The sequence below is a fragment of the Triturus cristatus genome, chromosome 6, assembly GCF_964204655.1.
Source record: "Triturus cristatus chromosome 6, aTriCri1.1, whole genome shotgun sequence".
NCBI classification, from domain to species: Eukaryota; Metazoa; Chordata; class Amphibia; order Caudata; family Salamandridae; genus Triturus; species Triturus cristatus.
The window spans coordinates 1949067134-1949211312 of NC_140589.1; the positions used below are offsets into that span (position 1 = coordinate 1949067134).

The window sequence follows — 144179 nt, forward strand, 5'->3', positions numbered from 1 at the left end:
GTCTCCGTCCTAAGGTCGAAGACGGCACTGCCCTGAGTTTCCTGGAGATGCACAAAGTAATTTGCCTTCAGGAGACATGGTCTACGACTGAACTCCACCTTCTAGGATACAAAACGTATTTTTCCCCAACCCTAGCACGCATCATGGGCAGGTCCAAAGGGGGATTTACCATTTTTATAGCCAACACAATAAAACGAATGGAAACTTTCGTAGTGCAGTTGGATGTAAATTTTCAGCTTCTCTGTCTTTCCTTTAGCAATAAAGAGACTATCTTATTGCTTAACTTCTATAATAACTTAGCGGAAGGGCAGGTTCTAAAGGTTTTGTAGACCGTTCAAGATAAACTCTCCCAGCAGACAAAGGATTATGGAGAAATGGGCCATGCAAGTATTGTATGGGGGGGGACTTCAACCTGCATCCTTGCCCACAGAATAGTAATAACATCTGTGAGCTGGTGGATGAACATGAGGGTTCTATCGTCCATTTCAATCACTCCAGTCTAGGTTCGTACATGAACGAAGTCCTGTCAGCATTGGATCTTATGATAGTAAATAAACTGGAACCAACCTTAGACCGGTTCCAACCAACATTCCTAGGGAGGGGGTACAAAACAACGGTTGACTATGTTTTAATATCAAACATCCTGGCAAGCAGAGTCAGACATTTTGATGTACTAGTCAATGCACTAAGTGACCACTCGGCTCTCTGCTTAGAACTCCATTTAAACCTTACACACTCTTCTCCACAGACTATAGCTACCGCTCTAAGCCAGAACACCCTACATCTAGACAGAATAAATGGTTACTCTATAAGATGGGAGAAGCTAGACCCCGGACAAATCACCGAAAAGGTAATTGGAGCAGCCTATCCATACATTATTAGTTGCCTAGACCTAGAAGCTACAGAGGAGGAAGTTCTAAGTAACTTTGCGGTAATTCTTGAAAAAATAAGTGAAACACTGACAGCAAAGTCTAAAAGAGATCAACCTAGGAAGGTAGGATGGTTTAATCATAGCTGCACGGCAGCAAATAACAAATTAAGAGGGGGCTACTTTGACTTATGGAATGTCCGTGAAAGAAGTGTTTACATCCATATTTTCATTAGGGCATTAAGGATTAGAGTCAACTGTCTCTAAGAAGTGTTTTGTTTATCTTATGTTTTGAGAAATGAATTCATGTTCATGCATTGGTATTTGTAAAATATAATTTTTTCCTAAACATTGATAAAGGTGATTTATCAAACGACACTGTGTCCAGACAATGGTATGAATATCAGATGATGTTTGCATGTACTAATTAATTTACTGTGAAGGATAATTTGTGGTTTCCTTCATCTTCTGAAAGAGATATACTTGATTGGTTCCTTTGCATCACATTGTTATATGATAATAACAAATTAAGAGCAGCACTTAATAAATCCAACAGAGACCGACAGGAAATTAGCATGCTCAGAAAGGAGTATACCATTGCACGGAAGAAGAGAAAGGGCGAACTAAAACAAGCACTCTGGGACCAACTCTATAAAAGCTCCCTAGAGAAAAACAGCGAGGCCTTCTGGAGAGTGGTAAAATCTCCATTCCTGGTTGATGATACAAACCTCCCAAAAATAGAAGTAGCAATTGAGGAATCAGCTTGGGTGGCCCACTTCTCGAAAATATTTCAGAAAGGCCCAGCACAAATGGCGACTGAGGTATCTCACACTAGCAGCCCCCCTTCGGTCTCATATCCTATCCCGTTAGAATTTGATATTCCGGAAGTGCTTCGTGCATTAAAAGCGAGTAAGAACGGGAAGGCTCCGGGACCCGATGGGGTGCCTACGGACCTATTTAAGTATAATACAGATCTCTGGGCCCCAATATTGACCAGGGTATTCATGGCTGTAACAGAGAAGGGCCTGCTGGAATCCTGGACTAGATCCATCATGGTGCCTATATTTAAAAAAGGAGATCGGCAAGAGGTATCCTGCTATCGCCCAATCTCACTGCTGGATTCGCTGGGCAAGGTTGTGGGTAGAGTGGTGCTCGAGCGTCTCCAGCGGTGGGCGGAGGATGGTGGGGTCCTCTCTGATCGCCAATTCGGATTCCGGGAGGGCTTTGGCACAATAGAACAGGCCCTGAATCTATCAATGATGGTGAGCAAATACGTATACGCAAAACGGGGCAAGCTATACATGGTCTATGTAGACCTGTCCGCTGCCTTTGATTGCGTTTCCCATGTTAAGCTCTGGTCAGTTTTGTCACAATTAGGAGTTGACGCCCCCCTCGTAGATTTTTTGAGGGATCTATATTACAAGGCATCCGCGAGGGTACGATTTGTTGTAAAAGGCGAATTGTCTGCGTCGTTTGGAGTAGAGCGTGGGGTTCGCCAAGGTTGTGTCCTGGCCCCCTTTCTCTTCTCAATGTATACAAATGGTCTGGAGGTGGAGATGTTGAGGGGGGGCCTGGATCTTTCGCAGGTAAAAAAACGTTCAATCCCTGCTCTGCTCTACGCGGAAGATGCCGTGATACTGGCTCGTACACCACGCGAACTACAGAAGGCTTTGGATAGGTATGCAGACTTTATGGGGAGCCTTGATTTACATATAAACATAAAAAAAGACATATGTAATGGCAGCAGGTATAGGGAAAAAACGGGTCAAAGATATGTTTCTCAGTAAACAAAAACTTGAAGTTACGGCCCATTATCCCTATTTAGGCATCATGATAGACGACAAGTTGAATTGGAAAGCCGCAGTTGAGGCACGAAAACATTCTTTCATGAGAGCTATTGCTGCACTTATAAGTTTCTCCCAAAGGCTGGGTAAAAGGTCCCCGGTAGAACTGTTAAAAATCTATAGTGCTAAATGCCAGGCAATAGCCCTGTACGGGGCGGGAGTATGGGGGCACGCTGACATAAGTGCCCTGCAGGTGGCAGAAAATACGTTTTTAAGGTTCCTTTTAGTGGCACCCAAACGCATTTCCACATTAGCATGTCACATGGAACTGGGGATCCCGTATTTAGGGGACTTGGTAAAAATTCAACCACTTCTTCTTTGGCGACGAATATGGATCTCTGAAAAGAACCTATTAACTAAACAAATCTTGACAGACTGTATGTTACTAGATTACTCAGTGAAAATTAGTTGGCTCCTCTATGTGCGAAACTTTCTAACTGACTTAGGGTTAGAGTCTTACTATACATTACCTGAGACAATCTGTGAGATCTCAAGGAAGGATCTGAAAGCTAGGGCATTGAGCCATTTAGAAATTTTAAGGCTCACGAATGAAGCAACGAAAGCTTCTGTCCAACACGTAATCGCGGTCCAGACCACCCTGCTAATTCAGCCTTACCTGACACTTGATCTCAAAGTTTTTGAGAGACTTCTTTTGACGAGATTCAGGTTGAATCTTTTCCATCGATTAGTCGCTTTTCCTGTAAGAAACAGTTGGGACCCAATCCTTTCGCCATGCCCCTGCGATGAAATATCAGAACAGACGACTATACACACTGTCCTGTTCTGTAAGTTCTATCATGGTCATCGCAAAGTCTGGTTATTACCTCTGTTGAAATTCTGGGGCTTTAGGCGTTGTCGCCCGGCTATGTTACGACTCCAGTTTCTAGATTCTGAATGTATCTGCTATCATGTCGTCAATTTCTTAAAATGTATTTTTAAACACAGAACAAATTTGTGAAAAGTCTTTTATTCGTGAACTGGATGACTTTTTTTTTTTTTCTTCTACGTATAGATAGTGACGACAAATGCTAGTATGGAACTGTTTTTTTTTTTTGTGAGAATATGTTTTTAACTGATATGTTGCTTTTATGGTTTTTCTATTTTGTGAAACCGAATAAAGAAAGAAAGAAAGAACTAAATACTTATAAGGTCCCAAAAGCGAGACCTATTGGCTATGCCAATGCTTGTCTTGCTTTGAGGTGTGCGGTTACAGACTCCGGTTTTTCAATCAATCAATCAGTTACATTTATAAAGCGCGCTACTCACCCGTAAGGGTCTCAAGGCGCTGGGGGGGAGGGGGGGTCAGTGCTCGTAGAGCCAGGTCTTGAGCTGCCTTCTGAAGGAGAGGTGGTCCTGTATGGCGCGAAGGTGGCTGGGAAGGGAGTTCCAGGTCTTCGCTGCCAGAAAAGAGAAAGATCTTCCTCCGGTGGTGGCTTTGCGGATGCGGGGTACGGCTGCCAGGGCTTGTCTGGTCGAGCGTAGGGTGCGCGGAGGAGTGTAGAAGGAGACGCGGTGGTTGATGAGTTTTGGTCCGAGGTTGTGCAGGGCTCTGGCGCCCGAACAGGGACACTTTCCCCATCTCACGCGCCGGAGGTGCGTTGCAGGCCCGGTCTCCTGCCACAGCTGGACGGACAACTACGCGTACCCGCAGGATTTCCTGTATCTCCCTCCTGCCAAGCGGGGGTGACTGAGGCTGCGATCAACACCCAGACGAGGCGGTGAGAAGTGCGAAGGATCCCGACCAGAGCCTAGCTGAGAGAGCAAAATCCGAGGTATATAGAGGCCCACCAGGTTCCGAAGTTCCGAGTCGAGTCGAGTTCAGTCCGGTCCAGTCCAGTTCAGTTCCGAGGCCTTCCGTTCCGTGCTTCCCGGTGAGTACCGTTGCCGGGGAGGCATTTAGACGTGCACATTAGTTTGTGCCGGTCAAGACGGGTTTGGGTACACAGATCCGGTCTGCACTGTTTCAGCAGTGTATCTGTACTGTTTAGCAGTACATCCAGTATATCTAGTGTATAATCTAGTATTATCTAGTATCAGTATTATGTCAGTAACTAGTTTTCTTCTAATGATCATTGTTCGTTAAATGTTAAATGTTTTAATATGTTTTAAAAATTGTGGTATGAATGAGTGTTCATTATTGTGTTTATTGTATTAATTGTGCTCAAGTCCAGGTATTAAGAGTTTGAGTAAGAATCAAGTAGCAAGGTTTAAAGATGCCGTTCTTTTCAAAATTAAGACAGATCAAAACTAGAAAAGGGGTACTCGAAGAAGCTGTTCCCATTCCACCTAGGGACACTCCAGGGTACTTTATGTACCATAAACATGGCCTAGATGCCGTATTATATCTTGATTTATGGGTGGACTATACCAAGGATTTAGCAGAAAGTCAGAGATGGCCCGCAGCTGGGACATGGGATGCAGATTGCATCATGAGAGTAGAAGAAGAATTATGGAAAAAGAAAGCCAGACAGTCACAGAAAGATGCCATTGAATTATGGCGTAAAGAATTGCATAGACGCACAGAGAAAGCGCTCAGAAAAGAAGAGAAAAGTAGGGAGAATTCAAATAAAGCCCGAGAAAATATATTAATTGAGGAAGGTTTCCGAGTAAAAACAGAACAAATAGACAGACAACGAAACACTCTTATGAATGGTATGTATCCTCTTCTGGCCGAAGGTCTACCTAAGGCCACCCCGGAAATACCGAAAGATCTGCCACCTCCATTACTCCCGATTAAAGCACATCCCAAGACCGCAAAAGATATTTTTCTTTCTTCCTATTTAGACGATGTAGCTCCCGAGTATGTTAATGTTCCGCCACACACACCACCTGTCGATGGTGCTCAACCCCAAGATCATCCGCCCCCAACTCCGCAACAACAAACTCCCCCTCACATTCCAACCGTTTCATCTGTTTCTACCGCTTTTCCTGCATCTACAGTCTCTACCTTACATTCAACAAATCCTTTCGCGCCTAGCACCTCAGAAGGTGCGACAGGAGGTGCGACAGCAATTTTTTCCACGCCACCGCCAGGAAATAAATTGACCTTTAGAGATTTAGCATACCAACGTACACCTCAAACAGCAAAATTCGACATGTTTAAGGAACATCTTGTGGATTGTAGATATGATCCAGTGCCCGGTAAAAATGACAGAATGCTGCTGTCATCACTACGTATACGACGAGCGTCGACATATTTAACGACACTACCAGGAATGGTTGCTCATCTAGACAATATATATCACTTTGTCCAATCAGGGCGAGGCCCTGAAAGTATTGACGAGGCCATGGAATACCAGAAAGTGGATATACAGAGACTACTGTTACGCTTCTTCATAAACTGCTTGATCAGAAACAGAGATAGGCCTGAGGTAGATCAGGATGAAATGCAAGTACTTACCAGATGGGGTCAGAATATATCAGAAGGAAAACATGATAAACAGAAGTGTATAGTAGCTATGTGCCGAAAGATCCGCAAAGAAGTAGAACGAATACATAAAATCAGATTAGAGGCAGACAAAACTGAATCAGAGGGAGAGGAGGAGGAAGAATCAGAAATGTCCACAGGACAATTAGAAAGGATAGCTTATGTAGGTAGGGGAAGATCTTTTAATAATACCAGATACTTTAATGATCCAATACGTCCGATACGTCCAGAATGTAACAGAAATTTTCAAGCCCCTATGTTAAATACAAGGTCCCCTGAACACTTATTCCAGGCTGCTGATAAATTACTCCGAGACCGAAGGGGGTATCATATGCTCGATTCTATGGATGAGCAAGAATTAGCCAGGTCAGCAGTACAGTGGGCTGACAGTTCTGAAAAATACAGTGATGATGCGCTAGCACACACGTTTTTGAATCTTACCCCAGACGAACAGCGTTTAGCTGGTATATACATGATACAACACCTCCTTATATTGTATAAAAGCCAACACTCCGATCCTGGTCCCCTACCTGATATACTGATAGAATTACTCACGAATAAATGGAGAGGTTCAGGTACTGATTTAATTAAAGAAATTCTAGAATATCGACACCAGTGCATTGTCTTCGTATGCCCAGAACATATTTCAGTTCCCACCGTGGAAAGAAAAACGTATCACATAGACAGACAGAATCCCTTACGCGAAGTGCACCCAGTCAAAGGTGAAGACAATATTTTTAAACGCGTGTTTGTGTACACGCCCATAACTAAAATAGAATTATTGGAAATGAAGAAAGTAGTACCTAGCCATGACAAAGATCCAGCAGGTTTCCACCGTGAGATAAAAGACATGTTACTCATGGGAGATTATACCTACCCTGACATTATGAAAATATTAAAAGTATTATTGCCTGCCGGTATTTACGAGAAACTCAAAGAAAAGGAATGGGAGGTGGGAGACCAAAAGATAGATTGGACAGCATTAGAAAACGAAGAAAAGGCCCGAACTGCAGGTTCAGGGCTTGGGGAAAAAACTACAGCATTACCAGGATTATTAGTGCAAGTACTGCCACGTTTATTAACTACGAAAAAGGAAGACTGGGGTGCAATTTCAGCCTGTAAACAAAAACAAGATGAAGACACTAGTGATTTTTATTCCCGATTTGAAAAATGTTTTGGTATTAATAGTGGCATAAAAGCAAATAGTGAGTCGTATCCACATCTGTTTGTGACAAAACTAGTCGAAAATTCCCTGCCCCAAGTTAAGAATAGAGTATTGAAATTCGAGAGTACTTGGCAAGGTAACACCCCTTCACAGATGTTACAAATGTTACAATATCATCACAATAGAATTAGAGAAGAACAAGAACATGAACAAAGACGTATGAAAGACACGAAAATGAAAATGCTTGTTGCTCAGTCAGTTCCAGCTGACGGTCATAAAAGGGGTACGACACAGTCCAGTGATTCAGCGGTTCCTGTAAAAGGGACATGCAACTATTGTAAACAGCCAGGTCATTATATACACGATTGTGCAGTTCTGAAAATTAACATCTCTACGGGTAAAACAAAGGAGAGACCACGTCCACCTAGACAGGATCAGATCCAACAACAAGTACCTCAGCATGTGCAACCTATGCCAGTTCCACAGCAGACCGTAGCAGTATCACAGCCGCAGCCTATTGCTGCAACACAAACCACGACACAACAGATGTACCAGTATGCACAAGCTGACTATCCCGATTATCAGCGATACACATGAAATAGCCTAGAGAAGGAAGTTGGCTTACCCCTTATTGAGGTTCCTGTAGACCAAGAGGGACCTTATGTACATAGTCAAGTATTAGGGAAAGACAGAAAATTTCTAGTTGATACAGGGGCAAGCAGAACAACTATAAGTCACAACGAAGTCCCAGGGGCACCCCTCTCAGGCTCACAGAATATTTCCCTTGGATTCTCAGGAAAGCCTATTATTAATGAAGTATCGCTACCTCTTCCACTTACGGTTGGTCCATTGACACGAACTACAGATTTATTGCTTACTAAATAATGTTCACGTTCCCTTCACCCCCCTAGTTACACGTCAATCACACGTCATGCGGCTGCGCGCGCATCTCTGCCAAGTATTTCTGCTGACATTGCAGGATTCTCTTATGGATCCACCCACCTGTGACATCATTTTAAATGACGTTTCTAGTATACGCCTATTATAACGCCTTTTTCATTACGTATGTGTATTCTTATCTGTATTTTCAGCTGTTACGCCTCCTGCATCTGTCTTACTATAATGCATTTTATATATATATTGTTACTTGTCAATAATGTATTGCCTATCCCTTCCTGAACCTTCGTGGTGATGGAATTCGATTGCCTGGTTCGAACCATAATTCCTTTGTAAGGAATAAAATCCTTTTAGAACCTCTAATACCACGGATTCTGCCTCTTATTTTTACTGAGTTATTCTTCCTGAATTTTTACTGCATAAAAATAGTACAGGTAATTTAAATATTTACCACATAAATTGGCGCCCGAATAGGGACACTTTCCCCATCTCACGCGCCGGAGGTGCGTTGCAGGCCCGGTCTCCTGCCACAGCTGGACGGACAACTACGCGTACCCGCCGGATTTCCTGTATCTCCCTCCTGCCAAGCGGGGGTGACTGAGGCTGCGATCAACACCCAGACGAGGCGGTGAGAAGTGCGAAGGATCCCGACCAGAGCCTAGCTGAGAGAGCAAGATCCGAGGTATATAGAGGCCCACCAGGTTCCGAAGTTCCGAGTCGAGTCGAGTTCAGTCCGGTCCAGTCCAGTTCAGTTCCGAGGCCTTCCGTTCCGTGCTTCCCGGTGAGTACCGTTGCCGGGGAGGCATTTAGACGTGCACATTAGTTTTGTGCCGGTCAAGACGGGTTTGGGTACACAGATCCGGTCTGCACTGTTTCAGCAGTGTATCTGTACTGTTTAGCAGTACATCCAGTATATCTAGTGTATAATCTAGTATTATCTAGTATCAGTATTATGTCAGTAACTAGTTTTCTTCTAATCATCATTGTTCGTTAAATGTTAAATGTTTTAATATGTTTTAAAAATTGTGGTATGAATGAGTGTTCATTATTGTGTTTATTGTATTAATTGTGCTCAAGTCCAGGTATTAAGAGTTTGAGTAAGAATCAAGTAGCAAGGTTTAAAGATGCCGTTCTTTTCAAAATTAAGACAGATCAAAACTAGAAAAGGGGTACTCGAAGAAGCTGTTCCCATTCCACCTAGGGACACTCCAGGGTACTTTATGTACCATAAACATGGCCTAGATGCCGTATTATATCTTGATTTATGGGTGGACTATACCAAGGATTTAGCAGAAAGTCAGAGATGGCCCGCAGCTGGGACATGGGATGCAGATTGCATCATGAGAGTAGAAGAAGAATTATGGAAAAAGAAAGCCAGACAGTCACAGAAAGATGCCATTGAATTATGGCGTAAAGAATCGCATAGACGCACAGAGAAAGCGCTCAGAAAAGAAGAGAAAAGTAGGGAGAATTCAAATAAAGCCCGAGAAAATATATTAATTGAGGAAGGTATCCGAGTAAAAACAGAACAAATAGACAGACAACGAAACACTCTTATGAATGGTATGTATCCTCTTCTGGCCGAAGGTCTACCTAAGGCCACCCCGGAAATACCAAAAGATCTGCCACCTCCATTACTCCCGATTAAAGCACATCCCAAGACCGCAAAAGATATTTTTCTTTCTTCCTATTTAGACGATGTAGCTCCCGAGTATGTTAATGTTCCGCCACACACACCACCAGTCGATGGTGCTCAACCCCAAGATCATCCGCCCCCAACTCCGCAACAACAAACTCCCCCTCACATTCCAACCGTTTCATCTGTTTCTACCGCTTTTCCTGCATCTACAGTCTCTACCTTACATTCAACAAATCCTTTCGCGCCTAGCACCTCAGAAGGTGCGACAGGAGGTGCGACAGCAATTTTTTCCACGCCACCGCCAGGAAATAAATTGACCTTTAGAGATTTAGCATACCAACGTACACCTCAAACAGCAAAATTCGACATGTTTAAGGAACATCTTGTGGATTGTAGATATGATCCAGTGCCCGGTAAAAATGACAGAATGCTGCTGTCATCACTACGTATACGACGAGCGTCGACATATTTAACGACACTACCAGGAATGGTTGCTCATCTAGACAATATATATCACTTTGTCCAATCAGGGCGAGGCCCTGAAAGTATTGACGAGGCCATGGAATACCAGAAAGTGGATATACAGAGACTACTGTTACGCTTCTTCATAAACTGCTTGATCAGAAACAGAGATAGGCCTGAGGTAGATCAGGATGAAATGCAAGTACTTACCAGATGGGGTCAGAATATATCAGAAGGAAAACATGATAAACAGAAGTGTATAGTAGCTATGTGCCGAAAGATCCGCAAAGAAGTAGAACGAATACATAAAATCAGATTAGAGGCAGACAAAACTGAATCAGAGGGAGAGGAGGAGGAAGAATCAGAAATGTCCACAGGACAATTAGAAACGATAGCTTATGTAGGTAGGGGAAGATCTTTTAATAATACCAGATACTTTAATGATCCAATACGTCCGATACGTCCAGAATGTAACAGAAATTTTCAAGCCCCTATGTTAAATACAAGGTCCCCTGAACACTTATTCCAGGCTGCTGATAAATTACTCCGAGACCAAAGGGGGTATCATATGCTCGATTCTATGGATGAGCAAGAATTAGCCAGGTCAGCAGTACAGTGGGCTGACAGTTCTGAAAAATACAGTGATGATGCGCTAGCACACACGTTTTTGAATCTTACCCCAGACGAACAGCGTTTAGCTGGTATATACATGATACAACACCTCCTTATATTGTATAAAAGCCAACACTCCGATCCTGGTCCCCTACCTGATATACTGATAGAATTACTCACGAATAAATGGAGAGGTTCAGGTACTGATTTAATTAAAGAAATTCTAGAATATCGACACCAGTACATTGTCTTCGTATGCCCAGAACATGTTTCAGTTCCCACCGTGGAAAGAAAAACGTATCACATAGACAGACAGAATCCCTTACGCGAAGTGCACCCAGTCAAAGGTGAAGACAATATTTTTAAACGCGTGTTTGTGTACACGCCCATAACTAAAATAGAATTATTGGAAATGAAGAAAGTAGTACCTAGCCATGACAAAGATCCAGCAGGTTTCCACCGTGAGATAAAAGACATGTTACTCATGGGAGATTATACCTACCCTGACATTATGAAAATATTAAAAGTATTATTGCCTGCCGGTATTTACGAGAAACTCAAAGAAAAGGAATGGGAGGTGGGAGACCAAAAGATAGATTGGACAGCATTAGAAAACGAAGAAAAGGCCTGAACTGCAGGTTCAGGGCTTGGGGAAAAAACTACAGCATTACCAGGATTATTAGTGCAAGTACTGCCAAGTTTATTAACTACGAAAAAGGAAGACTGGGGTGCAATCTCAGCCTGTAAACAAAAACAAGATGAAGACACTAGTGATTTTTATTCCCGATTTGAAAAATGTTTTGGTATTAATAGTGGCATAAAAGCAAATAGTGAGTCGTATCCACATCTGTTTGTGACAAAACTAGTCGAAAATTCCCTGCCCCAAGTTAAGAATAGAGTATTGAAATTCGAGAGTACTTGGCAAGGTAACACCCCTTCACAGATGTTACAAATGTTACAATATCATCACAATAGAATTAGAGAAGAACAAGAACATGAACAAAGACGTATGAAAGACACGAAAATGAAAATGCTTGTTGCTCAGTCAGTTCCAGCTGACGGTCATAAAAGGGGTACGACACAGTCCAGTGATTCAGCGGTTCCTGTAAAAGGGACATGCAACTATTGTAAACAGCCAGGTCATTATATACACGATTGTGCAGTTCTGAAACATAACATCTCTACGGGTAAAACCAAGGAGAGACCACGTCCACCTAGACAGGATCAGATCCAACAACAAGTATCTCAGCATGTGCAACCTATGCCAGTTCCACAGCAGACCGTAGCAGTATCACAGCCGCAGCCTATTGCTGCAACACAAACCACGACACAACAGATGTACCAGTATGCACAAGCTGACTATCCCGATTATCAGCGATACACATGAAATAGCCTAGAGAAGGAAGTTGGCTTACCCCTTATTGAGGTTCCTGTAGACCAAGAGGGACCTTATGTACATAGTCAAGTATTAGGGAAAGACAGAAAATTTCTAGTTGATACAGGGGCAATCAGAACAACTATAAGTCACAACGAAGTCCCAGGGGCACCCCTCTCAGGCTCACAGAATATTTCCCTTGGATTCTCAGGAAAGCCTATTATTAATGAAGTATCGCTACCTCTTCCACTTACGGTTGGTCCATTGACACGAACTACAGATTTATTGCTTACTAAATCATGTCCAGAAAACTTGTTAGGTATAAAGACACTGAAAGCTCTAGGAGCTATAATATGTTGTTCTCCGGAAGGAGTACAATTATTTTTGCGTGACTTTAAAGGTCACTACATGTCCAGAGACATGGATCACCGGTTACAGAATTTACCTGCACATTTATGGGCACAAGGCCCCACTGATGTTGGTTGCATGCACATTACACCATATCGAGTCACACTCAGAACAGGAGTGGTACTACCACGAATGCGACAATACAAGTTACCTCCAGATGCTGTAGTGGCTTTGCTGCAAATCATTGACGAGCTCATTGCACAAGGAGTGGTTGTGGAAACCGACTCCAATGTATGTAATTCTCCGATAATTCCGATTTTTAAACGAACTGATCCAAAAGCACCGCCAGTATATCGATTAGTTATTGATCTGCGCGAATTGAATAAATGCATTGTACCACAATACCCCGTGGTCCCAGATATCTCTTCATTACTAACAGCTATTGATTCAGAAGCAACGTTCTTTACTGTAATCGATCTCAAGAACGCCTTTTTTAGCGTCCCAATCGATCCGGAAAGTCAATATTTGTTCGGATTCTGTTTAAATGGACGAAGTTTTAAATTCGCACGCGCACCTCAAGGATTCACAGAAAGCCCCAGCATCTATAGCCAAGCACTGAAAAGACAACTTGACAGTATCCACATGCCAGTTAACACTGCCGTGCTTCAGTATGTCGATGATCTGCTGATCACCGCCCGAAGCGAACCTGAATGTGAAAAAGCATCACTGACGGTTTTACAATTCCTAGCCGACAAGGGGCACAAGGTGTCCCCTTCAAAGCTGCAATTCTGTGTCCAGCAAGTTGTGTACCTTGGGCACTTGCTGTCCAAGGGGGGAAGACAGCTTACACCTGACCGCATCCAGTTAATTGTTAACATGCCACCACCCAAGACACAAAAGGAGGTACGGGCCTTCATAGGCCTCACTTCGTACTGTAGGCAGTGGATCCCTCAATATGCATTTCTAGCAAAACCACTCATTCAGTTGACAACACAGGAGGCAGCGACATCGACTGTCCTCCCTTGGACTCAGGAACATACACAAGCTTTTGAGAGCTTAAAGAAAGCTTTATGTCAAGCACCTGTTTTAGCAACACCATGTTACAGTAAACCTTTTACACTTTTTGTTACAGAACGCGAAGGTACTGCCTTGTCAGTACTCACTCAGGAACAAGCAGGATCACACAAACCATGTGCTTATTTTTCTAGTACGTTAGATCCCGTAGCTCAGGCTCTTCCTGCGTGCCTGAAATCAGTCGCAGCAACAGCTTTAGCGATCAGACAAAGCGATGCCATAGTATTAGGACATCAATTGACAGTACAAGTACCACACGCAGTAGAGGTTCTCTTGAATCGGACACAAACACAACACTTGACTATAGCAAGACTGACGGGTTACGAACTAACATTGTTCCAGCCACACATAGAAATCAGACGTTGTAGTACATTAAATCCTGCCACACTTTTGCCATTAAGTGGAACAGATCCATTGGCACATGATTGTATTGAAGTCATTACTGTTACGACGAAACCCAGACAAGACTTGACAGATATTCCATTACCAGATCCAGACCTGACATTATATGTAGATGGTTCATGTATGAGAACAAGTACAGGAGAGTTAGTGGCCGCTTATGCAGTCACAACAGACACTGAAGTCATTGAAACAAATTGTATTAACACCTTGTCAGCTCAAGCAGCAGAGCTCATCGCTCTGACACAAGCCTGTATTCAAGCTAAAAATAAGAAAGTCAACATATACACAGATTCACGTTATGCATTCGGAGTCGTCCATGACTTCGGCGTTCTTTGGCGCGAAAGAGGTTATTTAACTTCTCACGGTGCCCACATCCAACACGGACCCCTCATTCAAGCTCTATTAGATGCAATTCATCTATCTACTACAATATCGATTATGAAGTGCAAGGCCCATACGAAAGTGACTGACATTATTTCTCAGGGTAACGACCTAGCTGACCGAACAGCTAAACAGACTGCTCAGAATCAGACTCATACACCTGACATGACAAAGGCAATAGTTCCGACACCAACACACTGCATGACAGTTAAGGATCCCGCCCTTGATGTAATTGACATACAGACACATGCTACACCAGAGGAAATAAAGAAATGGACTGAACTAGGAGGGATCCAAACGGATCAAGGATGGATGACGAAGGGAAAATCTATATGGTTTCTCCCCGACTCCATGGTTCAAGTCATCATTAACACAATACACAGCCCAGCGCACCTAGGAGAAAAAGCTATGCTAGATAGTATCCAACATATTTGGTTCAACAAACACTTGCGAGCAGCAGCCAAACAGAAAGTACGTACCTGCATGATTTGTTGTCAGTTCAATCCCGGTAAAAGCATTCCTGTAGAGCAAGGTGGATTTCAACCTCCCGATCACCCTTTTGAAGTCCTCCAGATGGATTATATCCAGATGGAACGATGTCGAGGATTCAAATATGTCCTCGTAGTTGTATGTGCTCTTTCCCGTTGGACAGAGGCTTATCCCGTCTCAGATTACACTGCCCCGACTACTGCCAAACAGTTAGTTCGAGAATTCTTCCCACGGTATGGTATGCCCCGTGTCGTGTACTCAGATAACGGCCAGCCGTTCTCATCCGAGCTAATGAAACACGTTTCACTTCTGTTAGGCTATCAATGGAAATTCCACTGTGTCCGACATCCCGAGGCAGCAGGTCTCGTGGAGCGTCATAATCAAACTCTGAAAATTAGATTGTCCAAAATCTGTAGAGAAAAAGGTGTCGACTGGATAGTAGCCTTACCAGTTGCGCTCTTTTACATGAGAATGGTAGCACATTCTCGAACAGGGCTATCCCCGTATGAGGTGGTCTTCGGTAGGCCACCAAATATGTGGGGGACGCCTATACCTCGTAAAATCACTGATGTTGATTGTAATATGCTGACAGATTACCTGGCTTCCTTGATGTCTGCACTACAATCTTGTCGTTCACAGGTAGCTGCAGCTTTTCCCGATAACACTGAGGTGAAGCCCCATGAAGTGGTTCCAGGTGATCTAGTGCTTGTAAGAAACTTTGACAGGAGGAGCCCGCTGGAGCCTCGTTGGCAGTCGCCAAAGCTCGTTCTTCTCACCACAAGGACAGCCGTGAAGATTGAGGGTCGCAAGGGTTGGCTACATTCGAGTCATATCAAGAAATTTCATGGACTACCATCGGATTTGAACTTTCAGCCCTGTATTCCCCCACCGACTGACTCAAAACTCCCCCTGGTTGAAAAGTCCGAACAAGAGAATTATAAACTGAAACTAAGGTCTAGCAAGTCAGACAATTTGATTGTTTAAGTCCTCTCCAAGGTGAATCGGTTGAATTAGTCTCTGACATGTATCCTCTAGACCGAAATAGAGAGAGAAATAGACAGAAACAGCTCAAGAAACATGCGTACTGTAAATCACTTCGTAGTCACTGCATAGTGACATTATTAATTATGTTTTTCCTAAGCATTCTGACTATTGCCGCAAGTATACTGTTACATATGTATTATCCTAATTCCAAGCGTGCTTTCAATGCTACTGCCGAACATTCTTTTAGCGAATTACCTCCACATGAGTTGTCCTATAGATTTGCGCTGCGCAACAACACATTCATTAGTATGTTACATCATTCCCATCAGACCAGCAATGCTACAAATTGTTGGATATGTGGCCGACTCCCTCCCTATCAGAAATACAAGGGAGTTCTGCCCCTCTTTCCGTATCCATTCACACACAATGGCTCCTGTGGAGCATGGTTTAGTTTGATTAATTCCCTAGATGCAAATTCAGTTGTTTACCAGGACAACTGGGTATGGGGAAACCTGAACCTAGTTCTGCTTAAAGTCTGCTACCCTAACAAGGAAGGACTTCCCAAAAGAACAGGAACTGATCTAGAAAATGAAGTATATGGATTAGGTAACTTTACACTTACCCTCATGATTCTGAATGTTGAATCTGAAGCTGTACCAGTCTTGCCCGCTATGTCAGTATTTCCAGTTAAAGGTGAATTATGTGTAAGAAAGAATGGTTCAATACACATGGGCCATAGTAAATGTACCACTGTAATCGAATTCAGTGATCAAGGCAAGTCTACATTTAGAGCTTCTCGTCATTCCTACTTCATATGTGGCCAGACCGCATATATACGTTTACCTCTAGATTGGGATGGTACCTGTTACATTGCATTCCTTCTGCCACCTGTTTTCCTAGCCCCGCCTGATTACCATAGGAATACCCATCTAGTACACAATAGACAGCAGAGAGATCTCCCGATTGTCGACTACACTGAAACGGCATGGGAGCAATACACAGATTTCAATAAAGGTTTCTTTCCCTACATAGGTACAGTCACTAATAGTAAGCTGATACATAGATTAACTAGAACCCTTGAAGCAGTAGTGAATGAAACTACTTCCGCCCTAGGCAACTTAACAGAGGAGCAGTCTGCGATGCGGATTGTTGTTCTTCAGAATCGTCTTGTCCTTGACGTCATCCTGGCCGATAGGGGCGGAGCTTGTAGGGTCATCGGATCAAGTTGCTGTGTTTTCATTCCAGAAAACGCGCCATCAGTATATAAAGCCATAACTCGCCTTCATAAGATTGTAAGCCAGATACACCAGAGTCCAGGCACCTGGACTTGGTCCGGTTGGTTCTGGAGCATGTTGTCAGCCTGGGGATGGAGGATTCTATCATTCCTAGGTATTGGCTTTCTCATACTATTCAGTTGCTGCTTGTGTCTACAATGTGGGCCAGCGATTTGTGGTCTGTGTGCCACATCGTGTATTCCACATTCAAGTTTTCATTCAAGACCTCGTAAGAAGAAAGAAGAACAGATGATGTTATATGAACAGATTGATGGATTAATGAAGATCGATATTTCATGAAGGGTCCGTAGGGGACAAGGAGGGAATGAGGAAATATAAATTTTATGATCAATTATGTCCCCTATCTTAGACCCCAATGGCTCCATGTACATGCTACAAGTACATGTATGTTCCCTCCAGTCCCAGCTATGAAGACGCAAATACATGTGCGTCCAACGTTAACATGTCCTCTTTCAGATCCGCCATGAATGGGTCGGATATTCCGTTCCTAAGTATGATTGGCCACCGACTTTATATGGTACACTTCTCACGTTTTACAGTTCAGGCGAGTAGGCCCTGAATCCTGTCATCAAGTCTTTTCCTGCTTTCTGCCTCTGAAAGCTCCAGCCTGAGTTTGCATCTGTATCCATGAACTTTGTCCTACTCCCTGCGCGGCTAACGGTGCCTGACGCGGCCTGTTGCCTGCCAAAAACTGTATTTCGCCTTCAAGTTATCTGCTCCGCTCCTCATCCAATGCATTCCTGTCTAGTAGTTTAGGTAAATATCCTTCCAGCTACCGAGCAAAGGGCCCGGCCTCACTGTCTTCATGCAAGTAATTCATAGCCCCTGTTACCATGGAAGGCCCATGCCCCCTCGCATCTCATGTAGACACTTAGACGCTTGTACACGCACTAACCGTCAGTATAGAATAGATTCTGTCCGAGAGACCTTTCCTTTTGGATAATACAGTTCCTTAAACATAAGATATTAGATATGATTTGGGATTAGGTTGACCTGACCCCCCCAGACTTCTGTCTCCTCACGTAGGGCTAAGTGTCACGTTCCCTTCACCCCCCTAGTTACACGTCAATCACACGTCATGCGGCTGCGCGCGCATCTCTGCCAAGTATTTCTGCTGACATTGCAGGATTCTCTTATGGATCCACCCACCTGTGACATCATTTTAAATGACGTTTCTAGTATACGCCTATTATAACGCCTTTTTCATTACGTATGTGTATTCTTATCTGTATTATCAGCTGTTACGCCTCCTGCATCTGTCTTATTATAATGCATTTCATATATATATTGTTACTTGTCAATAATGGATTGCCTATCCCTTCCTGAACCTTCGTGGTGATGGAATTCGATTGCCTGGTTCGAACCATAATTCCTTTGTAAGGAATAAAATCCTTTTAGAACCTCTAATACCACGGATTCTGCCTCTTATTTTTACTGAGTTATTCTTCCTGAATTTTACTGCATAAAAATAGTACAGGTAATTTAAATATTTACCACAGACTGGGAGCCAGTGAAGTTTCTTCAGGTGTCCGGAGATGTGGTGGTGGCGGGGTATGTTCAGGATGAGTCGTGCGGCAGCGTTCTGGATTCGTTGCAGTTTCCTCTGCAGCTTGATGGTGATGCCGGCGTACAGAGTGTTCCCATAGTCCAAGCGACTGGTGACGAGGGCGTGGGTGACGGTCTTCCTGGTGTCGGTGGGGATCCAGCGGAAGATCTTGCGGAGCATGCGGAGGGTGTTGAAGCATGCCGAGGTCACCGAGTTGACCTGTCTGGTCATGGAGAGGGATGAGTCCAGGATGAAGCCGAGGTTGCGTGCGTGGTCGGTGGGTTGGGGAGTGCTGCCCAGGGCGGGAGGCCACCAGGAGTCGTCCCAGGCGGAGGGTGTAGGGCCGAGTATGAGGACCTCCGTCTTCTCTGTGTTCAGTTTAAGCCGGCTGTCTGTCATCCAGTTCGCTACTTCCTTCATGCCTTCGTGTAGTCTGGTTCTAGCTGAGGTGGGGTTGTTGGTGAGGGATAAGATGAGCTGGGTGTCGTCAGCGTAGGATATGAGGTTGAGTCCGTGTTTTCGTGCGATGTTCGCCAGGGGGGGTCATGTAGATGTTGAAGAGGGTGGGGCTGAGGGAGGATCCTTGGGGGACGCCGCAGATGATCTCTGTGGCTGTGGATCTGAAGGGGGGGAGGCGGACTCTCTGGGTTCTTCCGGAGAGGAAGGAGATGATCCATTCCAGGGCCTTGCCTCTGATGCCGGCGTTGCTGAGGCGACGTATCAGGGTATGGTGGCATACCGTGTCGAAGGCTGCAGAGAGGTCCAGGAGTATGAGGGCCACGGTTTCTCCTTTGTCGGTCAGGGATCTGATGTTGTCCGTGGCTGCGATGAGGGCGGTCTCGGTGCTGTGGTTAGCTCTGTAGCCGAACTGTGAGGGGTCGAGTGAGTCGTTGATTTCCAGGGTGGTGGTGAGTTGAGCGTTGACGATTTTCTCAATCACTTTGGCGGGGAACGGTAGGAGCGAGATGGGCCGGAAGTTTTTGAGTTCGGTGGGGTCTGCTGTTGGTTTCTTTAGGAGGGCGTTGAGTTCGGCGTGTTTCCATTTCTCCGGGAAGGTGGCGGTGGTGAAAGACGCGTTGATGATGTCTCGGAGGTGGGATGCGATGATGTTGTCGGCTTTGTTGAAGATGTGGTGCGGGCAGGGGTCGGATGGTGATCCTGAGTGGATGGAGTTCATGATGCGGGGGGTTTCCTCGGTGGTGGTTGGGTTCCAGGTGAGGATGGTGGTGTTGTCGGTGGCGGGTTTCAGTGGTGGGTTCGTGTTGGTTGTGGTGAAACTGTTGTAGATGTCGGTGATCTTGTGGTGGAAGAAGGCTGCGAGGGAGTCGCAGAGGTCCTGTGAGGGAGGGATGGAGTTGTTTTCTGCGTCGGGGTTGGAGAGTTCTTTGACGATGCCAAATAGTTCCTTGCTGTTGTGGGCGTTGTTGTCTAGTCTGTTCTGGAAGGCTGATTTTCGTGCAGCGCGGAGGCGTTGGTGGTGTTGGCGGGTGGCGTTCTTGAGAGCAGACATGTTCTCCTCGGTCTGGTTGAGGCGCCAAGTCTTTTCGAGGGTGCGCCATTCTTTTTTGGAGTCCTTGAGGTCGGGGGTGAACCAGGAGTTTTTCTTGTGGTTGTTGGTGTTTGCTTGGGTCTTCAGGGGGGCCAGGAGGTTGGCGCAGTCGGAGATCCAGCTCGTGAGGTTGTTGGTGGCTTCGTTGGGGTCTGTGGTGCTGGTGGGTTGCTTCTGAGAGAGGGTCGATGTGAGTTGTTCCGTGGTGATTCGATTCCACTGTCTTCTTGGTGGTTGCTGCGTGTGGTGGTGCACGGTGGTCTTCTTGAAGCTGAAGTGGACACAGCTGTGGTCCGACCAGGCGAGTTCGGTGGTGTGGCTGAAAGAGATGTGTTTGCTGGAGGAGAAGATGGGGTCGAGCGTGTGTCCGGCGTAGTGGGTGGGGGTGTTGACTAGCTGTTTCAGTCCCAGGTTGGCGAGGTTGTCCAGTAAGGCGGTGGTGTTGTTGTCGGTGTGGTTCTCCAGGTGGAAGTTGAGGTCCCCTAGGAGGATGTAGTCGGTGGACGGGAGTGCGTGTGGGCTGACGAAATCTGCGATGTCTTCGCTGAACTTAGTGTGTGGTCCTGGCGGTCTGTACGTGAGGGTGCCTCTGAGGGTGGTCTTGGGGTCGCTGTGGATCGCGAAGTGGAGGTGTTCAGTGTCGGGGAGTGAGTTGTCGACGTGGGTCGAGATGCGGATGGAGCTTTTGTGTACGATGGCGATGCCTCCTCCGGTGCGGTTGGTGCGGTCTTTCCGGATGATTTTGTAGCCGTCGAGGATGGCTATGGCGATGTCGGGTGTCGAGGAGGGGTTCATCCAGGTCTCGGTGAGGAAGGCGATGTCCGGGTTTGTTGAGTCGATGAGGTTCCATAGTTCGATGGCATGCCTGTGGACGGATCGGGTGTTGATCAGGATGCAGTCGAGGTTTTTTCCGGGGGAGTCGTTCTTGTCGGGTGCGATGTGTGTTCGTAGGCAGGTAAAGCGGCAGTTGCGGCAGGTGAAGGATCCGTGGGTCTGCTTTGGGGTAGCGCGGTAGCAGCCGGGAGTGCGGCCGGGGTTGAGGGCGGTGAGGGTGGTGGTGTCGTAGGTCAGGCGGGGGTGGGGGTCGTGGGGGCCAGGGGGACGGGCGCTGGGCGCGGTCCAGGCGCGGACAGGCGCAGACGGGTTTGCCTTAGGCGCGCCTTCGGCGCGCCCGCTGCGCGCGTCCGCTGCGCGGCCTCGCAGCGGCCGCCATATATGGGGTAGCCGGGGAGGGGGGGTCAGCTGGGAGGCGGGAGGGTAGGTGGGCCAATGGGATTACCCTTGAGGAGCGCAAAAATGGCGGGAAAAGCGGGAGGCGGGCGGCGGGAAAAACGAGGAAAAAACGGCTTTGGGAAGGTGGCGAGAAAACAGGGGAAGAAGCGATGCGGACGACGAGAAAGGCGGAAAAAGGACGAGAAAAAAGGCGGAGAAAAACAAGCACAACGAGCAGGGGCACCGGGCGCACAGGGGGGGGCCACGCACTCGGGGATACAGAAAAAAGGTGGAATTACATTCAACCAGCCTCCTGCCTTTCACTTTCATGAGCTGCACCCACCTCAGTCCGCCTCCCTGTCCTGGTCACGTCTCCAGGCCCCTGGCATCGGAGGGGCTGGGGCTGCACCTGGCCCTCGAGTGGTCTCCGACGCTGGTACCCACTGAGGGCACGCCCTCCTCTCCCTGCAGGTCTGTGGTGCACGGAGCCCCCTCTCTGGGGCTCCCTGCCTCCTTCAATCACTGGTCTTTACTCCCTCGTCTTCACTCCTCGTCCACCTCTCTCTGTTTCCGCCTCTCCCTGCTTTAAGTCCTCCAGGGGTTTCAACGGAGGTCTTTTTAGGTCTCGGGACCATCCGGTCTGCCGAAGGCAGAACCGGAAGTCGAGAGATTTAATGTTTTTGGAGAAGAGGGGCTTGAACCCGCCCCTCTTCTACCCTGTTCTCCATTGGCTGGCCTCTTCAATGCTGGCCAGCCATTGGAGAAGAGGTCCCGTCACTCCGATCAGGCCCCGTCCTTTTCGGATCGGGGGGCGTGTTTTTTGCAAGAAGTCTCATTCTCCAAAACACGCCCTCGAATCCGAAAAGGACGCTGCGTTTCTCCGAGGCACTCTGCCTCGGAGAAAGGCGGTGCTATCTTCCGGTGCCCTCGGCTTGTTTTTGGAGGGGGATTAGTATATACAAATGCGCGGAGTCTCTGTAGTCCCAATAGCTCGTTTAAACGTGAGCTTCCTCTTTTCTTTCGTCGGTTCCAATAGATTATATGCGGCCATGCTGGGAAGTACGCATATCGTCCTCTTGCTCTAAGGAAACTTGTTAATTCATGACGTGCGCGGAACAGCGCATGTGCAACGAATGCATTCCAAGAAGGCGACACAGGTCCCGGTTGCGCTCGGCCTGGTGCGGCTATCCCCATCGGCTACCATGATGATGTACACGTCACATTTGCAGCTAGCCATAATATGGACACGGATCTCCAACGCATAGTTAAATGTCCTCCGTGCCGACCGCATCCCTCATCTGATGCGCTCGTTCCTTCCAGCTGCGCCCGCACTCCGTGACCTCTTGAGCCACCCTAAGCACGTTCACATGCTAGCAACCCCGTTCACGTTTGATTTGATTTTGGGGAAAGGTTTCTTTCAGGTGCAGAATAAACCGCATCGTCTACAGGGTCCAAGTCTCACTTCTACCGTAATTATTTGTGTAGAGAGACCCCTTCAGAATGAACTTTCCAAACACTTGCCTCATCCATCGCATTTTGTTGGAGAGTTAAATCTGGACCAGAATACCAGGTAAAAACACCCAGGCTCAACCTGTTCGAGCAGAGCGCCGTGCACATCTGTGCATGTGTGTCACGAGTGTAAGTTGCAGCGAACTCAGCTACACACTGCTGAATGTGTGTCTGAGAGCAGACAATCATGGATGCCAACTGGAAAGATGACAGATGACAGATGGCTGATTGCAGTTATTGCCATACCCTCCTCCAGCCTCAAATGCTAATTGTGAGGCTGAATTTGCGATGAAAAGACGGCCACGCCACAAGATGCCTCTCATTGCATCAAATCATGCGCCAGACCAATCTATTGACCCTGGATGCAGGAGAGCAACATCGTGCCGTAGAACCATTCTTGCTCCTGTCTGTGGAATGTGCAGGACCAGAGCCAGAGTGTTCTGAGCCAACCCATCTGTCAAGAGTACCGGGTCCAGGAACAGCTCAGGCTGCCCAGCTGAGAGACATGCGCACCACTTCCTGAAGGCTTCGGTTTCTGGGGCCCTCCAGTGGAGCATGTGATGCACAAGGCCTGCCCACATTTCTGAACCCAGCGCGCTGTTCTGATGTGACCTGGCAGGCCCGTGCTCCTTAGAAGGTATCAGGCCTACAGGGCTCTCGTGAAGCTTCAGAGGGTGAAAGAAGGACTAGTGAGAATTGAATACTGCGCTCACATCACTTTTGCGTAAGTATCATGGCACCACCTTGGCATACAATGGCATCAATTCGGATATTTAATTTCCTGGCACAAAAGGCTAACTGGATATTAAATGGCACACAATCAGCCGGGGCAGTATGCCCTGGATTTTTTTTTTTTTTACTCTCTCTTGGTATGTGATTTTTATATAAGGGAAAAGCACATAAGAAAGAAGTTGTTTCCAATGTACTGACAATATAGTCGCCTACTGTACGAACAATATTTTGTGGAATGCCCACTTTTCCCACAGCCACCTGCAAGAGTGTCTGTTATAGACAAACAGGTTTCCAGGCTGCTGTGGCAGACGCTGAAGTACTGAACTATTTCATAGTTCGTTCCTTTGAAACACGAAGGTCCCGAATACAAGTGGGTCGGAGTTTCCGACCCGCGTCTTAACCTCAGTTTGCGAAGAGTTCAGAATTAGGAGGTGGCTTATATTTAGTGCATCGGGTAATTTCCGGATGTGTTAAATATCTCCCCCTTTGTTGAATTTAGGCAGGTCAAATGTGCCACAATTTAGCAGGTAACAAATGTATTGTATTACCTGTAACGTGGATTTTGGTCTGTTTAGCACGATAATTTGCATGGTATCCTCCAGAAACTCGTTATAGGCGCTACTTATTGCACCCAATAAATAACAACCCCTGAGTATCGTTATTTAACTAATAAAAAAAATACACCTGGATTCAGGCAAGCTCGGCATCCGGACCTAGCCTTGCATCCAAAATATTTTTTTTAATGGCGTCATAAAATGTAGTGTTAGCCACAATCATCCTCAAAAAACTCCCCGAGAAGGGCTTGCATGCTAGCTCCACTGGGTGCACTTTGGGGTCTAGTATTAGCACATCTGGTTTGCACCTAATCCAGCCTTGGAATCGACTAACTACCTGATGCTGAGAGAGAAGCCCTTAAGGCATCATTTATTAAGAAGCGGTGGGGGATCTGGGAGAAGGACACACGGGGGCAATCCATGTACCGGTCGATTATTCACCGTCAGCTGAGTCTGTGCGAGATCTCTTATTGCTCACATATGCAGGGTCTGGCCACATTGACGTTGATTAGCCAAAATGCCAAGGCTACTGAAAGTTTCATCATGCGCCCTCTGACAGGGTTGTTGAATTGTCGCACCTTGCCGGCTCAGTAGCCTGTTGACTGCTGCTAAGGCGCTACAGGGTGTGTCGACGTGTTGCATTATATTCTTGAGTCACGTCATTGTCCACCAAACTAACTCTGGTCCCATGAACTGCCCATTTATTTACCTCCTAGCAACAGCGTGAAGGGCGCGGTGCTCGCTGGGTAAACAAGCATTTACAATGCAATGGTCTCGGCATTGGTAAAGTTAGAGCTATTGGCATTGCTCATGACATTTTTTTTGTTTTTGTTTTTGTTTTTAAAACATTTAAAGAAACGGCATTGTCATGAGCAATGCCAATAGCTCTAACTTTAACAATGCCGAGACCGTTGCATTGTAAATGCTTGTTCTTCTTGCTGGTTTCGCTCCTTTTCGTTTTTAGGTCTCGGCTAGCGATGGCTGCGCTTGCGCAGTCTCGCTCGCGAGACATAATGACTTGGGTGAAGAGGGGCTTGAACCCGCCCCTCTTCTTCCCTGTTCTCCATTGGCTGGCCTAGTAAATGCTGGCCAGCCATTAGAGAAGAGGTCCCGTCACTCCGATCCTGCCCCGTCCTTTTCGGATCGGGGGGTGTGTTTTTTGCGAGAAGTCTCAGGGAGGAGACAACAGCAAAACACGCCCCCCAATCCGAAAACGAGGCTGCGTTTCTCCGAGGCATATCTTCTCTGCCTCGGAGAAAGGCGGTGGTGTCCCGGCGTTGCTCCCTCACCTGATCGCCTTGTGTAGGACTTGTTACTGGAGCTGTGAACAGAAGATTAATTATGTTGACGGTTTCGCAAAGATGGGCGAATAATTGGGCCTTTTAGGTAAGCCGTAAATGCAAAACTCCCTCCCTCTCAATCTCCCTGTCCCTCCTCGCCCCTTCTCCGGGGCCCTCCGCTCTCCGCTTCGGTGCGCACTCCCTTCCTCTCGTCGCATTTCTTCCCCTTCCTCTCTAATTCACTTCCTCTCCACACGTCTTCTCTCACGCATGCACTTTCACGGGCTCTCCTCTCCGCACATGCCTCCTCTTCGCTCTTCTACTCTCCCAGGTGCGCATCCCTTGTCTCCCATATACTTTCCTGCACGCGCAGTCCTCTCCCCAGCTACATTACCTTCTAAACTCGACGTCTCTCCCACAAGCACAGCTATTCCTCCCCCGCTCCACTTCGATTCCCTTTCTAACCTCTGCTTCTGCCCCACGTGTTCATTTCCTTCTCCCCGCTTCTCTCCACATGGCCATTCACTACTTCAGTCGCTCGGTGTCTTCCATATGCAGTCTTTTCGTCACTGTATTGCTTTTACGAGTGCCGATGTCCTCTGGCTTCCAACGCCTCTCTCACCTACACATGCCCCTCTTCTTGTATCGCAGGGGGGGCAGCTCTCCTCCGTACCTCACTCGCTCCTTTTACATTCCCTCTACTTCTCGTCTACGGACACGTGTCCTTCTTCTACTTCTCCACCACCACAGTATGTGTCTCCACTCGCCCTTGGCACTGGAGAGACTGAAACACATCCTGTGTCATTATGGACACAGTTTCCCGTCCTGTACTTTTGTGTGACCACAATGAAGCGCTATATTTGTTACCAGCAGATAGGTCGCTCTCCCCGAAAAGTTGTCTCAGCCTTTCAGGCTTCTGAAGTCGAAAGTAAGTGCTAAGGATTTGAGCACCATTAGGTATTCAAAGCTCCAAGAAACGATTCCCTATCGAACAAAGATTCAACCCGCAGGTTACACATAACATAGATCTCGGCAGCATCTGCTTATGCCAGAGCACCAGGGCTTCAAAACTGAAGGGGGAGGGGGTTCTCAAAGGGGCGTAACCGATTAATTAAGGGCGTGACACGCAAACTTAAAATCCATGCTTAGCTTAATGTGCTGCTACTGGTATTTTACTTCTGTCATTACATCAAAATATATAATGCAGCCAGTAACATTAGGTGACAATGCAGGACATGATACCACCTAAATGGACCTTGTGTTGCAGCCAGCATTGCGAAAATATGGACGTGTGTTTAGAGATTGTTACTGGTTTGTCTTTACTCCCGAGCCGCGTCATTCGACGTAAACCCCAGCCAAGGCACAGTTGTGCTCAGTGAAAGAATAGCCCCCCCCATCTCCTCCCCGATCCATTAAGCAACCCTGCCCCTCCCTTTGTTGGCCTCGCTGTGCTTTCACTTCCGCTCTTTTGGTGTGCTTGCCTTTTGCTCTGCCTTGTTTCCCTTAGTTTTTGCTGTTCTTTAAAACTGTCCCCTTCTCTTCTCAACTCGCCCCAGTTATCCTCCCGGCGCTGATATACATAGCCTTTCCCTGTTTGCTTTCTGGCATCCCTGCTTCCGCCCGCCACTTTAAAAAAAAATATTTCACCAAGTCAAACGCATTTGTTACATCTTTATTTAATGGACCGAAAAGTTATTGGCCACTCTGTGTAACATGATAGCAGCGCCATTACTGAGGCTGCAGGAGCCAAACTGTGCTGAGTTTTTTTCCTCACACTTTTTTTTTAACTATTGCATGCCTTTCACTTGCGCGTGGAATGCATTTAGTACTAGTGTCTTTAACTTAATGTTTTTTGGGGGAGATTACGATTATTTTATTAACGTGTGGTATGCATTTTTTTTTATTTAACGTTCCGTGCTCTCTGATGCATTTCCTGTTGCTGACCAGACCGAGAGTTGGTTGCGGTGTCAATGATGTGGCTACAAATGTACATGGCGGTGGTAGTGCACAGAAAGGTACCTTTGTGAGGATTGTTTGTGTTTGCTCCCGAGCTGCGTCATTCGACGTAAACTCCAGCCAAGGCACAGTTGTGCTCAGTGAAAGAATAGCCACCCCCCCCCCCCATCTCCTCCCCGATCCATTAAGCAACCCTGCCCCTCCCTTTGTTGGCCTTGCTGTGCTTTCACTTCCGCTCTTTTCGTTTAGAGCTGCTGCCCTGGGGCAGTGACACAGATGTCCCTCGGAGACAGAGGCGTGGTTTCATCTTCAGAGCCTGTCTGTGCTGCTCTGTCCCACTCCGCATCACTTGGGTTCAGGCCTGAGCAGGAATGCACCCTGCAACAGATGGCAAGGGTCCCATGCCAAGTGTGACACAAGAGCCGTGCCTAGATGTCTTTGTGTTGTCTTTACCTCTGTACCCCCCTACCCATCGTGTTTTCCGTGTTGTCTTTACTCCTGTCCCTCCGGTTGTCTGTGTTGTCTTTACTCCCTCCTCCTCCCGTTGTCTTTTTTGTCTTTACTCCCGAGCCGCGTCATTCGACGTAAACCCCAGCCAAGGCACAGTTGTGCTCAGTGAAAGAATAGCCCCCCACATCCTCCCCGATACATTAGGCAACCCTGCCCCTCCCTTTGTTGGCCTCGCTGTGCTTTCTCTTCCGCTCTTTTCTTTTAGAGCTGCTGCCATGGGGCAGTGACACAGATGTCCCTCAGTAGGGTAAGTGTTGGATAGTGTAGGGGTTAAAAATTACTATTCTAACTCCAATGGTATGCATTGTAATGGTATGCGTTGTAATGCCTGCGTTGTAGTGACATGCGATGTAGTGTCATGCGTTGTAATGGTATGCGTTGTAATGGTATGCGTTGTAGTGCCATGCGTTGTAAAGGATGTTCCGTTGTAATGCCTGCTTTGTAAGTGTAGTGCGATGTAATAGTTGCGTTGTAAAGGTTGTGTCCCGTCTGGGAGGAGCGTCACCGCAACCTGTGCTGCTTTTGCCTTTAGTCTTTCACGTCTTTAGTCCATGATTTCCTCAATAGCCACTCTAAGATCTGTGTGTGTGTGTGTGCTAGGCTGTGTGTGTGTGTGTGTGGTAGGCTGTGTGTGTGTGTGTGTGTGTGCGCCTCTGTGTGGTTGGCTTTTTTGGTAGGTGGCTCTATGCGTGGGTGGCTCTGTCTGTGGGTGGGTAACTCTGTGTGTGTGTGTGTGTGTGTAGGTGGCTCTGTGTGGGTGGCTGTGTGTGTGGGTGGCTTTGTGTGTGTGGCTCTGTGTGTGGGTGCAAATGCAATAGGTCTCGCATTTGAGAGCGATTAAGCTATTGACATTGAAAATAACAATGCCGTTTCTTTAAATGTTTTAAAAACAAAAACATAAACAAAAATAATGTCATGAGCAGTGCCAATAGCTCTAACTTTAACAATGCCGAGACCATTGCATTGTAAATGCTTGTTCTCTTCTTCCTCTCTGTTAATTGACCTTTCTCTTCCCTCAGGACGTCGGAGGTCATCTTGCTGAGTCGGTGTCAGAACCCACAGGTAAGGGTCCCTCTTTTGTTTCGTCGCCTCTGTCCATCTTGTGTTTCTTCGTCGCCACTGATGTGTCTGAGCAGCGCTTGTAATCCAGCTCTGCCCGGTGGTTCTGCATTCAGTGCTCTGAGGACGCGGCCTTCTCTTTCATTTAATCTTGGTAGTACATGTCCCACCGATGGGACAGGCTTCCTGTACAGGGCCCAGATGTTTTCTGCAGGGAGGCAGAGGGCTAAGCAGGGCCGGCTTTAGTGGTGATGGCGCCCGGTGTCAGTCTTTTTTGGCGCCAACGCATTACCTCATTCTCAGCGAATCCCCTCACTACCACTGTCCGTCAGTGGCCCCTTATCTCTCCATAGCCCCTCTCATACATTTCATATTTTTAAAGCGCTACTCATAGTCCACTCAGGCTCATAGTTTTTTATTCTACATTCTACATGTCCTTCGTAGCAGGCACAGTATCCCTCTGCGCTACTTTATGAGCAGTCAAAACTGCAACTAGAAACAATGCCGCTCACTTATCAGCAGTAACATCACTCACCTGAGCTAACTTGACATTTTTATTGTTGCCTGAAACTGCTCGACGGAGGAGGAAGTTGTGCTTTTAAATTCATAAGTTATTTTTAAACACTGCGCCCCACAGACAGTACCAGGTGCAGCTGCACCAGTCGCACCTCCCTAAAGCCGGCCCTGGGTTTAAGCACACACTGAGCGCCCAGTGAACCTCCGCAGCCTCAGACACTGAATCCCGCTCCTGTGTACCTACAAGGGGGGTCACTAATATTTGTGTCTAAGAGAGGCGGGCGAGCCTCTGAAAGTCGAGCCTGAAGCCTGGCTCTGCCTCAGCTCGAGGCCTTTTTCGAACCTCGAGCCCATAACGAGCCGAGCTGTCATGTGGCTTCTGCCTCCCGCCTTTCCTCTAAACGGGATGTGGTGTTAGGGCCAGAGCTGCCGTCCTTGGAACTCGGGAACCAGGTTCAACTCTCGGCGTCAGCTCAACATCTTGTGATTCTGGACAAATCCCTTAATCTCACGTGCCTTCAACAATGCTTGTGACCTTGTGCAATGTAACCGGTGCTGATGCCAAGCGCTGCAATACCTCGAGTTCACGCTGTATTCGAAAAACTGCAGAAGGATGTACTAAGAGGTAAAAACAAAGCCTTAAAATAAAAAAAGACGAGCATATGCCCATTTACTGGCTGATTTGTACACAGTGAACCCAGAAAACCTGGATAAATCACAGCTTCACTAATTAAATTGTGTGATCTTAGGCAACTCTTTTATTTCACCAAAACTCACACATGAACGCACTTTCGAGTGTGTAAGCTCAGAATAAACTGTCACTTTTCACAAGTGCGTCTCAGCGCAGTGCTATAATGTGCCTGTTAATGTCAAAGCTTCCACATGTTAAATAAATACATTTTTTTAATGTGTGAAGAGACTGTCATATTTAATGTGGTTTATTGTATGATTTACATAACAATATCGGGGTTCAGGGCTCTAAGATCCGTGTGCCTTTCGGGATATTGTCACCCATATATAAAATGTGACGTTTTACGCTATATGATATGATGTTTATTCCATTCTTCTCGGAAGCAGTGGACACATACTTTATATCAGAGGAATTATTGGCAATAACAAGTCATTAGCTCTGAATGTTAATTTTTTTATTTATTTTTTTTAAAGTTTTGAAAACCTTTATTAAAACATTACGATACACAGCAAAGAGCCAACAACCCATCGGGCCGGCCGCGAAAAACACATTTGGATGAATATCTGATCACACAGCCCTATGCCGTCAACCCGGAAGTACGGCGGCGTTAAGGAGTGCACAGGTATCGTGAGGTAAGGAAGAATGTTATTTGTCTCAGACTTAGCAAACAATCACGGCGTAAGGCAGATTGCCAGGAGGTATACAGTGCCGGAACTTACCAACTCCCCCCCCCCCCCCCTCCCCGAAACGTCGATCAGCACTGCGTTTTCATGTGTGCCCTTGGCTAGCCAGCGCTCTCCATCCCCTCTCCAGCTCCCCAAGTTGCGATGAGACGGGTCTAAACGTCTCCGGGGTCATCCTGCACAATGGAGGGAGGCTCGCAGATTCCTCCCCTAAAATCATTCCACTTGGACCATACCTCGACCCACTTGCGCGGGCACCCCCTAGCCACATATACTGTCTTTTCCTGCAGCATGCACCAGTCCATGTCGCTGGTCCAGTCGGAAAGTTTCGGTGGAACAGCACTACCCCAGAGCCTGGCAATGTTCCGTTTTGCTATCATTTGCCCAAGTGTAACCCAGATCCTCCCTTTTGGCGACAGGTCAGTTGGTTCCCATATGTTGAGGAGGCACCTCTTGGCCTCCGGGCGTATCCCCACCTCCCACACCTCTTCCATCTCCCGCACCACCCTCCTCCAGTACCTCTGAATCTTGGGGCAGTCCCACAGCACGTGGAAAAAGGTTCCAACACCCCCGCACCCCCTCCTACATAGCGTTGTGTCAGCCCTGCCCATCATATGTAATCTCGTGCAAGATATATAAACTCTGTGTAGGATCTTCAATTGGATGAGCCGCAATCTGGCCGATATCGCGACCTCACGTGGAGAGGCCAAAGCGTGCATCCACTCCTCGTCATCTATTTCCAGCCCTTCGGCGATCCACTTGTCTCTGAGGGGGAGGAGCAGGTCTGGGGGGTTGTTAACAAGCTTTTTATAGGTGAGGGATATGGCATGTTCCGCGAGGAGCCCGTCAAGTAATCTATCCTCGAGCGGGGAGGCTGGCGGCAACTTGACCTCCGGTGGGATGTTTGCCTGCAAGGAGTGGCGCACCTGCAAGTATCTATAATGTTCGGCATCTGCCAATTCGTAGGCTTCCTGCATTTGGGCGAATGAGCGGACCCCGGCGGGTCCCCACATATCTTTGATTTGAGAGATGCCGATAAGGTCCCACTCACGGAATCCTTTGGTGCGCCGCAGGTTACCCAACGCTTCCGAGGCCCATAGTGGCGTGGCCATCGTGAGGACTCCGGACCATCCGAGCTTTTTCTGTGCGATGTGCCACAGCTGTACCGAGTGCAGCGTCGGGCCGGTGAGTGTGCGCGCCCCCCGCCTAGAGTAGAGCGCTATTTCGTAATTGCCTCCGGGCAGCAGCCATCTATCCATGCCGTAAGCCGGGTCATTCCCGTCCCCGTAAGTCCCTTGGTTGATTGCGGATAGGTGGGCCGCCCAGTAGTACTTGCGAATATCGGGAAGAGCGATGCCGCCATCGTACCACCCCAGTGTTAGTTTGGCCAGTGAGATTCGGGGCTGCCCGGCCCAGAGGAGTTCGCGGAGCGCAGCTTCGATTGCCAGAAAGTAGCTGTTTGGGACCAGGTGCGGGTAATTTTGAAGTGCATATAGAAACCGCGGGAGCGAGAGCATCTTAAATAGGGCTGCCCTGCCCAGCAATGACAAGGGCAGATGCTGCCAGGATTTCGCCTCCCGTTGAAGCCGAAGGAGCGGCGGCTTGAGGTTGTGTTCGTAGAGCAGAGCTTTATCAAGGGTAATATACACTCCGAGATATTTAAACCCGTCCTCTGCCACCCGAATAGGGCAAGAGGCAGGGAGCCTGGGAGGGTCCCCACGGAGGACGTATAAATGCGATTTGGCCCAGTTGACTCGGAAGCCAGAATTGCGGCCGAAACTGTCCAATATATTCAGCGCCGCGATCAATGACCCACGCGGCTTCGAGAGGTAAAGAAGTATGTCGTCGGCATATAAAGATATCTTATCCTCCCATCCCTCCGTCCATGTTATGCCCTGCACGGTGGCCACCTGTCTTATCCAGGCCGCGAGCGGTTCGAGGGAGAGGGCGAATAGGAGGGGGGACAGGGGACAGCCCTGTCGAGTTCCTCTGGCCAGCTTGAATACTTCAGACACCTTATTATTTACAAGCACCTGCGCCAGGGGTTCCGCGTAGAGTAGACGCACCCAAGCGATAAACTGGGGTCCAAAGCCCAACTTGCGCAGGACTGCGAACATGTAGGGCCACTCTAGGGTGTCGAAGGCCATGGTGGCATCCAACGAGACCACCTGAATGTTAATTTTTGTGATCGGAAAATAGACAGTCTATTTGAGTATGTGGTGTTAACAAAAGTTACATTTGGGTAATTTGCATGACAGGCAATTTACATACACCTTTAAAATGAACAAATATTGGTGTTAAATTTCTGAAACACATACCTGGCAATGTAGATTGTGTATTTCTGTAGGCAAAATGAGTTCAGAGATTTTCTTCATGTGAAACTCTGAGTCTACAAGACTCTGTCACATCTCTGGCACCGTTTGGTGTCTGCTTCTGCAGGTCATTGGGGCTGTTTTTAACATGGGGTGATATGATTTTAAAAGACCTTCGATATATCTGATACCTTCTGCACCAGCTTCTATTAGGACAATGCGGAGACCTGTTTCCACATGTGGAATGATGGGTGTTAAATGGGTGTAACATATCCCTGGTGATGTGTTTGTATGATTCCTGTCGGGGATCAGTAAGAACTATTCTGTGCATCGGAGATTATGGACATGAAGAGGCTGTGAATACATACGCCGCTGTAACTAATGCTTCCTGTGATGAAAATGGAAATAGCTCATTTTTACATGGTGGATTATGGGTGGTGAATGAATATGGCTGTTTACATCGCATGCCATTACAATGCGGTCGTTACAATGACCGCGTTTTTAGAACGCATACCATTACGTCACAAGTTATTACAACGACTTGCTGTAGGGGGCGCGGTGGATTTAGGAATAATATTATTTACTATTCCTACTCCAGTTTTCGCAGCAGCAGGGAAGGTGTTGGATTTAAAATCCAATACCAGTGCGCCCCCTAGAGCAAGTCGTTGAAACGACTTGCGATGTGATTGTATGCGTGGTAACAACACAGTCGTTGTAACGACCTCGTTGTAATGGTACGGCGTTGTGGAGACAGTGTTGTAAACGCTGTTTCCCGTGGTGAATGGCTGTGTGGTATCGTCATTCTATGCCAGGCACTCTCCCCTTAGTGTTTTGTCCGCTGCTGCTCGGTCAGAGTGACTGTGATGTAATTAGAATGCTGATGTCTGCCTGGTGGCATTAATGCCAGCTGGAGCCTGTGGGCATTCCTGCTTCCCTCAAACCAGCCTTTCCTGTATCCTAGGGTTTTTATCCTAAAGAATAAACCTGTCTACTGCCGACCCTGCATCTTCACTTACCACAGGCTGTTTACATTTCCAGGGCATGATGCTTTACTTATTTCTCTAAGGATAATCTTCTACATGGGGATGCTGGGCTTAAAATGGCTGTTATATATACGTGGCACTGTATATGCATGATTCCTAACAGATACGGTAATTAGTTATTTTACGCATATGGGATTATGGGCTTTAAAGGCCCAGAATACATTTGCTGCTGTGTTCTGTTTCCTTGCGGCAAATTGAGAATCGCTCATCTTTGCATGCAGGATTATGGGTGGTAAATGGCTGTTACATATCCCAGACACGGTGTTAGTCCAAGGAAAATCTGCTCTTCCGTCCTTTTGAGCATAAGCTGTTCGACTCTACAATACCGTCTCTGTGTTGATATCCTGTCTGTCATTGTAATTGCTTTACATGACGCTTACTACCCCTCATGAGGCGTCAAAGCACTTTTTCGACGAGTAGTACGCTACTCCAGAACCCATAAAGGATTAGAGGTCAATTAGTATAGTGAAATTGGAAAGTAATTTGAGTGGTGGATATGTTAGTCTGTTATTTGGATTGCGAAGGATAGTGGAGGGATAGAAGAGGGGAAAAGGTTTGCATTTATATAGCGCTTGCTACCCCTGATGAGATGTGATGCGCTTTTCGGTTAGTAGCACACTACTCCAGAACCCAAACAGGATTTGTGGGAATTAGTAAAGGGAATATGCAATTAATTTGAGAGGTGGACATGTAAGTCTGTTATTTGGATTGAAAAAGAATAGTGGAGGGATAGAAGAGGGAAGAAGGGATAGAAGAGGGAAGGGTCTAGATTTTTTTTAAATATTGAAGTTTATAGCAGTCGGAGGGGGTTTTGGATGAGGTGGAAGAGTCAGAGGGAAGGGTTTAGAAAGGCTTGTTTGGGAGATCTGAATAGTAAAAGAGGTTTGAGATGATGCAAGGAGGGGGAGAGGGGGGATGAGTCTAGATAGGGTTATTTTGGGGATCATAGTAGTGGTATGGGGTTTGGGATGAATGAGAGAGTGGAGGTAGAGGATATATTGATTGAGGTATAGGGTGAAAATAATATAGTGCATTGGAAAGGTAGCAGAATGAGGTTTGGGATGAGTCAGAGAATTGAGGTAGAGGATATATTGAGAGCGGTATAGGTTAGAAATAGGGTAGTGAGTTGGATATGCTGAGTTAGAAGAAAAGTAATAAATATATACATCCATACGAACATGGAAGGTATATAGATGCATAAAGGATGGCAGTATATGTAGATTAAAGATGCATTAACTAAACTCCAGCTTTCAAGTGTTGGTGTACTTCAAATTAATGTAATTTATTTATATATATATATATATTCACTGAAAAAACCATAGGTTTCAGGCTTGATATAGTTAGGAATTAGCATTTAAAAAACCTTAGAAATTCACTGAAAAAACAATAGGTTTTAGGGGTGTTATAGTCATCTGGACATTTCACTCAAACAAAACCATTGAAATTCCTCCGATATAGTTAGTTGTACTAACTAAATCTTGCGCGCCCGCAATCCACTGCTGATGATGTCACATATTACATCATTCATGACATGGTCAGTGACATCACTGATGACATCTCAAATGACATCACTGATGACATAATCCAGTGAATGTGGTTTGGTTCGTTATTTAAATATGTATTATATATATAGCAATCTGCATTGAAGAATGAGTGGATATATAAATATAAATATCTGGATGGAAGATTTAGTAGCGGTGAGATTGACTCTTTACCTCACTATTTTATAGTGTCTCACTAAATATATTGGATAGTGACTAAACTGTGTGAATATTTGTATCACTTTGTCAGTTGTTGTGTAAACTGCTGCACCAGTTGGTTACTAGCTACGTGAAGGTCTATATTATTTATTGATTAGTTAACTGAGTATTTGTATGGGAGAGTGAATGTGTGTGTGGTTCGGTGGGGGGGGGGGGTGTGACTGCCCAAAGATGTGTGAATAGTTGATTCAGTAGGTGTAGGAACTGGGGTCACCAGTCCCCCTGGGGGTAGCTTGGCGCGAGCAGGTAGGCACCCAAAGGCTTCCGTGTAAAGTGACCATACAGCACACACATCCACTGAGACAGGAAACGCACGCAATGACTGACACCACACCAGGGAGTTTGAGTAAAAATCAAATAGCTTTATCTAGATCAAAGTCAGGTTCTCATCAAAGCATTTCATTAGACCGTTTCATTAAAACATTTCATTAGAGCACTAAACCAGGCATTTCATTGAAGCATTTCACTGAAGCGCTCAACACAGCATTTCATTAGAGGGCTAAATATGGCAATGGCATTATGGCGCTGAACATAGCGGTTAAACAGAGTGCCGGACCTGGCAGTTGCAATAGCGCGCTAAACATAGCATTGAATCACAGCGCTAACCATAGCATTTGATCAGAGCATTAACCCGAGCATTTCATTAGGGAATTAAACTTGGCATCTCATTAGGGCATGAAACACGGCATCTCATTAGGGCATGAAACATGGCATCTCATTAGGGCATGAAACACGGCATCTCATTAGGGCATGAAACATGGCATCTCATTAGGGCATGAAACATGGCATCTCATTAGGGCATGAAACTTGGCATCTCATTAGGGCATGAAACATGGCATCTCATTAGGGCATGAAACATGGCATCTCATTAGGGCATGAAACATGGCATCTCATTAGGGCATGAAACATGGCATCTCATTAGGGCATTAAACATGGCATCTCATTAGGGCATTAAACATGGCATCTCATTAGGGCATGAAACATGGCATCTCATTAGGGCATGAAACATGGCATCTCATTAGGGCATGAAACATGGCATCTCATTAGGGCATGAAACATGGCATCTCATTAGGGCATGAAACATGGCATCTCATTAGGGCATTAAACATGGCATCTCATTAGGGCATTAAACATGGCATCTCATTAGGGCATGAAACATGGCATCTCATTAGGGCATGAAACATGGCATCTCATTAGGGCATTAAACATGGCATCTCATTAGGGCATGAAACATGGCATCTCATTAGGGCATTAAACATGGCATCTCATTAGGGCATGAAACATGGCATCTCATTAGGGCATGAAACATGGCATCTCATTAGGGCATTAAACATGGCATCTCATTAGGGCATGAAACATGGCATCTCATTAGGGCATTAAACATGGCATCTCATTAGGGCATTAAACATGGCCATTCCTTAAAGCATTCACCTTGGCCGTTGAGACAGTTATTCACAGTTAAGTCGGGATGAGGCCTTCCGTCTGGTGGGGGTAACCAGTCTCTCCTTATGCCCAAAACACTCCTCTTGCTAGGTACTCACTTAGCCCTTCACAGGGCGAGGGGGCCATGGCCGGTTTAATTCCCCCCTTTCGGGCAGTGGGGGCCCACCGGGCTAAACAAGAGACTTCCCCGGGGGAGGGGCGGGTCCCGGGCCTCTCTCCGGCCTTCCGCCCTCCTCCCCAGGGGTTACCTTAATCTTCAGCCTCACACCGGGCCCTTGCGTCGATCCTCGGTCGGGCGGGGGGCTCGCTCTCCTCGGAGCCCCTCCCACCAGCCGCGTGGGTCTCCCGGCGATGTGCATGCCGAGGGGGCTTCGGGGGCTTCGGGGGAGGTATGCGGAGACAAGTAGGCCTCGAGTGGCCGCGCAGGGAGCCAAGCGTTGTGGGGCCTCCGGCGTGATTGGAGACGGCCGGGAAGCCCCACGCTATTGAGGTGCCGGGCCTGGTGATGGTAGGCCTCGAGGGGGCGCGCCCGCAGCCGCCAATGGCAGCGCGGCCTGCGGGGGCGCGATCTCCGAAGCCAATGGGGTAGCGGCGGGGGCGGCGCTCAGGAGACGGCCCCTGTCATGTGATGTGGGTCCCGGCTTCAGGGCCTAGCGCGGCCTACGTGAAATTCCGGCGGCCCTCTCCTCACCGAGGGCCGTCGTAGGGGGGCAGCAAAGCACTGGTTCCACGCCGGGGATCACCCCGGTAGCGACGGCACTGGCAGGGCCCCTCACACCCTTGGGGCCCCGTAAACAGCGGCGGAGCCGGGCTGCAGCAGTGAAACGGCTACAGCGTCTCAGGTGAGCAGGGCAGGCCACACACAACGGAGGCAGCGGCGTGCAGGGGGGGCAAGCTCACTACAGGCAGGACAGTTCACCCCCGCCGGGGCAGGTCAGTACAGTGAAGGGGGGGGGCCCAGGTGGAGTCAGGGAACGCAGGGGTGACACAGCGCTGGTACCTGGTTGATCCCCCAGCAGTTCTGTGTGAAGTTACAAGGTCTTCTGCGGCGCTTGCTGGTTCCTGCGCCCTTAGGAGTTAGTTTCTTGAGGGGGGGGGTAGTTTGAGTTGGTGCCTGAAGATAGGTTAGTCCGTCTCTGCAGGTCGTCCCTGGGTTCCCTTCCCGCCGGGCCAGATCAGTGGGCTAGTTCAGTGTTCCTTACGCAACTTAGAAGGCAGCACCTAAGCCCTGTCACTCCCAGTGGTATAGGTCCCTGACTAGGCCCTACCGCCTAAGTCTCCTGCGTAGGTTCGCCCAGGTCCGCGTCGCCTCATCTGACTAAAAAGTTTCCCTACTTTCCTTAAGTATGCCCAGGTCAGGTGACCACTCTCTAAGGTGGCAAAAGCAGACCCCGCCCTTATTCTGGAAGGTTCCAGGAGCTTCCCTACTCTAGCTATGGGGAAAAAGGCGGGCTGGTGTGGCAACAATGTTGTAGGTTCCCAGCCAGCTCCTGGCAACTAGGGTGCTACTAAAAAGACCACTCCGCAGTAGCAGGGGCCTGTGGCAGCCATGTTGGGAGAAGAGAGCACCTGCACCTTAGCATTGGTTAGCAATGAGAAGGTGCTCGGAGACCTAAGGCCAACGAAAAAAAGAGGGTGGAAAAAATGAGGCAAGGGCAAAAACACAGGGAAAGACCACCCTAGGGCTGACAGGTCTAACAGTAGTTCACTACTTTTGGATGTTGACGCTCATTCAGAAGTCGCACTAAAGTCAGAAGAGCTGACATCCAGTTCATTAAAACTAATGGAGATCCTGATTGAGAACGCGGATAGGAAGGTAGCCAAATTACAAATTGAAATTGCACAACTTGAGGAAGAAATTGCAGCTCTTAACTTGACCGATCCTACAGCCAAGAATTATGAAATACTTAAAGGAATTTTGGGTAACCACCAGAATGACATAAAACAGAGAAAAGCTCGTAAATTAAAGCGAGATGAAATTGACTATAATAATGGGCGAATTTGTACTTTTTCCAAAAAATATGACTACCTAATGCAAATGGATAAAGGTAAACAACTACCAGAGCCATTATCTGCAGGTTCTAGTAGTACCTCCTTGAGCACCATCCCGACTAGTGGAAGTGAAACAGAGGGAGCGTCTGGTCCATCAATAAGACAATTACACCCTTTAGGGAACTCCTCTTTCCTACAAGAGGTAAATCGTATAAAGAGGGGGAACAGAGAGCAGGTCAAACGAATCGGAATTACAAAAAAACAAGAAGGGGAAAGAAGAGAGGTGGTCGGAGGAAACAGGGCGGGAATGAAAACACGGTCCTGGGACAAGAAGGTATAAATACGAGGATAGATAAAGAGGTGGAGGTGGTGAATTTATCTAACATTGAACTTACGGAGGGTATGAAAGATCTACTCAAAAAAGGTTTGGGATTTTGTCCAAATGTCAGAGGTGATATCTGTGATACCAAGATTGATTTATTCAGATATGTTAGACGCTTGAAATTGAAAAAGTTCTTTGCGCAAAACCCCAAGCAAAATAAAGAAACTACTATACAAACATGTAATGTAATGCCTAATTGATTAACTATAGTGATATTCAAGATACAGTCACGCTTCTTTCAATTACAGAATTAGAGGAAGATCTGGTAACTGTGGCAATAGTTTTGGAAGATTTGGATATTAGGCCAGATTTAACAGTATCAAGTGGACTCAAGAGTAAATCTAGATGGTCTCCCAATCTAATGAGTGGGAATAATATAGAAATATTCCACAGACTGGTTACTTTAGACTTGGATAATAGTAATCGAAAGACACTGCCAGGAGGTAATGTAAAAGATAATTTAACATAACAGGAAAGATGTGCCTTAAAAGCACTCATGACAAACACAGAGCAGATCATCCGAAAAGTGGATAAAGGTGGAAATATAGTGTTGATGAACAAAGTGGATTATGAACAGGAAATTTATTCTCAACTGAATGATGCATTATGTTATGAGAGATTAGTTCCTAACCCAATGTTTATGTTGACAAATATTATGAATGGTTATTTAAAATCATGGCATGACGAAAATCTTTTAAATGATGATGAGTATATGTTTTTGAAAGTTAATCGCCCAAGATATCCATGTTTGTATACGTTGCCGAAAATTCATAAGGGCCCACCCTTTCCACCAGGGAGGCCAATCGTGTCGGGCATTGGGGGACCAACGGAGCGTTTGTCACAATTTGTGGATGTATTTTTGCAACCTATAGTGACTAATTTGCCTTCCTATATAAAAGACACTCGTCATACACTGAACATCTTAGCAGATATTGGGTGGGACCCAGGGGTGGTGTCAGTGACTCTGGTGCAGCCTCACTGTACACAAGCATCAAGAATGACCTGGGTTTAAAAGCATTGAATCACTTTTTATCTAAAAAATCAGCAAGTCGCTGGGTACACACGCGTATGCTTTTAACCATGACAGAATTGATATTGACTAATAACTTCTTTTTATTTAAAGAAGAGTGGTTTAAACAGACTCAGGGTGTAGCTCTGGGCTCTAGATTTTCACCAGCCTATGCCAATATATTTATGGGATGGCTAGAGGAAGAGTTAGTCTGGGGCCCAGAGGCAAGCCGTTGGAATAAACATATCCTATATTGGGGAAGGTTCATCGACGACTGCCTCATGATCTGGACAGGGACAGAACTACTATTACAGGAGTTTTATGACTATCTTAACAATAATGATATGAACATTAGATTCACCACCAACCACAGTTCTGTAAAAATAATATTTTTAGATGTGGAACTATATGTGAAGGACGGTTGTATTCATAGTAAAATGTATAGAAAACCTACTTCATGCAATGCAATTTTACATGCAAAAAGTGCTCACAGACATCAGGTGAAATCTATTCCGTTTGGTGAAATGATTAGGGCAAGAAGAAACTGCAGTGAGGACTTATTGTTTGAGGAATGTATCAATGATATGGAGAAAAGATTTCTCCAAAGAGGGTATTGCAAACGAGATATACACATGGCAAAACATAGGGCTTTGAAAACCAAACGCATATCCACTCTGAAACCAGTAAAGAACATTGTACAAACTGAACAACCTATTAGGATCATTACTGACTACACACCAATTGGAAATATCCTACTCACAAGTATGAGAAAGCATTGGCATATCTTAAAAATGGACAAAACTTTAGAGAGCCATATTGGAGAGCAACCTCAAATTACATTTCGTGGAGGTAGAACCTTAGGCACACTGCTAAGCCCAAGTTACCCACAAAAGCATAAACCGGAATTTTGGTTGGATCAATACTCAAAGGGCTTTTTCAAATGTGGGCATTGTGGTGTATGTAGATGTGCCAAGGACAAAACGAAGCAATTTCAGAGTAATAGTGGTCAAGTGTATGACATACTAACGAACATAACCTGCAGTACCAAATATGTTGTCTATGTAATTGAGTGTGAATGTACTAAAATCTATGTTGGCAGCACAATACGAATATTGAAGGAACTCATTAGCGAACATGTAAGAGCAATCAAACAAAATGACATAAGGTATCCTATTGCAGAACATGTACATAATTGCGCAGCTCAGCAATCTAGTAAGAGTTTTAAATTTTTGGGAATTGAACATATCAAGATAAACCAACGAGGAGGAAACAGAGAATTGATGTTGCGAAGACATGAGGCAAAGTGGATTATGCGTTTGAGGGCTGTAGAGGACGGCTTAAATTTTGATCATGAGTTACAGTATTTTTTAGGTGACTGAATTAAATACGGAAACAAGAGAAGGTAGAAATACTTAAGGAGGTCTATTAAGATTTACCCTAGCAAGAATGCATATTATTCTTAAGGATATTGCAAACCACCCTCGAATAAGGCAAAACTTATGGGAGATGCTATAATAAAATAGAAAGAAGCGGACATCACCTCTGGGAAATTCTAAGAGAGGAATATAGTATGATGCTAATAGAGGTTTGAGGCATGATTTATGCATTAATTGCACTTTATTTTGCATGTTAATAGCGGTAAATAAAATGGGATGATATATTGGGTAGCACCATGTTATATGACTACAAATAAATAGGATATTGAGTGATGATGCTCTATTTAAAATCAGCTTTGTCACTGACCAATATAGAGGTTTGAAAATGTCGCTACTACAATTATTATTTTGATTTAAAAACATTTCCTTTTGATTATTTAGCTAATACAGTTAATGGTAGAATGTGATATGTAATTGATACCCCAATCCAAAATGGTGTTGTATTATGAGGACTAGGGGAGTCCCTTTTTGATTCTGGGCACATACGACTAATGCACCATTTCAAGATGGCGCTAAAAAACATACGGGGATCAAGTTTAGTCCGTCTTTAGTTTTTAACAACACACTACATTGCCGCGAACCCGGCAGCAAGCAGTTCTTCGCCTGTACTCGGGTTGAGAAGATTTGAAAGTTCAAGGTAGGGAAGGTTTCTATACTTACAGCCCAAAGTTATGCGTGAGTTTTTAATGAAGAGATATGGTAGGAGATAATCCATGGTTCGTTACTTATTCTTAACATTAGAACTTGGGAGGAAGCATAACTATATGGTGGCAGGTGACGATTCAAGAAAACGCAAGATAACGCTGAAAATGAAAAAAACGGTAGGGATACGTTCTTCGTTAACTTAACGATGGTGAATTTTTATTGGTAAACCTATGACGGCAGTAGAACCAATAGGTTTATGCATGGATTTATTTTGCAGGAGATGAACAAATAGACATTGAAGTTTGGCGGTTAAAATATTCACATAGCAGTTTTAAGCCCAACAATTGAATCGACCTCACTTTTGAAAGGTAAGGGAGAACGGCATGTGACTTAATCTAAAGTATAAAATAGAAAATAGAAAATGGAATATTGAAAACTAAAAGAAGAATAGCAAAAATACAAAGGGAGCCTTTTTGATATGGTTTATCTAACGGAACGTTATATAATTAATTTAGATTTGGGACTTAGAAAAACGGCGGATAATCATTACGAACCTAAAAAGAATAAAAAGAATAAACAGAAAAGAAGTTCTTATGGATAAATACCTGTAATAAGGTAGGCGTCATTGAAAAAAGTAAAATGCTGTGGCTAATGAACAAATATAATGCATAGCAAGACTCTTGCCTCATGAGCCTCCATTTATATTTTCTTTTGCTTGGTTTTAACAGAAATCCTTTTGAACTACTGCAAGGTATTTGCGTCAAGAGACGTGACTTTATGCTATTTTTTTACATGGGTGACGTGGACATAAATATATTCGGGCATCAACCAAGAAACTGAATTCTATAAATTTATAGACACAATTTCATGAACTGGATGTTAGAAAAACATTAATAATATTCAATGTATATGTTTTCTATACAAATTCAAGACAATGCACGAATTAGAAAGAATTTACACTTGTGGTTTACATGTGTTAAAATATGTTGCACATGGTGTAGGCACAAATAGTCCGTATACACAAGGTTGTCAAAAAGATGTGGGCTCTAATGGCACTATTGTGATGTGCTTAAGAATATCATGACAAATGTGCGCTTTATATTATTTCCAGCCCTGATGAAGCCGTAGGTTATCCCTATCACGGCGAAACGCGTTGGCAAAAGGGATTGGATGACCTGACGATATTAAAAGGAAGAGAATAACAAGAGCCCAACCGATTGTTGTTTTTTCTTTGCAATTTATAATTTGTAAAATTAAATGTAGAAGTGTTTGTGTGCTCCAAGAACGTTGTTAAAAAAAAGGTCTAACAGTAGGTATATGAAGTTAAAACTACATGTTATAACAGTTGTTTGGGTGAGTGAATATCTTTATGGGTGTGGCGATGAGCAAATATGTCTCAATGGTACATGTCCAACAAACTATAAAAATAAAAGTCAGTGTATGTGTCAGTTGTTGTATATAAATAAGTATACATAAGACTCAGTGATTGTATGAGTGACTGTATGGATAACTGTATAGTTGTAATAGTGATTTTATAACACACTAAGTATGAGACATTATCTATATGAATAGACGAAGTGGTGTTTTTAGAAGTGTATAACTAAGTAAAAGTAAGTATGATCCATTGTTTGCATAAGTGAGTAGGATGACTTCATAAGTGATTAGGATGTGTGCAATGTCGATATAGGTGTATAAGTATATTTGATAGTGTTCTATTGATCATTGACAGCATGTATGAGTGAATCTATAGGTAAGTGATTAGATGTGTGTATAGATCTAGGAATCACTAAGTGGGTGTTTAGAAACTTGTATTGGTGTGTTGGACTTGGCCCTTTTTCCAGAAATTTTTCGCTTTTCTGGGAAAATAAATGTGTAAATGGAAAGACTGAATGTGTGCAGACTGAGTTTCCCCATTTTAAAAATGTAATTTAAGATGGATGCCAAAGCTGTGTGGTTGCGCCGTTTGACTGAGCTGGGTTGACAGTCTAGGCATTATTTCCCAGCAGCCCCAGCTTTTGGAGGGAAGCCGGGCACCCAGGGTGCTCTACCCCTCCCCGTAGGCCAGTTAGAGCCAGTTTCCCAGACGCTTCTAGAAGCTTCTGGCACTGTCTGGAAGGTGGGGTGAGGGGCGTCTAAAGGGCGGAGCTGGGCTGCCATGCAGTCAGTCAGAGGGTGGACCTGGGAGAGAGGGGACCTGCTGCCAGGGGTTACCGCCACATAGGCCTGTGTGCTGGGCCCTGAGCCTACCTACCCCCCCCTACTGTCCACAGGGCGAGGGAAAGATATAGTTGGGGCAACGCAAACCTGGAGAAGCCCTCGCAGGAGTTTTAGGCGGTAGGATCAGTCAGGGACCTATGCCTCTGAAGGTGACAGGGTTTAGGCACTGCCCTTTAAGTGAGGGAGGGATCCTGAACTACCCACTGATCTGGCCCGGCGAGAGGAGAATCCAGGGACGACAGGCAGAGACTGAGTAGTCCGCCTGCAGCCACCAACGCAACTTCCCCCCCCTCAAGGAACCCTCAATCAAGGGGCAGGGACCAGAGAGCGCTATGTACAAGCTGCCTGCAAAGAGAGAGCGCTATTTACAAGCTGCCTGCAGGGAGAGAGCGCTTTATTCAAGCTGCCCGAGGAAGGAGAGCGCTATATCCGGTGAGCGCTACATCTGAAGTGACTGTGTTCTGCTGGGGGGCGCTGTCTGTCCACTCCCCTGTGATGTCGCCATATTATTGGTAAAGCGACGCCAGTGGGAGCCCACCCCGCGAGATATCGCTGTCGGCGCGAGTGCCCACTGCCTCGGCGCTTATTCCTTACTTCGGGAGCCTACCCCGCGTGTGTGCCACCTTTGAAGGTTTAATCACCACATCGGGAGCCCACCCCGTGTGTGTGCCGCCACGTGGTGTTGGTGTTTGTGCCAGCGGGAGCCTACCCCGCGGCTCTGATGCCCAACGCGGGTGCCTACCCCGCCAGCGTCTTCGGCTGAAGGCGGGAGCCTACCCCGCACTTCAAAACTGACTAAAATCACCGCCGCGACCCGAGGTAGCGTTGGAGGCCGCCGCGCTGCCTGCAGCGACCCGGAAGGTTTGTGGATCGCCGGGCGGGGGCGGAGCCGAAGCCGGAAGTGATCGCCCGGTCGAGCGGGGCTCCCGGGAGGCTGGGAGAGCCCCGCGGTTGTGAGGAGAAGTGTGCGGAGGCCTAGGGTGAAGTCCGGTGAGGATCTGGCATCGGCGGGGGCTCCCGGGAGCGGAGGAGAGCCCCGCGTGAAGCCTGCCCTGCACTGAGCCTCGCAGGCTCCAGAACGAAGTCCCGGGTCCCAGGAGGGGGGGGCCCGGGCGAAGCCTGAAGACGCGCTGCTGTGGTCGGGGCTCCCCGGGACTGAGGAGAGCCCCGCATGCGGCGCCTACAGCAACCGAAGTCCGGAGCCGGCCCCAGGAGCTGGTGAGTGGGGCCTGGGGTTTTGCTCGGTGGGGGGGTGTCGGGGTACATTGCCGGTGCCCGCCCCTAGTGCCAGGAGCCTGCACAGCTGCCCCACCTGACAGCGGGCAGCTGCAACGAGCCGGCTTCAGTGTTTGGGTGCCCTTTCTGGAGCGAAGGCTCCCCCCACAGACAGGGCCTTTCTAGGAGCAGGGGATTGGGATTGAGAGGGCGACGGGGCACATTGTCGGTGCCCGCCCCCCCCCCCTTGCACCAGTGTGACTCTGGCCAACGCGGGACACGGGAAGAAGGGACCCGGGGAAATATTCCCCAAAGAAGGCTCCAAGCCAGAACCAGAGGTAGCGCTTGGTTCCCTGACATTGGGAAGCGCTGTAGGAGCTGGCAAAGTCTACTGCTCCAAGAGCTTGCTATGCGGAATGCCCAGTGAGGGCCATATATTAAGCGCCAGTTTGCCAGGTGTAGCACCATGCTATAGTGTCATGTTCAAAGCGCTATGGTAAATGAGGGTTGTGCAGCGCTAATGATGTGCTATGTTCAGCGCTAGGTCCAATGGCTATGTTTATGTGCCATGTGCTGAGCGCTATTGCCTTGCCATATTTGAAGTGCCGGGGTAGAGCTGTGATTGCTGGCCTAATGTTATGATAGGTGCAGCGCTAGGGTAAATGCCTGATTTAAAGTGCGATTCCATTGCCCCGTGCAGCGCTATGTTTAGTTGCCATGCCCTGCGCGCTAAGGCCTTGTTTTAACGCGCTATCGCCGTGAAAGGTGCAGCGCTATCTTTGAATGTCATGTGCTTAAGTGCTATGTTAATGGTTATGTCTAAATGCCAGGTTAATGTATTGATGCTCTGCCTAACCTAATTTCCTGCCTCAGGGGATGCCCGGGACGGTCATGTTTATTGTGATGCTGTGAGGTTTCCTTTACAGGTGTTCCGGCCGAATGTCTCATGTCATGCCCTGATGTATTTTATTGCAGGATTAATGTGGATGGATGGGAGCTTTATTTCTCACGTACAATTATTTTATCTGTAAATCGCAATGATCCCAGCAGGGGCCCGATTGGCCCTGCCCTGTACATAATTCCCCCCTGTAAATTGGGACCGAGCGCCAGTTGGCGCAGTGTAGAGATTACCTGACACCTAGTGGTTTTGACAATACAAAAGTTATTTCTACCTAAACTGGTGTAGTGTCTCTTTTTGTAGTGTGCCTTGTGTGTCGCATGTGTGTACTGTGTGGATGCTTTGCACATTTCCTCTGGAGTTTGGCCCGCCCGCTCTGCACCACGCTACCCGTTTCCAACATTGGTGTTCAGCGGTGGGATAGGACTTGTGTTTGCGCAGTACCGCAGCGACCACGGGTTGCACTGCAAACTGAGTGTGTAATGTAATCTCAGGTTTTGGGGAATTATTGTTTTTTCCATGATTGTGATTTCCTCCTGGAAGTGTTTTTAAATTGTGTCCCCCTGTTGCCCTGTGGGTGGTGTGTCCCGGGTGTACCTTGCCAGGATGGGGTTGACCTACAACGAAGGTGATCTTGGGGAGTACACGGAGCAGGAAGTGATTTATTTCTGCAGGGAGAGAGGGATACCCCCAGTAGGCAACACACACAGGAAGCTATTTCTCTATGAGGCCCTCAAGAGGGGGGAACCCTTAGAGGTTGGCGGGGACCTGTCAGATTACCCCTCCGCATATTTAAAGGGTGGATTTAGCGGAGACCCGGAGGAGGACCTCCAGTGTAGGGAGGACTCCGAGAGTGAGGGGGCCCAGTCCATAACCCAGGAGGGAGGTGACACTGACGAGGAGGAGGAAGATGACCGGGGGGAGACGCCAGTAGCGAGTAAGGACACCAGAGTTAGGGAGTCCAGCGCTGGGTCCAGTCCCGGGGGCACTGCCCCGTCCCTTTCCCTGTCCCCAGAAGAGTGGGTAGATAGGAGGGAAGAGAGGGAGCATCAGCTGGCGCTGGGAAGGCTCAAGGTGGAGCTAGCGCGGCTGAGTGTGCAGGAGAAGAGGCTAGAGATGGAGAAGGTCCTAGCGCAGGAGAGGATGGCGGAGGCAGAGAGGGCCTTTGCCAGGGAGAGACCAGCTCGGGAGGGTAGGTTGTCCCCTGAGAGTGGTTTTTGTGGTCTGGATTCACCAGTAAGGGTGGGATCCAGTGGTGGCAGCGAGAGTGGATCCAATGTAGGGTGTCCCACTCCCAGAGCCCAGGAGATGGTGCCTGATTCCCAGGAAGAGGGGGACAGGTTAGAGTTCAGGGGCAGGGGAAAACTGTCCCACCAGTCCTGGGGGGAGTTTGCGGAGGTGTGTGGGACTGCATTGGAGGATTGGGTGGTGAGGAGTGCAGTAAATGAGTGGGAAGGGCTGTGCCAGGTAGTCATCCGGGAGCACATGCTGAGGAATTGTTCCCCAAGGTTGCGTCACCACCTAGTACAGTGTGGGTTCTCCGACCCCAGGGAGCTTGCACAGGAGGCAGACCTCTGGGTGAGGGCCAGGGTGTCTGAGGAGGCATTGGGGAGTGACCCTGAAGAGGGTGGTGCAGGGATCTTCCAACCCAGCGAGGTGGGAGAGGTGGCGAATAGCCCAGCTAGGTCCCCGGGAAGAGAGAGGGTTGTAGGGCCTCACGACCTATCCATAGGAAGGAGTGAGACGGGGAGGTGTCCCGAGGTGCCCCAACCGCAGTCTCAGGGCCTGGAGAGTTCCGTAAGGGAGCCCCAGGTTGGGAGCCTAGGCTGTCCTGATGTGCCGCCCGGTGAGGGGGAGCCCCTAGTGTCAGGAGGACCCGGGGCATCTGTAATCAGAGCTCCTGAGGTCCTGGGGTTGGCCCAGTTGCAGGGTTTAGATCCTGGGCTGGGATGCCAGGTTCAGGGGTTGCCTGACCTGGCGGGTGGGACATCTGTTAGCAGTGTCCCCCCAGAATTGACTTCCAGGGGTACTTCTCCAGGTGGGAGGGTGCGGAACTCTGGAAGGGGGTGCAGAGGGAGGAAGGTCTCACCTCGGGCACCGGCTCAGCCACAGGGCTTAGATCCTGGGTTGGGAGGCCAGGGATGGGTACTGCCTGACCTGGCGGGTGGGACATCTGTTAGCAGTGTCCCCCCAGAATTGTCTTCCAGGGGTGCTACTCCCGTTGGGAGGGTGCGGAACTCTGGGAGGGGGTGCAGGGGGAGGGAGGTCTCACCCCTGGCACCGGTGCAGCCTCAGGGTTTAGACCCTAGGCTGGGGAACCAGTTGAAGGGTCAAGGCCCTGGACTGGGGAGAGAGTGGTGGTCTGAGGGTGCCTCGCATGGGAGTAGGGTGAGGAACCCCAGAAGGAGAGGTAGGGGGAGGAGAGCCTCGCCCCTGAGGGATGGTCAGCCTGAGGGTGTGGACCCCAGGTGGGAAGACCAGTGGCAGTTCGAAGCTGCAAGGAGGAGGAGGAGAGTGGTCAACGGGTACTACGGGCCTGGGGTTACTGCCCCCCACTCCGTGAGACCGCAAGGGCCAGAGACATCTGGGTGGCCTAGGGGCCAGTCCTGGCCACAACCAGCTAGGGGACCCCCGGGTGGTGGCTCAGTCGGTCGAGGAAGGTTTGAGAGAGGGAACCTTCGGGTTCCAGAGTGGAGGAGAACCTGCGGGTGCTCCTGCAGTTGCGGGCCTGCGTCCACCTTTTCTCGCCCTAAGCAGGGAAGCCCATCAAGGCATTGATCGGTCTACCCTGGCTTTTGGCTGGAAGGGGGTTGTGTTGGACTTGGCCCTTTTTCCAGAAATTTTTCGCTTTTCTGGGAAAATAAATGTGTAAATGGAAAGACTGAATGTGTGCAGACTGAGTTTCCCCATTTTAAAAATGTAATTTAAGATGGATGCCAAAGCTGTGTGGTTGCGCCGTTTGACTGAGCTGGGTTGACAGTCTAGGCATTATTTCCCAGCAGCCCCAGCTTTTGGAGGGAAGCCGGGCACCCAGGGTGCTCTACCCCTCCCCCTAGGCCAGTTAGAGCCAGTTTCCCAGACGCTTCTAGAAGCTTCTGGCACTGTCTGGAAGGTGGGGTGAGGGGCGTCTAAAGGGCGGAGCTGGGCTGCCATGCAGTCAGTCAGAGGGTGGACCTGGGAGAGAGGGGACCTGCTGCCAGGGGTTACCGCCACATAGGCCTGTGTGCTGGGCCCTGAGCCTACCTACCCCCCCCTACTGTCCACAGGGCGAGGGAAAGATATAGTTGGGGCAACGCAAACCTGGAGAAGCCCTCGCAGGAGTTTTAGGCGGTAGGATCAGTCAGGGACCTATGCCTCTGAAGGTGACAGGGTTTAGGCACTGCCCTTTAAGTGAGTGAGGGATCCTGAACTACCCACTGATCTGGCCCGGCGAGAGGAGAATCCAGGGACGACAGGCAGAGACTGAGTAGTCCGCCTGCAGCCACCAACGCAACTTCCCCCCCCTCAAGGAACCCTCAATCAAGGGGCAGGGACCAGAGAGCGCTATGTACAAGCTGCCTGCAAAGAGAGAGCGCTATTTACAAGCTGCCTGCAGGGAGAGAGCGCTTTATTCAAGCTGCCCGAGGAAGGAGAGCGCTATATCCGGTGAGCGCTACATCTGAAGTGACTGTGTTCTGCTGGGGGGCGCTGTCTGTCCACTCCCCTGTGATGTCGCCATATTATTGGTAAAGCGACGCCAGTGGGAGCCCACCCCGCGAGATATCGCTGTCGGCGCGAGTGCCCACTGCCTCGGCGCTTATTCCTTACTTCGGGAGCCTACCCCGCGTGTGTGCCACCTTTGAAGGTTTAATCACCACATCGGGAGCCCACCCCGTGTGTGTGCCGCCACGTGGTGTTGGTGTTTGTGCCAGCGGGAGCCTACCCCGCGGCTCTGATGCCCAACGCGGGTGCCTACCCCGCCAGCGTCTTCGGCTGAAGGCGGGAGCCTACCCCGCACTTCAAAACTGACTAAAATCACCGCCGCGACCCGAGGTAGCGTTGGAGGCCGCCGCGCTGCCTGCAGCGACCCGGAAGGTTTGTGGATCGCCGGGCGGGGGCGGAGCCGAAGCCGGAAGTGATCGCCCGGTCGAGCGGGGCTCCCGGGAGGCTGGGAGAGCCCCGCGGTTGTGAGGAGAAGTGTGCGGAGGCCTAGGGTGAAGTCCGGTGAGGATCTGGCATCGGCGGGGGCTCCCGGGAGCGGAGGAGAGCCCCGCGTGAAGCCTGCCCTGCACTGAGCCTCGCAGGCTCCAGAACGAAGTCCCGGGTCCCAGGAGGGGGGGCCCGGGCGAAGCCTGAAGACGCGCTGCTGTGGTCGGGGGCTCCCCGGGACTGAGGAGAGCCCCGCATGCGGCGCCTACAGCAACCGAAGTCCGGAGCCGGCCCCAGGAGCTGGTGAGTGGGGCCTGGGGTTTTGCTTGGTGGGGGGGTGTCGGGGTACATTGCCGGTGCCCGCCCCTAGTGCCAGGAGCCTGCACAGCTGCCCCACCTGACAGCGGGCAGCTGCAACGAGCCGGCTTCAGTGTTTGGGAGCCCTTTCTGGAGCGAAGGCTCCCCCCACAGACAGGGCCTTTCTAGGAGCGGGGGATTGGGATTGAGAGGGCGACGGGGCACATTGTCGGTGCCCGCCCCCCCCCCTTGCACCAGTGTGACTCTGGCCAACGCGGGACACGGGAAGAAGGGACCCGGGGAAATATTCCCCAAAGAAGGCTCCAAGCCAGAACCAGAGGTAGCGCTTGGTTCCCTGACATTGGGAAGCGCTGTAGGAGCTGGCAAAGTCTACTGCTCCAAGAGCTTGCTATGCGGAATGCCCAGTGAGGGCCATATATTAAGCGCCAGTTTGCCAGGTGTAGCACCATGCTATAGTGTCATGTTCAAAGCGCTATGGTAAATGAGGGTTGTGCAGCGCTAATGATGTGCTATGTTCAGCGCTAGGTCCAATGGCTATGTTTATGTGCCATGTGCTGAGCGCTATTGCCTTGCCATATTTGAAGTGCCGGGGTAGAGCTGTGATTGCTGGCCTAATGTTATGATAGGTGCAGCGCTAGGGTAAATGCCTGATTTAAAGTGCGATTCCATTGCCCCGTGCAGCGCTATGTTTAGTTGCCATGCCCTGCGCGCTAAGGCCTTGTTTTAACGCGCTATCGCCGTGAAAGGTGCAGCGCTATCTTTGAATGTCATGTGCTTAAGTGCTATGTTAATGGTTATGTCTAAATGCCAGGTTAATGTATTGATGCTCTGCCTAACCTAATTTCCTGCCTCAGGGGATGCCCGGGACGGTCATGTTTATTGTGATGCTGTGAGGTTTCCTTTACAGGTGTTCCGGCCGAATGTCTCATGTCATGCCCTGATGTATTTTATTGCAGGATTAATGTGGATGGATGGGAGCTTTATTTCTCACGTACAATTATTTTATCTGTAAATCGCAATGATCCCAGCAGGGGCCCGATTGGCCCTGCCCTGTACATAATTCCCCCCTGTAAATTGGGACCGAGCGCCAGTTGGCGCAGTGTAGAGATTACCTGACACCTAGTGGTTTTGACAATACAAAAGTTATTTCTACCTAAACTGGTGTAGTGTCTCTTTTTGTAGTGTGCCTTGTGTGTCGCATGTGTGTACTGCGTGGATGCTTTGCACATTTCCTCTGGAGTTTGGCCCGCCCGCTCTGCACCACGCTACCCGTTTCCAACATGGTGTGTCAATGATTTTAAATCTGGCACTCTGTATTTTACAGTGAGTGATGAAAGGTTATACTAGTGTATGATGAGGTGTATCTGATTGTCACATGGATGATGTCATCAGTGATGTCACTGACCATGTCATGAATGATGTAATATGTGACATCATCAGCAATGGATTGCGGGCGCGCGAGATGTAGTTAGTACAACTAACTATATCGGAGGAATTTCAATGGTTTTGTTCGAGTGAAATGTCCAGCTAACTATACCGCCCCTAAAACCTATTGTTTTTTCAGTGAATTTCTAAGGTTTTTTAAATGCTAATTCCTAACTATATCAGGCCTGAAACCTATGGTTTTTTCAGTGAATTTCAAAGGTTTTTTAAATGCTAATTCCTAACTATATCAGGCCTGAAATCTATGTTTTTTTCAGTGAATTTCAAAGGTTTTTAAATGCTAATTCCTAACTATATCAGGCCTGAAACCTATTGTTTTTTTAGTGAATTTCTAAGTTTTTTAAAATGCTAATTCCTAACTATATCAGGCCTGAAACCTATGGTTTTTCAAGTGAATTTCAAAGGTTTTGTAAATGACAATTTTTAATGTATTAATTATTATACAGATTTTTTTTATACTGATTTACTACATTTTTTAAACTGTTTATTTTTTAGATATTTTATTTTTTTAATTACATTATAATTACATTATACATTACAATACAAAATATACTTTCTCAGAATGAAATACTTTAGTTTAAATACTTTGCAAATAGGCAATAGACTTTTAAGTACAGTAGTTACAGTTGTTGCAATGGGCAACACAATTTCAAACACAAAGCAACATTGAGCTCAATGTGAATTTCTTGTCAAATGCAATTAGTCACTTTATGGATTACTTTTCTAACCACAGGACTGGATCCTCGATTCAGTCCTTGGACATCTCCTGTAAACAGTTGAGTAAAAGCGTTTTGGTTACAGTAGTGTCTCCTTTCACAGGAGCTCTGGCGTGTCCCTTTCACAGGAGCTCTGGCGTGTCTCTTTCACAGGAGCTCTGGTGTGTCTGCTGTACCTGAAGATCCAGCATGAAAGGAAAGAGCTTAACCAGCTGCAGTCCTTTCACAGGAGCTCTGGCGTGTCTCCTTTCACAGGAGCTCTGGCGTGTCCCTTTCACAGGAGCTCTGGCGTGTCTCTTTCACAGGAGCTCTGGCGTGTCTCCTTTCACAGGAGCTCTGGCGTGTCCCTTTCACAGGAGCTCTGGCGTGTCCCTTTCACAGGAGCTCTGGCGTGTCTCTTTCACAGGAGCTCTGGCGTGTCTCCTTTCACAGGAGCTCTGGCGTGTCCCTTTCACAGGAGCTCTGGCGTGTCCCTTTCACAGGAGCTCTGGCGTGTCTCCTTTCACAGGAGCTCTGGCATGTCTCCTTTCACAGGAGCTCTGGCGTGTCTGTTTTCACAGGAGCTCTGGCGTGTCTGCTGTACCTGAAGATCCAAAAAGAACTATTGATGGACAGAATGCAGAACAATGTCATACATTCACCCCAGTACAGAGATCTGGGCCTAAATCCATCGTTTTTTTGCTCCCCATGCCATTCCAGTTTGGACCCAGCCATATGCAAATCAGTCTTGAGCCTGTGCACAATAGGAACAGTCCAGCCCGAACTACCAGGCCAGGTCCTTCCTGGACTGGAAACAAGCATCCTAGGACTGGTTTTGGGGTTTCACCCCTCTTCAGCCAGGATAGATTGATTCCAGTGGCATGGAGAGCACGGAACTCACGTCTGAGCATACCCGTCCCACTCGGGGTGACAAATGCAAAAAGAACTATTGATGGACAGAATGCAGAACAATGTCACACATTCACCCCAGTACAGAGATCTGGGCCTAAATACATCGTTTTTTTGCTCACCATGCCATTCCAGTTTGGACCCAGCCATATGCAAATCAGTCTTGACCCTGTGCCCAATGGGAACAGTCCAGCCCGAACTGCCAGGCTAGGACCTTCCTGGACTGGAAACAAGCATCCTAGGACTGGTTTTGGGGTTTCACCCCTCTTCAGCCAGGATAGATTGATTCCAGTGGCATGGAGAGCACAGAACTCACGTCTGAGCATACCCGTCCACTCGGGGTGACAAATGCAAAAAGAACTATTGATGGACAGAATGCAGAACAATGTCACACATTCACCCCAGTACAGAGATCTGGGCCTAAATCCATCGTTTTTTTGCTCACCATGCCATTCCAGTTTGGACCCAGCCATATGCAAATCAGTCTTGACCCTGTGCCCAATGGGAACAGTCCAGCCCGAACTGCCAGGCTAGGACCTTCCTGGACTGGAAACAAGCATCCTAGGACCGGTTTTGGGGTTTCACCCCTCTTCAGCCAGGTTAGCTTGATTCCAGTGGCATGCCCAGACGTGGGCCAGGTATGCCCAGACGTGGGTCCTGGGCTCACTGTGCCACTGGAATCAAGCTATCCTGGCTGAAGAGGGGTGAAACCCCGAAACCGGTCCTAGGGTGCTTGTTTCCGGTCCAGGGAGGACCTGGCTTAGCAGTTCGGGCTGGACTGTTCCCATGAGGCACAGGGTCAAGACTGATTTGCATATGGCCAGGTCTAAACTGGGGTGGCATGGTGAGCAAAAGAATGATGGATTTAACCCAGATCTCTTGACTGGGGGAGAATATTTTGAGTTGTTGTGCATTCCGTCCATCAATTGTGTGTTTTTTGCTTTCTTGCCCTAAGTGCGCCAGGTATGCCCAGACATGGGTCTTGGGCTCACTGTGCCACTGTAATCAAGCTATCCTGGCAGAAGAGGGGTGAAACCCCGAAACCGGTCCTAGGATGCTTGTTTCCGGTCCAGGGAGGACCTGGCTTGGCAGTTCGGGCTGGACTGTTCCCATGAGGCACAGTGTCAAGTCTGATTTGCATATGGCCAGGTCTAAACTGGGGTGGCATGGTGAGCAAAAGAATGATGGATTTAACCCAGATCTCTCTCTTTGGGGAGAATGTTTTGATTTGTTCTGCATTCCGTCCATCAATTGTGTGTCTTGTACCTGAAGATCCAGCATGAAAGGAAAGAGCTTTACCAGCTGCAGTCCTTTAACAGGAGCTCTGGCGTGTCCCTTTCACAGGAGCTCTGGCGTGTCTCCTTTCACAGGATCTCTGGCGTGTCTCCTTTCACAGGAGCTCTGGCGTGTCTGCTGTACCTGACAGAGCTGAAGATCCAGCATGACAGGAACGAGCTTTACCAGCTGCAGATCTTTCACAGGATGTAGGAGACTAGGATCTGTTTCTTATGGGTGCCCCCACTTTTTGCTGATGTTGAACTGTTTTTCGACTTTAGTCTGGCTGAGACCCTGCTATTCAGGGCCCCAGCCTAGCTGCTTCCTCTCTAAATTGATTGCATGTACTTTAGGTACACTCCAGATTGGATTCTGGGGTACCCTTATAAGTCCCTAGTATATGGTGCACTATGTACCCAGGGCATAGGTACCCCAGAGCCCTCCCATGGGCTGCATCATGTATTGTGCCACCCCTGGGAAGCCATTTAAAATGACACCACAGGTCACCCCTTACTGAGATATAGGTTACCTATATCTCTCCATATCACTTCACATGAAAACCTATCAGTCACCCCTATGGCAGGCCTTAACAATCCTGAAGGCAGAGTGCTGGGTTTCAAGTGAGAGGGTGCCCATGCATGAGCAGAGCCTCACTGCAGCTTTTGGAACCTTTATTCCGGGGTTGTCTGTGATGCAGCCAGACCATATACTCTTAAGTGCATTATAACCTTGCGGTAAATGCTAACCTTGGAATGGCTGCACGGAAACATGTCGTGTTTGGTGTCAAACACCTTGGAATCATACCCCCCACACCAGTAACTGGTGTGGGTGGTATGATTCTACCCTAGTAGAGGGAGAAACATGACAGCAACGGTATACCCGGTACCAGCTTAACAGACCCTGGCATCACAAAATGGATGATGCCAGCCACAGACACGAGTCTGCCCTCCTGCTGCTGACCGAAACTCGGGCAGGGGAGGCCTGGACAATAGGTTTCCTGTCACAGGGAGGTTTAACCACCTCCCAGACAGGCTTTGGTGTATTGGGGCTGGGTGGGTGCACTCCAAGAGTGCTTTAATGTCTGCACCGTGGGCACATTTGGTGTCCCTGTGCATAGTCCAGCTCAAACCGGTTGCAGGGGCTACCAGCCCCTGCTCTGGCACGAAACTGGACAAAGGAAATGGGTGTAGCCACCCCTCTTTTCTGACTCTCCCATAGGTGGGTCCCCAGAATTTTTCCCACCCCTTCCTTGGGTATAAAGTAGGAATCCCTGACTACAGGACTTTAGGTTTACCTGGAAAAAACTTTGCTACAGAATCCTGGAACTTCTACTATCGACACGACGTTGGATGACTGTAGAATCTCCCTTGGAGTAACGGAGTTACTCCCCTGCAAGGCAGGCACCAAAGATGCCTCTGTCCGGTTTGCATTGACGCTGCTCCTGAAGGACAGCCACAATTTTGCAACACAGGAGGTTTCCAAGCTTCCCCGAGGCCGATCCGTGCTCTCAGCAACTCTGAGATCCAAAGCCCTCGTGGGGACCGTGCAACCTGAACCCCTGGACACCGTGACTATTTGCAGCAGTATATGCTTCTTGGCAATCCCTGAGGCTGTGCTTTGGTCTACTCGTAGTCCAGACCCCGAGCAGTGATTCCATCAAAGATTGCTGGCCTACACTCCTTGAGTGACCCGTGGGCTGGTATCTAGTGATTCCTCTCGAGGTCCCTTTGCGATCCCTTGTCCGTCAACTTGTGCGTCCCTGAGAAGGGTACTTTTACTTTCAATGGGCTTTCCTAGTTGCTCCAGACGTGCCCTGACTCTGCATTGCTTGGGGAGTCCACAGGACCTTGCTGGTCCACACCGAAGCCATTTTCTTCTCACCACTTGGGTTGCAGTTGCCAAGGCTTGTTGGTCTCCAGTCCGGAAACTGACCCCCCAGCACTCGACATCCTTCGTGGTACAGCTTGCCTGTGGACTGTGGTTGTCGTCGACGCCTCCTGGTTCCCGTGGCAGGGGAGTCAAGCTTCACCTCTTCGCACCTGATACACCCGACATCGGTGGGCATTCATCTATCGTGCCCCTGGTCACTGGCAAATGACCCAGACTCTGTCCCCTCTGCTTTTAGGTTCTTCACATCTGCGATCCAGGCTTGGATCACACCGAACACTTCTCCTTTCCACAGCAGCAGAACTTTTTAGCACATTGCCATTGAAATCAACGGCTATTCTAAACACCATTTGACACCTATGCACCCGGCTTCCCTGGGTGAGGTAACACGAGTACTCCAGTGCTCCTGTGGGTGCTAGCCCTAGAACCCCCTAAGTCTAAAGGGGTTTGCTCAAAGTCCTCTTCTAAGTGTCCTTATTCTTTACAATTCCAACCGCGACTTTCCTATTGAATTGTACGGGGCTCGCGGCTGTGTTCTCACACTGCACACGTCCCCCGTGGGACTCCTATGTCACTGCCTTGGGTGGTTCCTTGGGGTCCCAGCGATTGTACGCGCTATAGGCACTGTGTCTAGTCAAGTTGTGGTTCTTATACCACTTTCTTAATATATGGTTTGGTCTCCCACTGGGGCCCAGTATATATTGTGCTATTTACTGTTGTTTAATAATTGTGTTATTGTCTGCCTTCCTCTCTACCTTCATAAAGAGGTTAGTAGTAAGTGTTTAGAAATAAATACATATATTTTATATATATACCTTGTGTGGTTCTCCTTTCATTTAGTTATTCAAGAGTTTATAATCTGGTAAACCAAGCTGCTATACACTCCTTCAAGACTTAGCCTGAAGGCTGCTCTCCATAGCTACCACTAGGATAGCTTTCAATAAAGGTTGTCTTAAACCTATTCATCAATAAGGGTCGTTTGGACTGGTACAAGGTGCCCACTATAACTAGTGGACAGCATATACCAGGCCAACTTCTCACATTGGTGTGCAGCGGTGGGATTCCAGCTTGCTATTGATTTACCAGACAATCTCTTTGAGTGAATAACTGAAAACCACTATAGGTACATAGGTACATATAAATAAAGTTTAGAATACAGTAAGTTCTATTGAACTTAGAGTTGTGTGTCAAGGGCTTAGCACACCCTTTCTACAACTTAAGGGAGTTTAGTAGTTCCCACTAGTTGCAACACCTCACTACACTAGTATGTCTTCAAGAGCAGAAGCCAGTGGCTCCTTGCTGAACAGGTATGACCACCTCTCATTTCAAGAATTAAGAAATCTGTGTGCATCCAGAAAATTGAAGACAGGGAAGAACCCTAGGACTCAACGCCTCATAGAGGCTTTGGTTTTAGATGACCTCAGAAAGACCCCAGGGTCGGATGAGGCAGGTAAGTTGGGTGGGGCAACAGAGGAGGACAGGCCAGGAAGTGAAAACATCCAGGACCAGGAGGATAAAGATGAATCTAACCTGGACAATCAAATCTTTCCTGAAGGTGAGGATGAGGAAAAGGACACTAATGGGCCTCTCTTCACCCCACCCGAAAGGGTTAACAGTTTACCAAGAAGGTCTAGATCTCCTTCTCGTGAATCTAATCATTCTGGTACATCTGTAGGGACCTCTGTTTCAAATAGGACCACCGCCTCTCATAGGAGGGAGACCTCTTATGATAGGAAGTGCAGACTGCTTGACTTTGAGAGAGCAAAGCTCAGAATCAAGAAAGAGCAGCTGGCTCTAGACAGGGAATCCCTGAAGCTCCAGAGAGCTTTAAAAATGTTGGGGCTAGAGCCCCATGGTGGCATCAACAGTGTCCCTAGAGGTAGAGATCATACTCATGACCATAGGAACCTGAACATAGATTGTCCCTCCCTACCAGAGTGGGGATGACATCCACAAATGGATAACTGCCTTTGAGAGGGCCTGTAAAGTATAGAAGGTCCCTCAAGGTCAGTGGGCAGCAACCTTATGGCTTTCCTTTGCAGACAAAGGTAGAGATAAGCTCCTCACTGATAGGGAAGAGGATGCCGATGATTACAAAGTCTTGAAGAGTGCACTGATTAATGGGTTTGGCCTAACCACTGAACAATACAGGTTAAAGTTCAGAGACACCCAAAAGGCACAGACTCAGGACTGGGTTGACTTTGTTGACTGTGCTGCTAAGGCTCTGGAAGGTTGGTTATTGGGCAGTAAAATGTGTGACTTCAAAGTATTGTACAATCTGATAATGAGGGAGCAGATTCTTAATAACTGTCAAAACCAGCTGTTGCACCAGTACCTGGTAGACTCGGATCTGACCTTGCCTCAAGAATTGGGCCAGAAGGGAGACAAATGGGTCAGAACCAGGGTGAGGCAGAAGGTTCAGAACCAAGGTGGTGACCCCAAGAAGCAGGATTCTAAGAACTCTGATAAGGGTGGGAAAAAGGGTAAAGACCAGAAGTCTTCTCAAGGGCCCCAAAAATCTGCATCTGGTGGGGAGTCCCAATCTAACAAGGGAAAAGGCCAAAATAAACCATGGTGTAAAATCTGTAAACAGAAAACTCACTGGACCAGTGACTGCACCAAGTCCAAAGACTCAACTCCAGCCAACATTGCCCCTAAGGCAACTGTTCCCCCTAGTTCAGCTCCAAGTGGTGGTACTCAGCATAAGGGTGTAGTAGGGTTAACCCTGGGATCTGAGATGGACTCTGGCCTGGTCAGAGTTCCTACTCAGGCTGTACTGATCTGTGATGGAGGCATGGACATGGCCTCCTTATTTGTCAGTCCCAGTAACCTGTGCAAATACAGATAGCAGCCTTTAATAAATGGAAAAGAGGCTTTGGTATTCATGGACACAGGAGCAAGTGTCACAATGGTGACAAAAGATCCTGTGGCTCCCGAGCAAATCATACTTGGGGAAATGTACCAAGTGACCAGTGATAGCAATGTCAGGCCAGACCATTCCTTGGCAGTTGTTCATTTCTCCTGGGGAGGGGTAACTGGCCTTAAGAAGGTTGTGGTAAGTACAGACCTCCCTGTTGAATGCTTGCTTGGCAATGATTTAGAAACTTCAGCTTGGGCTGAAGTGGACCTTAGGACCGAAGCAGAAATGTTGGGAAACCCTGCACATGTGTTTGCTATGACCAGGTCACAGGCAAAAATGTCAAAAGCTGAACAGGCCCTGGATTCTGGAAGAATGGACCAGGTGCCTCCCAAGAAAAGGAGCAGTAGGGGTAAGGCAGTGTCATTCCCCCCTGACTCAGAAAGCAGATCAGTCTCTTGAGGGAGATGATCTCAGTCCTGAAGAAGGAACTGTGCCAGGGGAGCTTGAACCTGCCCAGGTTGAGTTCTTGGGAACAGGGGGCCCTTCCAGGACAGATCTGAGACAGGAGCAGCTGAGCTGCCCTTCTCTTGAACCCCTCAGAAAGCAGGCTGCTGGGAATGCTAGTGGAACCCATAAGATATATTGGGATGATGGACTCCTGTACTCAGAGAGTAGAGGCCCCAAGCCTGGTGCCACCTGGAGGTTGGTTATACCTCTGAAGTTCAGGGGCTTCCTATTAACACTAGCCCATGATATTCCCTTAGCAGGACACCTGGGCCAAAACAAGACCTGGGACAGAATTGTCCCTCACTTTCATTGGTCCCACATGTCTGAAGACACCAAGGAGTTTTGTCGCTCCTGTGTCACCTGTCAAGCCAGTGGTAAGGCAGTTGGTACAACAAAGGCCCCCCTGATACCACTACCTGTGGTGGGGGTTCTCTTTGAGAGGGTTGGGGTTTACATAGTTGGTCCCATGGATCCTCAAATAGCATCTGGGCACAGGTTTATACTGGTGGTGGTGGACCATGCCACTAGGTATCCAGGGGCTATTCCCCTTAGGACCACTACAGCGCCTGTGGTGGCAAGGGCCCTACTTGGTATCTTTTCCAGAGTGGGTTTCCCTAAGGAGGTAGTATCAGAGAGAGATGCAAACTTCATGTCTAGTTACTTGACTGCTATGTGGAAGGAGTGTGGTGTGAATTATAAATTCACCACCCCTTATCACCCACAGTGCAATAGGTTAGATGAAAGGTTCAACAAAACCCTCAAGGGCATGATCAAAGGTCTCCCAGAAAAGCTTAGGCACAGATGGGACATACTTTTTCCCTGCATTCTCTTTGGCTACAGAGAGGTTCCACAGAAGGGGGTTGGTTACAGCCCATTTGAGCTTCTGCTTGGATATCCAGTGAGGGGTCCATTATGTCTAGTGAAGGAGGGATGGGAGTTACCTCTCAAACCCCCTAAACAGGATATTGTGGACTATGTACTTCGTCTCCGGCCCGCTCCAGGAGGGCTGAGTACATGAAGAAGGCAACTAAAAACCTTGAGGACAGCCAGGAATTACAAGAGGCCTGGCATGACCAAAAGGCTGTGCTGCCTGTTTACCAGCCAGGGCAGAAAATATGGGTGTTGGGGCCTGAGGCCCCAGCAGCCTTCCAAGATAAGTGGAGTGGCTCCCATACCATAATTGAGCAAAAGGTAGAGGTTACCTACTTGGTAGACCTTGGAACTCCCAGGAGCCCCCACGGGGTGCTCCATGTTAATAGGCTCAAGGCATATGTTGACGGGGCTGACATGGGCTTGCTCATAGCTACTGATGAGGGACAGGAAGAAGAGAGTGACCCACTCCCTGACCTGCTCTCTCAGAACCCTGATGATGGTTCAGTAGATGGTGTAGCCTTGGCAGGCAGCCTCACTGTGCAGCAACAAACTGACTGCAGAAAAGTTCTCAGCCAGTTCAGACATATGTTCTCATTGACTCCAAGTCAGACTGCCTGGTGCACTCATGAAGTGGACACTGGGGACAGTCTGCCTGTTAAAAATAAGATTTACAGGCAACCTGACCATGTCAGGGACTGTATCAGGGCTGAAGTCCAGAAGATGTTGGATTTGGGAGTCATTGAACCCTCAGATAGCCCTTGGGCTAGTCCAGTAGTCCTTGTGTCTAAACCTCACACCAAAGATGGAAAGAGAGAAATTAGGTTTTGTGTGGATTACAGGGGACTGAATGCAGTCACTCCACATGCCTCCATCTCCACATGCCTCCATCCGATGCTGTGAGGTGGCCTCAGCAGGCTCAGAGTTCCGGGACCTCATGGATTTGGTGCAGGCCGCAGCAGCCGCCAGGTGATCAGCATGCCGGAGGAATTGCCCTGGTATCACCAGGGAGCATTCCTTGTGCCAAACCGAGGGCTCAGTGAGGGGGGTGCTCAACTGTCGTACGGCGCCCTTCGATCAGCAGGGTGGAGTAGGATTTTAAAAGGATAATGTGACAGGGGACAGAGCTCACAAGACCTTGAGAGGGACCTTGGCCTATCTTCCACTCTTTCAGTCCTCTTAAGGAGATTTCCTCTGTTCTGTTCAGACTTTTCTGAGTCTGGCCCTTCAACCTCAGTCTCCTGGTCATCCTGATTTTCATCATCAGACCCAGAGACTATGATTGACCCACCCCCTGATGCAGACCCACTAGCTCCTAGAGCTAGTTTAAGATCATTTGCTACTAACAGATCTATCAGGTGTTGTGAGGAGGGACTCCTTCCTACCCTCAGTTTCCTTTCAAAGCATAATCCCTTTAGTTCAGTGTAGGCTATATCTTTGTACTGAGATGGGATGGACACACTGGCTCCACCCTGGTAGGACATACTAGTGTTGTGAAGTGTTGTACTACCTACACTAGTTGAGGCCTACTGAACCTAGCTTGAGCTGTAGCAAGGGTGTGCTTAGCCCTTCACAAACAGCTCTAAGTTCAGTAGAACTTATTGATGCTAGCTTGACTTTATATGTACCTTGAGTACCTTAAGTGGTTTTCAGTTAGTAAAACAATGGCAAGCTGGAATCCCACACGCTGCCCACCAATGTGAGATGTTGGCCTGGCATATGCTGGTCACTAGTTATAGTGGCCACCTTGCACCAGTCCAATTCGACTCTTATGGTAGATAGGTTTAAGACAACCTTTTAAAGAAAGCTATCCTAGTGGTAGCTGTGGAGAGCAGCCTTCAGGCTAAGTCTCTGAGGAATGTAAAGCAGCTTGTTTTACAATATAATCTCTTGAATTACTAAATGAAAGGACACCACACAGGTATATATATCAAATATATATGTATTTATTTCTAGACACACTCTACTAATCTCTTTATGAGATTAGAAGACAAGTACACATTCAAATGTCAACAGTTCTCAATAAATTAAGCACAAATATGGCTGGAGCCCTAGGGGCGTACCAGACCATATACTAAAAAAAGGTAGCAGGTAAGTAACAAGCCCACGGGAGACGCGTGCAGTGTCTAAACACAGCCGCGGGTTTCCTATTAGTTTCAATGGAGCAAGTCGCGGTTTGTATTTTAAAGTTTTAGGGCACTTTGAGGAAGTAAACAAGCAAGCCACTTACAAGGTAAGTATTTCGAGGGCCAACACACACTTGGGCACCGGAGTGCACGAGTTACCTCACCCAGGGAAGCCGGGTGCATAGGTGTCTTTTGGTGTCGGGTCGAGATGCTGTTTTCAATGGAGATCACTGAAGACTTGCTGCTTGCGACGACTGGAGAGGTGTCCGCTGGAATCCGAAGATGGATTGAAGATGAGGAAGACCTGAAAATTGAGGGGACAGTGTTCAAGGTCACTTGCCAGTGACCGGTGGCCAGCTAGATGGATGACCACCGATGTCGCGTCGTTTCAGGTTGCTGATGGCGTGTTGTCTCTTTGCTCACGAGGTCCAGGAGAGATCGACGATGACCAGCAGCTGGATTCAGAGTGTCCCACAACATCTGCAGCTAATGGAGGTGTTGGCAACCGGATTGGCACCAACAAGCCTTGGCAACTGCAAGTCTCGTTCAAACTGAAGATGGACGCTGATGCAGACCAGCAAGGTCTGATGGACTCACCCAGCAAGGGTAAGTGAGGGCAGGCCTGGAGAAACCAGGAGGGCCCTTGAAGTTGATTAGAAAGTCTTTGTGGGGGTCACTAGCCAACGGGCAAGCAACCGCAAAGACGCCTTCACAGGAAAAACCTCACAGGAGTCCACGGCTACTCGGGGCGAGGTAGGCAGCTGATTTTTGGTACAAGACCTGCTGAAGACTTGGGCCACAAATGGTCTAATGCACAACTTCGTAGATTGTTGTTTAGGGTTTGCACTCGACAATAGTGCACGGTCCCCGGGTATTGCTGTTCCTCGTCACTCGTGGGGTCCACTCACCACAGCTTCGCTGGGGACTCACAGGGGCCGACGAGAAGTCAGGAAATCTACTTCCAGGGCAGCAGGGACTTCGAACTCCGGCAGGAGCGGCAAAGTTTGCAACCGTTGATTCAAGTTACTGGTGCCTGCCAAGCAGGGGAGTCACTCCTTGACTCCAAGGGAGATTCTTCTGTCTTCCAAAGGTAGTGGAACGTCGAAGGGCCAGGATTCTTCTTTGTAGAGCGTCATCCAGGGTAATCTGAATTGAATTGGCAATGCTTGGTATCTTATAGTAAAGATATGGGAGGGACTAGCTCTATGACCACTCCTCTAGGAGGGTCAGGGTAGTGGGTGGTTATACCCACTTCCCTTTGTCCAGTTTTGCGCCAGAGCACAGGCAGGTAGCCCCTGAACCGGTTTGAGCTGGCATATGCACAGAGGAGCCTACTGCTCCCCCAGTGCAGGACTTCAAAGCACTCTAGGAGTGCACCCACCCAGCTCCAATACACTAAATCCTGTCTGGGAGGTGGTAACACCTCCCTGTGACAGGATACCTTTTGTTGGGCTCCCTCCACTGCGAGTTTCGGTCAACAGCAGGAGGGCAGCCCAATGTCTGTGCTGGTGGCATCCATTTTGTGATGCCAGGGCTCTTTTAGATTTCTACCGTTTAGTACAGTGGGTACATGTCATCCCCTCTAGAAGGGTGGGATCATACTCCCACATCAGTTACTGGTGTGGGGGTATGATTCCAAGTTGTTTGACACCAAACACAACATGTTTTGATGCAGTTCTCCCAAAGTTAGCATTTACCGCGAGGTTATAATGCACTTAAGAGTATATGGTTTAACCGCATCCACAAACAGCAGCAGAGAATAGACTCTGCCAGCTGCAGAGGGGTCCTGCTCAGGCAGAAGCACCCCCTCACATAGTAAACCAAGCACCCTGCCCTTAGGATTGATAGGGCCTACTATAGGGGTGGCTGATGTTTATATGTGTGTGTATGGTGAGATATAGGAACCTATACCTCAGTGAGGAGTGCTAACAATACCTCACACAGGCTGCAGTAGCAGGCCTGTGGTGTCAGATTGTGAATGCTTCCCAGGGGTGGCATAAGATATGCTGCAGCCCCTGGTAGGCCTGTGAAGTACCAATACCCTAGGTACCTAAGGTACCATATACTACGGGCTCATAAGGTACCACAGTATCCAATCACTAGTGCATCTAATATGCACACCAAGTTGTTTAGAGAGATCAGTGAGACTGGGGCCCTGATTAGCAGGGACCCAGCCAGCCTATAGCCAGAAACCAGTGTATACATCAGAAAAAAAGTGGGGGCAACATAAGTGCAGATCCTACTCTCCTACACTGTGAATGACTGCAGAGCTGCAGCCAAAGGGTTGTGAATGACTGCAGAGCTGCAGCCAGAGGGCTGTGAATGACTTCAGAGCTGCAGCCAGAGGGTTGTGAATGACTGCAGAGCTGCAGCCAGAGGGCTGTGAATGACTTCAGAGCTGCAGCCAGAGGGCTGTGAATGACTGCAGAGCTGCAGCCAGAGGGTGGTGAATGACTGCAGAGCTGCAGCCAGAGGGCTGTGAAAGAGTGCAGAGCTGCAGCCAGAGGGCTGTGAATGAGTGCAGAGCTGCAGCCAGAGGGCTGTGAATGACTGCAGAGCTGTAGCCAGATAGTGGTGAATGACTGCAGAGCTGCAGCCAGAGGGCTGTGAATGAGTGCAGAGCTGCAGCCAGAAGGCTGTGAATGACTGCAGAGCTGGCAGCCAGAGAGATGTGAATGAGTGCAGACCTGCAGCCAAAGGGCTGTGAATGAGTGCAGAGCTGCAGCCAGAGAGCTGTGAATGACAGCAAAGCTGCAGAACTGAGGGCTGTGAATGACGGCAGAGCTGGCAGCCAGAGGGCGGTGAATGACTGCAGAGGTGCAGCCAGAGGGCTGTGAGGGACTGCAGAGCTGCAGCCAGAGGGCTGTGAATGAGTGCAGAGCTGCAGCCAGAGGGCTGTGAATGACTTCAGAGCTGCTGCCAGAGGGCTTTGAATTACTGCAGAGCTGCAGAACTGAGGACTGTGAATGACTGCAGAGCTGGCAGCCAGAGGGATGTGTATGGCTGCAGAGCTGGCAGCCAGAGGGCTGTGTATGACTGCAGAGCTGGCAGCCAGAGGGCTGTGAATGACTTCAGAGCTGCAGCCAGAGGGCTGTGAATGACTGCAGAGCTGGCAGCATGAGGGCTGTGAATGACTTCAGAGCTGCTGCCAGAGGGCTTTGAATTACTGCAGAGCTGCAGAACTGAGGGCTGTGAATGACTGCAGAGCTGGCAGCATGAGGGCTGTGAATGACTGCAGAGCTGCAGCCAGAGGGCTGTGAATGACTTCAGAGCTGCAGCCAGAGGGCTGTGAATGACTGCAGAGCTGCAGCCAGAGGGCGGTGAATGACTGCAGAGCTGCAGCCAGAGGGCTGTGAACGAGTGCAGAGCTGCAGCCAGAAGGCTGTGGATGACTGTAGAGCTGCAGCCAGAGAGCTGTGAATGACTGCAGAGCTGGCAGCATGAGGGCTGTGAATGACTGCAGAGCTGCCGCCAGAGGGCTGTGAATGACTGCAGAGCTGCAGCCAGAGGGCTGTGAATGACTGCAGAGCTGCAGCCAGAGGGCTGTGAATGACTGCAGAGCTGGCAGCCAGAGGGCTGTGAATGACTTCAGAGCTGTAGCCAGAGGGCTGTGAATGACTGCAGAGCTGCAGCCAGAGGGCTGTGAATGACTGAAGAGCTGCAGCCAGAGGGCTGTGAATGACTGCAGAGGTGCAGCCAGAGGGCTGTGAGGGACTGCAGAGCTGCAGCCAGAGGGCTGTGAATGACTGAAGAGCTGCAGCCAGAGGGCTGTGAATGACTGCAGAGCTGGCAGCCAGAGGGCTGTGAATGACTGCAGAGCTGCAGAACTGAGGGCTGTGAATGACTGCAGAGCTGCAGCCAGAGGGCTGTGAATGACTGCAGAGCTGCAGCCAGAGGGCTGTGAATGACTGCAGAGCTGCAGAACAGGATGATGTGACAGGCGACAATGTCCAGTGCCTGGGGGAGGAGGGGTCAGTCTGCAGCTGTTGTATTCAGTGTCTGTGGCTGGACGTTTGAAGAAGGAGGGAGTAATCTGAGCCTTCGGTCTCGCCACAGAATCTCGACTCAGAGCAGGAATGCTGCTGTCCTGACGGATCGGCCTCTTCCTTGTGGCCTGAGCTGCATGAGGTGTAGTGGACTCTGCTGATGACATAAACCCCTGCAGGTCACTGTGAGCAGCTGCCGGTGATGGTCTGGTCTCGACAACTGACTCTTGTCTCATCACATGCCCCACACGATGGCTGATGATTGTTAAAGTCAGACTCAAACGTCTGTGTGTTTGTCATTGAGCCTTCCCAGGAAGGGGCCTGTTTGTCTCTCTCCCCTCTCCCTGCTCCAGGCTTGAACACTCCCCCCCCCCCTCATCAAACAGGAAACAGTCAAACCTTTTCCTTCAAGTAGACGTCTGTCTTCTGTCGCGGTGTCAGACTCCTGCCGTGATTGCGGGCGGGGCTTCGAGACACCTTGTTAGGATAAGAGTCACACTTTATGTCTCCCAAGCTCCCTTTACATGGGGGTTTCACTCATTAAATGTAATGTCTCTCGGTCTGCTGCAGAGTTTAAGTTTCTGTGATAGAATCTAGGGGTGTTCAGCGCAGGTCGACGGGTGCGCATCATACTAGATGTTTAGAATAACTAAGTGCATAATTTCCTTGTAATTATAAATATTTCTCTTATCTGGATATGCTAAAGATCTATCCCTGCTCCAGTCCTTCGGCAGTCAGTGTCCTCCCTGCTCTATGCTACAGTGTACATTAGAGCGGAGATCATTATTTCTAAGACCAGACCAACTACTACAGTGCCAGGATGCTCTCCTCGGCCAACAGTAGCGCTGTATTACCTGTATTTCAGCCTTTAATTGATGCACATTGCGCAGGTGCGAGGAGTTTGTGATCATGTACCTCACTTCTGTGACTCCTGAGTTTGTGACCAGACCTCTTTTTATGACCCAATATGTTTTTCAGACGCAGCATCACATGAGCCATGGATGACGGAGGGAGCACATCTGGGGACGTCCTGCTCCACGCCCTGGAGAATCTCCATCATGATTACTTCAGAAGGTTTAAGGATAAATTATCAGAAATCAACTTCAAAGGACAGCGAAACATCCCCCGAAGAAGCCTGGAGGACGCAGACCGGATTGACACCAAGAACCTCCTTGTACAGTTCTACGGCTCGGACTCAGCCATTGATGTGACCATCGAAGTCTTCTCCAAGGTCGGCCTGATGGAGCCGGCAGCCAGACACAGAGGGGCGCGACAGCGAGGTAAGAGGGGTGAGATCATTCACAATCACACCCCAAGGTCCACCTTGATGGCCAAAGTAAAATCATTTTCACAGATCTTCTTATTTTGAGAATAATACAAAGGGTTTTTCAAAGTCAACGCTATTAGACAAGTCCACACGGAAACTCCTTGAAAATGTATTTGGTCTGAAGTCAGCTGTAAGCGCCTCAGAGACTCTTCCTTGGAGCCTGCATGTTGTTGTTTGTTGAGTGCTTGTGTGGTGCGGCTGCCCCTCTGCACCACCACTGACTCCACTGCTCTGGCGCATCAACGAATGAACTCCTTGTAGTATCGTGAGAAGCGAGGAGTAAGCGCTTGCAATCCAGCGGGGACAGCTGTAAAAGGGACCCCCAGACCCTCTCACTCCTTTTCCCCCATCCATTTATTTATTTGAAGTTTTGTATTGCGCTAACAAGACCCCGAAAGGTATCAGAGCGCTTCACAGTAACGGAGAGAGGAACAAAGTGAGGGGATGCTGAGGAGAGGGTGAGGGAGGCTAGCGTGATGAGCTAATCCATGAAGTGGGACGGATCACCCGCCACCGTCAGCGATGAGACTGCGGCTCCTTACTGCCCAGAGCTCTGGGTATTCATTCCAAGTAAAAGTCTCTCTGACTCCCTGGAGCATCTTGGATGACATTCCAAGTAAAAGTCTTTCTGACTCCCTGGAGCATCTTGGATGACATTCCAAGGATTGACTCGTCGGAGGTGATGTGAAGACTGCGGACCTGAGTCACAGAGGTACTTAAGGATCACTGACTAAATATCGAAGGTCAAAATATCGAGCTACAAAAATATCGCAACAAAAATATCGATGTCAAGAATATCGACTTCCTATCTACAATATGGTACGTACAAAAATATCGATAATTAAATATCGATGTCAAAAATATCGTTAGTAAAAAAAATCGTTTTTTTTTGTTTAAAAATATATGTAAAATAAACCAAATAATACTTATAAATAAAATAAACATAATTAAATATATTTTATAATATTTAAAATTAATAATTAATATATATAATTTAATAAAACATTAATTAAACATATACATATAATATATAATATATATACTTACTTAAGAATTAGTTTTAATTATTATTTTAAGAACGTATAAATTATTAATTTTTAAAAATAATTACCAATACATCTACACACATAAAACAATTACATTAATAAATATTAATTAATTACATATAGCAAATAAAAAAAAATAATTTTATTTGAATATTTTTTATTATTAATGATATATTACATTAGCTAAAATAATATAAAACATATTAAATATCAGAGACAATAAAACTACTACTCCAACTCCAAAAAAAACAACAGTAAGGAAAATTTTGGATAGCGTAGGGCTAAAAATTACTATTTCCACTACAGGGAGTGTAACAGTAGGGAAAGCGCTGGATAGCGTAGGGGTAAAAATTACTATTCCAACTCCAGAGAGTGCAACAGTAGGGAAACCGCTGGATAGCGGGAGGGTAAAAATTACTATTCCAACTCCAGGGAGTGCAACAGTAGGGAAAGCGCTGGATAGCGTAGGGGTAAAAATTACTATTCCAACTCCACAGAATGCAACAGTAGGGAAAGTGTTGGATAGCGTAGGGGTAAAAATTACTCTTCCCACTCTAGAGAATGCAACAGTAGGGAAAGCGCTGGATAGCGTAGGGGTAAAAATTACTATTCCCACTCCAGAGAATGCAACAGTAGGGAAAGCGCTGGATAGCGTAGGGGTAAAAATTACTATTCCCACTCCAGTGAGTGCAACAGTAGGGAAAGCGTTGGATAGTGTAGGGGTAAAAATTGCTATTCCAACTCCAGAGTGTGCAACAGTAGGGAAAGCGCTGGATAGCGTAGGGGTAAAAATTACTATTCCCCCTCCAGATAGTGAAACAGTTGGGAAAGCACTGGATAGCGTAGGGGTTCAATGAACATAATAACCAATTAAATAATTTGTTATTAAAAAATTGCATATTAATAATTAATGTACAAAATAATTATTAATAAATACAAATAATTTAAACTAAATATTTTAATAAATAACATTAAATTACACCCCACACTATTCCCCCTTTAACACACAACACACTACACATACAAAAAACACAATAAATTTAACTATCAATGTATCTATTATTTACTATTAATAATACATTCTTTATAATTAATATAGTTAATAATTTTCTAGTTAATACATATTAACTACCAAATTACAATTATTCACAAATTAATTATTAATTAACAATACATTAATTAGCAATAACAACAAATAAAATGAAATAATAATTTATTTATATTTACTATATTTAACTAACTAATAACAATTAATTACCAATTAATAATTAATTAACAATTAATTAATAATAAATACAAATAAAAAAACAATATCATTAATTATTTTAATATAATTACATCCCCCCCTATTCCCCTATAAACACACAACCCACTACACATAAAATTCACATAATTAATTTAATTATCAATTAATCACTTAATAAAAATAAATCACCAATTAATTATTAATTACCAATAAATTAATTAACAATGACAATAAATAAATATTATTAATAAACTAATTATAACTAATATAATTAACCAATTAATAAAATTAATTTACAATTAATAATTAATTAACAATTAATTCATCATAAATACCAATTAAACAAAACATATTAATTCATTAATTATAATTAAATTACTTCCCACCCTATTCCCCTATAAACCCACAACCCGCTCTGATACTAAAACGCTAAATTTACTTTAAAATAATTATTAATCTCTAAACATTTATTTTTAAATGTATTAAAATACATTACAATAATCTTTAACATACAAATAAAATACATAGAAATATCGATATTATTGACATCGATATTTTTGCTTACGATATTCCTTACATCGATATTAAGTACTTCGATATTATTTACATCGATATTACTTACCTTGGGGTCGATATTCTGTCCATCGATATTCTTGACTTCGATATTCTCTCCCTACGATATTAAAAACTCGATATTATTGTAGGTCGATATTAAAAACTCGATATTTTGGCTGACCACCGGTACTTACATGTAGTAAAGTTACGACTGCGGAATCGCTGCACTGCAGTTCTCAGTGCGGAGACTCCACAGTTGTAAATTTACTACATGTACATATCTTTGTGAACCAGGCCCAGCAACATCCCATAGTTATCGCCATCACGACTGAGGGAACACATGGATCTCTGATATTAAAGGACTTCGCTTTAGTAAGGCACTCTTGGCTTCTCTCACCTACCTCCATGGGCCTTGAAGCTTGGGGACATTCATAGCTTTTACCTCACACCCATGTCCGTACTAGTGACCTTGTGGTAGAGGTGCCCTGATACAACACAGCTGCCCATTCACACACAAGGGTAGTTTCTTGAAATATAGACAGGATTGACTAAATTCTGTAGTACATGGTCATTTAGATACTCCCAGACACAGGTGGGATATTTCGTGAATGTATGTCTGTATATGGTATTTCTATAGCCCAACCCTAGACAAACGGAAGCGGAGCGCTGTACAGCGTCAAAGACAATGAGAGATAGGAGAGGTGGGTGCTTTGTGGACTGGTTAATGAGTTGTGATGCAGTCTTCTTTAAAGAGGCGTCTTCTACTCTTTTCCAAATTGCTGCAGGTTAGGGGCAGTCCTCATAGATAAGGGGATGTTATTCCAGATACTGGGTGTATAGATGGATAAGTCCTGCTGCCTTGTTTTTCCTATGTTCACTCCTTGGTCTCTAGATTGATGGTTTCCTGGCGGCAGACGTACCGAGAACCATCAGAGATGTGAGCTTGTTTGCAGCATAAGCAGTGATCCCTGTTGATTTGTAAATGATGCAGCTGGTTCTGAAGATGGTGCAGGCTGGCAAAGGGAGCCAATGTAGTCCCATCAGGATGGGGATGATGACTTGTACTTCTTCAGAGCCTGAATGAGACTTGCTGCATGTGTAGGATGCCCTTACGGGGTGCCAGCATGGAGCCTGGAAAGCCCTGGAGCAGGGCTTTATGGCCATCCAGGTAGAGAGTATGTGGGCTTGGACAGCAGTGCGTTCTGAAAGAAAGGTTTCAGTTCCTTCGGAAGGGAGAGCTGGTACCAGGCCACCTTTATTTTTTGCAGTGTGTTTATTGAGGGTGAATGTAAGTGGCTTGGCATTCAGTGAAAGTTGAGGTTCAAGGTCGTCAGAGTCTGTGTCATTGAACCAGAGGAGACTTTCAAGTAGAGTTGTGCATCATCTGCATTTTAGTGACTCCTGATGCTGTTATCAGGGAGTAGAGCACCCCGGGGCACCATGGAGAGGTTGATGGCGTGGGGTTGGGTATCCTCTGCATCCTGGTGATTCCTGATGCTGTTATCAGTGAGTAGAGCACCCCGGGGCTCCATGGAGAGGTTGAGGGAGTGGGGTTGGGTATCCTCTGCATCCTGGTGACTCCCGATGCTGTTATCAGTGAGCAGGGCAGCCCGGGGCTCCATGGAGAGGTTGACGAAGTGGCGTTGGGTATCCTCTGCATCCTGGTGACTCCTGATGCTGTTATCAGTAAGTAAAGCACCCAGGGGCTCCATGGAGAGGTTGACGGAGTGGCGTTGGGTATCCTCTGCATCCTGGTGACTCCTGATGCTGTTATCAGTGAGTAGAGCACCCCGGGGCTCCATGGAGAGGTTGACGGAGTGGCGTTGGGTATCCTCTGCATCCTGGTGACTCCTGATGCTGTTATCAGTGAGTAGAGCACCCCGGGACTCCATGGAGAGGTTGACGGAGTGGCGTTGGGTATCCTCTGCATCCTGGTGACTCCTGATGCTGTTATCAGTAAGTAGAGCACCCTGGGGCTCCATAGAGAGGTTGATGGAGTGGCGTTGAGTATCCTCTGCATCCTGGTGACTCCTGATGCTGTTATCAGTGAGTAGAGCACCCCGGGGCTCCATGGAGAGGTTGATGGAGTGACGTTCTGTATCCTCTGCATCCTGGTGACTCCTGATGCTGTTATCAGTGAGTAGAGCACCCCGGGGCTCCATGGGGAGGTTGATGGAGTGGCGTTGAGTATCCTCTGCATCCTGGTGACCCCTGATGCTGTTATCAGTGAGTAGAGCACCCAGGGGCTCCATGGAGAGGTTGACGGAGTGGCGTTGGGTATCCTCTGCATCCTGGTGACTCCTGATGCTGTTATCAGTGAGTAGAGCACCCCGGGGCTCCATGGAGAGGTTGACGGAGTGGCGTTGGGTATCCTCTGCATCCTGGTGACTCCTGATGCTTGCACCATAAAAAACACCTTTACACACGCTGATTTAGCATGGCGACCACTCGTTTTCTTTAGTACCGCCATCTTGGGTGTGTGAACCTGCTATTGTGCCATTTTCAGTCGCCATTTTGGGAGGCGCTCTAGCGGTCGGGGGAACATCGTTGAATCACCTATTTAAGCCATCCAATGCAAGCGCGCAGCCTGAAGACTGAGGCTAACATTGAGAGACAGAGTGGGTGATTGTGCGCTGTGAATATTGTTTTTACTTGTTCCTTTCATGTTCGATCTGTTTTTATTAATTACTGAAGTGAACACACAATTGTGATCCATTTCGTCCCCCCTCTTACTTGCACCATAAAAAACACCTCTACACACGCTGATTTAGCGTGGCGACCACTCGTTTTCTTTAGTACCGCCATCTTGGGTGTGTGAACCTGCTATTGTGCCATTTCCAGTCGCCATTTTGGGAGGCGCTCTAGCGGTCGGGGGAACATCGTTGAATCACCTATTTAAGCCATCCAATGCAAGCGCGCAGCGCGCGCGCGCGCAGAGGGCGCGCCGGTGGCGCGCCAGAGGCGCGCCAGTGGCAAGCCCGTCTGCGCCCGTCCGCGCCCTGGACGCTCCCAGTGCCAGAAATGCTGCTCTTCCAATGAACAATTCAGGACAACTGACATATAGTAGAGACCAACTACTACAGTTAAATTCATCAAAGGGTCACAAGCCGGTAGGCGATAGTCTTACCTGCGGCCTTGTAAATAGCTGCTCGCTTGTCAAGCACTCCTCCGAAACCTTTAGCCTCCTGGAAGACATGGGATTAGACGCACTCTTCATAACAGAAACATGGGCCACCGCTGAGTCCACTATTGGTTTGAGCGGGGCCTGTCCTAGTGGTTATAAAATCTTCCATAAACCTCGCAGCACGGGTAGAGGGGGAGGAGAGGGCCTGATTTTTAAAGATACCTTAGATTTTAGACCCTGTCAGATTGACGAGGTGGGGGGAATAGAAATCATGGGCTTCTCACTGCAGTCTCCTAGTGGGAACTTGCTTACGGGAATGCTATGTTACAGGCCCCCGGGCACGATTACACAATTCCACCTTCTTGCGGACACTATCACCAATTTAAAACTTGCCCACACTAACATGGCTGTACTAGGTGATTTTAACCTCAGCGCGGATGGAGGCCTCGGCAGCCAACGTAGAGACCTTCTGCACGCCTGCTCAAACCTGAATCTCCATCAATTGGTGGCCAGCCCAACTCATCAGAAGGGGCATATCCTGGATTTGGTTTTTGCTAATCCAGCCACAACAAGGATAATAAATATAATGCCCTTGAACTGGACGGACCACTTCCTTATACATCTGAGCATGGTGTGGCCTTGCCGGAAGAATATGCCTAGCCAGCAGTGCTCATATAGGTTGGATAGAGAATGGGCCAAACTGGCTAAAGTCGACCTCCCTATTACATTTTTGGACGCTAGTCTCTTCTCCTCCAATAAGTCCGTGGATGAAAATTACAGCTCATTCACTGGACATATAACTAAGTTTTTAGATCAAGCTATTTCCATAAAATCGCTAAAAAAGGTGAGGAAAAGATCAGCGCCCTGGTATAACGAGAAGCTGCATCAACTCCGTCTCTCTCGTAGGCAAGCAGAGAGGAAATGGAGGAGAAACTACATCGAGGATGATAAAAAAGACGTAAGACAAATCCAACTACAATATAAAGCCCTTATTTTGAGATCTAAGGCAGATTTCTATGCCTCCTCCATTACACAGGCCTCAAACGGGACTAAAGCCCTCTTTCAGATTGTCCGAGACCTCTCTAATCCAGACTGCATGAACAATAGAACAGCTCCCTCACAAGTCCTGTGCAATGAAATTGCCTCCTTTTTTCAGGAGAAAATCTCTTACATTGTAAATACTTTACAGGACAACACCCAGGATGACCCCGAGGAAACAACTAGCCTGGCTGAGGTAGACTTACATCTGACTGCGGTCTTAGACAGTTTTCAACCTCTCTCCCAGGCGGCTTTTGACAGCTTGATAGAAAGCGTGTCTTCCGGCTCTCCCCTAGACCCTCTTCCACACAAAATATGGAAGCGTCATGGGCGTAATACTTTTCCTTGGTTGAGGACGATCTGTAACCAGTCCCTGATGGTTGGATCTGTACCAGACTGCTGGAAATTAGCAGTGGTAACTCCACTGATTAAGAAGCCGAATCTGGACCCTCTGGAACCGGCTAATTTCAGGCCCATCTCCCTCTTGCCGTATCCGGTGAAAATCCTCGAAAAGTCAGTAAGCAGGACTTTGTCCCAGTTCCTGGAGGAGAACCTTCTGCTCGACAGGGATCAGTTCGGTTTCCGTCCTGGTCACGGAACCGAAACGGCTCTGACTACCATGCTGGACCATCTTCGATTGCGTGCCGACAACGGGAATGCCATGATTCTTGTGCTTCTCGACATGTCGGCAGCTTTCGACACGGTGAGCCACCCTGTCTTGGTGGAGAGACTCAGGCAGACAGGTGTTAAAGGCAGAGCGCTGCATGGTTTCAATCCTACCTGGAGGGTAGGCAGCAGGTAGTCACCTTGACACCTTTCTCCTCCAGCAGGTCTCCAGTTGTGCACCGAGTGCCGCAGGGATCTGCAATTAGCCCCATCCTTTTCAACATCTACCTGCGGCCCCTGTTTCCGTTAATTAAATCTTTTGGAGTCAGCCTGGTGAACTACGCTGACGACACGCAACTGGCCTTCTCTTTAGAAGGGGATGACGCACTATCCATGGACAGATTTCACCAATGTATGAACCAGACCACGGACTGGCTTAGAAGAAATTCTCTCCAGTTTAACAGTGGCAAAAACGAGGTTGTCTTTTGCTCGCCATCCAGGATCCTTAAACATCTCCCCCCCGATTTCTGCCTCTCGCCTGAGGAAGGACCCCTTCTACCGGTCAAGAAGGTACGTAATCTCGGGGTGATCATTGATGACGACCTCCAGATGGTATCCCAGGCCAGTAAGACCGCCAATGTCTGCTTTGCCCTGTTGCGGCTGCTCCGAAGCATTCTACCTTTGCTCCCTAGGGAGTCACGGGCTACAGTAGTACGCAGCACGGTATTAAGCAGGCTTGACTATTGTAACTCCCTGTATCTGCGGGCCCCACAGTACATCTTCCATGGACTGCAAAGGATCCAGTCAGCAGCAGCCAAATTAGTGCTCGATAAACGTCGTAGTTCTTCGACCACTAGAGCATTGAGGGACTTACACTGGCTTCCGGTTAAGGAAAGGGTCTTTTTTAAGTCCTTGTGTCTGACATTCAGAGCAATGCATGGATTCGGTCCAGCCCCCCTACAGGACAAGTTTGTTCGTCACCTACCAATCAGGCAACTTCGATCTTCTACAGCTGGCTTACTGTTAGTCCCGAGATTTAAGCGCTCTAGGGTAGGTGGAAGGGCCTTCAGCATAGTTGCTGCCAGTATGTCGAACAAGCTCCCATTGAACCTGAGACAATGCAACTCCCTACTAGAATTCCGTAAGGGACTCAAAACCTGGTTATATCCCAAAACATAACTGAGGCCGGCTCTCCATCCCGTCCTCTGTCACCCTTGATATTGGATTATCAGTCTAAGCGCCAGGATGCCCGTAGGGCGATAGCTGCGCTATACAAGTTCCACATCAATCAATCAATCAATCATGGAAAGCAGGAAGGTCCTCTGGGTTTCTCGAGGTTGCTGGCTGCAGGACACACCGGGGTTTTGCTGGGGCAGGTTCGAGGTGGGGACAGGCCAGTAGGGCTGGGGCCAAGTCAGTGGGCGTCCTCCTCTTGTTAGCTTCGGCACGGCTGTTCGGTCCTTCTTCTTTTCTTCTTCTGGTTTCTTGTCTGAGGAAGCAAGGTTCAAGGGTGCCTCTAAATACTAGATTTAGTGCTGTTACAGGTAGGTAAATGTTGAGACCAATGGGTCCCTTCCTTGGGGTGGGTACACCCCCTATTATGCCACCTTCCAGTGGGGGGGCATATGCCTCACTCTGGTTGGCTGGGTCCCTCATCTGCAAGATGGCCGGGACTGAGAGTTATGCTTCACCTCGCCACCCTCACCTGAGGGGGGGGGGGGGGAGTTGGCAGCGGTGGGCACACCTTTCTTCCTCACCAGCCGGTTCTCCCACCCAAAGTGGGGGTCAAAACCAGTGGGGACAAGTTGCTGAGAGCAGCATGTGGCCTGGGGAAGCACACAAAGGCGGAAAGCCTTTGAAGCTTCCCCTTTGTGGACCCTTCCCATCCTGTGGGAGGAGGCTTGGCACCTCGTCCCAGTATGTGCAATGTTTCAGACCCCCGAGAGCAGCAGGCTCTCGACCCAGGGGTCCAGAAACATTTCTGGGGGTGGCAGCTGGGGAGCAGCCACTCAGCCCAGACAATAGTGTTGGTCGTTTTTCTGGGGTTATCTCTAAGATGCACTCTGAGTGCATTTTTCATTAAATCCCACACTGGCATCAGTGTGGGTTTAATGTGTTGAAAGGTTTGATACCAAACTTCTCAGTTTTCAGTGTAGCCGTTATGGTGCTGTGGAGTTCGTAATGAAAAGCTTCCAGCAGCATAAACTCTTAATGGCAGCACTGCACTTACAGTGGCTGAGAATGGATTTAGACTCTGTAGGGGTACAGGGCTCATGCACCTGTACCCTCACCACTGGTATAGTGCACCCAGCTAGAGGGGTGGCTGATCTATGCCAGGGAAGTGGGTTGTGGGCATGGCACACAGGGATGTGTGCCATGTCGACTCCACTTTGTTCTGCACCAAGACACGCAGCCTGCAAAGGCAGTTTGTGAGTGTAAAGGTACAGGCCTCTAAGCGTGGCACAATAAGTGTTGCAGCCCTTGGAGGCCTTCCCTGGTCACAGTGCCCTGGGTACCTGTGGTACCATTTACCAGGGGCTGACCTGTGGCCAGAGATGCCAATTGGGTTTAGGCTTCAAATGTAGTTTTAGGGAAGGAACATAGGCCCTAGGAACTGATTAGCAGGAGCCCAGGGCACACTTAGTCAAAGCACATCAGCACTTCAGCAAAACGTGAGGCAAACATTCAGAAAGTGGGCACTTTCTCACAGCGCCCTATAGCTGGACTATGGGCAGAGGTACTGGAGGCATGGGATAGCCTAGAAGGCACTGAGGTGGGGCCCGACAGACAGAGCGAAGCAGCCAGAGCAGGCCGAGAAGCCTTTAGAGGACGGAGACGGAACGGGTGTGGACTAGTGGAAACCGACCATACACTCCTATAGTAGGTCGCTCCCTCTGGCACAGATGACCCGAGATCTCATACCCCGCCCCCTGGAATAATTTAAATAGGCCTTGAACACAATAGTGCTCCCAGACCCTCGGGGACTGCCCATGCTCACTCCCACTGATACTTTCCCCTTCAAGTGAGCTGCATGGCCCGGAGACAGTAGTTTTCAGAGTTTTTTTACTTATTTGTCCCTTTCATCCCTTTGAGTCCCAGTCTCAGTGATTGCATAGGGTCTTACAGGCAGGCAGCAATGCGGATACTATAAACTACTTAGGGTGACGGGCGCACTGCAAGAGGGGCCCCTAAAGAGGTGCAACTAGGATGGGGGACTGGACTGCTTATGCATGGAGGAACCCCGTGGTCTTGTGCACACGGGGCAAGGAGATAGCCAAGCACCCCTTTGCATACCCCCCCGCGGAAGCCCTGCAATGATATGTATTCTAATCAACAATCTGCCCAAAACATTGTCATTAATGTACTTGCCCGAAAGATATTACGGGGTTGGACCTGAAGGGGCACTGCTTTGACTTTTGTGTGTTTTCTACTGAAAATGCTAATGCACACAAGTTTTTAAAAAAGGGGCATCAAAGATTCTTGACTTTCCTACGAGGTAACATCCCCTAACAATACAAGATGCTGCGGTTCAGTCCCACCAAGAACATTCACAGAGTGCATGGCAGTGGAAGGTATCTCAGAAGGCCCGCGACTTTCACTGACCCTACAAGGATGCTGGCTGTCAGGGGCACCTCAGTACTTCCTAATAATCGTCTCCACTCTTCACTGTCTGGGTTTATGTGTCAGTCAGGAAAAGTCAACATCAGTTCTGGTAGCAAGGCTTCTGGCTCCTCCAGAGAGCCCAACTCCCACCCCCTACCATGATCAAAAATTTGCAAAGCCATGAACCCATCATAATCAATAGCTCCGTAATAAACCCTACCACATAAATGAATCATTCCTGCACATTCTGACTATGAGTTTGGTGGCTAATTAACATCCCACATTACGACGACCAAAGAAATATTCATGAAATCACATTAAAGTGGACGCTGTTTTAGCCTGTGATAGTCTTGATATTAATAAGTGTCATTGAATTTTCAGTGTTGGATCCTCATGAGGCCCCAGAGGTCCCAGGAGCTGCTTCAGGTACGTGACGCTTCCACGCAGATGATGAATAGGATTTTAATCCCAGGGAAAAGAGTCCTCGCTGCAGTGGGACTTGAACTTCTCTGTGAAACAAAATGCTGCAGTGACCTATGCTGTGGGCGCCTACTGTGGATAGGCGGATTTATTTGTGCATATTAATGATGCTGAAGGATGTTGAGGCTGGGTTTGTGTATGTCGATGATGCTGAAGGATGTGCTGGCTTGGTTTGTCCATGTTGATGATGCTGAAGGATGTGGAGGCTGAGTTTGTCCATGTTGATGATGCTGAAGGATGTGGAGGCTGGGTTTGTCCATGTTGATGATGCTGAAGGATGTGGAGGCTGAGTTTGTCCATGTTGATGATGCTGAAGGATGTTGAGGCTGGGTTTGTGTATGTCGATGATGAAAAGGATGTTAAGGCTGGGTTTGTCCATGTTGATGATGCTGAAGGATGTGAAGGCTGGGTTTGTCCGTGGCGACGATGCTGAAGGATGTGGAGGCTGGGTTTGTTCATGTTGATGATGCTGAAGGATGTTGAGGCTGGGTTTGTGTATGTCGATGATGAAAAGGATGTTGAGGCTGGGTTTGTCCGTGGCGACGATGCTGAAGGATGTGGAGGCTGGGTTTGTTCATGTTGATGATGCTGAAAGATGTAGGGGCTGGGTTTGTGTATGTCGATGATGCTGAAGGATGTTGAGGCTGGGTTTGTGTATGCCGATGATGAAAAGGATGTTGAGGCTGGGATTGTGCATGTCGATGATGCTGAAGGATGTGGAGGCTGGGTTTGTGCATGTTGATGATGCTGAAGGATGTGGAGGCTGGGTTTGAGATGATGGAGTCTATACAAAGACTGAATCCTCAAGGTCTGAGTACGCAGTTCATTGAAATGGCCGTGATATGGAAACAGCTCTTTAGGGATGGGAAGAATTCAAGTGGGTGCCTCAGGCTCCATAGCTCAGGCAGTGCTCTGCCCGTGCATCTGCCCGACACAGATCGCGGTTCGCACCCCAGACTGGACTGAACTGCCCTGGCCTCAGTCCTTGCTAGCTGCTGCCTTAGTTTACTTTAATTTTATTTTTCACGATTTCTATGAATTACTTTGTTTTCAGACAGTCCTTGAGGCTCTAGTCAGTCTTTTACTGACTTACTTCCCCCTCTGCCGCTTCCCGCCTCTGCTGCCTCCGCTGCCCCTCCCACGTTCTTTCCCCGTTCCCGCCTCCCAGTTGTCCCGCCCCGACCTCTACTTAATGGAGGCCGCTGCGTGGCTCCACGACCCGACCGCGACCAGCACCAGGAACCCTCGTCATCCGACCTACCAACGCTACAGCTAAACAGCTCTTCACGCACTCGACGACGGCAAGAACAACAACTGCAAGGTCTCCTCACGTCTCGACACCCATGGTCCTTTCATCTGCCAAAACTACTGCCACTCCTTCAACACCACCAGAACCCAGGACCCACCTCTGCCGACCACCAACACCCCCAACGCAGCCCAAACCCTGCAATGCCTTCTCCTCAACGTCCGCTCCCTCCACAGACACACCAAGTAAATCTGTGAGCTCCTCTGCAGCACCTCTCGGGATGCCACCTCCTTGGGACCTGACATTGTGATCGCCATCCCCGAAGGATACAAAATCACTCGGAAGGACCGCACGAACCACCCCGGAGGCGGCATCGCCATCGTCCACAAGGCCAACCTCTGCCTGAGCACCTACACTGACAGGCCTATGGACCTCATGGAACACCTCCACTTCAAGATATAGGTCAACCCAATCACCACTCTACGTGGCACCCTCATCTACCGACCTCCGGACCCTGTGCACCTTTCTCCCCCTCCATCACTGACATAATTGTAGGAGAGTAGGACCTGCCTCTTATGGTTACCCCCACTTTTTTCTGGTGTTCCACTGTTTTTTACTTTAGTCTGGCTGGGGCCCTGCTAATCAGGACCCCAGCCTAGCTGCTTCCTCTCTAAATGGATTCCTAGTACCTTAGGTACACTTCAGATTGGATTCTGAGGTGCCCTTATAAGTCCCTAGTATATGGAATACTATGTACCCATGGCATAGGTACCCCAGGAGCCTACCAGGGGCTGCAGCATATATTGTGTCACCCCTAGAAAGCCTTCCAAAATGACACCACAGGACTGCTACAGCAGCCTGAGTGAGATGGTGCATGCACCCCTCATTGAGATGTAGGTTCACTAGGTCTCACCATCACTGCACATATAAACCTATCAATCAACCCTATGGCAGGCCTTATCAATCCTGAAGGCAGGGTGCTTGTGAGAGGGTGCCCAAGCATGAGCTGAGCCCCTCTGCAGCTATCGGAATCTATTAACCGGAGCTGTCTGTGGTGCAGCCTGACCATATACTCTTAAGTGCATTATAACCTCGCGGTAAATGCTAACTTTGGAATGGCTGCACGCAAGCATGTTGTGTTTGGTGTCAAACACTTTGGAATCCTACCCCCCCCCGCCAGTTCTGGCGGGGGGGGGGTAGAATTCCACCCTTCTAGAGGGAGAGACATGTCCCCACCGGTATACCCGGTGGAAACCTTGAAGAGTCCTGGCATCACAAAATGGATGCTGCGGCCACAGACACGAGTCTGGCCTCCTGCTGCTGATGAAACTCTGGCAGGGGAGGCCTGGACAATAGGTTTCCTGTCACAGGGAGGTGTGACCACCTCCTAGACAGGCAGATGTGTATTGGGGCTGGGCGGGTGCACTCTCAGAGTGCTTTGAAGTCCTGCACTGGGGGCACTTTTGGTGTCCCTGTGCATAGTCCACTTCAAACTGGTTGCAGGGGCTACCAGCTCCTACTCTGGCGTGAAACTGGACAAAGGAAATAGGTGTAACCACCCCTCTTTCCTGGCCCCCAGAGTTAGTCCAACCCCTTTCTTAGGTATAAGTAAGGAACCCCTGACAACAGGACTTTAGATATCCCTGAAAATCCCAGCAAAGCTGAGACCCGCAGCCCTCACGAGTGACGTAGAACTCCTGGACACGTGCACATTTGCTAGTGCATTGACTTCTCGACGCCTCTTGAAGTTGTGCTTTGGTTACATAGACGATAACGGGCTCTCGCAGCTGTGTTTTCACACTTCCCGCATCCCCCGTGGGTCCCCTGTGTCACTGCCTTGGGTGGTTCCTTGGAGTCCCAACAATTCTACAGGCGCTAGGCCTTGTGTCTTATCAAGTTGTGGTTCTTATACCACTATTTTGATATATGGTTTGGTTCGCCCCTAGGGCCATTCGTATATTGTGCTGATTTACTGTGCTATTTGCTGTGTAACATGTGTTCTTTTACCTCTAGCCTCATAAAGAGACTAGAGGGGTGTGTTTTATCTTAAATGCGTATATTTTGAATATATACCTGGGGTGGTTGTGCTTTCATTTGGTCATTCAAGAGATTATAGACTGGTAAAACAAGCTGCTTTACAATCCTTCAAGACTTAGCCTGAAGGCTGCTCTCCATAGCTACCACTAGGATAGCTTTCAATAAAGGTTGTCTTTAACCTCTCATCAATAAGGGTTGTTTGGACTGGTACAAGGTGCCCACTAGATCTAGTGGACAGCATATACCAGGCCAACTTCTCACATTGGTGTGCAGCCTGTGGGATTCCAGCTTGCTATTGTTTTACCAGATAATCTCAATTGAATTGACTAACTGAAAACCACTAAAGGTACCTACGGTACATATAATATCAAGTTTAGAAATATAGTAAGTTCTACTGAACTTGGTGTTGTGTGTCAAGGGCTCAGCACACCACACTAGAGTAGGTAGGTGCTTACATCACACCACACTAGTGATGTCTTCAAGGCCAGGAACCAGTGGGTCCCTGCCAGAAGCCCTTGGGCTTCTATTCTCCAAGTATGATGATCTCCCATTCTTCGAATTGAGAAACTTATGTTCTACTAGGAAGCTGAAGACAGGCAAAAGTGCAAACACCCAACGCCTCATAGAGGTACTCTTCCTAGATCTCAGGAAGACCTCAAGGTCTGAGAGGGTAGGTAGAGTGGGTGGGGCAGCAGCAGAGGAAGGGCCAAGGGGTGAAGAAACCCCTACCCTGACCCCTGGTGCTGGTCCTGGGTGAGATGACAGCAGTCTTCCTCAGGGCAATGCAGCTCCTTCAGAGGATGAAGAAGAGGACCAGGCTCCTCTCTTTGTCCCCCCTGGAAGAGTTGAGAGAGTGCCTAGAAGGTCTAGATCTCCTTCACAGGAGTCAACTCACTCTGACACCTCAGGTGGGACCTCTGTCTCCTCTCATGGGAGGGAATTCTCTCATGAGAGGAGAGAGAGACTGCTCAAGTGTGAGGAAGCTCAGCTTAGAATCAGAAGACAGCAGATGGCTTTAGACAGGGAGTCCCTAGAGCTTCACAAACAAAGAAGAAAGATGGGACTAGAGTGGCATGGTGACAGCAACTTCCCTAGTGCTAGAGAAAGGTCTTATGACCATAGAAACCTGTACAAGATTGTCCCTCCCTTCCAAAGTGGGGATGACATCCACAAATGGATAACTGTAGGAGAGTAGGGTCTGCTTCACATGGGTACCCCCACTTTTTGCTGGTGTTTCACTGTTTTTTTTACCTTAGTCTGGCTGTGGCTCTGCTAATCAGGACCACAGCCTAGCTGCTTCCTCTCTAAAATGGTTTCCATGTACATTAGGTACATCTCTAATTGGGTTCTGGAGTGCCTTATAAGTCCCTAGTATATGATATACTATGTACCCAGGGCATAGGTACGTCAGAGGCCTACCAGGGGCTGAAGCATGTATTATGCCACCCCTGGGAAGCACTCCAAAATGACACCACAGGTCTGTTACTGCAGTCTGGGTAAGGTGGTGCATGTACCCCTTACTGTGGTATAGGCTACCTATATCACTACCATTGCACACACACATAAAACCTATAAGTCACTCCTATGGCAGTCCTTGACAATCCTGAAGGCAGAGTGCTTTGTTTTTATGTGAGAGGGTACCCCTGCATGAGCAGAGCCCTTCTGCAGCATTCGGAGTACCTCCTCTGATGCTGTTTGTGGTGCAGTCTGACCATATACTCTTAGGTGCATTATAACCACTCGGTAAGTGCTAACTGTGAGAAGTTGGCCTGATATGTAGTGCTCACTATTCTAGTGATCACTGTGTATCATTCCAAACGACCCTTATTGATGATTGGTTGTAAGTCAACCTTATAGACCAGCTATCCTAGTAGCGTGGATACGAGCAGTCTTAGGCTAAACTCTAGAGGGCGTGTTAAGCCAGCTGTTTACCATCACATATACCCCTGGAACACCAAGTGAAAGGACACCACACAAGTTGTTATGAAAATAAAAGGATATTTATTTATAACAAGACTACCCTGGCTCTTTATGAGTCAGGGAGCTAAGCACAATACAAAACTCTTAGGAAAATACTACTGGTTGCACAATTTACACAAATGCCCGAGGGGCACGGGAAACCATCTACACTTACATGGAAATGCGAATGGATAGAGTCTGGAGGTACTGATTCCGGAGTGTTCCGATCAGTGGGACTAAACGAAAAAGGAACTAGACACTTGTAGAGCGAACCTGATGGAGCACTGAAATGCTCAAGTTACCTAGCCCAGAGGCTGCGGCTGCGTGAAGTTCGGCAAGATGTCGGGAGTCCTCGTGTAGTCTCAGGAGCCTGAAAGAAGAAGTTGCTGGCAGGCGACCAGTGTCGATATTCAGCGAGATCCAAGCCTGGATCGGTGATGAAGGAAACCTGAAAGCAGAGGGGACTCAGTTCTCAACCGCTAGCCAGCGATCGTGTGGGTACCAGGAGGGTACCGGCTGAAGTCACCTCGACCAGGTGAGTGGGTGACGTCGGACTCGGCTGTTCCTCGGACCAGGAGGCGCGGCGGCGACCAGGATGGAGGGTGAGCTGTCCCACGAAGGTATCTGCTGTCGATGATGCTGAGCCCAGGAAGGGGCAGCGGATCTTGGCAGTGGCAACCCAAGCGGGGAAGTCACGATGGTGTCGGGAGTGGACCAGGAGGGTCCGTGGTACTCCTCTGTTGGAGGGGAGCAAGAGCCAGTCTGGAGCAACCAGACCAGTGATGAACAAACGTGGTGCGTCGTGAAGAGGGCCACAAGCCGGTCAGCCAGTGGTCGAACAACGCGGTGAACAGCAAGGAGCGGAAGGGCCCCCACGCAGATCTCGGGGATGCTGGGGAGGCAGACTTCGATGCTGGAGCTGCTCAGGGTTAGGGCTTCTCAAACCCTAGGTGCACTCACTCGAGGGTCCCTCGGTGGGCGTGCTAGATAAGCGTCGTGCAGGTTCTGAAGATAGCCGGTCCCGCAGGTCTCGTCACACCTACGACTCTCAGCTGGGCTGATGAGGCAGGTAAAAGGTCAGAGATGGCAGGGACTCGGGTCTCGTCGAGCTGGGCAGTCTTGATCCGTAGGAGAGACTTACAGCAAACCGCAAGCGCTTAGGTGGTGCCTGCTGGTGCAGGGTGGCTACTCCTTAGCCACAAGGGAGAGTCTTCAGAAATAGTCAAGAGTTCCTTTCGTGGAAAGTGGTTCGTGATTCGGAGTTATCCGATTATCTGATTATCCAATTTGGGAAGGGGACTCGCTCCTACCTTTATTCTAAGAAAAAGGGGTTGGCCCGTGACTAGGTTCTACCTATGGGTGGAGCCAGGAGGGGGGTGGTTACACCCCTATCCTTTGTCCGGCTTCGCGCCAGCTCAGGGGCTGGTAGGCCCCCCGAAACTGGTCTGAGCCGGGCTATGCGCCGTGAGCACCGGGGTGCCACTTGCAATCACCTTCCTTTCAGCCCTGCCTACCTGGAATACACAAACCCTGTCTGGGACGGTGCTAACACCGCCCTTGACAGGAAACCCTTTGTCCAAGCTCCCCTCGCTGGAAGGTCTCCCAGCAGCAGGAGGTCAGACTTGTGTCTGGTGGCAGCATCCATTTTGTGATGCTGAGGCTTGAGTCAACTTTAACCGGGGTTCAGGGTTACTTCCATGTCGTGCCCCTCTAGAAGGGGGGAATGCTAACCCCGTCGCCAGAACTAGCGAGGGGTTCGTATTCCAATTCGTATGACACCTTACTCGACATGTGCAGGTGATGCGATGCCAAAGTTAGCAAATAGTTGGCCCGCGTCACCATGGAACGGCTACTAGGACTTGGTTCCGCAAGCCGTCGACGGGCTCAGCTCGCGCCAGAGCACCGTCCCACATGATTCCCTGCACTCTGCCTTCAGGATTGATAAGGCCTGCCATAGGAGTGACTGATAGGAATCCATGTGTCCATTTTAGGGTTAGGTGTAGGAATACTACACCTACAGCAACGGGTGATTACACCACGTGGCCCCAGCTGTCGTGCAGCCAGTTGTGTCAGATTTGGGCGGCCATTCCAGGGGTGGCATAATACATGCTGCAGCCCCTGGTAGGCCCTGGGTACACCGATGCCCTGGATACCTGTCGTATGCTGAGACAGGGACTGACAAGGCGGCCCAGTTCCAATTAGTGGATGCACCTAATGTACATGTGTGTCAATTTCGAGAGAGAACAGCTAGGCTGTGGGTCTGATCGGCAGGCCCACAGCCGGGGAAAGTCGTAAACCAATGAAGCAAAAGCAAAAAATCTGGGTGATCATAGGATTGCAGACCCTACTCTCCTACATGACCCCCCCCAAACTTTGGGACAATAAGCTAACCTTGACCAGGTGAGTCTTCTTGCTCTAAGTGGAAATACCTGGAGAGCCCATCTGCATTGCCATGATCAGTGCCAGGTCTATGCTCCACTGTGAAGTCCATCCCCTGTAGGGAAATGGACCACCTAAGTAGTTTGGGGTTTTCACCCTTCATTTGATTTAGCCACAAGAGGGGCTTATGGTCGGTCTGAATCTTGAAGTGAGTGCCAAACAAGTATGGCCTCAACTTCTTCAGGGCCCAAACCACAGCAAAGGCCTCCCTCTCAATAGCTGACCAATTCTTCTCTCTGGGGGTCAGCCTCCTGCTAATAAAAGCTATGGGCTGGTCATGACCATCAAAATTCAGTTGCGATAGAACAGCTCCCACACCCAGCTCCGAAGCGTCTGTTTGGACAATGAATGGTTTGGAGTAGTCTGGACTCTTTAGGATAGGTGCTGTGCACATGGCCTGCTTTAGGTCATCGAATGCCTTCTGACAGCTTGCTGTCCACTGAACTTTTTTTGGCATTTTTTTACTTGTCAGGTCGTTTAGCGGGGTCACAATGGATCCATAATTTCTGACAAATTTCCGGTAATAACCAGTCAGGCCCAAGAAAGCTCGAACCTGAGTCTGGGTGGTTGGAGGAGCCCAGTCCTGGATGGCCTGTATTTTGCTCTCCAACGGTTGAACCTGACCTCCTCCTACAAGGTGGCCCAGGTATACAACCTGTGTCTGCCCTATCTGGCACTTGGTGGCCTTGATAGTGAGGCCTGCCTTCTGCAGGGCCTCTAACACTTTCCTCAGGTGGACCAGGTGATCCTCCCAGGTGGAGCTAAAGACAGCGATATCGTCCAGATACGCCGCACAGAAGTCGTCCAACCCAGTGAGAACTCGATTCACCAGCCTTTGGAAGGTGGCAGGTGCATTTTTCAAACCAAAGGGCATTACCACGAACTGATAATGCCCACCCGGGGTAGAAAATGCTGTTTTGGGCTTGGCCTCCTCAGCTAACCTGATTTGCCAATACCCAGCTGTCAGGTCAAACGTACTTAAGTAGTTAGCCGAGGCCAACCGGTCGATAAGTTCGTCTGCTCTTGGTATCGGGTGGGCGTCAGTCTTAGTGACTGCATTGAGACCTCTGTAGTCCACGCAAAACCTCATCTCTTTCTTACCGCCCTGGGTGTGAGGTTTCGGCACGAGCACTACGGGACTAGCCCAGGGGCTGTCCGAGGGTTCAATGACTCCCAGCTCCAACATTTTCTGCACCTCCGTCTTGATGCAGTCTCTGACGTGATCAGGTTGCCGATAGATTTTACTCTTTACGGGTAGACTGTCCCCAGTGTCGACCTCATGGGTGCACCAATTGGTCTGACTGGGTGTCAGAGAGAACATATGTCGAAAGGATTGAAGAACCTGTTTGCAATCCTTTTGTTGATGTCCAGAGAGGCTGCCACAAAAGACAACACCATCTACTGACCCATCGTCAGGGTTCTGAGAGAGCAGGTCCAGGAGAGGGTCACTCTCCTCTTCCTGTCCCTCATCTGTGGCCATGAGCAAGCCCATGCCCTCCCTGTCGACATATGCCTTGAGCCTGTTTACATGGAGCACCCTGTGGGGGCTCCGGGGAGTTCCCAGGTCTACCAGGTAGGTGACCTCTCCCTTTTGCTCAATGATCGTGTGGGGCCCAGACCATTTGTCCTTGAGTGCTGCCGGGGCCACTGGCTCCAGCACCCACACCTTCTGTCCAGGCTGGTACACAGTCAGGACAGCCTTTTGGTCGTGCCAAGCTTTCTGTAATTCTTGGCTCGCCTCAAGGTTTTTAGACGCCTTTTCCATGTACTCCGCCATCCGCGAGCGGAGACCGAGTACATAGTCCACAATGTTCGATGCCGGCTTTCTGAGAGGTCTCTCCCATCCTTCCTTTACCAAACAAAGGGGTCCCCTTACAGGATGTCCGAACAGAAGCTCGAAAGGGCTGTAGCCAACCCCCTTCTGCGGGACCTCCCTGTAGGCGAACAAGAGGCAGGGGATCAGGACATCCCATCTTCGCCGAAGCTTTTCAGGTAGTCCGTGAATCATCCCTTTTAGGGTCCTGTTGAATCTCTCAACAAGCCCATTGCATTGTGGGTGATAGGGTGTGGTGAATTTGTAGTTGACACCACATTCCTTCCACATTGCAGTCAGATATCCCGACATGAAGTTTGCACCTCTGTCTGAGACGACCTCCTTAGGGAAGCCCACTCTGGAGAACACTCCAAGTAGGGCCCGTGCCACCACAGGTGCTGTAGTGGTCCTAAGGGGAATAGCTTCAGGATACCTGGTGGCGTGGTCCACCACCACCAGTATAAACTTGTGCCCTGATGCTGTCTGGGGTTCCATTGGTCCGACAATGTCGATCCCCACTCGTTCAAAGGGTACCCCCACCACTGGTAGTGGTATGAGGGGGGCCTTTGTCGTGCCACCTGACTTACCACTGGCTTGGCAAGTGACACAGGAGCGACAAAACTCCTTCGTATCTTCGGACATGTGGGGCCAGTGAAAGTGTGGAACAATTCTGTCCCAAGTCTTATTCTGGCCTAAGTGACCTGCAAGGGGAATCTCGTGGGCCAAGGTGAGAAGGAAACCTCTCAGAGACAAGGGGACAACCAACCTCCTGGCCGCACCAGGTTTGGGGTCTCTTGCCTCAGAGTACAGGAGTCCATCGTCCCAGTACACTTTGTGGGTACCTGTGGCGTTCCCTACAGCCTCAGCAGCAGCCTGCTGTCTGAGGGGTTCAAGTGAGGGGCAGTCTAACTGTGCCTTCCCCAGGTCTTCCCTGGAGGGTCCCCCTGAGCCCAGAAACTCAACCTGACCAGGTTCAAGCTCTTGCGGCTCAGTTTCCCTCAGTTCTTTAAGGTCAGCCTCCTCGGAGACTTGATCCACGACCTGGGGCAAGGGGGAAGGCGAGGCCTTACCCTTACTGCTCCTTTTCTTGGAAGGTGTCTGGTCCGTTCTTCCAGGATCCAGCACCTGTTCAGTGGGGCATCTTTTGGCCTGTGACCTGGTCACAGCAAGGACATGTGCTGGCAAGCCTAACATTTCCATGTGAGTCCTCTGCTCCACTTCTGACCATTGTGACGTTTCCAAATCATTGCCCAACAGACATTCTACGGGGAGGTCTGAACTAACCACAACCTTTTTCGGGCCACTTACCCCTCCCCAGGAGAAATCAACAACTGCCATACTGTGATTGGTAGTGACGTTGCTGGCATTGGTCACCAGGTAACTGGTACCTAGCATGATCTGTCCAGGGTCCACAAAGTTAGGCGTCACCATGGTGACACTGGCACAAGTGTCCCTGTAGGCCTGAGCCACTTTTCCATTGATCAAAGGTGTCTGTCTGTATTTGCCCAAAGTATTGGGACTGGCATCAGGGGTCATATCCATATCCCCTGTACAGACAAGGACGGCCTGAGTGAGCGTGCCGACTAAGTCGTCACTCCCCTCGGTTCCCAAGGTTAACCCAACTAATGCCTTGGGAGGCGCACTACCACTGCTGACTGTACTAGGGGGTGCAGGTGCCTTAGGGGCTGCAGTGGTAGGAGTTTGCCCTCCTTTCTTGGTGCACTCACTAAACCAGTGAGTCTTACTTTTACAGTATTGGCACCACCTTTTTGACTGGCCTTCTTGAGTCTTCTTCTTCTGTGAAGCCTGACCCCCACCCTCTTTGGTTTGTTGGGGACCTGTCGAAGACTTCTGGTCATTTTGTTCGTTCTTGTTACCCTTTTGGTCTGCTTTCTTCTGACCACCCTGGTTCTGATTCTGGTTCTGCTTGACCCTTGTTCTGACCCATCTGTCTGCCTTCTTTCCCAATTCTTGGGGAGAGGTCAGATCCGAGTCGACAAGGTGCTGATGCAACAATTGGTTCTGACAGTTGTTTAAAATCTGTTCTCGCATGATAAGATTGTACAATCCTGTGTAATCAGTAACCTTGCTACCCAGTAACCAGCCTTCCAAAGCCTTAGTGGCACAATCAACAAAGTCAGTCCAATCCTGAGACTGAATTTTCTGGGTGTCCCGGAACAGCACCCGGTACTGTTCCGTGGTTAAGCCGAACCCATCAATCAGTGTGTTCTTCAGGACCTGGTAGTTGTTAGCATCCTCAGCTCTTGTAGTGAGGAGCTTGTCCCTTCCTTTACCCTCAAAGGAAAGCCACAGTATAGCTGCCCACTGACTTGGGGGGACGCACTGGACAGTGCAGGCCCTCTCCAAGGCAGTTATCCACTTGTGGATGTCGTCCCCTTGTTTAAAGGGGGGCACTATTTTACTCAGGTGTCTAGTGTCTATACCCCTGTCTTTCTCTCTATTGAGACTGCTGCCACCAGTGGGATCTAACCCACTTAATTTCTGCTCTCGGGCCAGGGCAAGTCTTTCTTTGGCGAGGGCAAGTTCTTCCCGCTCGATCCTCAGATTGACCTCCCTCATCTTCGCTTCATGCTCCCTTCTCTGAGGGGACGTCATTCCTCTCTGAGAAGATGCCTGAGAGACATGTGTATGAACCGATCTGCCGGAGCCTCTGGAGAGAGACCTAGCTCGTCCGTTCCCAAGGTTAAGCCTGCTTGAGCGTGGGCCCGGGGCTCCCCCAGTTCCATTCTCATGCCTGCTTAAGTTGGTCCTTGTAAGCCTGCCAACTACCACTGGACCTTTGTCTGCCTCGTCTCCCGATAACTCGTCCTCGTCCTCCTCTTCTGTGTGGAGGTCGAGGTCGGGGTCACCGAGGGTTCCCTCTAAGGGAGGCATGTTCCCATCTGCACGGGGGGGACCTGTGTTAGAGGACCTCCTAGCATCGTACGCCTCTAAGAGACCTATCAGAATTGCGATGGTAGGGTTAGAACCCTGGTTTAGCTTCCTGGAGGCACACAGTTGTCTCATCTCCTTGAAGCTAAGAGTTGCATATCGTGACACGACCTGTGGAGGGTCACTGACCACTAAGGGAGTCTGCGAGGACTCTCCGTGGACCGACATGCTTGTCTAGTGAGGTGTAAGTGATGCACCTACCTACACTATGTGTTTACCTACTGGTCCCTTGCTAAGAGTTGTAGTCAGGGTGTGCTAAGCCCTGTTACACTACAACAGCCGGTTCAGTAGAACTCGGAGTATTCTAAGTTAAGTTATATGTACCTGGGTACTTATGTGATCTTTCACTGCGATATTCTTAGGATACGTGTGTGGTAAACAACAGCAAGCTCAAATCCCAACCGCTGCTCACCAATGTGAGAAGTTGGCCTGATATGTAGTGCTCACTATTCTAGTGATCACTGTGTATCATTCCAAACGACCCTTATTGATGATTGGTTGTAAGTCAACCTTATAGACCAGCTATCCTAGTAGCGTGGATACGAGCAGTCTTAGGCTAAACTCTAGAGGGCGTGTTAAGCCAGCTGTTTACCATCACATATACCCCTGGAACACCAAGTGAAAGGACACCACACAAGTTGTTATGAAAATAAAAGGATATTTATTTATAACAAGACTACTGTGGTAAATAAAATACCGGACTGAATTTCATACGGAATCTAAAAATAAAGTAAATAGCTCAAAATAACAAGAGGCAGAATCCGTGGTATAAGAGGTTTTCTAAATGGGCTTTATTCCATTCAAAATGGCCGACTCGAGTCGCGGCCTTCAGGTTCCGTCACCACGAGGGTTCAGGAAGTGAAGTACAATACTTTATTGACAGTCATGTATTTTTATAATAAGTGCATTACAATGAAACGAATGTAGAAGGCGTAACATTTGATAAGAAAAAATGACGTGACAGTGACATAATCGAAACTAGGCGTAATAAGGAATAAAAGAAACATGATTGGTTAGGATTATCAGACATAGGTGGATCTATAAGATAATACTTGGCATAGATGCGCGCGCAGCAGCATGACGTGTAATTGACGTGCAACTAGGGGGTGAAGGGGACTTGACATTTAGCTCTACATGTGGAGACGAGAAGTCTGGGGGGTCAAGTCAACCTAATCCCAAATCATATCTAACATCCTATGTTTAAAGAACTATGTTATCCACAAGGAAGGACTCTCGGACAGAATCTATTCTATACTAACTGTGTGTGCGTGTACAAGCGTCTAAGTGTCTATATGAGATGCGAGGGACAGAAAACTTTCCATGGCAGCAGGGCTATGAATCATTTGCAGGAGGACGGAAAGGCTGAGTCCTTTGCTTGTGAGCTAACGGAAATGTTTACCTAAATCACTAGACAGGAATGCATCGGCTGAAGAGCAAAATAGATAATTTGAAGGTGAAATACAGCTTCTTGGCAGGCAGGCGAAAACTGGCCGAGGCAGACATTGTTAGCTGCACAGGGAGTAGGACAAAGTTCATGGATACAGATGCGAGCTCAAGCTGAAGCTGTCAAAAGACAGAGAGCAGGGAAAGGCTTTGAGGACAGAATCGGGCCTACTTGCCTGAACTGTAAAAATGGAGTAACTTAGCCATATAAAGTCGGTGGCCTTTCATGCTTAGGAATCGAATATCCAGCCCATTGATGGCGGATCTGACAGAGAACATGTCGACGGTAGACACACATATGTTTGCGTCTTAGAAACTGGAACTAGAGGGAACATGCATGTACTTGTAACATGCATATAGAACCGTTGGGGTCCAAGATAGGGGACATAACTGATCAGGAAAATCCACATTTCCACATTCCCTCCTTGTCCCCTTCTTGCCCTTCAAGAGACATCAATCTTCATTATTCCATCGATTTGCTCATGGAGCATCATTTCTTCTTCCTTCTTCTTCCGGCATTCTGAACGAGACCTTGGTGGTGGAATACACGATGTGGCACACAGACCACAAATCGCTGGTCCACATTGTAGACATAGACAGCAACTGAATAGTATGAGAAGGCCAATACCTAGGAAGGATAGAACTCTCCATCCCCAGGCTGATATCACACTCCAAAACCACCCGGACCACGTCCAAGTGCCTGGATTCTCGTGTATCTGGCTTACAATCTTATGAAGGCGTGTTATAGCTTTATATACAGATGGCGAATTTTCTGGTATGAATATGCAGCAGCTGGATCCGATGACCCTGCAAGCTCCGCCCCTATCGGCCAGGATGACGTCAAGGACAAGACGATTCTGGAGAACAACAATTCTCATCACTGATTGTTCCTCTGTCAGATTGCCTAGGGCGGCTATAGTCTCATTTACTACAGCTTCAAGAGTCTTGGTTAGTCTGCGTATCAGCTTACTATTTGATATTGTACCTATATAGGGAAAGATACCTTTATTGAAATCTACATACTTGTCCCATGCCGTCTCAGTATAATCGACAACTGGGAGATCTCTTCGCTCTCTATTGTGTACTAAATGAACATTTCGATAATAATCAGGGGGAGCTAGGAAAACAGGTGGCAAAAGGAATGCTATGTAACAGGTACCATCCCAATCTAGAGGCAGACGCATATATGCCGTCTGGCCACATATAAAGTAAGAATGGCGAGAAGCTCTAAATGAAGATTTACCTTGATCACTATATTCTACTATAGTAACGCATTGGCTATGGCCCATATGTATGGAACCAACTTTTCTCACACATAATTCACCCTTAACTGGAAATACTGACATAGTGGGCAGAATTAGTTCAACTTCGGATTTGACATTCAAAATCATAAGATTAGGCGTAAAATTACCTAATTTATACACTTCATTTTCTAAATCAGTTCCTGTTCTACTGGGGTGACCCTCCTTATTAGGGTGACAGACTTTGAATAAAACTAGATTCAGATTTCCCCATATCCAGTGTTGTTGATAAACTGCTGTGTCTGGGTCTATGGAATTTAATAAACTAAACCATGCTCCACAGGAGCCATTGTGTGTGAATGGATGTGGAAAGAAGGGCAGAACTCCTTTGTTATTCTGATAGGGAGGAAGTCGGCCACACACCCAACAATTGGTGGCATTACTAGTCTGATGGGAATGATGTAACATACTAATGAATGTGTTATTACGCAGCGCAAGTCTATAGGACAACTCATGTGGGGGTAATTCACTAAAAGAATGTTCATCAGTTATATTGAAAGCACGTTTAGAAACAGGATAATACATATGCAACAATATACTTGCAGTAACTATTAAAAAACTCAAAGAAAACAAAATTAATAAAGTCACAATACAGTGGTTACGCAGTAATTTACAATAAGCATGTCGTTTCACTATGATTCTGGACTCTACATCATTTAGACCTAAGGGATACATGTCGGGACAGATTCAACCGCTTCACCTTGGAGAGGACTTAAACAATCAAATCGTCCGACAGTTTAGATCTGGACCTGAGTTTCTGTTTATAGAGTTCGGTGCTACTGGCCTCAGCCAAAGGTAGCTTTGAGTCAATGGGGGAAGACACACGGGGAGTACTGTTTGTGTCAGGAGGAAGTCCATGAAATTTTTTGATATGGCTGGAATGCACCCATCCTTTCCTCCCTTCGATCTTCACAGCTGTTCTGGTCGTCAGCAGGACCAACTTAGGAAGCCTCCACCTTGGCTCCAGTTGGGTTTTCCGATCAAAGTTTCTGATGAGAACATAATCACCGGGAATTACGTCATGAGGTTTCACCTCGGTGTTGTCGGGAAAAGCTGCGACTACCTGTGAACGACAAGATTGTAGTGCAGACATCAAGGAAGCCAGGTAATCTGTCAGCATATTACAGTCAACATCAGTTATTTTACGGGGTATAGGCGTCCCCCACATATTCGGTGGTCTACCAAAGATCACTTCATAAGGGGATAGCCCTGTTCGAGAGTGTGCTACCATTCTCATGTAGAATAGCGCAACTGGTAAGGCTACTATCCAGTCCACACCTTTTTCCTGACATATTTTAGACAATCTGATTTTTAAAAGTTGATTATGTCGTTCCACGAGACCTGCTGCCTCGGGGTGTCGGACACAGTGGAATTTCCACTGATATCCCAACAAGAGTGAGACATGTTTCATTAATTCGGATGAGAAAGGCTGACCGTTATCTGAATATACAACACGTGGTAAACCGTACCGTGGGAAGAATTCTCGAACTAGCTGCTTGGCAGTAGTCGGGGCAGTGTAATCTGATACGGGATACGCCTCTGTCCAACGGGAGAGAGCGCAGACAACTACAAGAACATATTTGAATCCTCGACAACGTTCCATCTGAATATAATCCATCTGGAGAACTTCAAAAGGATGGTCAGGAGGCTGAAATCCACCCTGCTCTACGGGAACACTCTTTCCTGGATTAAACTGACAACATATCATACAGGTACGAACTTTTTGTTTAGCTGCTGCTCGTAAATGTTTATTGAACCAAATGTGCTGAATGCTGTCTAGCATAGCCTTCTCTCCTAAATGTGCTGGACTGTGAACTGTAGCTATAATGGCTTGAACCATGGAATCAGGGAGAAACCATACAGATTTCTCCTTCGTCATCCATCCTTGATCTGTCTGGATCCCTCCTAGTTCAGTCCACTTCTTTATTTCTTCTGCTGTGGCATGTGTCTGTATGTCAATTACGTCAAGTGCGGGGTCCTTAATTGTCATACACTGTGTTGGTGTCTGAACTATTGGCTTTGTCATGTCTAATGTGCGATTCTGAGCAGTCTGTTTAGCTGTTTTGTCAGCTAAATCATTGCCTTGAGAAATGGTATCAGTAACCTTCGTGTGTGCTTTACATTTCATAATCGATATAGCAGTGGGTAAATGTATTGCGTCTAACAAAGCATGAATGAGGGGTCCGTGCTGAATGTGGGCACCATGGGACGTTAAATAACCTCTCTCTCGCCACAGCACGCCGAAGTCGTGTACAACTCCGAATGCATAACGTGAGTCAGTGTATACATTAACTTTCTTATTTGTGGCTTGAATACAGGCTTGTGTTAGAGCAATAAGTTCTGCTGCTTGGGCTGACAAAATATCTATACAATTTGTCTCAATAACTTCAGTGTCTGTTGTGACTGCATACGCGGCCACTAAGTCTCCTGTACTTGCTCTCATGCACGATCCGTCTACATACAACGTCAGGTCTGGATCTAACAATGGAACGTCTGTCAAGTCTTGTCTAGGTTTCGTCTTTATTTCAATGATTTCAACACAATCATGAGCTAGTGGGTCTGTTCCAATTACAGGTAATAGTGTAGCAGGATTCAATGTATTACACCGTCGGATCTCTATGTGTGGTTGAAACAATGTCAGTTCATAACCGGTAAGTCTTGCTATGGTCAAGTGTTGTGTTTGTGTTCGGTTCACAAGAACCTCTACTGCATGTGGTACTTGTACTGTCAATGGGTGTCCTAATACTATGGCATCGCTTTGTCTGATTGCTAAAGCTGTCGCTGCCACTGATTTCAGGCATGCAGGCAAAGCCTGAGCTACGGGATCTAATGTACTGGAAAAATAAGCACATGGCTTGCGTGATCCTGCTTGATCCTGAGTGAGTACTGACAAGGCAGTACCTTCGCGTTCTGTAACAAAGAGTGTAAAATGTTTGCTATAACATGGTGTTGCTAAAACAGGTGCTTGACATAAAGCTTTCTTTAGGCTTTCAAAAGCTTGTGTATGTTCCTGAGTCCAAGGGAGAACAGTCGATGTGGCTGCCTCCTGTGTGGTTAACTGAATGAGTGGTTTTGCTAGAAATGCGTACTGAGGGATCCACTGCCTACAATATGAAGTGAGGCCTATGAAAGCCCGCACCTCCTTCTGTGTCTGGGGTATTGACATGTTAGCAATTAACTGGATGCGATCTGGTGTAAGCTGCCTTCCCTCCTTGGACAGCGAGTGACCAAGATAAATAACTCGCTGAACACAGAATTGCAGCTTAGAAGGAGACACCTTGTGCCCCTTGTCGGCTAGGAAATGTAAAACTGTCAGAGAAGCTTTTTCACATTCTGGCTCGCTTCTTGCGGTGATCAGCAGATCATCGACATATTGAAGCAGTGCAGTATTGACTGGCATGTGGATACTGTCAAGTTCTCGTTTCAGTGCTTGGCTGTAGATGCTGGGGCTTTCTGTGAATCCTTGGGGAGCGCGTGAGAATTTAAAGCTGCGCCCATTTAAACTGAATCCGAACAAGTATTGGCTTTCCGGATCTATTGGGACGCTGAAAAAGGCATTCTTAAGATCAATTACAGTAAAGAATGTTGCTTCGGAATCAATTGCTGTCAACAATGATGATATATCAGGGACCACAGGGAATTGTGGTACAATACACTTGTTTAGTTCACGCAAATCAATAACCAATCGGTATACTGGTGGGGCAGTAGGATCAGTTCGTTTAAGAATCGGAATTATCGGTGAATTACATACATTGGAGTCTGTTTCTACAACTACTCCCTGGGCAATCAGCTCATCAATGATTTTCAGCAAAGCCACTACAGCATCATGCGGTAACTTGTATTGTCGCATTCGTGGTAGTACCACTCCTGCTTTCAATGTGACTCGATAGGGTGTAATGTTCATGCAGCCAACATCCGTAGGGCCTTGTGCCCATAGATGTACTGGTAAAGTCTGTAGTCGGGGATCCATGTCTCTAGACACATAGTGACCTTTAAAATCACGTAAAAACAACCTTACTCCTTCCGGAGAACAACATATTATGGCTCCTAGTGCTTTCAGAGTTTTAATTCCTAACAAATTTTCTGGGCATGATTTAGTAAGCAATAAATCTGTAGTTCGTGTCAAAGGTCCTATCGTAAGTGGTAGAGGCTGTGATACTTCATTAACAATAGGTTTTCCCGAAAAACCAAGGGAAACATTTTGAGAGCCTGAGAGGGGTGCCCCTGGAACTTCACTACGTTTTATGGTTGTTCGACTTGCCCCTGTATCGAGTAAAAATTTTCTATCTTGACCTAATAATTCACTATGTACATAAGGTCCTTCTTGATCTACAAGAATCTCGATAAGCGGTAAGTCAACTTCCCTCTCTAGGCTGGTTCATGCGTAACGCTGATACTCAGGGTATTCATACTGTGCAGTCTGATACATTTGTCGTGTTGTGGTTTGTGTGGCAGTAGCAGGCAACGGTGGTGCAGCTGGCACAAACTGTATGGGTTGCTGTGAGGCTGGCATGGACTGTTGCTGAACTGGCATGGACTGTCCATGCTGCGTAGCTCCTTGTTCATTCTGATCTTGTCTAACTAATCGTGGTCTCTCTTTTGCAATACCTGTAGCTATATTACGTTTCAGGACTGGACAATCATGTACATAATGGCCTAGTTGTTTACAGTAATTGCAGGTTCCTTTTACAGGAACTGCAGAATCACCAGAATGTGTCACACCCTTTTTGTGACCATCTGCTGGTACTGTCTGAGAAACTAGCATTTTCATTTTTGTATCCTTCATGCGTCTATGCTCATGTTCTTGTTCATCCCTAATTCTATTGTGATGATACTGTAACATTTGTAGCATTTGCGACGGAGTGTTACTTTGCCAGGTACTCTCGAATTTCAATATTCTATTCTTTACTGGAGGCAATGCATTTTCCACTAATTTTGTCACAAATAGATGTGGATATGAGTCACTACTTGCTTTTATACCACTATTTATACCAAAGCATTTTTCAAATCGAGCATAATAATCGCTTGTGTCTTCATCTTGCTTTTGTTTGCAGGCTGTGATTGCACCCCAATCTTCCTTTTTTGTAGTTAATAAACGTGGCAGTACCTGTACTAGTAAACCTGGTAACAGTTTAACTTTATCCCCGAGCCCTGAACCTGCAGTTCGGCCCCTTTCTTCCTCTGCTAATGCTGTCCAGTCTATCTTTTGGTCTCCTACTTCCCACTCTTTTTCTTTCAGTTTTTCATAAATGCCAGCAGGCAAAAGCACCTTTAATATCGTCATAATATCAGGAAAGGTGTACTCTCCCATCAGTAACATGTCTTTAATTTCTCGGTGGAAACCCGCTGGGTCTTTGTCATGACTAGGTACTACTTTCTTCATTTCTAATAATTCCATTTTTGATATGGGTGTGTAAACAAATACACGGTGAAACTCATTGTCTTCGCCTTTTATTGGGTGCACTTCTCGTAAAGGATTTTGTCTATCCATATAGTACGGCGTTCTTTCTCTGTGGGGCAGCGAGAGAGAATCCGGACTTACAAAAAGGACATACTGTTTACGTGACACTAATATCTCTTTAATTAGCTTATTACTAGAACCTCTCCATCTGTTTGTGAGTAGTTCCGTCAATATATCAGGTAAAGGACCAGGGTCAGCATGTTGGCTCTTATATAATATGAGGAGTTGCTGAATCATATAGATTCCAGCTAAACGTTGTTCATCTGTACTGAGATTAAAAAACGTGTGTGCTACGGTCTCATCACCGTATTTTTCAGGACTAACAATCCAGTGAACGGCTGATCTGGCTAATTCTTGCTCATCCATGGAATCGAGGAGGTGGTAACCCCTTCGTTCTCGTAGTATTTTATCTGCGGCTTGAAACGAATGTTCAGGAGACTTCAGATTTATTATAGGCGTCGGATACGTTCTGCTGTTTTTTTGGGCATACAGAATGTATTGGATCAGGAAAACATCTAGCATTATCACAGGATCTTCCTCTGCCTACATAGGCTATGGTCTCTGACTGTCTTGCGGAATTCCCTGATTCGGACACTTCATCTTGCTCAAACTCGTCTGTTCCCAATCTTTCTTCATGAATACGCTCTATTTCTTTACGGATTTTTCGGCACATGGCTATTATACAATTTTGCTTATCGTGTCTCCCTTCTGATATATTCTGACTCCATCTTGTAAGAATAAGCATTGCATTCGGATCTACCCCCGGACGATCTTGATTTCTGATCATACAGTTTATGAGGAAACGTAACAGTTCCCCCTGTATCTCTACTTTCTGGAATTCCATAGCTCTGTTAATACATCCTGGATCTCGTCCTGTTTGAACAAAATGATATATGTTGTCTAGATGCGTAGTCATCCCTGGTAACCTCGCTAAATACTCTGCGGCTCGCCTGATACGTAATGATGCCAGGACCATTTCGTCCTCTTTACCAACCACCGGGTCATATCTACAATTTACAAGAAGTTCCTTAAGCGTACGTTCACTTACGAATTTAGGTGTACGTGAATGTGCTGACTCTTGAAAGACAAGTTTATTTATTCTAGGTGGTGTAAAAGTACTGCTAGCACCTCCCGTGGCCCTATCTGGGGCGTCGGGTGTGAATGGGTTCGTTGAACGTGACACAGCAACTATGGGTGTCGATACCTCTGTAGAGTCGACTGCGGAGACAGATGCGGAAACAGATGTGCTTGCCGACGCTTGTGTCGGAACTTGCTGTTGCACGGGGACAGATACCTGATCCTGACGTTGAACCCCTCCGCCAGACGGTCTATGTGGTGCGGCGTTAGCATACTCGGGAGCTGCGTCATCTAGATATGAGGAAAGAAAAACATCTTCTGCGGTTCTGGGAAGCCCCTTTGGATGTACCTTAATTGGAAATAATGGGGGTGGCAAGTCTTTTGGTATCTCTGGAGCAGCCTTAGGTAATCCTTCGGCTAGTAGGGGATACATACCATTCATAAGAGCATTTCTTTGTCTATTTACTTGTTCTGATCTCACTCGGATACCTTCCTCAATTAATAGATTTTCTTGAACTTTATTTGAACTTTCTTTACTCCTCTCTTCTTGTCTACGTGCTTTTTCTGTTCGTCTATGAGATTCTTTACGCCATAACTCAACAGCGTCTTTCTGTGACTGTCTGACCTTTCTTTTCCATAACTCTTCCTCCACTTTCATGATGCACTCTGCATCCCAGGTTCCCGCTATGGGCCACCTTTGACTTTCCGGTAATCCCTTGGTATAATCTACCCATAGATCAAGAAATAATATGGCATCTAAGCCATGTTTATGGTACATAAAATGCCCTGGAGTGTCCCTAGGAGGAATAGGAACTGCTTCTTCAAGCACCCCTTTTCTGGTAGTAATCTGTCTTAACTTCGAGAAGAGCGGCATATTTACAACTGATCTGATACTTACTCTTGAATTTTCTTAATACGAAAAACACAATAAATGAACAGTGAACAATGAACAGTCATTCATACTACAATACTTTGAACACTTTAAACATTAAACATTAAACATTGTAACAATGATCGACAATGATGACAGTCTGCCTAACTAATCACCACGCTGAATTCTTGACAATAACTGCATTCTTCGGAATACTTGATATACTGCTAAACAGTACATATACACTGCTAAACAGTGCAGACCGGATTTGTGTACCCAAATCCGTCTTGACCGGCACAACCTATGTGCGCGTCAACACGCCTCCCCGGCGATGGTACTCACCGAGTAGCTCCTTGAAACGGAAGGCCTCAGAGAATGGACAGGACTCGATGACTGCGGACAGCGGACCCTCGGGACATCGGGATTTCGGAAAACCTGGTGGGCCTCTGTATACCTCGGATCTTGCTCTCTCAGCTAGGCTCTGGTCGGGATACTTCGCACTTCTCACCGCCTCGTCTGGGTTGATCGCAGCCTCAGTCGCCCCCGCTTGACCGGAGGGAGCTTACAGGAAATCCTGCTGGTACGCGTTTATGGTCCGTCCAGTTGTGGCAGGAGACCGGGCCTGCAACGCACCGCCGGCGCGTGAGATGAGAAAGTGTCCCTATTCGGGCGCCATTATGTGGTAAATAAAATACCGGACTGAATTTCATACGGAATCTAAAAATAAAGTAAATAGCTCAAAATAACAAGAGGCAGAATCCGTGGTATAAGAGGTTTTCTAAATGGGCTTTATTCCATTCAAAATGGCCGACTCGAGTCGCGGCCTTCAGGTTCCGTCACCACGAGGGTTCAGGAAGTGAAGTACAATACTTTATTGACAGTCATGTATTTTTATAATAAGTGCATTACAATGAAACGAATGTAGAAGGCGTAACATTTGATAAGAAAAAATGACGTGACAGTGACATAATCGAAACTAGGCGTAATAAGGAATAAAAGAAACATGATTGGTTAGGATTATCAGACATAGGTGGATCTATAAGATAATACTTGGCATAGATGCGCGCGCAGCAGCATGACGTGTAATTGACGTGCAACTAGGGGGTGAAGGGGACTTGACATTTAGCTCTACATGTGGAGACGAGAAGTCTGGGGGGTCAAGTCAACCTAATCCCAAATCATATCTAACATCCTATGTTTAAAGAACTATGTTATCCACAAGGAAGGACTCTCGGACAGAATCTATTCTATACTAACTGTGTGTGCGTGTACAAGCGTCTAAGTGTCTATATGAGATGCGAGGGACAGAAAACTTTCCATGGCAGCAGGGCTATGAATCATTTGCAGGAGGACGGAAAGGCTGAGTCCTTTGCTTGTGAGCTAAAGGAAATGTTTACCTAAATCACTAGACAGGAATGCATCGGCTGAAGAGCAAAATAGATAATTTGAAGGTGAAATACAGCTTCTTGGCAGGCAGGCGAAAACTGGCCGAGGCAGACATTGTTAGCTGCACAGGGAGTAGGACAAAGTTCATGGATACAGATGCGAGCTCAAGCTGAAGCTGTCAAAAGACAGAGAGCAGGGAAAGGCTTTGAGGACAGAATCGGGCCTACTTGCCTGAACTGTAAAAATGGAGTAACTTAGCCATATAAAGTCGGTGGCCTTTCATGCTTAGGAATCGAATATCCAGCCCATTGATGGCGGATCTGACAGAGAACATGTCGACGGTAGACACACATATGTTTGCGTCTTAGAAACTGGAACTAGAGGGAACATGCATGTACTTGTAACATGCATATAGAACCGTTGGGGTCCAAGATAGGGGACATAACTGATCAGGAAAATCCACATTTCCACACTACCCTGGCTCTTTATGAGTCAGGGAGCTAAGCACAATACAAAACTCTTAGGAAAATACTACTGGTTGCACAATTTACACAAATGCCCGAGGGGCACGGGAAACCATCTACACTTACAGGGAAATGCGAATGGATAGAGTCTGGAGGTACTGATTCCGGAGTGTTCCGATCAGTGGGACTAAACGAAAAAGGAACTAGACACTTGTAGAGCGAACCTGATGGAGCACTGAAATGCTCAAGTTACCTAGCCCAGAGGCTGCGGCTGCGTGAAGTTCGGCAAGATGTCGGGAGTCCTCGTGTAGTCTCAGGAGCCTGAAAGAAGAAGTTGCTGGCAGGCGACCAGTGTCGATATTCAGCGAGATCCAAGCCTGGATCGGTGATGAAGGAAACCTGAAAGCAGAGGGGACTCAGTTCTCAACCGCTAGCCAGCGATCGTGTGGGTACCAGGAGGGTACCGGCTGAAGTCACCTCGACCAGGTGAGTGGGTGACGTCGGACTCGGCTGTTCCTCGGACCAGGAGGCGCGGCGGCGACCAGGATGGAGGGTGAGCTGTCCCACGAAGGTATCTGCTGTCGATGATGCTGAGCCCAGGAAGGGGCAGCGGATCTTGGCAGTGGCAACCCAAGCGGGGAAGTCACGATGGTGTCGGGAGTGGACCAGGAGGGTCCGTGGTACTCCTCTGTTGGAGGGGAGCAAGAGCCAGTCTGGAGCAACCAGACCAGTGATGAACAAACGTGGTGCGTCGTGAAGAGGGCCACAAGCCGGTCAGCCAGTGGTCGAACAACGCGGTGAACAGCAAGGAGCGGAAGGGCCCCCACGCAGATCTCGGGGATGCTGGGGAGGCAGACTTCGATGCTGGAGCTGCTCAGGGTTAGGGCTTCTCAAACCCTAGGTGCACTCACTCGAGGGTCCCTCGGTGGGCGTGCTAGATAAGCGTCGTGCAGGTTCTGAAGATAGCCGGTCCCGCAGGTCTCGTCACACCTACGACTCTCAGCTGGGCTGATGAGGCAGGTAAAAGGTCAGAGATGGCAGGGACTCGGGTCTCGTCGAGCTGGGCAGTCTTGATCCGTAGGAGAGACTTACAGCAAACCGCAAGCGCTTAGGTGGTGCCTGCTGGTGCAGGGTGGCTACTCCTTAGCCACAAGGGAGAGTCTTCAGAAATAGTCAAGAGTTCCTTTCGTGGAAAGTGGTTCGTGATTCGGAGTTATCCGATTATCTGATTATCCAATTTGGGAAGGGGACTCGCTCCTACCTTTATTCTAAGAAAAAGGGGTTGGCCCGTGACTAGGTTCTACCTATGGGTGGAGCCAGGAGGGGGGTGGTTACACCCCTATCCTTTGTCCGGCTTCGCGCCATCTCAGGGGCTGGTAGGCCCCCCGAAACTGGTCTGAGCCGGGCTATGCGCCGTGAGCACCGGGGTGCCACTTGCAATCACCTTCCTTTCAGCCCTGCCTACCTGGAATACACAAACCCTGTCTGGGACGGTGCTAACACCGCCCTTGACAGGAAACCCTTTGTCCAAGCTCCCCTCGCTGGAAGGTCTCCCAGCAGCAGGAGGTCAGACTTGTGTCTGGTGGCAGCATCCATTTTGTGATGCTGAGGCTTGAGTCAACTTTAACCGGGGTTCAGGGTTACTTCCATGTCGTGCCCCTCTAGAAGGGGGGAATGCTAACCCCGTCGCCAGAACTAGCGAGGGGTTCGTATTCCAATTCGTATGACACCTTACTCGACATGTGCAGGTGATGCGATGCCAAAGTTAGCAAATAGTTGGCCCGCGTCACCATGGAACGGCTACTAGGACTTGGTTACGCAAGCCGTCGACGGGCTCAGCTCGCGCCAGAGCACCGTCCCACATGATTCCCTGCACTCTGCCTTCAGGATTGATAAGGCCTGCCATAGGAGTGACTGATAGGAATCCATGTGTCCATTTTAGGGTTAGGTGTAGGAATACTACACCTACAGCAACGGGTGATTACACCACGTGGCCCCAGCTGTCGTGCAGCCAGTTTTGTCAGATTTGGGCGGCCATTCCAGGGGTGGCATAATACATGCTGCAGCCCCTGGTAGGCCCTGGGTACACCGATGCCCTGGATACCTGTCGTATGCTGAGACAGGGACTGACAAGGCGGCCCAGTTCCAATTAGTGGATGCACCTAATGTACATGTGTGTCAATTTCGAGAGAGAACAGCTAGGCTGTGGGTCTGATCGGCAGGCCCACAGCCGGGGAAAGTCGTAAACCAATGAAGCAAAAGCAAAAAATCTGGGTGATCATAGGATTGCAGACCCTACTCTCCTACACTAACTTTGGACTGGCTGCACGGAAACATGTCGTGTTAAACTTTAGGACTCCTAAATGCCTTCTGTGAATACCGAAAGCCTTAAAATTAGGATTTTTCTCAATTTAGTAGTAGTAAAGCTAGGACTCCTAACTTTAGGACTCCTAAATGCCTTCTGTGAATACCGAAAGGCTTAAAATTAGGATTTTTCTCAGTTTAGTAGTAGTAAAGTTAGGAGTCCTAACTTTGGGACTCCTAAACTGAGAAAAATCCTAATTTTAAGTCTTTCGGTATTCACAGAAGGCATTTAGGAGTCCTAAAGTTAGGTCTCCAAACTTCTGTGAATACCGAAGTAAATAAGTGTCTTCTGTGAATACCAAAATGAGTAAGTGCCTTCTGTGAATACCAAAATGGTAGTAAGTTTAGGATTTTGTCTTAAATTAGTTCTGTGAATCGGGCCCAGTGTGTTTATATGAATAAATAAATATTTTGAAAGTTATATTCTGTCTGTATTTAATTTATTACGTTATTTTAAAACATTTATATAATGCTATTTTTGTATACAGCAATGAAAAATAAATAACCACACCCCCAAAAAATAAACAACCCAAAAATAATACACTCCCCACCATTTTCCCCTGTAACATTAACATTCTGCTTCTAGCACTTGGCATGTACACTTATTAACAAAATGGTGGACAAAAATACAAATCCATAAAAAATAAATACGCACAACCTCTAAAAAAACTAATAACACACCTAAACATGATATATGTCTGTTGGACTTGGCCCTTCTGGCAAGTTCACCCCTAGAACTTTTTGCATTATCTTAGCCTTTTTCCTATGTTGTACTAGTGGTTTTAGGCCTCTAGGCGCTTTTACACTGTATCCCAGTGGAGAGCGTGTGTGCTCTGTGTATGTTTTAGTGAGACTGACCTGCCCTCCCATAGGAATGCATGGGGGATCTGAGGGACCGTGCTAAGTCCTGATGTGAGAGGAGTGCAGGGTCGAGTTTGCTATGTGCGAACTCGTGAGATTAAATGCTGCGCGATGATGTGTGCGGCGTTACTGTGGCTAGTGTAGAAGTGCCACTTCTAGACGCTGGCATAAATGAGCAGTGACTGTCTGGCTTGTGATTGGCTGGTGTGTCTGTCTCCAGGAGTCAGGATGGGTCTGCCGCGGTGGTGGGTGGAGAGATCTGCATGTTGATGGCAGGGAGGAGTACACCTGGGACCTGAATAGGGCTGGGCTTTCCCCACACAATGCTGGCTCCACCCCCTGTGGTGCGTCTGATGTCCCTGGCCTGTCCTGTGAATAGGGAGAGGGGCTGAGCAAAACAAAGTGCTCAGGGACCAGTTGCATCTGGTCCACCCCTTCCCTGCACCTTTGGAGACAAAGGATTCTGTGTATAAAAGAGGGGCTGTGACCCCATAAAAATGTTCTTGTTCTGGACTTGAATCTACCAGGGGCGTGCTGCTGCGGTTGGGGCTCAGGGGAAGGCTTGCCTCCCTGGGCCCTGACCTGCCCCTGGATGCCTAGAGGACTTTTCTTTGCTGGGAGCTTTTCTGCTCCATTTCTTTATGCCCAGGACTTCTTGGGACCCTTCTGCCTTTGCTGGGGGCTGTTTTGCCCCCCATGATACCTCCAGGACTTTTAGGACCTTTTGCTTTTCGTTAGATCCTGTTGACGCCAAGAAGAAACTCTGCCTGAAGAGAAGGACCTGGGAAAGCTACATGGAGGAGTACTGTCTCTAGCCTGAGAGACTGGCCTGTGGTGGGTGCCTTGCTGCAAGAAGGAGAGAGGAAGAAAAGACTGAAAGACTTTTTATTCACTTGTGCATCTTAAACAATCTCCAAGGGCTTGCTTGTGAACTTGCCCCCTGAACTGCACCCCAGGAACAGTGGGCGCTACCCCTCCCTTGAAGAAGGAAGCTGCTGCTGGTGTATTTCCACCTTCAGCGCTGACTCCGGAGACCTGAGTGCGACTGGGAATCTGTCCTGCACTCTGAGAGCCTGTGCGCCCCATCCCGCCGAGCAAAGTGACCTCTGAACGACTGTGCCGCAGTTAGCATCGTAACGGCCTGCCCCGCCTGGCCTGAGCACCGCAAACTGCTGCCCCCTCGAGCCGGAGCTCGCACCGCAAGAACGGACCGTGTGGTCCAAACAACGTGAGTCTGTGGCCCCCGAGCTGTAGAGCACACCGTGAAGACTGCCTGCACCTGAGCTCGCCTCTCCAGGACGACGCCCTGCTGACAGCGCCTCGCCGCTGGATTCACCTCAAGCCGCCGCCCCCTCCCTCTTCAAAATCGAGACGGAAATCGAGGTCAAGAGCCGCCCCACAACGCATCGCTGTCCTCCGAGAAGCAGGACCGCACCGCGACGCGGGACGCCCCCTCTACGCCTGCTGATTCGCCTCGAACCGCCTAGAGAAAGCAAGGTACTGTGGCTTACACGCAGCGTACGGCTGCATTGTAGAGAACTGTGCGCTTCCTAGTTTAATTCCAGTCTATCCGCAGCATACGGCTCCAGTCGGAGAGCCTGTACGCCTCGTACTGCTGCTTGGAGGCCCTGCAGTGTGCACTCCAACTTGTGCCCTGGGGCAGGAAGGCTCCGTACGCCTCGCACCTGCTAAAATCAAAAGATTCAGAACTGTACGCCTCATTCTAAGCGAACATTTCATTGCGTACTTCCTTGAAATTGACCGCCCCATACGCTTGCTCACGCGGGAAGCGTGAGGTATAGTGGGGCTCTTCCTGTAAAGCGGTACGAAGCATACAAAGAGCGCTACGAAGCACACAGACCTAAAAGAAGTGCAGTAAACAACAAAGCCTTGCATTTATAAGAACTGTGGCATCCTCTTAAAGAATTGGAACATTTTTGTGATAATGCTGAGGTCATTATTGCGCCAGTAGGGACTGGCTGTGCTCTACAATTATAATTTGTGCTACAGTTGGTATATGTTCTACATTTACAATTGGTGATTTGTGCTAATTCTGACAGTGGTCCATGTGGCCCTGTCTTGTGTAAATAGTCCCCTGTAAAATTATGCCCAGTGCCGGTTGGCACCGTGTAAATTATGTGATTATCATCTAATGCGTTTATTATAATACAAAGGCTATTTTTTATATATAACCTTGTGTTGAGTTTCCTTTGTGGTGGGCCTAGGGTGTTGTTGCTGTGTGCGCGTGCAAACGCTTTACACACTGCCTCCGGGATAAGCCTGACTGCTCGTGCCAAGCTACCTAGGGGGTGGGCAGGGGTTATCTTGGTGTGTAAATCCCCAGCCCTGACTTAGAGTGGTGGTCTCTGCCTGGCTTTGGCGCAAGCCTTAGCCAACCAGAGATCCCATTTCTAACATTGGTGATCAGCGGTGGGATTAGGACTTGCGTTTGCGCAGTACCACAGTGACAGCTGACTGCACTACAAAACTCTGCATTTAGATAGTCACATGGAAAGGGATTATTGTTCTAACTTTGTTTTTAAGTGTCATTTCTGTGGAAATGTGTTTCTGGATTCACCAGTAAGGGTGGGATCCAGTGGTGGCAGCAGATGTGTGTCCAGTGCATGTATTCCCATTCCCAGTTCCCGGGGTAATGGTACCTGTGTCACGTGGTGGTCAGGTTGAGAAATCAGGGGCGGTAAAAACTGTCTTATCAGTCTTGGGAGGGGTGGGGATGAATGTGTAATGCGCTGGATGAATGTGAACATCCCATTCCCAGTTCCCGGAGTAATAGTACCTGTGTGACGTGGTGGTCAGGTTGAGAAATCAGGGGCGGTAGAAACTGTTTTACTAGTCTGGGGGTGTGTGTGTGGATGAATGGTGTGAGTTCTCTGAAATAAGGAGCTTGCTGAATACTTTGGTGTGAGTTTTCTGAAATAAGGAGCTTGCTGAATACTTTGGTGTGAATTCTCTGAAATAAGGAGCTGGCTGGTTGATTGGGTGTGAGTTCTCTGAAATAAGGAGCTTGCATTGGGGAGTGATTCCAAAAGGAGTGGCTGAGGTGTCTTCCAGCCCAGCGAGGTGGAAGAGGTTCAGAGTAGCCCAGCTAGGTCTCGGTGTAGGGGCTCACGTCCTGACTCTGCGGAGAAGGAGTGGGTGGGACTGCGTGTCTCCAGGTGCCCGAAACCCAGTGTCGGGGCCTGGATGGTTTCTTTAGGGAACATCAGGTCGGGGGCCTAGGCTGTACCAATAGGTCATTTGAGGAGGATCTCCCAGTGTCTAGAGGACGTGGAGCGTCTGTAATCAGAGCTCCAGTAGTCCTGGTGTCTGGCGGTACCGCTCCAGTTGGGAGGGTGCAGAAGTCCAGAGGGAGGGGTGAGAGGGGGAGGGATTCCCCAGTGGGAACCAGTAGGTCAGGGACCAGCCGGGAGGGCTGATTTGCCACTGAGTGACCGTGGTGTCGCCACTTCTGTCCTGGGGGGTCTGCACGCACTGTCAGATGGACAGGAGGTCGTGAGATCAGTGCCAGGCAGACTGTCACACGACCCATTAGTTATGTGTCACCCTTGTTAAGTCTTGGTTCGCCAGGCATCTGACCAAAGGGTACGTCCCTCGGTTGGGGAGCCAGTAGTCGGTGTTTCCGGATCTGGACGTAAGGGCAGCTGTAGTCCTGAGGGCAGGTGGGGCTCATCTTAGGTGAAGAGACCCTGCTCTACAGTGTAAGGGGGTGCAGAGGGAGGGAATCCTTGCCTCTGACCCCGGTGGATCCCAGGTGGTAGACCAGTTGATGGAGAGAGGTCCTGAACTGGTGGGAGAGTTGTGTTCTGGTGGGTGCTTCCCTGGGAGGGTGCGGAACCCCAGAAGTAGAGGTAGGGTGGGGCATTCTTGCCTGTGACCTCTGGTCAGCCTGAGGGTGCGGACCCTAGGTTGAAGGATCAGTGGTAGTTGGGAACTACACTGAGAGGGAGAGTGGAGAATGGCTTGTATGCCAGGGGTTACTACCCCCCACTCTGGGTTTGGCAAGGACCAGTGGTATCTGGGTGGCCTAGGGCCTGGTCCTGGCCGTGGACAACTAGGTAGTACCAGTGCGGTAGCCTAGTTGGGCCTGAGTTTTTTTTCGGTTGTTTTTTTTCAGATGGAACACTGATGTACTGACGTCTGCTGAGCTGGGCACTGCTGCACTGGGGTGACTATCCTGCCTCTGCAGGGCTAGGGGCGCTACTGTACTAGGCACTGCTTGGCTGGGACACTGCAGTACTGACGTCTGCCGAGCTGGGCACTGCCACACTTGGGCCTGCAGGACTGGGACTCTAAACTGTCTCTTCAGGTCTATGGTCGCTTCTGTACTAGGCACCGCTTGGCATCGAACATCATGGTGATTTGAGAACGCGTGTACCTTTCCGGCCATGTGTGCTTTAATGGGACCAATCTCCTGGGACCACTGTGGTGTCGCTGCATATCTGTGGGACTAATCTGGGTTTTTCGTGTTTGCGCGTTTGTCCTGCTGGCTACGTGCCGCCCCACCTGTAATCTGTCAATCGATAGCCTCAAGCTTAGGTCGCAGGGCCAGCCTGAAAACGTATTTCTTACTCAGGGTTAATGGAGAGGTCGTCTCGGCAGATTTCGACAACAGTGATTCGATCTGTTTTTTTAAGAGACACGTATCATTGGGTATATCGATATGAATATTAACACTATTATATGACAGGTGATAGCTCCCTAACGCATAGAACTGCTGCAGGACAAGTGGCCACAGTAAATGTTCTTCACTTTCACAGAACAAGTACGTCTGTCAGAAGAACAAGATTCCTTGCGTTTCGGAAATAAGCTTTCACTTCCTGGTGCTTCCTCTTCTCTTACAGTTTAAGCAAAATGTATTTTTCTTATATTTTTGCAGACATGCTTGTACATTATTAAAAGTAAAGTACAAACAGCATTTAATGGATAGAATTGCAATGCAGCCATATCAATTAACCATATTTATGCTTATTTTTTATTCCGCTTACCTGTACATCTACATTTACCATATGAGAGGTTAGAGTAACAATGAACACTTGGACCTGATCTCCTTTGTTTCTATTTGTTTCCTCCCTCTTCCTTAATGCCTTTGAAAGTCTCCCCGGACTCATTAAAAGTCAGAGTTTCTGGATTTTGTTTAAATCTTTGTATTAAATTTGTCAGAAGAATATGAGTAGGGTCACTATAATTCACTACAGTTTTCTTTGTTTCTTTTCCTGCAACAGAAACTTTCATTAAGGAACACAGTCTCATCAAAAGAATGGGAAATATTAAACCCATAATGGAGATTCTACGGCACGAAGGGGTCCTCCAGGAAGAAGAGGTCGAAGAGATTCTTTCAGAAAAGATCAGCAGCTCCAAGAACTCAACGCTGATTCAGATGGTGGTGAAGAAAGGGACTGGTTCTCAAGAAGAGTTCCTGCTCGCCCTTCAAGAGACAGACCCTTATTTCTACAATGACCTGCAGAAATCATAACTAATTAGAAAATCAGGGAAGATCGATCTCATTTATCCAATGACAGATAGCCTTTGTTATACCATCACCCAGTGCAATCTCACCAATAGGTAATCAGGATCCTTTCTGATGCGATGACCTGGAGCAATCACAGATACGCCTTGTTTTTCCAGTGTTGTGAGGCAATCACAGGCAGGCCCTTGGTTATACAGTGAACTGGGGCAATGTCACTGAGAGGAAATCAGAAATGATTGACCCTTTGTTATCAGTCTAATGACCTGGAGCAATCACAGATAGACCCTTTGTTATACAATGACCAAAAGAAGTCATACTGTGAGGAAATCAGGAAAGATTAACTAGTACTTATCCATTGACGGGGAGCAATCAAAGTTAGACCCTTTCTTATCCAGTGACCTGGAGCTGTCACGGTTAAACCCTTTGTAATACCAAGACCAGAGCAATTACACTGACAGGAAATCTGGAACGTTTGAGACAATCTTGTCCAATGACCTGGAGCGATCACATTGAGACGATATTAGAAAAGGTGGACTCCCTCTTATCCAATGACCTGGGACAGTCACAGGTAGGCCCTTTGTTATCCAGTGGCCTTGGGCAATCACAGATAGACTCTTAGTTATACATTCAACTGGGCAGTCACAGATTAACCCTTTGTTATCCAATTACATGGGATAGTCACAGGTAGACCCTTTGTTATCCAGTGGACTTGGGCAATCACAGATAGGCTCTCAGTTATAAGATGAATGAGGGCGGTCACAGGTAGACCCTTTGTTATCCAGTGGCCTGGGATAGTTACAGGTAGACCATTCATTATCCAGTGGCCTTTGGCAATCACAGATAGACTTAGTTATTCAGAAAATGGGGGCAATATTGCCGAGAGGAAATAAGCAAAGATTGATCTTTTCTTACTCAGTAACCTTGAGCCGTCACACTGAAAAGATGGAGGGGCATATTATCAAGGGCAATATCGCCGCTTTAGCGGCACTTTTTGCTGCTAAAGCGGCGATATTTTTATCGCCCATTAGCAAGCTGTCGCTAACAGCTGTTAGCGACAGTTTACTGGCAATAGCGTCCATATTTTTGCCGCTTTGAATGTCAGCGATATTTATCGCTAATGACATGCAAAGTAGGCGTTCCTCACTAAAACTAAATGGAAACAGTCGTAAACACAACTTCCCGCTATTATCAATGCCCGCGTTGCGATAAAAAGTCACACTACCCGCGATTATCGCTGGTTCCTAACGCCTGATTGAAACCTGACTTAGACATCTTTTCAATGGGAGGTGGATTGTCAGGCTGAGACCACCTTAGCTTATTACCAAGGATTTCACTATCGCAGGAATTTCATCGCTGGATTTCCAGCGATTATCAGTAATTTCGCCGCTATCACTGGTTTTTTCATCGCCTTGGAGATACGCGTTGCTAATAACGCGCTATCTCCGCGATAAAAAACAGCGATAGCCGGCGGTAAAAAAAATTGACGCTACGCGCGCTTTGCGTTATTTATCGCAAAGCTTTGCTAATATGCCCCGGAGTATTTCTTATTCGGGCGGAACTGAGATGACATCAAAATGTCTTTCTTTTCAATTCCTGTTTACAAAAAAACAATACAAACCGTCATAAAATTGTTGAGCTACATTTAGTTTTTTTTAAATTCCATTGAAAGTTATTAATACCAACTATTTTAGTGCTTGTTGTGATTGCACAGTGATCCCGTTTGTAGTCTCCAAAAACAGAGGGTGGCTCCAGATCTCAGTTAGAGATTGTGAGATGGGGTCTCATCATAGGCAGACAGTCTTTTGTTCAGCGTTATTTTCCACGGATCACTGACAGAATATCGACATCAAGAATATCGACTTCCCATCTACAACATTGTAAGTACAAAAATATCAAAAGAAAAATATCGATGTCAAAAATATCGTTATTTTTAAATGTTTAAAAGCTAATGTAAAAGATGATAAACAATATATATAATTAAAGTAAACATAGTTAAAATATTTAAAAGTATTTAAAAATAATAACTAACACATATACCGTAAAAATAAATTAAACATATATATTTAAAATATAATGTATATAGTTAGTCCATAAAAAGCAACACTAGGGAAAGCGTTGGAGAGCGTAGGGGTAAAAATTACTATTCCCACTCCAGTGAGTGCAACAGTAGGAAAAACTTTGGATAGCGTAGGACTTAAAACTACTATTCCCACTCCTAAGAGTGCAACAGTAGGGAAAGCATTGGATTGCGTAGGGGTTAAAATTACTATTCCCACTCCAGAGAGTGCAACAGTAGGGAAAGCATTGGATTGCGTAGGGGTTAAAATGACTATTCCCACTCCAGTGAGTGCAACAGTAGGGAAAGCATTGGATTGCGGAAATGTTAAAATTACTATTCCCACTCCAGAGAGTGCAACAGTAGGGAAAACTTTGGATAGCGTAGGGATTAAAAATAACATATTTATAAATTATTATTATTTTTTAATTAAAATAATAATTGAATAATTAATTATCAATAAATTAATTAAAAATACCAATCAATTAAAAATATAAATTACCTTGATAACTCTAAATTACTTCCCACCCTATTCCCAAATAAAAACACAACTCACTCCACATACAATTTTAAACAATTAAAATATTTTTAATTAATAAATTAATAAAAATTAATTACCAAATAATAATTAATAAACAATAAATACATTAACTACACCAATAAATTATAATTAATAATTACAAATAAATTACTTCCCACCCTATTCCCTTATACACCCACACCCCGCTCCAAAAATTAATAAATACAATTAACATAATTATCAATTAATAACAATTAATAACCAATTATTAATTAATTAACAATAAATTAATTATCAATACCAATAAACAAAAAGTAATCATTACTTAATTACAATTAAATTACTTCCCACCCTATTCTCCTATAAACCCACAACCGGCTACAGAACTAAAACGCAAAATGTAATTACAAATAATTAATAATTCATAAAAAATAATATTTAATTAACTATAATTAAATTACTTTCCATCCTATTCCCCTATAAACCCACAGCCCGCTACGGTATTAAAATGCATAATTTACTTTACAACAAAAAATGCTAACTTCTAAAAAATGTATACATATATGTAAAAAAAAGACAATACTTAACAAAAAACATATAATACATACATATAATACATAGTAATATAAACATCGATATTTTTGTATCAATATTAATAACTTTGATATTATGTACTTCCATATTTCTTACCTTACATTCGATATTCCATTCGATATTCTTTACATCGATATTCTGTCCCCACGATATTAAAAACTCGATATATATGTATATTGATTAAAAAACTCGATATTATGTCTGTACACCATTTTCCACATACTGTTTCTGTGCTTTTAGCATCTCCTCTTTGAGCCCAACAATCCTACATGCTCACTGTGGGGCCTCCTTGTGGAAGGGACTCAGACCCCAGAGCAAGCCGCTGAGGGTCAGAGGCAACCAAGGCCCCCTTCTTGAGGAGACTGGCGACTGCTGTCTCTGCCCGGGTTTCTGTGGGGCTGGCAGCGGGTGCAGCATGAATTCTCATTGAGGAACAGACATATTTCTCTTTGCCCTTTCGGAAAAGATTTCCCCTCGGTGAAAGGTTATACCAGCTTCTTTTATGTTGATTTCTTGCATCCAAGAGCATGGGCTGCGTGTGGAAGAGAAGCGCACACATTGGCACAGATTTAGTAACATTTATTGCAACGCAGGGGAGCAAGCAAAGCTGCTGCGCTGAATTGCATGAAGCAAAGCGAAATGTACTTTATTTACTGAGATATCGCTCACTTCTGCTCCCTTGTAGCGTTGACACATTATGTGCTGTCTAGTTCCAACGCAGATATACTACCGCGATTGTGCAAAGGTGTTTGCATTATGGGCAGAATTGTTTTTGTGCAGGAATTCATACCTTCCTGCACAGGACCAATCCTTGGAGGCAATTTCCTGATTCTATGTGTGCTGCATTCCGCAGCAGCACACACGGAAAGAGGAAATAACAAGGAGGAATATTTCTCCCTGTTCCACCTCTCCGTGGTAGGCACCCCATGTTGACACAATCCCCAGTTTACTAGCTTTAGTAAGTCTGGGATTGCATCAATTTCCATGGGGGGGGGGTGCATGGGCACACCCATGCTTCACCCATGGAATACCTACCACAACAAAAAATAATGCAGCGCACAGTCAGCTGCTGTGTTGCCTTACATTTCTAAACAAAGTCACGCGAGGCAGCACAAATAGTCCATTGCGTGGCTTTATAAATACCATTTAAGGACTTGTGTTTCCTTGTGATGACTTGCGTCACGCGAGGACAATGCAAGTTCTTAGTAACCATGCCCCTCTGTGTGCCGTGCTCAGAGTAGAAGGACTGTGGCCCAAATTTACTAAGGGTTTGCGTTGCCCTTGTATCACCTTGAATGACAAGCCCTTACATGACATTTACTATGCTACACAGGGCCACCTTGTGTAGCTCTGCGTGGTATAGTAAGTCTTGAAGTACACAAGGTAGAGCAAGTTGCTGACTTGTGTAACCTTGCCCGAGGAAGGCATTCCCTGTGGGGAGCATGGGTGTTCCCCTGCACCTTCCATGGAAATTGATGAAATACTATGCGAGGCCTAACAAGGAGAACTACGTTTCTTTCTCCTTGTTGTTCCCTCTTTCTATGTGTGATGCATTCTGCAGCACATGTAGAAAGAGAAAAAAGCCTCAGAGGACTGTCTTTGTGCCGGAGGGTGTCCCTCCCTGCACAAAATACAATCCTGTCTGCAAGGCAGACACCCTCGCACCATGGCGCAAGGGTGCCTGCGTTGGCTCTTGGCAGCCACTAGTGCAGCAGCGCAGAGAGACAGAGCAGGAAGGCGCCGTATTTTAGTAGATTTGGCGCATTCCTGTCCTCTCATTTGATGCAGCGCAGCAGAGCAGGCATTCTTGCTGCGTTGAACTGCATCAAATGTTGGCACATCTGCTCCTGTGTGTGTCAGAATGTGTGGTGGAATCCATGTTGTGTGTCAACCTGAAATGGTAGAGGCTGCCCAAGTCACTGGGGAACGGCCCTTTGCACATTCAAGTCCCCTTACATTATTACTGCCTGAACATCATCTCGAAGAGATGAACATGTTTTCTTGAGTAGATTGGAACCAGTCTAAGAGATGCTCCTGTTTTCATTGGTCCTGGCCCAGGCTCGTCATACAGTGGCCATGAGTCTGTGAATGAAGAAGTCCACCAGAAAGTGAGCATTGTAGAGGAGGTGATTGGTCGACTCTCCCCATAACTATCACAATCATTACATTGCCCCAGAATCTGTTCACCAGTACACCTGAGGAGGACAGAGGTCCAGGGACAGATTAGGAGCCTGATGTAGAATTCACTTACTTTGCCACAGACATGATGGCTACCCGTGCACCATATTATAAGTACGTTACATACAAGGGCACTTGTAATATGACGGGCAGGATATCTGTCACGTTTGTTACAGAGAAACCCATCAGCTGAACTCTAAATCAGGACCTACGTCTTTATACTATACCTCTGGGCCAACTAGGACCAATCTGGGCGCAGATTCCTGAACTGCCGTGCGGGGTGAAACGTCCTGCCTGCTGTGGAAGAGTCCATGGACCTGTGCCCTGCAGGGAGAGACGTCCTGCCTGCTGTGGAAGACTCCATGGACCTGTGCCCTGCAGGGAGAGACGTCCTGCCTGCTGTGGAAGACTCCATGGACCTGTGCCCTGCAGGGAGAGACGTCCTGCCTGCTGTGGAAGACTCCATGGACCTGTGCCCTGCAGGGAGAGACGTCCTGCCTGCTGTGGAAGACTCCATGGACCTGTGCCCTGCAGGGAGAGACGTCCTGCCTGCTGTGGAAGACTCCATGGACCTGTGCCCTGCAGGGAGAGACGTCCTGCCTGCTGTGGAAGACTCCATGGACCTGTGCCCTGCAGGGAGAGACGTCCTGCCTGCTGTGGAAGACTCCATGGACCTGTGCCCTGCAGAGGAGAGTCTGCTTGGTAACAATCCAAGAGCCCAGCTGCGTCTGAGGACCTGAGGTAGCGCTTGGAAGGTCTGCGGCGCTCAGAATTTGAGGATGCCTAGCTGCTTCTCATGAAGAGAGGTGCACATCATCTGACTGCACCACTCAGGGCCCAGAGGGAAAATGTCACCTATGTTGTTGGTTAGTGACCCTGTTATAGCCCTGACCCTGCCAGTGCTGAAGAGAAATGGGTGCTTGACCCCGGCTGCCTCCAGGAACCTTGCTCTCCCTTTCGGCTCCATCCCCTGGCCACAGAAGTTGTCCGGGTAAGCAACGCGAGGAAGTTCTCAATAGCGATCAAACCGTTGCCAAGATATCAGTGCCTGAACCCCCAGTACGTGTTCTCCAGCTTTGTCTTTGCTGCCAGGCCCAGGGTCCCCTGGGCGCCCGCTCCACTGTGAAAATGACTCCATGGCTGGGGTTTGAAAGCTGTGGGCGCTGCATGTATCTTCAGTCCTGTGCATGGATTCTTGTAACACAGTCACAAACACAAGCCTGAGGCCCACAAAAGCTAGACCTGTGGCCTAGTGGACTCGTGTGACTCTTGACCCATTCACTGGACACTGCACGCTGGCCGTGCACCGCTGAAGCGACCATTCTACTCAGCAAGCATTGGTTGCGCAAGTTGAATGGTGGTGTAAGTGGTGAATTTCTGTTAAATAAAAACAATGCGCTATAACTTGAACTTATGCTAATGCTCAACCTGGTTACGTCATCTTCCATCTTGTTTAAGCGTCATCGGTCATGTGATATTACTGTCAATTTTAGTTCTAAAATAAACTTTATTAGTTTCACACAAGTCAGCAGAAAATATTCTCAAAGAAGCTTTCCTGAATGTACTAAGCCGAGGACAAATCTTGCTCGTCCTAGTTCAGTTTAAATTGTATCAGTTCAACTGTAAAACCAAGACTGTGAGAGTGAGCGAACCATAGAGTACGGGTGGCGGGAAAATAACTGAATGTGTTCTATGTAGGAATGTTTCTTTAGAGTCGTTACCGTTTGTTTATAATTAATGAATCGTGTATTCCTGCCAAATGATTGATCCCCGTTGTCTAAAGGCCTATTTAAGAGGGTGCCTTCTTCTCACAAGAGAGGCCCCTGCTCCCATTCTTAGGTGAATCTACGCCGGATATAATACTAAACTGTACCGAGTTCTTTTACTTATGATTTCTGTGCTTTGCTGTTAATTTACTGATGGAATATTCTGTATTTCTACTTTAAAACTTACATAAAGGATTCGAAAAAAATCTATTGTCAGTCATTCTTGTGAGAATGTTTCAGAAGTACTTTATGGGTCCTTTTGATTAAAGTTCAAATCGGGGAACACCAAAGTCAAAGTTACAGGGACTACACACTCCGAAGATTGGGCCCGATTCGTAAAAGTTATCTGAGATAAAATCCTAACTTTACCACTTTTGGTATTCACAAAATGCATTTAGGAGTCGTAAAGTTAGGATTTTGTCTTAAATTTGTCTTAAGTTTTGGTCTCAAGACAAAATCCTAACTTAAGTTTAACTTAGGTTAGGATTTTGTCTTAAAACCAAAATTTAAGACAAATTTAAGACAAAATCCTAACTTTACCACTCCTAAATGCCTTCTGTGAATACCAAAAGTAGTAAAATTAGGATTTTGTCTCAGATTACTTTTGTGAATCGGGCCCACAAATGTATGGTTTAAGCCTGGAAAACTTGTAAGGTTTCAAAGAGCCAACTGACCTTGGTGGAAGAGGATGGTCTATATTGGAGCCAACCTATACATTGATATTAATTGGATGTAGAACCGAGTACAGTGGCTTCATGGTCCAGGTTTGCCCCGAGATTTAAATTGACCACGGTTTCAGAGAGACAGGAGGCGGCTTGCGGAAGAAGGACTACATGAGTATCTATAGGGATTGCATGAAGTAAACAGTTTATTGCATGTTGGGAATTGTAGTAAGCATTGAGAGAGTGGAATACTATGGGCAATAATAGAGGGTAAATATCGGATGGCTTTGATGGTTGGTCTTATTGGAGTCCAAGTTATTGTAGTTCCGATGATGATTTTCAATTTTTAGAGGCGAGTTACCTCCAAGTTATAATTTCAATTGGTATTCTTGCCTGCTAGGAGAGGTGTACTCTTCTTAGAAGGCTAATCTTTGACAGATTTCATATATAGAACTGTACTGAGTTCTTTTACTTATGATTTCTGTGCTTTGCTGTTATTTTACTGATGGCATATTCTGTATTTTGACTTTAAAACTTACATAAAACGTTCAAAAAAGTTCTATTGTCTGTCATTCTTATAAGAATGTTTCAGAAGTACTTTGTGGGTCCTTTTGAATAAAGTGACAGTTCCATTCAGGGAGTGCGAAAGTCTCAGCTACTGGGAGTACACTACTCCGAAGATTGAAATCCCAGCTCACAAATATATGGTTTAAGCCTGGAAACTTGTAAAGTTTCAAAGAGCCGACTGACCTTGGTAGAAGAGGATGGTCCATATTGTGCTAACCTATACCTTGATATTAATTGGATGTAGAACCGAGCACAGTGGCTTCATGGTCCAGGTTTGCCCCGAGATTTAAATTGACCACTTCACCCCGATCCTGGTTTCAGAGAGACGAAAGGTGGCTGATGGAAGAAGAATAACGACATGAGTATCAATAGGAATTGCATGAAGTAAACAGTTTATTGCATGTTGGGAATTGTAGTAAGCTTTGAGAGAGAGGAAGGCTATGGGCAATAATAGAGGGTAAATATCGGATGGCTTTGATGGTTGGTCTTCTTGGAGTTTTTGGAGTTCCGATGATGATTTTAGAATTTTAGAGGAAAGGTACCTCAAGTTATAATTTGAAGTGGTATTTTTGCCTGCTAGGAGAGATGTACTGTGAAGCACTATCAGTTACACCAAGAATGAAGCATAATTTTCTTGTGCAAGTGCATTAACCTAGCTCTATAGTGATTTGCTACTGGGTGCACAAGAGGTGGACACAGAGGTGCCGATTCCGATCCCGGAGAAACTGGGTACGAACCGTCGGACGGAGCGTATTCTCCGTCCGACTCGTACCCGGTAGAAATACCTTACAAACATGCAAGTACGATTCGTACGCAAACACCATTTGCGTACGAATCGTAAAAAAAACCGACCGAACAAAAAATACCCACAATTCTGATCCGGGACACCGCGGACGTGATGTCCGGACGGAGTCAGGCAGCGTTTCACGAACCAGCAAGTACGATTCGTTCCGACGTCACTCCGCACGGACAATATTTTACGGTAGCCAAAAACTGCCGGGAAATCAGGACGACGCGCAGAAGGAGCACCTGGACGCGACGGACAGCCATGGACCCGAACCTACGTGTCATCCCGGCCCTCATAGCAGTCCACCTGGTGTACAGGAACCGACACAGACGCCGCAGAAGGTCAGAACAACACCCAGGGGCAAAGGGGGGGGAGGGCAGGGGCAGGAAACATAACCTCGACCCAAGTTCCAAATCACACATGCCCAGTACATACCTGACCCCCAGGGCCTGGTCACTTCGGGGGTGGGGGCGTGTCCACCAAGGCCTGCGTCCGCCACAACAAAAGTCAACATGGACGCGAACCGGCAACACAACAATTGTGGTACGCACCGTACCCACGCCTTAAGAGCGTGGGTACGGGTCGTACCACGCCCACCCCTACGTCACCCCAACAATGGCGGTACGACCCGTACCCACGTCCCAAAGGCATGGGTACGGGCCGTACCGCCATTGTTGGGGTGACGTAGGAGTGGGCGTGGTACGGGCCGTACCCACGTCCAAAAGGCATGGGTACGAGCCGTACCGCCATTGTTGGTGTGACGTAGGGGTGGCCGTGGTACGACCCGTACCCACGCTCTTAAGGCGTGGGTACGGTGCGTACCCCTACGGCACCCCAACAATGGTGGCACGGGCCGTACCCATGCCCCCAGAGCGTGGGTACGGCCCGTTCCACGTGTACCCCTACGCCACCGCCACAATGGCGGTACGGCTCGTACCCACGTCCCACAGGCATGGGTACGGGCCGTACCGCCATTGTGGCGGTGACGTAGGGGTACGCTTGGTACGAGCCGTACCCATGTTCTAAAGGCATGGGTACGGTACGTACCCCTACGGCACCCCAACAATGGGGTACGACCCATGCCTGTGGGACGTGGGTACGGCTCGTACCAAGTGTACCCCTACATTACCACTGCAATGGTGGTACGGCCCGTACCCACGTCCCACAGACATGGGTACGGGCCGTACCCAGGCCGTAGGACGTGGGTACGGGTCGTACCACGCCAGTGGACAGACACATAGGGGTGTGTGGCCATCATCCCCAGCAGTGCCCAGACATAGGAGGGGTGGGTGCCTATCACTCCCAGCAGTGCCCAGACATAGGAGGGGTGGGTGCAGAGTCCTCCCAGCAGTGCCCAGACATAGGAGTGGTGGGTGCCTATCACTCCCAGCAGTGCCCAGACATAGGAGTGGTGGGTGCCTATCACTCCCAGCAGTGCCCAGACATAGGAGGGGTGGGTGCAGAGTCCTCCCAGCAGTGCCCAGACATAGGAGGGGTGGGTGCCTATCACTCCCAGCAGTGCCCAGACATAGGAGGGGTGGGTGCAGAGTCCTCCCAGCAGTGCCCAGACATAGGAGGGGTGGGTGCAGAGTCCTCCCAGCAGTGCCTAGACATAGGAGGGGTGGGTGCCTATCACTCTCAGCAGTGCCCAGACATAGGAGGGGTGGGTGCAGTGTCCCCCCAGCAGTGCCCAGACATAGGAGGGGTGGGTGTCTATCACTCCCAGCAGTGCCCAGACATAGGAGGGGTGGGTGCCTATCACTCCCAGCAGTGCCCAGACATAGGAGGGGTGGGTGCAGCGTCCCCCCAGCAGTGCCCAGACATAGGAGGGGTGGGTGCCTATCACTCCCAGCAGTGCCCAGACATAGGAGGGGTGGGTGCCTATCACTCCCAGCAGTGCCCAGATATAGGAGGGGTGTGTGCAGAGTCCCCCCAGCAGTGCCCAGACATAGGAGGGGTGGGTGCAGAGTCCTCCCAGCAGTGCCCAGACATAGGAGGGGTGGGTGCAGAGTCCTCCCAGCAGTGCCCAGACATAGGAGGGGTGGGTGCAGAGTCCTCCCAGAAGTGCCCAGACATAGGAGGGGTGGGTGCCTATCACTCCCAGCAGTGCCCAGGCATAGGAGGGGTGGGTGCAGAGTCCTCCCAGCAGTGCCCAGACATAGGAGGGGTGGGTGCCTATCACTCCCAGCAATGCCCAGACATAGGAGTGGTGGGTGCCTATCACTCTCAGCAGTGCCCAGACATAGGAGTGGTGGGTGCCTATCACTCCCAGCAGTGCCCAGACATAGGAGGGGTGGGTGCAGAGTCCTCCCAGCAGTGCCCAGACGTAGGAGGGGTGGGTGCAGAGTCCTCCCAGCAGTGCCCAGACATAGGAGGGGTGGGTGCCTATCACTCCCAGCAGTGCCCAGACATAGGAGGGGTGGGTGCCTATCACTCCCAGCAGTGCCCAGACATAGGAGGGGTGGGTGCAGAGTCCTCCCAGCAGTGCCCAGACATAGGAGGGGTGGGTGCAGAGTCCTCCCAGCAGTGCCCAGACATAGGAGGGGTGGGTGCCTACCACTCCCAGCAGTGCCCAGACATATGACACATGCATACCCACCCCTGGTGCTGGCAGCACAATACACACAATGAGAGCATGCAACAAGACTGTATACTCATGTGCCACCCTACTAAACTAAGAGACCCAAAGGGAACACACACTGTCACGCACATTCCAGGACTGATAGGAATGTACAGGTGCTGGGGCAGCCAACAAGTTGTTGCCTCCCATGGAAGGAAAAGGGTGGAGTACCCACAGATACAATGCCCACAATTGTCAGTCAGGTGACCAAATACCCTGCAGAACACGTAACACATGTGTGCGAGGCTGGGAGTACACACATGCATAGGGCGTAAAAGGGAACATGTCCACATGAAGTCAGGTCAATATACTCCATACACTAGTACAGTGACCACCAAGGATGCCACAAATGATGCAGGTGGAGACATTGCTGAGCAGGCATGGCCAAAGTTGAAGGGATCCGTCACACACCCAGGATATGTAGACACAGCTCAGCACAACAATTGGGAAACAGCCTGCAGGGAAGATGTCAGGGTCCACAGAGGAAGGAACACACCTTGGGACAACATCACCATACAGCAAGAGCACTGTTGGACTTGGCCCTTTTTCCCGAAATGTTTCGCTTTTCGGGGAAACTAAATGATATATGAATGCTGTATGAATGTGTGCAGACTGAGTTTCCCCATTTTAAAAATATGACTTAAAATGGATGCCAAAGGTGTGTGGTTGCGCCGGTTGACTGAGCTGGGTTGACAGTCTAGGCGTTATTTCCCAGCAGCCCCAGCTTTTGGAGGGAAGCCTGGCACCCAGGGTGCTCTACCCCTCCCCCTAGGCCAGTTAGAGCCAGCTTCCCCAGACGCTTCTAGAAGCTTCTGGCACTGTCTGGTAGGTGGAGCAGGGCTGCCATGTGCTCATTCAGAGGGTGGACCAGGAAGAGAGGGGACCTGCTGCCAGGGGTTACCGCCACATAGGCCTGTGTGCTGGGCCCTGAGCCTACCTACCCCCCCCCCCCCTACTGTCCACAGGGCGAGGGAAAGATATAGTGGTGGCAATTCAGACCTGGAAAAGCCTTCGCAGGAGTTTAGGCGGTAGGATTAGTCAGGGACCTATGCCTCTGAAAGTGACAGGGCTTAGGTGCTGCCTTTCAAGTGAGTGAGGGATCCTGAACTACCCACTGATCTGGCCCGGCGAGAGGAAAACCCAGGGACGACAGGCAGAGGCTACTTAGTCAGCCTTCAACCACCAACGCAATTTCCCCCCCTCAAGAAACCCCCAAACAAGGGGCAGGAACCAAAGAGCGCTATTTACAATGGAGAGCGCTATTTCCAAGCTGCCCCTGGAAGGAGAGCGCTATTTACAAAGGAGAGCTCTATTTCCAAGCTGCCCCTGGAAGGAGAGCGCTATTTAGAAAGGAGAGCGCTCTTTCCAAGCTGCCCCTGGAAGGAGAGCGCTATTTACAAAGGAGAGCGCTATTTCCAAGCTGCCCCTGGAAGGAGAGCGCTGGATTTGGTGAGCACTATCTTTGAAGTGGCTGTGCCTGCAGCCGGAGAGAGTGACAGCCTGCTGCTCGGAGGCCGCCGAGACGCCTGCAGCCGAGAGCCCGGTGAGTGGGGCATTGGGGGAACCAGTGGCGTGGAGGGGGCAACGGGGCACATTATCGGTGCCCGCCCCGGGGACCCTTCACATTTTTGGGGACCTTGTGGGGGCGCACTTGGAGGGTGTGTCGGGGCACATTGTCGGTGCCCGCCCCCGGCGTCGTGTGGGACTGTTAGTGGAGGAGGGGGGCAACGGGGTACATTGCCGGTGCCCGCCCCTGGTGCCAGGAGCCTGCACAGCTGCCCTACAGGACAGTGGGCAGCTGCAACGGCCTAGAGGGATGCTGGAGGGGGTGGACACCTTGGAGGGCCCACGGACCTGCCCGGACTAAATGCAATGCCTAGCGCTGCAGTGGCTGGCCATGGTTGATGCTCCCAGAGCTTGCCAAGTCTACTGCCCCAAGAGCTTGCTATGCTGAATGCTCCCAGTGAGGGCCCTATCTGAAGCGCCATTGATCTGCCAGGTGTAGCACTATGCTATAATGCCATATTTAAAGCGCTATGGTCAATACTAGTTGTGCAGCGCTATATTCAAATGTCATGCTCTTAAGCGCTATGTCAATGGTTATGTTTTGAAGCGCTTTCGCCGTGATATGTGCAGCGCTATATTCAAATGTCATGCTCTTAAGCGCTATGTCAATGGCTATGTTTTGAAGCGCTTTCGCCGTTGTTAGACGGACCGGGAGGGTCGGCCGAGGTCGGAGGGAGAGGTCTCCGGGGAGAGCCGTCTCCAGCGATCGTACAGACAAATAACTTCCCCCCCACAGACAGGTACCACACAAGGATGAGATTTAGCGTTCTTTATATGCACTTCTTAAGGTACGATAAAATAGTACAAGGAGGTCTGGACTCAGGGGTCCCCTCGATTCAAGTCTCTCAGGATAGGGAAAGGGGTAGCGGGACAGTCTGTTTACCAGTCTGGTAGTTCGGATGATATGATGATTAGCTCACAATCCTCGAGCTTGGTGGTTTAGCTGGTCCGGGCCGCGGCAGCGCCAGCAGGTCCCGGTAGAGATGGTCGGTACACGGTCCGCGGCAGCGCCAGCAGGTCCAGGTGAAGATGGTCGATGTACGGTCCGCGGCAGCGCCAGCAGGTCCCGGTGAGGATGGTCGTTACAACGGGCAGCGCCAGTAGTCCGTCAAGGCTGAGTTCTCTCGGTGTCTCTCGACTCCAGGATACAACTGCCTTCCTGCTCCGGAGCTGCTCCAGTTATAGGGCAGGCGCCCTTTGATGTCCGGACCCTCGCACTTGGAGGTCGGAGGGTCCGGGATGAAGGTGTCCAGACACCCAGCAGGGGGTGGAGCCAGCGCCGGGGGGAGCTGGAGGCGCTCGGCACCTGGCGGGGGAAGAGCTCTTGACGCTTCGTTCTCCCATTGACCTGCCAAGTGGTCCGCTCACCTCCTGGGTGGATGGTGGTGCCGGGATGTCGGGGACGGCCAGGCCCAGGGTTAGGGTCGGGGGGGAGGCCACGCGGCCTCGTGGTGCAGGGCCCAAGATGGCGGCTCGACCCGGCCGAGGGAGCCGGTGGGGGCTGGGGCCCGTGATACATGGAGGTCCGAGGGCAGGAGTTCCGTCGGGAGACGGGGTGCGGGTGCTTTTCGTGGGTCACGCCTGGCGGGCCAGGGCTTGGGCCCTGTCATGCGGGGAGGGAGCAAGCCCTTCGTGTGGCCTGTCCAACATGCGTCCCCCCCAGCTGAAGGCGGGGAGAGTCACCCATCTTCTTGGGGACTCTCCTCGTCGAGGCGGAAAAAGCGTGACAGGCCATCTGCGTTGGCGTGGTCTTGGCCCGGTCGGTGCTCCACGGTGAAGTCCATTCCCTGCAGGGAAATGGACCAGCGCAATAGTTTTGGGTTCTCCCCCCGCATCTGCATCAGCCACTGCAGGGGTCGATGGTCGGTTTGTACCCGGAAGTGGGTACCGAAGAGATAGGGCCGGAGCTTTTTGAGGGCCCACACCACTGCGAAGGCCTCCCTCTCGATGGTGCTCCAGCGCTGTTCTCGGGCCAGGAGACGTCGACTGATGAAGGCCACCGGCTGGTCATGACCTTCGGGGTTCAGTTGGGAAAGAACCGCTCCGATGCCGTGGTCGGAGGCGTCGGTCTGTACCACGAATTCCCGACTGTAATCGGGGGCCTGGAGCACAGGGGCGGTGCACAGGGCGGCCTTCAGCTTCTCGAAGGCCGCTTGACAATCGGGGGTCCAGTTAATCCGCTTGGGTTGGTTTTTGGACGTGAGACCCGTGAGGGGCCCCACGATGCTGCCGTAGTCCTTCACGAACCGTCGGTAGTAGCCGGTGAGCCCCAAGAAGGCTCGGACCTCGGTCTGGGTGATGGGGGGCTGCCAGGACTGGATGGCAGCAATCTTAAGTTGCAGCGGGGCCACCAGCCCGCTTCCCACTTGGTGCCCAAGGTAGGTCACGGACCCTTGGCCAATTTGGCATTTGCCGGCCTTAATTGTGAGGCCGGCCCGCTGGAGGGCCTGTAGGACCTCTTGGAGGTGGAGGAGGTGGTCGGACCAGTGGCCGCTGTATACAGCGATATCGTCCAGGTAGGCAGCGCTGAACTCTTCGAGCCCCGCCAAGACCTGGTTCACAAGGCGCTGAAACGTGGCGGGGGCGTTCTTCATGCCGAAGGGCATGACCTTGAATTGGTAGTGGCCATCGGGGGTAGAGAAGGCTGACCGTTCCTGAGCCCGGGGTGTGAGACCGATCTGCCAGTAGCCCGCTGTTAGGTCGAAGATACTGAGGTAGCGGGCGGCCCCCAGCCGGTCGATCAACTCGTCCGCTCGGGGGATGGGATGAGCGTCGGTCCGGGTGACAGCGTTCAAGCCCCGGTAGTCGACGCAGAATCTCAGTTCAGATGTGGTGCCGGGGGCAGCGGCTTTGGGGACTAATACAACCGGGCTGGCCCAGGGACTGTCCGAGGGCTCGATGACCCCGATCGTGAGCATTTTGGCCACTTCCTCTTGTATGCAGGCCCGTACCCGATCTGGTACGCGGTAGGCCCGGTGTCGTATAGGGGGACTGTCCCCGGTGTCCACATCGTGCAAACACCAAGGGGTGACCCCGGGGGTGAGGGAGAACAGTGCAGCGAACCGCAGCAGGAGGTTCCGGCAGCCCTGGTGTTGCTCCGGGGTGAGGGCATCAGAGAGCCGAACCCCGTCCACGGAACCGTCATTCTCCTGAGTCTTCAGGAGATCCGGGAGGGGTTCGGAGTCTTCCCCTGCCCCACTGTCCGTAGCCATCAAGAGGCTGAGTTCTGAGTGCACAAAGTGTGGTTTGAGTCTGTTGGTGTGGAGGACCCGAAGGGGGTTCCGGGAGGTCCCCATGTCGATGAGGTAAGTGACGGGGCTTTTGCGCTCGACCACTTTGAAGGGCCCAGTCCACTTATCTTGCAAGGCACATGGTTCGGTGGGGGACATCACCCACACTTGTTGACCAGGCTCGAACTCGACGGAGGAGGCATTGTGGTCATACCACCTCTTCATGTCCTCCTGGCTGGCCTCGAGGTTCGCCTTGGCCATCTCCCTGAAGCGCCGGGTCTGATTGCGCATGGCCAGGAGGTATTTGTAGACGTCTGGAGGGGTCTTTAGGGGGGCCATCTCCCAACCTTCCTTGACTAGGCTGAGAGGCCCTCGCACAGGGTGCCCGTACAGGAGTTCGAAAGGGCTAAAGCCGAGGGACTTCTGGGGGACTTCTCGGTAGGCGAAGAGGAGGCACGGGAGTAGTACATCCCACTGGCGACGGAGGGGCTCTTCCAATCCCCCAATCATCCCCTTGAGAGTGCGGTTGAAACGCTCCACTAGTCCGTTCCCTTGGGGGTGATAGGGGGTCGTGAACCTGTAGGTGACCCCGCATTGTTGCCAGAGGGACTTCATGTATTTGGAGATGAAGTTCGTGCCTCGGTCGCTGACGACTTCTCGGGGGAAGCCCACCCGGGAGAAGATCCCCATTAGGGCCCGGCCGACCACCGGAGCTGTCACGGTTCGTAGGGGCACCGCCTCGGGGTAGCGGGTGGCGTGGTCCACCAGTACCAGGATGAACCTGTGTCCTTGTGCTGTGCGAGGGTCCAGGGGCCCCACAATGTCTATTCCTACCCTCTCGAACGGGGTGGTGACCACAGGGAAGGGTTGCAGAGGGGCTTTCAGCTTACGGCCACTCTTCCCGCTGGCTTGGCACGTGAGGCAGGACCGGCAGTGGTTCAGGACGTCGTTCCTCATTTTCGGCCAGAAAAAGTGGGTCACTAGGCGACTGTAAGTTTTGTCCTGGCCCAGGTGTCCAGCCAGGGGGACATCGTGGGCCAGGTTGAGTAGGAAGTCTCTGAAGCGGAGAGGTACCACCAGCACTCGACCGGCCCCTAGCTCTGCGATTCTTTGTTCGCTGTATAGCAGGTCGTTATCCCAGTAGACCCAGTGAGATCCGGTGGAGTCCCCTGCGCTCTGGGCGCTGGCTTGTTGGCGGAGTCCCTCGAGGGAGGGGCAGGTCTTTTGTTCCTGGCGGAACTGTTCTTGGGTGGGCCCCCCTTCGTGACGCCACTGAGCCAGGTCAGGAAAGTCCGGGGGTTGCGCGTCTCCTTCGGTCGTCGGTTCCGTGGGGTTGGCCTCGTCGTTGTCTCCTACTGGGGCGACCGGGGGCGGAGGTGCTGGCCATTCCGGTTCTTCTGATCGGGGGACGGCACGGGCGGCCATGGACCGGGTGGTTATGCAGGCCCAGTCCGGGAGGCCCAGCATCCCCAGGTGCTCTTTTCTCTCGACGGTGGCCCACGGAGAACTCTCGAGGTCATTCCCCAGGAGGCAGTCCACGGGGGCATCGTCCCAGACCGTCACCTTTAACAGGCCAGAGACCCCTCCCCATTCGAATGGGACGCAGGCCATTTGGCACAGACTTTCAGAGTTGTCTGCTGAGCGGACGGGGCAGAGAATGTTCGGCAGGATCTGCTCGGGCTTCACCAGGTGACAGCGGACGGCCGTCACACTGGCGCCGGTGTCACGCAAGGCCTCGGCCCGATGTCCATTAATGGTCACCCACTGACCGTATTTCCTGGTGTTAGCGGGTAGGGGAGCCCGCGGGACCATGTCTTTTCTCCCTAGGCACGCCAGGACCATGGCGGCTGGTTCCCACTCTTGCTGGGCCGGCTCATACTCTTCCTGTTCCTCCGATAATCGCTCTTCCCCCAGGGCGGCGGCAGCTACCTGGCGGGGCTTGGCTGTTTGGTTCTGCGGGCAGCTCGGGTCATTGGCGTAGTGGCCGACTCGCTGGCATCGGTGGCACGTGACGTTGGCTCGGAACCCAGGACGCATCGGGGGGTTGCCCCGGCCGGCCGGCCGGAGGCGGGGTGCTGGCCACGGGTGTTGCCGGTAGGGCGTCTCTTCCTCGCCCCTGGCCTCCTCCTCCTCCCCGAGGACGGTGCTGGCCTTGGTTGCTTCGGTTTTGCTCGTGTGGCCCTCTCCGGCCCACTCGGGTGCTTTCCCATCGGTCAGCTTCGGCGGCGAGCTGCCGGGGGTCGGTCAATTTACTGTCGAGGAGGTGCTGCCTGAGCTCGACGAAACAGTTGTTCGACAGGTGCTCCCATACCATAAGGTTAAAGAGTTGTTCGTAGGTCGTGACATGGCTCCCCTTGATCCAACCCTCGAAGGCTCGGCTAAAATAGTTAACGTACTCCACCCAAGTTGTACCTGGGATCCGGGTGCAATCTCTGAACCTCTGGCGGTACATCTCGGGTGTGAGGCCGTAGCGGGTGAGGAGGGCAGCCTTCATGTGGTCGTAGGACGACATTTGGTGATCTGGGAGCTGCAGCAGGGCATCGCGACCTTCGTTGACGAACCTCCCCCATAGTCCGGCTCCCCAATCACTCCGGTCGATCCGGTGGGAGGTCATGGCGATCTCGTAGGCTTTGAACCACTGTTGTATGTCGTCTTCCCGGACATACTCTCGGACAACATCCTTGGGGATGTGGACTTTTTTCTCGGTTGGCCCCGGGGTGTGCGGTCGCTCAGGCACCCCCGGTTCTTTATTCTGTTTCCGAAGTTCTATTTCCGCCAGTTTGCGCTCGTGTTCGAGTGTTATTCTCTTTTCCTCAAGCTCTCTCTGTCTCTGCTTTTCTTCTCGTTCTTCTCGGAGCCGCATATGCTCTAGATTTAGTTTCTGCTCGGCTAACTTGAGTTCACCGTCCATCTTGAGTCGTGCCATTTCCAACTCGTGTAATCTGGTTCTTTCTCTTTCCTGGATCTCCTCCTGCGAGAGGCCCGTTCCCCGCTCCTCGGGAGCCGTGGCGTTCCCCTCTGGTGTGACACTGTTTCAGTCGGAGGGCCCGGCGATCCCAGTTTCTGTCCACGACTCAAGGGCGTGCTTCAAATCATCTTTGGTACTCAGGCCGGTGGTAGCAATGCCTAGTTCCATGCAGAATTGTTTCAGTTCGCGGTGGCTATATTCTTCCAACTTATCCATTTGGAATTTTTCAGTGGAACCGCTATCTTTGGCTGACATCGTGGTTTTGTCGTGGGGTGAGCTACTCTCTGTACGGTTACGCGTTGATTCGGATCGCGCCGCTGGCCACCAATGTTAGACGGACCGGGAGGGTCGGCCGAGGTCGGAGGGAGAGGTCTCCGGGGAGAGCCGTCTCCAGCGATCGTACAGACAAATAACTTCCCCCCCCACAGACAGGTACCACACAAGGATGAGATTTAACGTTCTTTATATGCACTTCTTAAGGTACGATAAAATAGTACAAGGAGGTATGGACTCAGGGGTCCCCTCGATTCAAGTCTCTCAGGATAGGGAACGGGGTAGCGGGACAGTCTGTTTACCAGTCTGGTAGTTCGGATGATATGATGATTAGCTCACAATCCTCGAGCTTGGTGGTTTAGCTGGTACGGGCCGCAGCAGCGCCAGCAGGTCCCGGTAGAGATGGTCGGTACACGGTCCGCGGCAGCGCCAGCAGGTCCAGGTGAAGATGGTCGATGTACGGTCCGCGGCAGCGCCAGCAGGTCCCGGTGAGGATGGTCGTTACAACGGGCCGCGACAGCTCCAGCAGGTCCCGACGAGGATGGATGTTGCAGAAGGCCGCGGCAGCGCCAGCAGGCAGGACGATGGTTCGCAAGATAGGGCTACGGCAGCGCCAGTAGTCCGTCAAGGCTGAGTTCTCTCGGTGTCTCTCGACTCCAGGATACAACTGCCTTCCTGCTCCGGAGCTGCTCCAGTTATAGGGCAGGCGCCCTTTGATGTCCGGACCCTCGCACTTGGAGGTCGGAGGGTCCGGGATGAAGGTGTCCAGACACCCAGCAGGGGGTGGAGCCAGCGCCGGGGGGAGCTGGAGGCGATCGGCACCTGGCGGGGGAAGAGCTCTTGACGCTTCGTTCTCCCATTGACCTGCCAAGTGGTCCGCTCACCTCCTGGGTGGATGGTGGTGCCGGGATGTCGGGGCCGGCCAGGCCCAGGGTTAGGGTCGGGGGGAGGCCACGCGGCCTCGTGGTGCAGGGCCCAAGATGGCGGCTCGACCCGGCCGGGGGAGCCGGTGGGGGCTGGGGCCCGTGATACATGGAGGTCCGAGGGCAGGAGTTCCGTCGGGAGACGGGGTGCGGGTGCTTTTCGTGGGTCACGCCTGGCGGGCCGGGGCTTGGGCCCTGTCATGCGGGGAGGGAGCAAGCCCTTCGTGTGGCCTGTCCAACAGCCGTGATATGTGCAGCGCTATATTCAAATGTCATGCTCTTAAGCGCTATGTCAATGGCTATGTTTTGAAGCGCTTTCGCCGTGATATGTGCAGCGCTATATTCAAATGTCATGCTCTTAAGCGCTATGTCAATGGCTATGTTTTGAAGCGCTTTTGCCGTGATATGTGCAGCGCTATATTCAAATGTCATGCTATTAAGCGCTATGTCAATGGCTATGTTTTGAAGCGCTTTCGCCGTGATATGTGCAGCGCTATATTCAAATGTCATGCTCTTAAGCGCTATGTCAATGGCTATGTTTTGAAGCGCTTTCGCCGTGATATGTGCAGCGCTATATTCAAATGTCATGCTCTTAAGCGCTATGTCAATGGCTATGTTTTGAAGCGCTTTCGCCGTGATATGTGCGGCGCTATATTCAAATGTCATGCTCTTAAGCGCTATGTCAATGGCTATGTTTTGAAGCGCTTTCGCCGTGATATGTGCGGCGCTATATTCAAATGTCATGCTCTTAAGCGCTATGTCAATGGCTATGATTTAAAGTGCTAGTCATGTGTTGTATGCAGCGCTATGTCTAGATGCCAGGTTTTAAGGTGAATGGACTGCCTATTTCGATTCCTGCCTCAGGGGACCTTCAGGTTGTTAAGGGATATTGTCAGGTCATGATGTGTTTTATTACAGGTGGTCCGGACTAACGCCTAAGGTTATGCCCTGAGTTGACTTTATTGCAGGTTGCAGCTAATGGACTTACTTTTACTATCTTCTAAATCGCAGTGATTCCGGTAGGGGCCCGATTGGCCCTGCCCTGTACATAATTCCCCCCCTGTAAATGTTAACCGAGCGCCAGTTGGCGCAGTACAGAGATTGCCTATTGACACCTTGTGGTTTTGGACAATACAAAAGTTATTTTTACCTAAACTGGTGTGGTGTCTCTTTTTGTAGTGTGCCTTGTGTGTCGCCTGTGTGTACTGCGTGGATGCTTTGCACATTTCCTCCGGAGTTTGACCCGCCCGCTCTGCACCACGCTACCCGTTGCCAACATTGGTGTTCAGCGGTGGGATAGGAATTGTGTTTGCGCAGTACCACAGCGACCGCGGGTTGCACTGCAAATTGAGCGTTTAAAGTAATCTCAGCTTTGGGGAATTATTGTTTTTTTCCTTGATTGTGATTTCCTCCTGGAAGTGTGTTTTTAAATTGTGTCCCCTTGTTGCACTGTGGGTGGTGTGTCCCGGGTGTACCGTGCCAGGATGGGGTCAACCTACAACGAGGATGATCTTATGGAGTACACGGAGCAGGAAGTGATGTATCTCTGCAGGGAGAGAGGGATACCCCCAGTAGGCAACATACGCAGGAAGTTATTTCTCTATGAGGCCCTCAAGAGGGGGGAACCCTTAGAGATCGGTGGGGACCTGTCAGATTACCCCTCCGCATATTTAAAGGGTGGATTTAGTGGAGACCCGAAGGAGGACCTCCAGTGTAGGGAGGACTCCGAGAGTGAGGGGGCCCAGTCCATAACCCAGGAGGGGGGTGACACTGATGAGGAGGAGGAAGATGACCGGGGGGAGACGCCAGTAGCGAGTGAGGACACCAGAGTTAGGGAGTCCCGTGCTGGGTCCAGTCCCGGGGGCACTGCCCCGTCCCTTTCCCTGTCCCCAGAAGAGTGGGTAGATAGGAGGGAAGAGAGGGAGCGTCAGCTGGCGCTGGGAAGGCTCAAGGTGGAGCTAGCGCGGCTGAGTGTGCAGGAGAAGAAGCTAGAGACGGAGAAGGTCTTAGCGCAGGAGAGGATGGCGGAGGCAGAGAGGGCCTTTGCCAGGGAGAGACCAGCTCGGGAGGGTAGGTTGTCCCCTGAGAGTGGTTTTGGTGGTCTGGATTCACCAGTAAGGGTGGGATCCAGTGGTGGCAGCGAGAGTGGATCCAATGTAGGGTGTCCCACTCCCAGAGCCCAGGAGACGGTGCCTGATTCCCAGGAAGAAGGGGACAGGTTAGAGTTCAGGGGCAGGGGAAAACTGTCCCACCAGTCCTGGGGGGAGTTTGCAGAGGTGTGTGGGACTGCATTGGAGGATTGGGTGGTGAGGAGTGCAGTGAATGAGTGGGAAGGGCTGTGCCAGGTAGTCATCCGGGAGCACATGCTGAGGAATTGTTCCCCAAGATTGCGTCACCACCTAGTACAGTGTGGGTTCTCCGACCCCAGGGAGCTTGCACAGGAGGCAGACCTCTGGGTGAGGGCCAGGGTGTCTGAGGAGGCATTGGGGAGTGACCCTGAAGGGGGTGGTGCAGGGATCTTCCAACCCAGCGAGGTGGGAGAGGTGGCGAATAGCCCAGCTAGGTCCCCGGGAAGAGAGAGGGTTGTAGGGCCTCACGACCTATCCATAGGAAGGAGTGAGACGGGGAGGTGTCCCGAGGTGCCCCAACCGCAGTCTCAGGGCCTGGAGAGTTCCGTAAGGGAGCCCCAGGTTGGGAGCCTAGGCTGTCCTGATGTGCCGCCCGGTGAGGGGGAGCCCCTAGTGTCAGGAGGACCCGGGGCATCTGTAATCAGAGCTCCTGAGGTTCTGGGGTTGGCCCAGTTGCAGGGTTTAGATCCTGGGCTGGGATGCCAGGTTCAGGGGTTGCCTGACCTGGCGGGTGGGACATCTGTTAACAGTGTCCCCCAAGAATTGACTTCCAGGGGTACTTCTCCAGGTGGGAGGGTGCGGAACTCTGGAAGGGGGTGCAGAGGGAGGAAGGTCTCACCTTGGGCACCGGCTCAGCCCCAGGGCTTAGATTCTGGGTTGGGAGGCCAGGGATGGGTACTGCCTGACCTGGCGGGTGGGACATCTGTTAGCAGTGTCCCCCCAGAATTGTCTTCCAGGGGTGCTACTCCCGTTGGGAGGGTGCGGAACTCTGGGAGGGGGTGCAGGGGGAGGGAGGTCTCACCCCTGGCACCGGTGCAGCCTAAGGGTTTAGACCCTAGGCTGGGGAACCAGTTGAAGGGTCAAGGCCCTGGACTGGGGAGAGAGTGGTGGTCTGAGGGTGCCTCGCATGGGAGTAGGGTGAGGAACCCCAGAAGGAGAGGTAGGGGGAGGAGAGCCTCGCCCCTGAGGGCTGGTCTGCCTGAGGGTGCGGACCCCAGGTGGGAGGACCAGTGGCAGTTCGGAACTGCAAGGACGAGGAGGAGAGTGGTCAGCGGGTACTATGGGCCTGGGGTTACTGCCCCCCACTCTGTGAGACCGCAAGGGCCAGAGACATCTGGGTGGCCTAGGGGCCAGTCCTGGCCACAACCAGCTAGGGGACCCCCGGGTGGTGGCTCAGTTGGTCGAGGAAGGTTTGAGAGAGGGAACCTTCGGGTTCCAGAGTGGAGGAGAACCTGCGGGTGCTCCTGCAGTTGCGGGCCTGCGTCCACCTTTTCTCGCCCTAAGCAGGGAAGCCCATCAAGGCATTGATCGGTCTACCCTGGCTTTTGGCTGGAAGGGGGTTGTGTTGGACTTGGCCCCTTTTCCCGAAATGTTTCGCTTTTCGGGGTAACTAAATGATATATGAATGCTGTATGAATGTGTGCAGACTGAGTTTCCCCATTTTAAAAATATAACTTAAAATGGATGTGAAAGCTGTGTGGTTGCGCCGGTTGACTGAGCTGGGTTGAAAGTCTAGGCGTTATTTCCCAGCAGCCCCAGCTTTTGGAGGGAAGCCTGGCACCCAGGGTGCTCTACCCCTCCCACTAGGCCAGTTAGAGCCAGCTTCCCCAGACGCTTCCAGAAGCTTCTGGCACTGTCTGGTAGGTGGAGCTGGGCTGCCATGTGCTCAGTCATAGGGTGGACCAGGAAGAGAGGGGACCTGCTGCCAGGGGTTACCGCCACATAGGCCTGTGTGCTGGGCCCTGAGCCTACCTACCCCCCCCCCCCCTACTGTCCACAGGGCGAGGGAAAGATATAGTGGTGGCAATTCAGACCTGGAAAAGCCTTCGCAGGAGTTTAGGCGGTAGGATTAGTCAGGGACCTATGCCTCTGAAAGTGACAGGGCTTAGGTGCTGCCTTTCAAGTGAGTGAGGGATCCTGAACTACCCACTGATCTGGCCCGGCGAGAGGAAAACCCAGGGACGACAGGCAGAGGCTACTTACTCAGCCTTCAACCACCAACGCAATTTCCCCCCTCAAGAAACCCCCAAACAAGGGGCAGGAACCAAAGAGCGCTATTTACAAAGGAGAGCGCTATTTCCAAGCTGCCCCTGGAAGGAGAGCGCTATTTACGAAGGAGAGCGCTATTTACAAGCTGCCCCTGGAAGGAGAGCGCTATTTACAAAGGAGAGCGTTATTTCCAAGCTGCCCCTGGAAGGAGAGCGCTATTTACAAAGGAGAGCGCTATTTCCAAGCTGCCCCTGGAAGGAGAGCGCTATTTACAAAGGAGAGCGCTATTTCCAAGCTGCCCCTGGAAGGAGAGCGCTATTTACAAAGGAGAGCACTATTTCCAAGCTGCCCCTGGAAGGAGAGCGCTATTTACAAAGGAGAGCGCTATTTCCAAGCTGCCCCTGGAAGGAGAGCGCTATTTCCAAGCTGCCCCTGGAAGGAGAGCGCTATTTACAAAGGAGAGCGCTCTTTCCAAGCTGCCCCTGGAAGGAGAGCGCTATTTACAAAGGAGAGCGCTATTTCCAAGCTGCCCCTGGAAGGAGAGCGCTGGATTTGGTGAGCGCTATCTTTGAAGTGGCTGTGCCTGCAGCCGGAGAGAGTGACAGCCTGCTGCTGGGAGGCCGCCGAGACGCCTGCAGCCGAGAGCCCGGTGAGTGGGGCATTGGGGGAACCAGTGGCGTGGAGGGGGCAACGGGGCACATTATCGGTGCCTGCCCCGGGGACCCTTCACATTTTTGGGGACCTTGTGGGGGCGCACTTGGAGGGTGTGTCGGGGCACATTGTCGGTGCCCGCCCCCGGCGTCTTGTGGGACTGGTAGTGGAGGAGGGGGGGCAACGGGGTACATTGCCGGTGCCCGCCCCTGGTGCCAGGAGCCTGCACAGCTGCCCTACAGGACAGTGGGCAGCTGCAACGGCCTAGAGGGATGCTGGAGGGGTGGACACCTCGGAGGGCCCACGGACCTGCCCGGACTAAATGCAATGCCTAGCGCTGCAGTGGCTGGCCATGGTTGATGCTCCCAGAGCTTGCCAAGTCTACTGCCCCAAGAGCTTGCTATGCTGAATGCTCCCAGTGAGGGCCCTATCTGAAGCGCCATTGATCTGCCAGGTGTAGCACTATGCTATAATGCCATATTTAAAGCGCTATGGTCAATGTTAGTTGTGCAGCGCTATATTCAAATGTCATGCTCTTAAGCGCTATGTCAATGGCTATGTTTTGAAGCGCTTTCGCCGTGATATGTGCAGCGCTATATTCAAATGTCATGCTCTTAAGCGCTATGTCAATGGCTATGTTTTGAAGCGCTTTCGCCGTGATATGTGCAGCGCTATATTCAAATGTCATGCTCTTAAGCGCTATGTCAATGGCTATGTTTTGAAGCGCTTTCGCCGTGATATGTGCAGCGCTATATTCAAATGTCATGCTCTTAAGCGCTATGTCAATGGCTATGTTTTGAAGCGCTTTCGCCGTGATATGTGCAGCGCTATATTCAAATGTCATGCTCTTAAGCGCTATGTCAATGGCTATGTTTTGAAGCGCTTTCGCCGTGATATGTGCGGCGCTATATTCAAATGTCATGCTCTTAAGCACTATGTCAATGGCTATGTTTTGAAGCGCTTTCGCCGTGATATGTGCGGCGCTATATTCAAATGTCATGCTCTTAAGCGCTATGTCAATGGCTATGATTTAAAGTGCTAGTCATGTGTTGTATGCAGCGCTATGTCTAGATGCCAGGTTTTAAGGTGAATGGACTGCCTATTTCGATTCCTGCCTCAGGGGACCTCCAGGTTGTTAAGGGATATGGTCAGGTCATGATGTGTTTTATTACAGGTGGTCCGGACTAACGCCTAAGGTTATGCCCTGAGTTGACTTTATTGCAGGTTGCAGCTAATGGACTTACTTTTACTATCTTCTAAATCGCAATGATTCCGGCAGGGGCCCGATTGGCCCTGCCCTGTACATAATTCCCCGCCTGTAAATGTTAACCGAGCGCCAGTTGGCGCGGTGCAGAGATTGCCTATTGACACCTTGTGGTTTTGGACAATACAAAAGTTCTTTTTACCTAAACTGGTGTGGTGTCTCTTTTTGTAGTGTGCCTTGTGTGTCGCCTGTGTGTACTGCGTGGATGCTTTGCACATTTCCTCCGGAGTTTGACCCGCCCGCTCTGCACCACGCTACCCGTTGCCAACAAGCACACATGACCAAAGATTATTTGCAGAGCCCTTGTGATGGCACACAGATACCAGGGTGCACCCCATGAGCAGCACACTACAACATTTCCCAGACACCTAACACATTATCACCACCCCAACGCAGGGAGCACCAGCACCAACAGCAAGTCCAGGAAAGCATCAGTGTGCAAAAGAAAAAAAAAAAGCTTTATTCAGCATTCAATAGAAACTTTTTTAAATGTCCACTATTTACAAGGCCCATGGGCCAGGCCATCAGCAAAGTCCGGGGGGGGGTACACATCCGGACGTGTGTCCCCTAGCTTGCCTGCACAGTTCACATGTCCATTTCATCCACAGAAGGGGGGGCATCATGTGGGGGGGAAGGACCAGGCACCGCAGGGACAGGAGGGGCAAGGGTAGGTGTTGTGGGTGCAGGGACGGACGACTCCACCACAGGGGGTGGGGCAGCGCCAAAGGTGGATTCCAGCACGGCGCTACACACTACTGCCAGGTCGCCCAGCGTCTCCCCTGCACCCGAAGGAACCACAGGCCCCAAGGAGGGGGGGGGGTCACAGGGATGGGTCGCAGCGCTCCCGGGGAGGGTGTGGACAGGGGGGGGCTCAACTCCCCTACCCGTGGAGTGCCTTGCCCGTTTGTGTGATGGTGAACCAGTGGGGCTGAGGAGTCTCCTGCTCAGACTGTGGGGCAGGGGAGCCGAGGGGAGTGGTTATGGAGGAAGTGGGTCTTGAGGAATGTGGACTCCCACTCTGGCTGCGTGCCTGCCATTTGCCCCCAGACCCAGTGGGTGTGCCTACTTCCCCCTGTGTGTGCATGACTGGAGGAGTGCACTTTGCCTTCCCTGGTGGTGTGCTGCCTGTGTCTGGTGGGGTGCGTGCATGGGGACGTCTAGGTGTGCGTGGGACAGGCATGGGAGTAGGAAGTGTGGATGGTGCAGGGGTAGGGGGGGACAGAGCGCTGCTGGAGATCCACTGCTGCAGTCAGTGACGAGTCTATGGACCTCAGCAACATCCGTTGGTCCGACATCGCTGCTGACATGCCCTCCATGTACGACACCATCTGTGTCAGCAGTGTGGTGTGGCCATGGAGGACAGTAAGCATCGATGCCTGACCAACCTGCAACTGCCGCTGAATGTCCACAGACTCGGCATTGATGGCAGCAGGGTAGACAGGGGCAGGGGGTGCGGTGCCTGGCACGAAGGAGACCTGTTGGCGCCTAGCACGAACGGAAGGGACCCGAGCAGGTGGGAGGCGGGTGATTGGAATGGAGGGGGCGGCGACAGATGGAGTGCTGCTCTCAGCGCTGGGAGCAGCGTCCGCCCTCTCAGGGAGTTCAGCCTCGGACCCGTCAGCGTCATAGTCGGTGGTGGGACTGGACAGGTCCTCCGCCGCACTCCCCTCCACCTCCGTGCCACTCGCTGAGCCAGACTCGCCAGCACTGGTGGCACCGCTACTGGATCCCTCCTCAATTTCCGTGCCAGTGTCTCCCTCGGTTTCCCCCGTCGATGCTGTGGGCAAGGTGAAGAGACAGGAAATAATCAGACACCTGTATACATCTGACACATGATTCAAAACTACATAGGTCACAGTGCATAGCATGAAAAGCAACATGAGTAACATCTACAATACTACGCACATATGTAGGCCCTGCACCACACAGTTGGTTGACCCACCATGCCACTGAGAAACAATGGAGAGCATGACACAACAGCAAAGAACTTGATATAAAATTAGACAGAGGAGCTAGTCTCTGGGGACAGTCGAGTACAGCATCTGGACCACACACCGTGGCCAAAAAAGGGATGAGCAGGAACCATGTCTTGTAACTTTTGGCACATGCTGCTCAGCAAATACATTAAACCCTGCCCAACATGACTGGGTCACTGCATGTTGAGTGTATATTCAGACAATCATCACACACAGGCCAGACCTGGCAAGGACACATACGGTTTGGACATGTAGGCCTTTCCCGCACAAACCCCCCCTACCTGAGATAATGTGAGTGACACAGAGGAAGTACTTACACCTCTTACTCAGGGATTACTAAAATGGCCTTCAATAAATCCTGAATGTACACGAACTAACCCTCGTGCGCCTGTCCACACATATAATTGACAAACAACCATCATCAGATAGTTGAACCAAGACACACTGGCACCGGCCACTGTGAGTATGCACAAGCCAAATGGGGTCACCCTGTACAGTGGACAAATGTAGCACACTTTACGTATATACACATTAGGCCAGGGTACAATGCCACAGAGCCCAACCTATGCTGAAGACACAGTGAATGTCCACATTGTCGGATGACACACATGATACCTAGGAAAAGGTGCCCCAGGGGAC

At 49.0% G+C, this 144179-nt stretch overlaps 1 protein-coding gene across 1 annotated transcript; it reads left to right on the forward strand.

Annotated features, from left to right (window-relative positions):
• The first annotated feature begins 27968 nt into the window (after positions 1-27968).
• LOC146822575 (apoptosis-associated speck-like protein containing a CARD) lies at positions 27969-116476 on the forward strand. Its single transcript, XM_085609474.1, has 5 exons — positions 27969-28357; positions 29130-29172; positions 69394-69695; positions 81342-81386; positions 114358-116476. Exons 3-5 carry the CDS (start codon positions 69413-69415, stop codon positions 114606-114608), a joined length of 579 nt encoding a protein of 192 aa, XP_085465600.1. The 5' UTR covers positions 27969-28357; positions 29130-29172; positions 69394-69412; the 3' UTR covers positions 114609-116476.
• Positions 116477-144179: the final 27703 nt, after the last annotated feature.

Coding starts and splice junctions, on each gene's coding strand:
- LOC146822575 (XM_085609474.1), top strand. CDS start 69,413: ATGGATGACGGAGGGAGCACATCTGGGGACGTCCTGCTCCACGCCCTG. Junction 69,696..81,341: donor CAGAGGGGCGCGACAGCGAG/GTAAGAGGGGTG, acceptor TTGAATTTTCAG/TGTTGGATCCTCATGAGGCC. Junction 81,387..114,357: donor GGTCCCAGGAGCTGCTTCAG/GTACGTGACGCT, acceptor TTCCTGCAACAG/AAACTTTCATTAAGGAACAC.